A 125,094-nucleotide genomic window follows, 5' to 3' on the forward strand; every position below is an offset into this window, starting at 1 on the left:
TTTCTATTACTGTTGTTATTTTCCCAGCAAGGTAGTCCTGTCGTGTGTTTGTTTGTTTGTTTATGTTTATGTTTTTGCACTATGTAGTAGATTTCGAGCCTCAGTGTGTGTGTGAACTGAGTTTAAACACACTCTGTGGAGGTGAAAGGTCTGTACATTTCACTGAGCAGCTGGTTTTATTTGTTATTAAGGAGATAGGGAGGGGCGGGGGGGCGCGATGATTGTCACGTGACTTTTGTTTTGCGCGCGCGTGTGTGTGTGTGATGGTGATAGAGAGAGAAAGAGAGAGAGAGAGAGAGAGAGAGAGCGCACGAGCACACGCGCGAGCTCCCCTGCAGAAAGCGGTTGCAGTGATGTCCACCAGCTCAGCCTTTAACGATGAGAAAGGAGGCTCTTCCACCGCCGCAGAGCCCGAATACGGCCACGACCCGGCCAGCGGCGGGATCTTCTCCTCCGACTACAAGAGGTGAGGGAGTCGTTTTCATTCTCTGCTCTTTTTAAAAAAAAAAATATTTTCATGTCATTTGAATGATCCTGGAGGGGGTTGTGGAGGAGGAGGAGGAGGAGGAGGTGCGAGATGATGGCGACTTCCTGCTGCCAGATTGACAAGCTAATACCGTGTTTACTGTGTCTAGAGAGCTGAAAAATACCCGGATTGAACAATATGACCTTTGCTTAAACCGTTAAAAGCGGTTTGTTGGGAGTTGTGTGTCCGGAATGGGTTTGTTGTCATGGATACAGTGAGGCCTTATCGCTCGTGGGATTAGAATCTCCGTGATTTCGCCCTAATGCGAGTTAAATCCCTCCTTGTGTGTGTGTGTGTGTGTGTGTGTGTGTGTGTGTTGTGCAGGGTTTCAGGACTGCAGGGTGGACAGCTCTCAGAGTCGAGCCCGGGCCGCGTCCCAAACACACACACACACACACACATTAGACTCACAACACACCAAGTCGCCATTTCATTCAGTCCCTGCTCCATGAAAGAGTGCTACTCCAGTGAAGGATGCTGCTCTGACATTAAAATGTAGCACTAGAGCGAACCACTGATCCACCCTGCCGTCCTGCTGAGCTACCCGACGTCCTGGTCCTTTCAAAGATTCAAAACCGCTGTGTAAACACACAGCACGCACAGGTTTATTATTCCAGGCTGCGATGCCCAGTCCAGTCGTACAGGATTGGAGTCCAGTACAGTTTGCTGGTGTTTCTGCTCAGAGGAACCTCAGCAGATGTTTCGTGTGTGTCTTCGGACTGCGCTGGAGTCCCGTCCTGCAGGATTGAAGATGAGCATGCATAATTAAAGCGCTTGTTTCTGACTAAATGTTCAGGGACACATCCTTACTACATGCCTTCTTCAGTGTCTGGGTTTAACACACACACACACACACACACACACTAGTGATAGTCATGTACTTTTATGTACTGCACGTTTGGTGTTGAAACATTAAACCAGGGGCGCACGGTGGCTTAGTGATTAGCACGTTCGCCTCACACCTCGGGGTTCCCACCATGGCCCTGTGTGTGCAGAGTTTGCATGTTCTCCCCGTGCTGCGGGGGTTTCCTCCGGGTGCTCCGGTTTCCAGGCCAAAGACATGCATGGTAGACTGATTGGCGAGTCTAAAGTGTCCGTAGTGTTTGAGTGGGTGTGTGAATGTGTATGTGAATGTGTGCCCTGCGATGGATTGGCACCCTGTCCAGTGTGTACCCCACCTTGTGCCCGATGCTCCCTGGGATAGGCTCCAGGTTCCCCGTGACCCTGAAAAGGAGTAAGCGGTATAGAAGATGGATGGATGGACGTTAATCCAGCAAAGGAAAACTATAGGGTTTGGGTCACCATCGTCTCCATTCATTGGGGGTTATTATAATATTATTATTATTATTATTATTATTATTAAGTTAATAGGTTAATTTACATAGTGCCTTGGGGGCATAGTGGCTTTAGTGGTTAGCACGTTCGCCTCACACCTCCAGGTTTGGGGGTCTGAATCCCGCTTCCGTCCTGTGTGTGCGGAGTTTGCATGTTCTCCCTGTGTTTTGGAGATTTCCTCTGGGTACTCCGGTTTCCTCCCCAGGTCCAAAGACATGCGTTGTAGGCTAATTGGCATTTCCAAATTGTCCATAGTGTGTGAATGCGTGTGCGATTGTGCCCTGTGATTTGGTTGGCACCATGTCCAGGGTGTCCCACGCCTCGTGCCCCGAGTTCCGTGGGACAGGCTCCAGACTTCCCCGCGACCCTGTGTGGGATAAGCGGTACGGAAAACGGACGGATGGCTGGATGGACATATACACACCTTTCTTATACACACGGTCACTGTACAGCCCAAAATCACACAAAATACACACAGACATCGTTTGTATTTGGGGACAAAATACAAATCAACTGAAGTGAGAAGAATTGTGAAAGTGTTAAGAAAAGAGAAAGGCTTTTAAGCTGAAGAGATTGAGGTAAAGAGCTAAAACATCTGCCCCCGTACCGCTCGATCGCACACACATTAAAGTAAAAACCCTACACTCACACGACAGCATCCCAGTCTCAACCAGATGCCAAGCGAACCTTTCTGGAAAGCTTTATTTAAAAACGTTTCCATCTGTATTTGTATTTATCTGTAACACATTACCTGTTCTTTCCATACGATATATTCATATGACTCTACATGAATTACTGGTAAGTCACGCTGCATTGGATAAAGCCAGGCATTGTTGTTAAAAACATAAGAAATGTCAAGTGATATCATTCATCTTCAGAAATGTGTAAAACACTATGATGTGGTTCACAATGCTGTCCAAATGTCCAAATATCTGTTTTAACTGCTTTTGCGTTCGAACTTGGACTTAATTAATCGGCTTTTCTGTAAAATATGACCGTTCAAGATTGTCCTCATTAATTAGTACGTTGGATCTGTTTTCTGCTCTGTTAAGACAGGATGTCTGTATCAGGTTAAGGAACCTCTCAATTTTGAGTCTGGTACATATTTACTGTATATATTGAAATATAATCGTACGATGTGTTCGTGCTGGAGGATTCACAGTACTTCCGTGGTACTGCTAATTAATACGCACACACACGTCTATTTTATTAGGAACAAATGCACAGTCAGCTAATCTAATAGAACCAGCCAATCATGTGGCAGCCGCACAATGGATAAAATCATGCAGATCCAGGTCAAGAGCTTCAGGTAATGTTCACATCAAACATCAGAATGAAGGAAGAGTGTCATTTGTGTGACTTTGATCACGGCATGGTTGTCGGTACCAGAAGGGCTGTTTGTTTGAGTATTTCAGAATCTCCTGGGATTTTCACACACAACGATCTGTAGAGTTTACACGGCATGGTGCGAAACACAAACAAACAAACAAACAAAAAAACAGAGAGTATGTGACAGGTCTGCCTTGTTGATCAGAGGAAAATGGCCAGATTGGTTCAAGCTGCCAGGAAGGATTTAGGAACTCAGATAATCACTCTTTACAGCCGTGGTGAGGAGAAAAGCGTCCCAGCATGCACATAACATCGAACCTTCAAAACAGTTTGGGTGAGTCTGTGCCCATGAGAGCCTCAGGTTCCTGTTCTTGGCTGATGGAAGTGGAACCTGATGTGGTCTTCGGATGTTGTAGCTCATCCACCTCAAGGTTTGATGTGTTGCGCATTCTGAGGTGCTTTTCTGCTCACCACGGTTGTAAAGCGTGAGTATTTGAGTTCCTATAACTACTTCCTGTTAGCTCAGACCAGTCCGGTCATTCTCCTTTGATCTCTCTCATCAACGAGGTGTTTCAGCCGGCAGACCCTCGGCTCACAGGATGTTTTTTTGTTCTTTACACCATTCTGTGTAAACTCTAGAGACTGTTGTGTGTGAAATTCGCAGGAGATCAGCAGTTTATGAAATACTCAGACCAGCCCATCTGATACCAACATCAATGCCACGGTTAAAATCACAGAGATCAGACTTTTTCTTCATTCTGATGTTTGATGTGAACATTAACTGAAGCTCTTGGCCTGTATCTGCAGGATTTTATGCGCTGTGCTGCTGCAACATGATTGGCTGATTAGATAACTGCATGAATGTACAGGTGTTCCTAATAAAGTGGATAGTGAGCGTACATTATATTGGTGTTTTATGGGGAGCATTTGATGATATCAAAATGTGTGTTGGTAAACTGGCCTCAGTGACACAAAACGAAAGATATATTATTGCAGATTAATCAGGTGATTTTGTTCCCATTTAAAACAGCAGTGCTAGTTCCTCTCTTCACCAGGAGAGAGCACTAAATATCAAGTTAATGGTGCATATAGCGCTGTTTTACATGAACAGAGATCTGCCTTGAAGTGTCGAGCTCAGCATACATGGCAGAATCCCCGGGATACAGGTGCATCTCAAAACATTAGAATATCATGGGAAAGTTATTTTTTTCCCGTAATTTAATTCAAAAAGTGGAACTTTCATTTATTCTAGATTCGTTACACATAAAGTGAAATATTTCAAGCCATTTTTTGGTTTTAATCTCGATTACAGCTTACAGCTCATGGAAATCAAACATCCAGTATCTCAAAATATTAGAATAAAGAATTTATAATACAGAAATGTCGACCTGAAAAGTATGTTAATTTATGCGCTGATACTCGGTCCAGGCTTTAATAATATTTACACGAATTACTGCATCAGTGCGGCGTGGCATGGAGGCGATCAGCCTGTGGCACTGCTGAGGTGTTTGTTCTGGAAGCCCAGGTTGCTTTGATAGCGGTCTTCAGCTCGTCTGTATTGTTGGGTCTGGTGTCTCTCAGCGATTCTCTGTGGGGTTCGGGTCAGGCGAGTCGGCTGGACAATCAAGCACAGTAACACCATGCTCACAGACCAGTCACTAGTAGTTTCGGCACTGTGGGCAGGTGCCGAGTTCTGCTGGAAAAGGAAATCAGCATCACCATAAAGCTCGTCAGCAGATGGAAGCATGAAGCTCTCTAAAATCTCCTGGTAGACGCTGCATCGACTCTCGACTTGAGAAAACACAGTGGACCAACACCAGCAGATGACATGGCACCTCAAATCATCACTGACTGTGGAAACTTCACACTGGACTTCAAGCAGCTTGGATTCTGTTCCTCTCCACTCGTCCTCCAGACTCTGGGACCTTGATTTCCAAATGAAATGCAGCATTTACTTTCATCCTCCTCATGATTGTGGTTGTGTACTGAACCAGACAGAGAGATTAGAGACTCAGGAAACCTTTGCAGGTGTTTTGAGTTAATTATCAGATTAGAGCTCTTCTCAGGTCGACATTTCTGTATTATAAATTCTTTATTCGAATATTTTGAGATACCGGATTTTTGATTGAGCTGTAAGCTGTAAACAATAGGCTTGAAATAAAATGAACCTTTCCACGATATTCAAATTTTTTGAGATGTCTCACAGTTCTGGTGGGTTGTACATAATCGATCCCTCACGCTTGGGCTTCAGAAACCTGGGGGTCTGAGGGTGGAGCAGAGTATTTTTTCACATTTCTTGCACTGTTCTGGAATGAGATTGATTATCCTGTTATTGGGATCTTTTCACCTCTTTTAGCTTAGGGATCACAGCCCTCGCAATCCCAAGTGCTCCTATCATCAGTGAGAGAATCTTGGTTTTAATGTGGCACATTCTCTCTAGTTCCTCTTTCAATTCCTGATATTTTTCCTGCTTTTCCCGTGGAAGTTACTGTCACTTGGGATTGCCACATTATTGCCTCTGCTTTTGATGCCTCCTCTACTGAGTGGTTGAGGTATTATGTTTCTAGGTTGTCTGTCTGTGTGTCTGTCTATCTGTTCGTCCATTCATCCATCTGTCTGTCCATCCAAGATTCTCGTTAGCGCAACATCTCGACAACGAGTGGTTTGTAGGATTTATACGGAGTTATGATTGTAACCAGCAGATTAACTGGTTCGATTTTGGAATTGATTCAAACAAAGTCAAGGTCAAATGTCTGAAATAGTTTTTCTTCAATAGCTTCCTTTTACTCCTATATTTTAAGGCTATTTCTGGTGGTGGTGGAGGCACCCCCATCAACGCCATTGGCCACAGAGCTTGCATAGTTAGCTGGACTCCATTAACACATGGGGCCGGAATTGGGTTTCCGGCACAGGAAGTGTGTGAGCCCCTGTGTGTGGGAACAGCACACATCAACCAACTAACACAGAGGACTGAAACTATCTAGAAATGATCTGAGACACATCAATGGCACACTTTCTGCCTAACATGAAAGTTCTTCAAGGTTGAGGACTGCGACCCAGCAGTCCAGGAGACACTCGAATGACTGGAGGCCTTGTATGTTCTCAGGTGGATCATCTGGATCCAGATCACTGCCTGGTTCCTAGAGTACTGGCCTTCCAGCAGGGACTCCCAGACAGCAGGAAGGCCCTGTCTACATTGTAGGTGTATGTAAACTTGTCACAACCTTTCTGAACAAGGCATAGGATCTTACCCTTGTACTGGAGTCGCTTCAGACCACTGCATGCCTTGGTGTGGTGGCTGGATGACTGCTGGAAGGACTTTGTGGTTGAATGCAGGGATTCTGTCCAAAAGTCATACCACCTACTTTTGTTAACCAATTGATTGACCTCACAGCGTTCTGTGCTGAGTGTGCTGAGGGTGAATACTGGTTAAACCCAGTATTCACCCTATGATACGATTTGATTAACGGACCGACTTTTTATCTTCCTCGGTGCACAGATCGATGAGCCTGACCCCTACAATTACATGCCACTCTTGTTGAAGTGTTGCTCCAGCAAGTCAGCAGTAGTCATCTCTGAACAACTTTCCAGGTAGTCCTAAGCTTGGTCAGTTCCTCATGGCATAGTGGCTTATGTTATCCAGATGATTTTCACCACCCCTAGGGGTTAGGCAGGGTAAGTTAGTATGCTAGAACACCGGATACCACCCAGGAGTCCTTGTCATTCGGAAACAGTAGCAATCTGGCAGGCTCTTAGCGAGAAGGTACCAAGGAAACGATGGTCGTAAGACAACAGTATTTATAGAACCACAGTTATATACGCAATTAGCATTCCCCAGGACCTAAGATTTTAGTGGCTCGCTCAATTCCGACTTTATAGTGTCCCACCATTTTGCCTTCCAATCAAATGTTTCTGTACCTAGTTACATCAACTCAGCTCAGGGGGAAAAAAACTCCTTTAAAACAGTGTTTTGTTCTTGGCCATACAGAACTGATGAGATTTGTTGTTTGAATCTTTCTTGTATAAAGTAGTCGAGTAGTCATATGGGTCGGGGTGGACAAAACATTTAATTCATTAGCTTACTCGCCAGGCAAGTGAAAGCTCCGCCGTGTTTACCCAGTCCCTGTTTATCCAGGCTAAAAACTGTGTGTAGCGCAGCAGGCAGCAGGACTCTGAAACAGTTACACTCGTAGAGCTGCAATGAAACACATTACGTCCCAGGTGAAATGTTTTCATTTGTAAAAATGGCAAGCAAGTTTTTTTTGTTTCTTTTACCCCCAACCTTTCTCTGGTTGTTGTACATGAGAAAAGAAACCATGTAGACCGCTATATCAGCATATTGTCTGACGGGCAGCTCTAAACGACAAACTGATACATACGTATGTGCCATGTGCTTGTCCCTGGCACCCGAGATAATGATTTATCCACCATTGTATGGATTTTATTTGTTTTCCAATCAGCAGTAAATTTGAGTTGTACTAGATAATGGTTCTTGAGGGACCATCCTTGTGTATCCTCGTGTATTCAACCGACGTTTGTTTGTGGCAATACCTGCAGTACGAACACACATTTATTGTGCGTCCTGCCAGGAAGAGATTACAGTCTAGTCTAGAGTGTAGGTATACGTACAGATGTCAGTATTTAACAGTAGGTGTTGTTTGGATGTCAGAGAGATGTTCCTCTGCTGGTTTTTTATTGGCGCCCTATTGCTGTGTTTACGTGTGTGTGTGAAGAGAGATGGCTGTTTTACTGGTTCCAAAGCAAACATGGAGAAGGAGAAATCCTCCGATGCTGTTGCCTTAGCAACACACCCTTTTAAGCCTGGCTGGACTAACTGCACGGTATTTCCATCTGCAATCAACAAAATGAGATTCATATTCCCGGCTGATTAAAGCAGGACTCTTTGCTCTGAGCGCACGGGGCCCTCATCCAGTCTCTGTGTGCCCTCGCTCCGGAGGGTGGTCTTATTCACTGCGGATGACCGCGTTGCTCTCGTCTCGAGCCCTCTGTGTGAATTCCACACCTGTATGTAGAAAAGCTCGCACGCTCCTTCTGACGAGCGCACACAGTGCAAAACGTTGTGCTTCTAAAAGGGGTCTTGGGATAAAATGGAGCAAAGAAATACATGTATTTAAGGAAGAGAGTGCAGTAGTAAACACGCAGAGTCGACTGTGATATTAGAGCAGAGTCAGCTCTGAGGATGTTCTTTGCCTTTTCATTTTTTTAGTTCATTTGGTGCCACCTACAGTTCAGTACGCAGTACAGGATGATGTATACTCTATTCACTTAGAGACGTGTGTGTGAGAGAGGGAGAGAGTGCGTGTGTGCGTGTCGAAATAGCTTTTTTGTATCCTCCATTTGTGCTATTATTGAACAGTGCTGTGAAACCGTTCTGTTTGTGTTTCTGAATAAAACACGGAGCCATCAGATGATTCTGAACAGGACTGCTCGAGAGCTGAGTCATGTCCGCGCGAGTCCGACGGAGGGAGGGGGAGGGAGAAAGAAAGAGAGAGCGACATGGATAGAAAGAGAGTGTGTGTGTGTGTGTGTAGAGGGAAGAAAAAATAGAGGTGAATGAATGAGAGGAGTGAAGGAAAATATGTTGGAGAAAAGAGAGAGAGAGAGAGAGAGAGGGAGAAAGAGAGCTACAGTGTGATGGTGTGCTAAGAGGAGAGTGGAAGGGAGGGGTGTGCTAACGTGGCTGGGGCGGAGGGGGCAGAGCAGACCTGTTAGATCTCTAGGCTGCGCTCACATGCAGTTGCCTCCGAGCAGACGGAGAATAGCTTTTCTCCCAGGAGAGACTCACGACACAGCGCCGTACCTCTCCTACAGACGTCCGCGCTAAGCAGGGAGATCCTTCACTGACATGTGAGGCGGAGGCTTGATTGAGCACAGCAGCAGCGTCCCCCGGCCGTTCACCCTGGAGGTTTGGAAATCCCTCACTCCAGCAGTCTTGCATCGGGGATACAGGGGAAAGCTGGACGGGTCGCTGAGGATTTTTCCGAGCCGATGAGTTGCTGTTCACGGATCCTACAGGTGGCACTCTGAGCAACTGTTGAGGTGTATATAACCGCCTTGCCGTTGCACATGTGAGTCTCAAGACCAGCTCGAAGGTGGCGTGAAAGCAAATCATCAGAAAACTCAGCAATGAAGATGACACCGATGCAGAAGCTGCTCCAGCTGCCGGCTAACGCCGTGAACATGGTGAAGACGGTGCAGGGGGTGGCACATGGCCAGGAGGAGGCGCGCAGCCCCGTGCTCACCCCGGACGGCGGGCTGCAGAACTGGTACAACGCCGTGCAGCCAGAGGAGCTACGCCACCTCCGTATCTCCAGCACAACCGGAGGAGGAGGAGGAGGAGGAGGAGGAGACGCAGGAGAGGGGGGAGGCACGCAGGACGAAGGGCTCCCCAGTGCTCAGACGCAACCCCTGCGGTAAGGACACACACAGATGCACTGAGCATTACAGGACCACACGCGCAAAACAGGTCCTACAGACCACTGCGATTAACGAGGGCCGTACAGTCAAGCGTTTCTAGACGGTGAGACATTCAGCGATGTATGAAGTGTAAAACCAAACCATCCATCAAATAATTTTGCTTTACTTAACAACAACAACAATCGTCGAGTATTAATGAGCATAGAACGTTGTACCGCAACGCAGAACGAACATCAGCAGCACACGGTCATCTTACATAAACCGCAGAAAGTACAAATAATTGCTTTTAGAGCGATTTATTAGTATACAGTCATTGTTTCCTCACTGGCACTTGTACATCAGCCAGGATACTCTCTTCAACTTGCCTTCAACGGCTTCCTCGCCACTTTATACGCGTACTACATAGGGTAGAACCATAAAGGCTTTCTTTAGTGAACCTGCATGTTTGAAGGCATCTGTAGAGTGTACACTACGTCCATAATAGAACGACATTGAAAGCCTCAGTTGCAAGGCGCACATACATTTTAATAAATATTAAATCCCCGAGTGGAGAAAGAGCAGCTCGTGTTGTTTTCTGACAAAGTTTGAACTCCTCTGAGAAAGTTTTAGCATCGTCTGTGTCGCTCACAGCCGTTATTCCAGGCCAGACGTATCCAAATGTTTTCCCCATGAAACCCAGTTTTTTTTTTAGTTTTTTTTAGAACTTGCACCATTTTTCTCTGAACTCCAAACATCCTTCTTTTACCTTAACAGAAAGCGAGGACGCGTTTGATGGAAAAAAAAAAGTGTAGTCTTTTAAATATTTACTTTTTGGTATTTTCCAAAGTACTTAACCCTTTTACCCGTGCCTGTGCTCCCCAGCTCTAGCTTAACAAACTCACTGTCATGAGGTGGACAAACACGAGCGCCATGCCGTAGTGTTTCAGCCATTGGCTAGGTGTTTACATAACCAGTACGCAGTTAGTTAACTGTTCGTGCCCATCACTAATCCTGAAGCAGCACCTCAGAGGTGATTTAGAGTGATCCTGACCCCTTCTGCTCTCCAGACCTGCCTGATCCATCCTGATGCCCTACGTCTGCTTGGAGTTCTCATCACTTGCTGCTGCTGAGGATGGCCCCACATGGTACAGCTCATGAAGCTGACTTCTGACTGCAATTGCCAGGAACAGTTTTTCCCTCAAGTCTCCATCAGTGAACAGTTGATAAAACAGACTTTATTATAATCTTATAACAGGAAATACTAGATAAATATGACTATATGAAGATATCTTCACTTGCTAAGATGACTTAAACCAAGCAACATCTATTTTTGGCTAAACACTGCCTCGCAAATTTTTACCACCTTTCCTCACAGCCTCTCTCTCTCTCTCTTTCTTTTTCTCTTTCTTCTTTATTTTACAGAAAAGTCTCAAAGAAATATCTTTCTAAGAACGACGAACAAATAGAGGATTTGATGTATCTGTTATATACGCTGACGCACGGATGTTTATTAATACCACGGTACCGTGTAACCCGCGAGAGTTCATCCTCCTGTGAAAACCTTCAAACCCGAGCACCTCTCGTAGCGAGCACGAAAGTCTCCGAGGGTGTAAACGTTAAGCTGACCAACACCCCTGGATGAAAACTACCCGTGGATTTATTAAGGATCGAAGCCGTTTGTATTTAAAGCTCCGTGCCTGGTTAGAGAGCTGTGCACCTTCTGTGGAGTTTCTGTAGCTTTGTATTATCGCACACGAGCTCAAGTCTCTGCCTCGTGAACAGATCGGCGTCTTTACCCTGTAACGTGAAGGTTTTAAACTGTGTCCGTTTGAATTCGCAGCACCTCGCCTGATTTATATGCAAGGTTGCGAAGACAGAGAAATCTTCAACGCAGGGTAGTAATGCTAATGAAAATGGACTAGAAATATAAAAAAAAAAAAAAAAGATGGAGGGGATTAATCGAGCTCTCTGAGATCAAAGAAGTCCCCGTATTCTGTGGAGAGCCAAGGAAGGAGCTCAGGCTGCTGTATCAACGTAGCGTACAGACAGCCTGCGTTTATAACACTCCTTAGAAATGAGAATTCTATCATTAGAGATTAAATCCTCTGGGGTTTTTTTTTTTTTTTTTTTTTTTAAACCCCCCCCACCTTGCTGAAAGGTGAGAGCACTCGGTAACTCGATGAGTGACAGCTGACACGGTGACTGAAGAATTCAGGATAGTGTTATTATCGGTAATCTGACTCCGCAGGCCGTGCGTGTGTTGTGTGTGACGTCATGGAGCATTGAATTATACATCGATCTAATTACCCTGGAACCAGGAAGCAGGTGAACCGATGAGCAGTTCAATAAATTTGAGACTTGTGTTGTGTTTCCTTATCAACCTCACTGTCTGTGAAAGAAAAGAGAAGATCGCATCTGATCTCTCTCTCTCTCTCCGTCTCTGTTTTATTCTGTCCCCATGCTGAGATATCATCTTTTTTTATTCTTTTCCCCTTTTCATGTTGTTCTGAGGGTTTTTATCTTCCCTCCAGCTCTCAGAATCTGGACCCTTTTATTCAGCTGCGGTTCGATGAATGAGCTCTTGCCTTTGACAGCTTCTCTTTTCTCAATAGCTCTGACTGCGCGTGTGGAGATCTCTGTGTAATTTTGTCGTCTGCATAAAACCCACTGGTGTCGATGGATTTGGCCCATTTTGATGGTTTGTATCAGATTTGAATCAGAAGGCCACTTGAATTCACTTAGAACTTTTATCTCTGACCTCTGAGTGGGGGAAAAAATCCACTCGAACAGCTGTCCAGCTCACAATTCCCGCTCGGAAAGTCCGTCATGTCGAGCGACTTCTCTGACGTCTCCGAGTTGGAATAACGTGACATTATAACGTGACATTATTATGCATCAGACTGCATGCATTTATGTTTTCAGTTGCTTTTCCCGTGGCTTAAATCCGACATTCATGTATGTAATAAATGACGCACTAACAAATCTACTTTTCTTAAATCTCACGTTTTGAAACGTGCCTAATTTTGTTTTAAATTTCTCCTACAGTAGATTGACATGCGTCCGAGTTCAAAAAACACTTTAACGTGCTCATAATTTAAACTGCAGCATTACCTTTTATTCCCCCCTGTGTCACAAACAATTCGTTAAATGATCCGTTCTAAAGGATTCGTTTTAAACTCCTCCGTTCAGAGAGCATACTCTGCTCTGATTGGTCTGCTCAGATGTCCCAGTGTGTCGTGATTGGTCTACCGCTTGTCAGCGAGCAGCCGATGAAGACCAGAGGCGGGGCTTTTTGTTACAAACCTACGTAGGTTAGTACTGGAAGTAAAGTCTGGAATCACTAACGATTCGATTCAGTTGTTCAGAATCGATTCCTTCTTTTGGGAGTCGATAACTCCGCTTGTCGTGCGCTTTGATTTTTGAAACTTTGCAGACGTTTTTACGTTCAGAAACAGCTCTATAACACGCTACATGAAAGGGAATATCTGAAAAATCATAATAGGTGCACGTTAAACATTTTTAGCGTCATTTGAGAGATTTTTGTTTTTAAAACAATCGCACGGAAGCTTTATTGTTACTTCCTAAAGTAACAGGAAGTAGCTAAATAAACACATGTTCGCACACATACAGCGACTCGCAGCAACAAAGCGCCCGGAGCTCGTTCATTTTCGATGGGAGCTGGCGACTAGATGTGGGCGTGTCCAGCCACGTGACATAGTTGAGAAAACTTTATGTATGCAAATTTGGACCGACTTGTTGCAGCGACAGCCAGTGGGGCGAAGACATGTGCTCCGTGATCCCCCATCCCGCCTGCGAGTCCAAATCGCTTCGTGGACCCAGACGGTCCGGCTCAGATAGTCGGCCGCAACGGCGAAGAGCTCACGCTGCTTCTCCTTCATCTCGTAGAATATGGTGCATATATACACCAGTGGATTTTATATACGGACTCTCTCCCGCCAGAATGTTTCACTTTAGCGTCAAGAAAACTGATTTGTTGTCAGAGGTGTTACTAAGTGTTACTATGGCAACCAGTAGTAGGAACGCCTACTGGCGACTTCATAGTAAAGTGACTAGTGACTTGCAGCGATAAAATCACGGTATGTGTGAACGCAGCTTAATTCTGTATGCTTTTCGGAACAAGATATCTCCTCGTCCGCTTGGTTTACAGACATAAACATGATACCATACAGACTTTTTCGGCTTGTTTGTTTCTACCACCATCCCGGAGTTGTTTGCGAGAATATGCCATGGGATGATTCCACAGGGTTAATACGAAATTTTATTCCCAGTTTTCTCACATGAATGCTCTGAGCTGCAGACGTTAGAAATCTTAGTTAGAGGATGCTGATGTTGCTGATCTAAGGTCTTGACTTGTTTTTGATTTTCCAAATTTAAAATGTAACAAATGGTTTTCCTTGTTAGTCAGGACAGCACTGGACTGTATTTTCTGGACCGTTGTTAGGGAGAAAAGTAAAATGCCTGGCTTTGGTCAGCCACTTCTATATTTGGAGAAACGCGACACTGTCGAATCCATTTAAACTCCATTTCAGCGATCTCCTCTGTTTACCACTGATATAATCTGGGATTAAGAGGATCCGGATCATCACTTTGTCTTGGACTTGCATCTCTTTCTGTGTCAGAAATCATTGTCTGTGTGTGTTTGTGTGTGTGTGTGTGTGTGTGTGTGTGTGTGTCTGCATGTGTGTGGAGTAAAGCTGACGGAGTGCAGCAGCTCATGACTGCTGGCTCCTCACAGCGAAGCTTTCAATAGTTCCCTCGTCACGACATGGCTCGCATACACACACACACACACACACACACACCTTACACACACAGCCAGACGTGTTCACTGAAGCATGGAGTCATGGCTGAAACAACGACCCCAGCTGAGCAGAATCTCTCTCTCGCTCACACACACACATACACACACAAACCTTACTTGCAAACAAGAACTTGCGTTTTCACACAAAGATCTCAGCCACATTAGACACTTTCTTTCCTCACGAATCCAAAGCAGTGTGAGACATTACACAGTTTTTATATTTATATCTTTTATATATATATATATATTTTGTAAGGAAAGGAAAACATCCACGATGTGGATTATTTACGTAAAACCACGCGGAATGTGTTGGAGTGCGTTGTTCCACTTGTACCACAGGAATTTGCCAAAGATTATGGCGTTTCATTTATTAACGAACGGCACGTTGTGCTTTTTAATGATTTTATAGTTAGATTTAATGTTGTGGAACAACCGAGAGACAAGTCAGTTCCTGTTATCACTCACGTTACAGAACAACCATTCTCTCTCTCTCTCTCTCTCTCTCTCTCTCAGAAACCATAAAGCATAACCCCTCTGTCCTGAAGACTTTCCTGTGCTGGGAAACTTTGCAAAGCTCCGTGACTGTTACAAAACGCTGACACCCGAGACACCTTCCATAAAAGTTCAGTAAATGTCCCCTGACAACAACAACAACAACAACAACAAAAAACCCTTCACCACATTTATTATACGATTATATGTTTTACTTTGTTAAACAAACAACAGGTTTTTTTTTTAAATCCATTTTTGATTAGTCTCAGATTATGCCGCGTTTCCATCCTGTGTATGAGCTGTTACTATAGAAACAATAACGTATTAGAACGAGCACATTCATATGATCAGCTGGAACGAGCTGCTCGGTTATACGAAAATAACCGGCACCTTCTGACCGAGCAGACTCGAGAAGCTATACTCATGCTGTGGTATAATCTGTGTATTAATGAAGGTCTTTGGAGGACTACACGTTCTGTTTGATTGATATGTGTTTATTATGATTCTTGTCCTGGGTGAGGACGAGCCTCGGACCTGCTCTCCCTGCCACCTGGGGAATGTGTTATATATATTGCCAGAGATAGACAGATTGCGACAGAGAGAGCATGTTGTGCCCGGTCCCTCCTCATCATCTGCCTGCCTAAACGCTTCACAGCTGTGAAAAGCAGAAGAATTTATTCTCTTCCCCTTATTGCTTTCTGCGTTGCTGTGGAAACAACAGCTGTCGCGAAGCCAGGCGTGTCGTGAGTTAACGCGGGCGTTTGCCGACAATAACGGACTGACAGTGTCAGGGGGAAATGTGGTTAATTAGCTTATTCTCTTATTTCTACCAGTTTAGAACCTATTAATGCTCAGGCTTTAGACGACTGATGGACTGGCGTGGCTGGAAAGTGTGATGTCTCAGCGTGAAACCTCAAGTCTAAAATGGGACAAACATGCGTCGATATCGGATTATTCTAATCCTCACTCTTGTACTTTATTGTAACCAATGTAATAGATGTGGCATGTAATATAAATTACAAAGGAGTTAAATTTGATTTCTATGGATCTCTCTCTCTCTCTCTCTCTCTCTCTCTCTCTCTTAATTTCGCTGCACTGTAGTAAAATAACTAGGTCATATTTACAATATTTTCATAGCTTTTTCTGTGATGCTGCGCAGTTGCTCAGAGGAGGAACCGAAGTATAATGAGGCCCAGGCTGTTGTGATGATCAGTCATGGAGATCCCTCAGCTAATAATCTGATGCCGGTGTAAACAACGGTGTAAGCCATTTCCTCCATTATGACAGTCTGTAGAATATACAGTATGTGAGGATCGAGCAGTGATGCTGTAGGGCAGCGGGTGTCAATCCTGCAGTAGAGTATTTTGCATGCCCTAACAGCTCGTCTCAGCTCGTCTCAGCGGGGGCTTGTGTTCAGAGCAGCTTTTCTGATCTGTATCTCATAAGAGTGATAAATCTGGGCAGAGTGTGCGTCATCCCGGATCCCCTCTGTGCACCAACTATGGATGCCCTCACACATGCTCTATAGAAAATTACAGCTATTAAGAAATAAACCAACTGGTTTTGTGTCTCTCCCTCGGAGCACTGGCAGTTCGTTTCATGTTATTCCTGAATTCAGTCCTCTTCTGTAAGCGCCGTATCCTGGTCAGGGTTGTGGTGTATCCGGAGCCTATCCCAGGAAAACTGAGGCAAAAATACACCCTGGATGGGATGCCAGTCCACGAACACACGTTCACATTCACACCCTCATCCCCAAATATGTGAGCATAGCCAGTTCACCGGCCCGTGTGTTTTTAGGAGGAAACCAGAGGAAACCCACTCAGAAACCTGTAGCTCAGGATGGAACCCAGGACCCGGTAAGTGTGAGAAGGCTAAACACATCAGAAAGAACAACATCTCCCGGTTGCTAGTTGCAGCATCCAACATCCCAGTTCACCACAACACTCTAAGCCCATGAGCCCTCTAGATCTGCTGATTTATCTAAGAAAAAAACCCATTCACAAAAAGCTTGACTAAACAAATACGTTTTCCGCCTGGACTTAAACACCGAGACTGTGTCTGAGTCCCGAACACTAATCTGGAAGGCTTTTCCATAACTGTGGGACTTTATAAGAGAAAGCTCTTCCCCCTGCTCTAGCCTTCACTATTCGAGGTACCAACAAATAGCCTGCACCTTTTGATCGAAGTAGGTGTGGCAGATCATCAAAGACCAAAAGTTCGCTCAGGTACTGTGGCGCAAGACCGTTCGGTGCTTTATAGGGCAATAGAAGTATTTTATAATCACTGTGAAAGTTTACTTGGGAGTCAGTGCAGTGTGGATAAGATCTGGGTGATGTGGTCATATTTTCTGGTTCTAGTTAGGACTCTTGCAGCTGCATTCTGGACTAACTGGAGCTTGTTTATGCTCCTACTGGAACATCCAGACAGTAAGACATTACAGTAATCCAGCCTAGAGTTGACGAAAGCATGAACTAATTTTTCTGCATCATGTAGTGACATTATATTCCTTATCTTAGCAATATTTCTGAGATGAAAGAAGGCTATCCTAGTAATATTATCTACATGAGCGTCAAATGAAAGACTGGGGTCAGTAATCACTCCAAGGTCTTTTACTGCTGTACATGATGAAACAGAAAGTCCATCCAGAGTTACTGTGAGATCAGAACGCTTACTTCTAGCTACACGTGGTCCTAATACAAGTACTTCTGTCTTGTCAGAATTAAGTGAAAGGAAGTTAATAAGCATCCAGTATCTAATGTCCTTTACACATTCCTCAACTTTATTAAGCTGGTGTCTGTCGTCTGGCTTCGCTGAAACATACAGTTGTGTATCATCAGCATAACAGTGAAGGCTAATTCCATATTTATGAATAATTTGACCCAGATGTAGCATATATAAAGTAAAAATCAGTGGGCCTAAAAGAGAACCTTGTGGAACACCAAACTTACCTCAGTATGCGTAGAGAAGTCGGCATTTACATCTACGAACTGATAGCGATCAGTCAAATAAGACCTGAGCCAGGAGAGGACCGTTCCCTTAACGGCAACAATGTTTTCTAGTCTATCAAGGAGAATAGTATGATCAATGGTATCGAAAGCTGCACCAAAGTCGAGCAACACAAGCAAGGAAACACAACCCTGATCACAGGCCACTAATAGGTCATTTACCATTTTATGTCATTCTTGGCCAGTTCCCACCCACCAGCCCAGTCTCCTTTATCATACGACAGCTACCAACCAAGCAAACACGTGCTTCCTCTGAGACAGCGGCATGTTTTCAAACTGCTGCATCACAGGGCAGCATAACATACGCAGAGGAAAGCGCTATCCGCCCTCTTCCTCATACATGAGCTCACAGATGCCCACGTTTGGCCAGAGTCGCTGTGATTGACAGGGGAGAGAGTAACGCCATCCCTCAGACCCTGAGAGCACGGTCAGTTTCGCTCTTTTGGCTTCTGCCCACGGAGAGCTGCTGCATCCGATTGTCTGCTGGTGAATACAAACTGGTGATGGAAAGACCCTGCAGTCAAGATTCTTATGCTGAAAAAGTCAACATCATATTGTACTGTATGTCTTGACTGGTATCTTTTGAAATGTCCTATATCCCAGATAAACAAACAGCCTACATAGGTAAAACAGGAAATAGTAGACAGCAGTACTTCCTAGTACTCAGGTAACCTACCTATAAAGAGGCTCTCTGTCTTATAAAGTGTTATTTGTTTTTCTTTGTCTTTTAGCTTTGTCAAGTCGAGGGTTAATGGCTCCATTCATCACCTGCCTGTTGCTAATGCACTGACTCGGATACGGTTGCTATAGAAACTTTTCTCAGAAAGCAGTTATTAGAATAGTCCAGTCGAGTTGCCATAGCTTTGGCGTGACAAAATTCTCAAGGTAGCTCTGACATGCTGTGGCCTTGATTGCTGCGAAAAGTGAATATAGACAGCTAGCTTTTATGTTTTATGTTTTTGTTATGTTTAGTGGCAGACATGCACTTAGGGAGCTTTCTCCTATTCGAGTCGAAGTATAATGAAATTGTCTGAAAAATCCAAATTGTGACTTCAGTCCTCCTTTTATGGAGCTTTCGATTTATTTTACATTCTAAAATGGAAAAGGTTTGGATCCATGGTGACAAGAGATAAACATTTATACATGCACACGAACGAACCACGTGAAGGTTTTTACTAATCCGGATCTTCCAGATCCATCACTCAGCCAGCACGCTTCATCAGTTCTACTGCATGGCAGTGATTTTAATATTTAATGACGTGTGGCAGATTTTCATGATCTTTCTTTCTGTTTCGGGTGGCCGTCCTTCTCTTTCTCTATCCTCCCTCCTTCCTTTTCTCTCTCTGTGTCCCTTTCTTTGTAAGGACATAAAAAATTTAAAGGAAGAAACGGTTTCTGCCAGGTGCTGAGACAGTGTCAGTGTGCTTTGCCTCTGGAACTGCATTAGAGACACGAACACCATAGATATGCCATCCACACATCAGTCCAGAATCTCGCACAGGTGTTCAATTGGGTTGAGATCCACTCGCTGTGACCATCACAGCAAATAATTGACCTGATTTTCATCCTCATCAAGCCATTCGGTGAGCGCTCGTGTCCTGTGGGTGGGGGCGGAGTCATCCTGGAAGAGACCAAGCCTGTCATGATAGAACCGTTTCATTACAGGATAAAGATGATCAAATCGGTAACTTCACTGATCGGCGATGACGCTTCACAGCAAAACAGAGCCGCCAGTTTTTCCCTTTAATCGGTCACCCGTCTATATCTTTAAAAAGTGTTTTGTGAATGTTTACTTTGTACACTAGCACAGAACGAATGATTGGTCGCTCGCAGAATCCCACCGCACAAACTTTTCTGAATGAGGAAACCATATAACAAAAGTCCATTTTTGTCTCACTTGCGTGCATGAACGTGACCTCGAACGGGTCACTTGAACGGTGTCGAGTTTTCATGATTGAAGAGTATTCTTATTTTCCTTTTTATTGACAGCTCTTTCCATCTCCTCGGTTGCTCTCATGAGTATCTATCCACGTCTGTTTGTCATAAGAGGTTCTGTATCCTTCATTACAGTCTGAGGTGTCACGCTTCGGTGCACTCCAAATCAATCACGTTTATTTCTCTATTCACCCTCTGAGACTGAACTAATCACTGCAGCAAAGAGCGGCTTCCGCCTTTTTACACCCCACTTCTGAACGACTTCCTTACTGAGTGTCATCATCATCATCATCCAAAAACCTACTTTTACACACACTCATAATACATCATAGAAAGTGTCGTGTATGACTGTTTTTCTGTTTTGGGGCTTTGAAATAATCATTAAATCACAGACTGGTCTGTTCAGGCTCTTTAAAACACCTTCTGTTGCATATTCAGGCTTGTTCAGTGAATGTGAAAGCACTGGTTGTGTTAATATATTCAGTTACACTGTGTTCTCTTATAGTCATCACTAAAAGCAACTGGTTTCCCCACAATTAGGACAGAGGATTTGGTGAAATGGGTGGATATGATACATAGAGGTCGACCGTAGTAGATTTCACCGATACAGATAGCCAAGTTGGGCGGTACGTGCCGATAACCGATAGTTTTAAAAACCGATACCGAACGAAAACATGACATTCAAAGTGAAATATTGCTGAACTTTATTACAGAAATAAAAAGTACCGAATGTAAATGTACTGTACGTTTTTAAATGAAATAAATATATAAATATGAATATATATATATATATATATAGTCGGGGGAATATTCAACACGTGTCAATATTTTTTTCAGTAAATATATTTCCAGTGAGGTTATTCACATGAAATTTTCACCAAGCATCAGTATTAACTCAAGATTTTGATTTTGGTCCGTTCTTCTAAACATATTGTCTTTAAATCTTGTTCAATTGGATTCGAGTCAGGTGATTGACTGGGCCATTATAACACCTCGATTTTTTTCTCTGAAACCAATTGAGAGTTTCCTTTGCTGTATGATTGGATCGTTGTCTTCGACCCACGTCTCATCTTCATCATCCTGGTGGATGGCAGCAGATTCTTCTCAAGAATCTCCCGGTAAAGGCCTCCATTCATCGTTCCTTCAATTATATGAAGTCTGCCAGTAGCATGTGATGAAAAACAGCCCCACACCATGATGCTTCACCTCCAAACTTCACTGTTGGTGTAGTGTTTTTAGGGTGATGTGCAGTGCCGTTTCTTCTCCAAACATGGCGTGTAGTATGACAGACAAAAAGTTCAATTTCGCTCTCGTCTGATCGGACTACACTCTCCCAGTATTTCACAGGCTTGTCCAAATGAGTTGTAGCAAACTTTAAACGAGCTTGGACATGCTTTTTCTTCAGTAATGGAGTCTTGCGGGGTGAGCGTGAGCAGTGGAGTACATTGCCTATTGTTTTCTCTGTGACGATGGCACCTGCTGAGTGTTTCTGGAGCTCTTTCCGAGTGGTCCTTGGCTCTTGGGCTACTCTTCTGACTCCCTGGTCAGAAATCTTGTGAGGAGCTCCTCTGCGTGGCCGGTTGATGACGGAGTGATGTTGTTTCCACTTGTGGATAACGGCCCCAATGGTGCTTACTGGAGGATTCAGAAGTTTTGAAATACGTCTGTATCTGATTCCATCAATATGCTTTGCAACAATAAGGTTGTGAAGGTCTTGGGAGAGCTCTTTGCTTTTACCCATCATGAGATGTTTCTTGTGTGACACCAAGGTAACGAAACGCCTTTTTATAGACCATCAATTTACTAACCCAGCTGATATTAATTTGCACAGATAGGGGGTATAATTACTTACGGATTTCAGCTGGTTCCGTGCCCTACCTTGCATTGGAGAACTGCTTTATTTTTTGTTTGATCTTTTTTCCCAATGTCATTCCACTTTATTGCACATAAGTTTATTGATGGACTTTAATGTTGTGAATTCTTGATATTTCCGGATTTCTTGAGTGAATCCTGATGTCTGGTGAAAATTTCATGTGAATAACCTCATTGGAAATATATTTACAGAAAAAATGTTGACGCGTTCGATACTTATTACCCCCACTGTGTATATATTAACTATAATAAATATTAAAGTAAATAAATGATATACATCCAGACTGAACCAAAAAGCAACTCTCCAAATAACCAATAAAATTTTTTTATTAAAAAACATTTCAAATAACAGAACAAAATTTGTCAGCGATAGTTTTTATTTCTCCTCTAGAGAAATAATCTAGTCCCACTCGTACTGTATAATGACAGCGGACCCTTCTCGCAGGGACACAACCTGGAATAACTATGGGTGTGGATTTTTTCTGATAACCGTTAGTTCCAGCAATCGTTTATCCAGAACCAGATCCCATCAATCGGTCGACCTCTGACGATATATACATTAATGGTGTTTTTGCTTTTTTTTTTCTTCAGGCACGATGATTTGAAGGAGATGTTGGACAGCAACAAGGACTCTCTAAAGCTGGAGGCTATGAAAAGGATTGTTGCAGTGAGTATTACTATTTGCTGGAGCCTTGCAGTCCGCTCAGTCTGAAGGTGCATCACCGAACGTGAAAGCATACATCTTTCTTTTTTGACTTTAGTGTCAGTTGTATTGCTTTTTGGCTGTGGGATAGACTATAATTCATTACTGCTGCGATTCAGTTCATTGTCAGCTTATTTATCAGCTAAATGACTCTCCTGAGGAGCACTCAGATTTAATCCCCATGGTCCTTTTACATTATTGCTGCACATTGCTTGCGCATGTCATGTGATGAATTCAGCCTCAAGAGAAGATTGCCTGCTCTGAGCGATTATATGTGCTCTGGCATTATTATTATTATTATTATTATTATTAGCCAGATCTCTGTTGTAATCAGGGAGAATTCTTCGTGTCAAGCGTTCGCAGACTTGCCTTATTGTTTCTGTGCTCCAGATACATCTGCAGGCTCTTTATCCGGTAATTTAGCCTAATAAGATATTCATATTGACCTGATTTTCATTGTACAACAGGTCCTTTTCTGTACTCTGAGTCGTTCTAGAGAAAATCTTACACACAGAAACCTTGGCCTCTGTTTATTATGTAATGCACTAGGCAGGGACATTATGCTCACTGAGGCAGTGTTGTCAGCATGTGCTTTATGGCTTTGTTGTTCAAACAGTGAGCCAAACGAGCCTCCAGTCAGTAGCTCCATACAGAGTCGCTTAATCAAGCCCACTGGATGTTCTATAGGAGACTAAACCCATTAAACCTCAGCTAGCACATTGACACAAGACACACAGCTCACTGAGACCAGGCAAGTCCAGAGCTCGTTTTAGTCTGTTCAAATCTTTTTAGCGAAAGGGTGTATTTATAAATGCAACGGTGTAAGAAGACTGAATTATGGCACTTTATTCTGCCTTTAAGTCCTGTCGGAGATATCGTGATAACGGGTCGAGCGCACTTGAACGCCTCTACGGTGTCGAAATTACAACTCGGGAATACTACGAACCGCCAACGTGTCAATTTGTGCGCACGTCAGTAAGAAAGTGGTAGAAGTCATGTTAACTGTTCAATTCTTCATTTTCTTTCCGTGAAATAAACTTCCTGTTGTTGATGATACAAAAAAAAACAACCTTTCTTTTTTTTTTTTTAAATAAAAATTTTTCTCAACTGATTCAGACCAATTTTTTTCAGACCACTGGAACACACACCTCGTCATAATCACCACGTCCGAACTCGTACCCAGAACAGTCGAGGTTTGAGCTAGAATGGATTATTTCTCTACTCTGTGGTGCGTTTATAAAAGATATAAAAGTTTAGGCCCTGAGCCGTTGTTACTGTAGTGTAGAGACGCCTGTACGATGTGGTGATATTAAGTAGGACAGCGAGGGTGTGTGTGTGTGTGTGTGTGTGTGTGTTTGGGGGTGTAGTACAACCCGGTGTTAAATATTCATTCCTGGTGTCAGATTCTCAGGGTTGCAGCGGAGAAGCTAAGGCCTAAAATATTTATCACTTGAAGCAAAGACGAGGGGAAGAGAAACAGCTTGCTTGACATGCTTTCTATTATCCGAGCAGAGAGGAGGCAGCTGTGATGTTAGTGACGGGTCGAAGTTCACCACCACGGATCCACAACCTCACATGAAATCTGGAGAAAAATACTTTCTGGTTAAGGCCTTGAGAAACCCTGCAGTAGAGGAGAACTGTTAATAGAAACTGTGTTTTTATGGGTGCCATGATGTAAGAGTCTGTGGAGGAGGTATACTTCAGAAAGTTGCGCTTAAATAGGCATCAGATTCACCATCCATCACCAGCAGTGGCATTATTATAGAGCTACTCTACTCTCTCTCTCTCTCTCTCTCTCTCTCTCTCTCTCTCTCTCTCTCTCTCACTGTCTCGCTGATGACCATAAACAAAGATATTAGCATTTATTTCCACCCCGCTCCTCCAGCTTCCATCTCATAATACTGTCAGAGTCTTTTCATGACTCTGCTGTGAGATGTAGTATACGTGTGTGTGTGTGTAAATCTGCCTGCAATGCCATACAGCATGTGTACAGTACATCATATATCCCCAGATCCTGTTTGCATAAACATTACATAGTAGTGCAAATGCTGACGTTTGCTCACGAAACAGCTTTGTCGTCGGCAGTATTGCGACATGTTTTTTTTTTTTTATCGCGACGATAGTGTTCGATCGTAGACATTCAGCTGGGTTGTTTTTCTTGCCGTAGATGATCGCCAGAGGGAAAAACGCATCCGATCTCTTTCCTGCTGTGGTGAAAAATGTGGCCTGCAAGAACATCGAGGTGAGTTTGAAACGCTCGTACTGCAACACGGCCAAGGTGAGAGAAAACCGGCTCGAGACAGTCACAGTCCGTCACGTTATGAAGTGGGAACGTAGCACGAAGATGTTTTTTCCATCACAAATTCATACGAAGCATGAGGTTTTAATAACCTTTTGTGACTGCTGCAGCTGTAGTGCCGGATCACAGGAAGTGATTAAAAACCAAATTAGTCGACTTATTCTCCCCAAAATCTGGCGAGTGAAGTGTGAAAACCGAATGGGTGTTTATTTGGCAATAAACAGGGAGACGATCGGAATACCAAGCCAGAAAGTCGAAACCAGAGAACGCAGAACTAGAAGAAAAGGCACTAGGAAAAAACAGGGTATAAATAGACAAGCTAATCCAAGGGTGAACAGGTGGACACAATCATGTACAACACGAATGGCAGGATAGTGTCAGAGACAGGACTAAAAGCACATGGGTGCAACAGAAAAACATTCGCCTTTCAAGACAAGTCCGAATCCCAACGATGCCACATAAATCCGTGGCCAGGAGTCCCAAGAGAGCAAAACTGGCCGTGCTCTCAGGGTGGGAGGGGTGGCATACTCTCTCTACATGTCTATCACAGCGACACTAGCCAATCATTGGCATCTATGAGCGGATCGCGCTCTCCTCTGTGTTTGTTACACCTCCCCGTGACGCAGCATGAGCAGCAGTTCGAAAGGATGCTGCTGGCTGACTGAAGCACGTGCTAGCCTTCACCCTCCCGGTCGGGAGCTGTCGTACGATGTAGGATAGCTGACTTGTGGTCGGGAATCGGCTAAGACTAAATTAGGAAGTGAAAGCAGCACTCATCGCACTGGGAAGCGTAAAGCGCAATTTGTGTCCTGCAGTTTCTAAAGCTATGTGTATATACGCCTGTTCTAGGTAAAGAAGCTGGTGTACGTGTACCTAGTGCGCTATGCTGAGGAACAGCAGGATTTGGCTCTACTCTCCATCTCTACCTTCCAGCGAGGACTCAAGGTTTGCACTTACACGTAGCATTTTAAACTCCATCACACCCCGATCAGCGTGAGTCTGGCGCATCAAGACTGCGTCACTGTGCTGAGGCAGAACAGCACAAAACATTAAATATGTTTATAATGAAATATATATGATGCGCTTAATGATTCTGGTGCTGGTTTGTTAGTTGATGCTGCATTTTTGTATTCGTTAGTGGTTGTGTGCTGCATTGCCGTGACAGAAGGACATTGCTAGGGCAGTTAAAAAAAAGGCCATTAATCGGAGAAAATAAAATCGAAATGCTTCAGACATACAGTAAAGGTTTTGCTGTTAGTGCTTAAAAAACCAAATGCGGTGCTGGTACACAACGCGGTCTTGCTAGGTTACGGCAGAGACTCAGCTCGACTGGGAGATGAAGAAAGTAATGGCATTGATGCTGGTATTAGCATAAAAGTTGACACTTAGGGGTCTTATCTGTTAGAGGTGAGAGAGCTGGACAGACTAAAGCACTAAAGCGCTGCTGCTTCGCTCTCTTTATGTTGAGATGAAGCAAATCCCCACTGGCACAATGGGTAGTATAAATGGGTTAGTCAAACGGCACTGCGGGTAAACGTTAAGCAAAGATCGCAATGATGATGAAAGACTAAAAATCTAAAAACAACTTAGAATTTCATTACAAAATAAATCTTGGATGCCAAAGAAGACCAAGTATTAATTCCAAAGATTAATATGGAAGTCCCGCTCTCTATTAAAGCGCACCTGTTATGGTGCCTAATTTTGTTTTAAAGGTCTCATACAGTAGTTTTACCTGCATCCGAGGTCAAAAAACTCTTTAACGTGCTCATAATTTAAACTGCAGCATTACCTTTTTTCCCCCCAGTGTCACAAACGACTCGTTCAATGATCCGTTCTAAAGGATTCGTTCTAAACTCCTCCGTTCAGAGAGCATACTCTGCTCTGATCGGTCAGATGTCCCAGTCTGTTGTGATTGGTCTACCGCTTGTCAGCGAGCAGCTAATGAAGACCAGAGGCGGGGCTTTTTGTTACAAACCTACGTAGGTTAGTACAGGAAGTAAAGTCTGGAATCACTGACGACTCGTTTCAGCTGTTCAGAATCGATTCCTTCTTTTAGGAGTCAAAGTTTGTCGTGCGCTTTGATTTTTTGAAACTTTGCAGACGTTTTTACATTCACAAGCAGCTCTGTAACACGCTACATGAACGGGAACATCTGCAAAACCATAATAGGTGCACTTTAATGCCATGAGGCATGAGATCGTGTGACCTGACAGCCGCATGATTGGACATGACTCAGCAAAGCTCTCTGAGTCATGAGTTCATTAAGTGGAAACGCCACCTAGTGACTTGATGAGGAAAATGCATTTCTCCCTCCTCACTGTCACAACGCAGCATATATGACCCATCCATGTATCGGGCTCTGGCTCTGGCTTCACTTTTCAGACAATGCTTTCCTGGTTTTTTTCCCCCCGAAACCTGCAGGATCCTAATCAACTTATTCGTGCGAGCGCCTTGCGTGTTCTGTCCAGTATCCGAGTCACCATCATCGTGCCCATTATGATGCTGGCGATCAAAGAGGCTGCTTCGGATATGTCTCCATACGTCCGCAAGACAGCCGCTCACGCCATCCCCAAACTCTACAGGTATGACGTCCTACCACCGCAACTCTAACGGCGTTTTTCTTTTCCAGCATCTATTGGGAGACAACTGGAATGGTTGCAGTGATGACAGTAAAAGCAACAGCGTTCGCTTCATGCCACATAACATTCACGACACCATTATTACGTCCAACATGAAAGAAGTGCTTGGATTTGGACATTGTTGCTTTGTTTAATGGCCATTTGGTTAACCAGCCAATTTTGGACGCAGCAAAAATGATTTAAAAATGATGGCTTGATGATGAAGGGTTTTTAAACGTCATCAGCTGTAATGACAGGAAGCAAAATTGGCACCTTCGCAGATTTAAAATACTTTTGAGCTGACAAAACGGACAAAAATGAAAATACCATTGTGACATCGTTTGTACCATAAAAATCATTGACTGCGTTTACGTACGCATCAAATTCCGTTTAAGAGCTGTCTTCGGGTTGCAGCCGTATTCCCAATACGATGTTTATATGCGTACAGCCATCGGAATATTCCTGTATACACGGTTATTATAAGTATGCCGAATTTACACGTGTGCTTTTTCCTTTCCCCGCTGTTATTTCCCGGGAGATTCAAGATGCTGGGCATTGCGAACTGAGCACGCGCATATATACCGATTAAAACAGGAATATTCCAGGGGGTGGGAAATCAGAATATTGTCTTAATCTGAATCAGGGCAATCGGATTGCAGCGTTTACATGACTCGGTACTAATCAGAATATCGCCGAATTCCAATAATATCGGAATATTGATGCGCATGTTCACGTAGTCAGTGTTTTGCTGAAATTTGACTTAAATGTTAACTTAAATATGCACATTGGTAAATAAAAACGCCTGTTGTTATTTCTGATAATAGAAACATACTTACCAAGGAACCAGATTATTCTGAATTATTATTATCCGTCCTCAGCGTGTCGCACATGGTGTGACATGGTAAGCATAACTAGTCAGCAATAGAACAATAGTGCCTCTAGCCCCAATCGGACTACCATAAGTCATATTGGCGACTAGTTTGAGCGTAAATACTATACAACTGGCAACCTTTGGTAACTTTGAATATACCACCATTTCCTGCTGTCAAAAGTCCCAAAAAAAAGGGCTTTAAAACCTCTAGTGAAATCAGACACTGCTGTTATGTAGTTGTATAGTCTCTCTCTCGCTCTCTCTCTCTCTCTCTCTTTCTGTATTCACAGCCTGGACCCTGAGCAGAAAGACCAGCTAATTGAAGTCATTGAAAAGCTGCTTGCTGATAAAACAACTGTAAGACCTACTAGTACTCTTGCCAAAATTGGCCTCGTTGTTAATAACACGTGCTTCCGTCATCATGTATTTGTCGATACATTTATACTGTATTGTGTGTTACGGGTTTAGCTGGTCGCAGGCAGTGTGGTGATGGCGTTCGAGGAGGTCTGTCCAGAGCGGATCGATCTGATCCATAAGAATTATCGTAAACTCTGCAACCTGCTGATTGACGTGGAGGAATGGGGTCAGGTAGTTATCATCAACATGCTCACCCGCTACGCCAGGACGCAGTTCCTCAACCCCAACATTAACGTAAGTACCGTAACACCTCGTTCGTCTATAATAAAAAATAATATAATAATAAAAATAAATAAAAAAAGCATGTGTATGTGTCTGAGTCTGAGCTTGTGATATGTTGTATCTATAGGAGTCCCTGCTGGAGGAGAGTGGAGAGAAGGCATTTTATGGTTCTGACGATGATGAGGATGATGAAGATAAGAAGGCCGAGGCAACCACACTTGCCAAGAGGAAGCCATATGTTATGGACCCTGATCACAGGCTGTTGCTCCGAAACACCAAACCTCTGCTACAGAGCCGCAACGCAGCTGTTAGTTCAATAGTCATGTCTAAACACATTTTTACACTTCTATCCAAGCGTTTCAGGGAAAAAAAAACCCACATGATTTTTCTGTTGTGGTCATCATGTTTGCGCCTGAATTTAAACTAGCGGAAAACTTTATCTCATACACATATCTCATTTATCTCATATCTCCTACCAGTATAAGTATTGATAATAAATTGCTCGACGATATCAGCTGACTAACTAACTTTTGCTAACGCAATACGTGGTGCTGAGCTAAACCCAGATTTCCCATAACATAGCTAGCTAGCTAACATAGCTACGAGGCAGAATGAGTGGGAGGAGCTTCTTGAAGATGTATTGTAGGAAGTGAAGCGTATTAAGGCACTTAGTTCCGGCCCCCTCATTTGATTGGTTGAGCAGCGTTTCAAGAGTACCTATGTTTAGTATAATGGCACGTTATCGCCACGTAAAATTCCACTTCCTAGTTGGAAACAGTTACTACAGTAGAGTTAGCGACATCATCAGCGAACATGACAAATGATACTTTTCAGGAATATAACTTTTTTTTTTATAAATTTAAATTATGAAAGCTTGTCAGATGAAAATGAAAAGGAAGAAGAGAAGCCAGTTTTACCTGAGGAACCTTTAACGTGAATGTACAAATTAGCGTGAGCTAGCTATTCAGCTAGGCGACGTGCGGTAAAGTGAGTGTAGCTTCTTCGGGATCTATTTCCGCTAGCGAAATAAACAGAACATTTGGCTATATTGTGTCCGAAATGTCACTTACTCTTTATTGATTTCTTGTTTCTAAAACTGATGTGTAAATAAAGCAATATCGCACTCGCAGTCGTCCGGTTATACTGAAAATGGGCACGGCTGTGATTAACTGCGGCTGTGCCGGTATTCAGTATAACCGCACTTTTCAATTCAATTCAGTTGTATTTGAATCGCTCTTTTAACGTTGTCCCAAAGCAGCTTTACAGAAATATATAACTTCCGAATATAAATTTTAAATGTATGAATTTATCCCTAATGAGCGAGCCAGCGGCGACTGCGGCGAGGAAAAACTCCCCGAGACGATATGAGGAGGAAACCTTGAGAGGAACCAGACTCAAAAGGGAACCCATCTTTATCCGGGTGACACGGAATAGTGCGATTATAAATAAATACACCCCTTCTATAAATGTGCTAATACTACATGCTCAAATAGTGCGGTTGTGTAACCGGGAAAATTTCATTACAGTTTTTACATGAGGTCTGTTTTTTTTTAATTCTCCACTGTTCACTGATGGAGGCTTGAGTGCAAAACTGTTTATGGTAATTGCAGTGCTGAGGCTATAATAGTAATTGCAGTTTTAGCCATCGTAGCATAACCGTTCATATGAATTGAGGTCCAAAGCCATCTTTATGGTTTTTAAGTGGCACCATCCTCAGCAATCTCAATGATCGTTAGGCTGCACCGTGTAGGACCATCCTCAGCAGCATCATGTGACTTCCACTTGATGAGAACTCCAGCCTGAAGTAGGACATCAGGATGGATCAGGCAGGTCTGTAGAGCAGAAGGGGTCAGGATCACTGGTATCTCAGGAGTAACATGTATAATTCGACAGAGAGAGAGATTATTAGGTATGCTTATTGTCCCGTAATGGTTAAGGACAGTGTACTGAATGCAAGCAGGGAGTCCAGCAAGACTAGCCATGACAGCATGACTAAAAGAGAGAGGCAGAGGGTAACACAGACATGAGGGCTCCCTGGGACATAAAGCAGCCAGCCACTCCACCGTCAACAAACCTGTGTGAGCACACTCTTGCTCTTGCAACGTTGCTGAAATATAAATTTGTCTTGTGACATCGCATTACGCTCAAGGATATGCAAATATACACCACTCTACCATCTCTCTCACTCTCTCTCCAGGTGGTGATGGCAGTCGCTCAGCTCTATTTCCATCTAGCTCCTAAAGCGGAGGTAGGCGTAATCGCTAAGGCACTGGTGAGGCTGATGAGGAGCCACAGGTCAGTGAAAGAAGCACAACATTTTGCCCTTGGCTGATTCAGTTAATAGCGTGCCCATAAACCGTCTGTGTGACTATTAAGGACTCTGTCCACAGTGATGAACTTATCAGTCAGTGTCAAAAAGGAATGCTATCATTAAACCGTGACGCCCTTGAGTCCAGAGTAGTCTGATTTTTCACTTGGATTGAAAATAGTTCATGTAAATTCATGCAGCTCACTCAGGTAAGGGTGTCTGACACGTACTGTAGGTTGCTTTGCTTGGTGTTGGAATTGATCAGTGCATGAGTGTGAATTGGAATTTTTTTTTTTAAGTGGTGGCTTGCTATATTGTATCAATTATTATGTGATAATGTAGTTTTATGGTGTTCGTTTTTTTTTTTTTTCTCTGCAGTGAAGTCCAGTATGTTGTTCTTCAAAATGTTGCAACCATGACCATCAAAAGGAGGGTGAGTCGTTTATATTAACTACCATCAAGGACAGCAGTGGGTTGTTGTTTTTTTAATTATTATTAGAAATGCATTTTTTTTAAATCCCCGACTGCCTGACGACAAAAAAAAATCCAACACATTATGAGGTCTTGGCCTGCTTTAATTGATGCAACTGCCTTGCTTTTGAGTCTTAACCCAAAATAAATCTCATTTTACTCCTGTAGGGGATGTTCGAGCCATACCTGAAGAGCTTCTATATCCGCTCTACTGACCCCACGCAGATCAAAATACTTAAGGTGATTATAAATATTCGGAAATGAATTGCACCAAGACATTTTGCAGCTTTTAAGCATCTTAATATTAATTGAATTTGATTTTATTCCATGTCCACTCCATGAAATTTGCAGCTTGAAGTGTTAACCAATCTGGCAAATGAAACCAACATATCTACCATTTTGAGAGAGTTCCAGGTAAGAACTTTTACTGCTCTCATGGATCTCAAACAATTGCAAACAAAACACAGGTTTATCCAGAAAAAAAGTATAGGTGTGCAACAATTATTGGCACCCTTTTAGTCCTTTGAGCTACCTCCCTTTGCCAAGATATCAGCTCTGAGTCTTCTCCTATAATGCCCGATGAGATTGGAGATGAAGTTGAGACAATATAGACACATGTCTGGCTCCAGGTTGATTCATAACATTTCCAGTTGACTGGAACTTCTTAATTATTGCCCCGATTTTCTTATAGCCTCTTCCCATTGTGTGAAGCTCAACAACCTTTTGCCACACATCACAGCTATATTCCTTGGTCTTACCCATTGTTATGAATGGCTAAGGGAATTTGTGAAATAGGAAGTCACGGTTGAACAATTTCCTGTTCCTAGTCACCCAGATGTACTAATGATGTAGTATTGTTTGATATCCATGAGAGCAGAGTATTTTTGTGAATTTTTTTTTTAACAAAAGATCAAAAGGTTAAACAGTAAAGACAAATTTTCACAGTCTTCTTTGCTCATAGTTCCCGAGGGTGCCAATATTAATGGAGGGCACTGTATATGACAATGTTTTTGTGTAGACCTACATCAAAAGTATGGATAAGGATTTTGTGGCAGCCACTATCCAGGCCATTGGCCGCTGTGCCACCAACATCGGGGAGGTGAGAGACACCTGCCTCAATGGTCTCGTCCAGCTCCTCTCAAACAGGGATGGTGAGTGAAATATTGCATGTCTTATTCAATTATAAGTAAACCATACAAACGTTTGGCTAAAGATAATGCAAACACACCCTTGCTACTTTTACTCATTTACTCAAAAAAATCCATAAACCGTATCTTTTCTGCCATTTCCTGTCAATAGTTATTATATGCAAATGCAAATTTAGATGAAAACAGGTGGATAGAACTACAGAGGTGCTTGTGTGCACTGGGATAGATGTTTTCTTTTTTGTGTGTGTGACTGCTGCAGAGCTGGTAGTAGCCGAGTCGGTGGTGGTGATTAAGAAGCTCCTGCAGATGCAACCTGAGCAGCACAGCGACATCATCAAACATATGGCCAAGCTCACAGACAACATACAGGTGGATTCCTCCTGATCTGTTTTAGAAATGCCGTTTAATTACCATCAGAATAAGCTTTAACAACACTGTTACCTTCATAATTGTTGAAATATATTAGTCACCGTGTATTTTAGTTCCAACAGTGCAGAAGATAGATACACCATAAACTACATTACATAACCCCTTCTTTTTCCTAATGAAGGTCCCGATGGCGAGAGCGAGCATCCTGTGGCTGATTGGTGAGTACTGTGAGCACGTACCTAAAATCGCTCCTGACGTCCTGAGGAAGATGGCCAAAAGCTTCACCAACGAGGAGGACATTGTCAAGTTGCAAATCATCAATCTGGCTGCCAAGCTCTACCTTACCAACTCCAAACAGGTGAGAGCGTCTGAATTGATCCAGACTAAAGTGTGGCTCTATATTAGCTGTGTGTGTGTGTTTCTCTCACTCAGTACGTTTACACGGACAGCAATAATCGGATATTAACCCGATTAAGACGATCCTCTGATTAAGAAACTAGCATGTAAACAGCGATTATTGACGACCTTAATCCGACTAAAGTCATACTCGAAGTAAACACAAATGGGATTAAGACATGTGGAGTATTCCTGTTTTAGTCGCATTATTGAAGTCCGCTACAGACATGTACACACCTTAATCACACTATTAACGTCGTGTGAGTTTTCACCGCATTGTGCGACAGGACACGTACACACACGGCAGCGCTCAACCGTTTGACGGCAAACAAGAGAGCACGGCTGCGTCCCAAACCGCATACTTATCTGCTATATACTAGGAGAAATACATGTATTTCGGCTATATAGTAGGTAAGTGTGTACCTACTACCTATATAGTAGGTAAGTATGCGGTTTGGGACGCAGCCCACGGCTTTAAGCAGTCGTCTGTTTGCACGTACGGCACGACAAATAATTAACTGCACTTGAAGCGTTCGTAAAATTAAAACTGAAACACCCAAAACTGTATACGGTTCCATAACGAAGACGAGCTGTATGTCGATACTGGAAATTCTGTAGGGAACGGCGTGACGTGGGGACGTAATGACGTGTGCCGTTAATCGCTCTATGTTCTATAACATAAAATGGGGACATGAAAGGAGTATTCTAAAAGCAACTCATATAAACACCTTAATCAGAACATTGTCTTATTCAGAATAAGGTCAGTGATTAGATTACTGCGGTCCATGTAAACGTAGTCAGTGTGTGATCTGATGCTGGAGGAGCTTTCATGACCGGTGCTTTGGTGCTGTCCAAGGTGCTGAAATGTAGTCATCTTCAGAGTAACTTAGAACAGGGGTTCTCAAACTTTTTGTTGCTTGGGACCCCTTTAACTGTTAAAAATAAATTCCATGAAACCCCTCAGCGTGAATTTATTTCATGATCGCTATATAGATTCTTCACATCATTTTTGTATTTTTTTGAGTTTTCTCTGAAATTCCCACTGATATAACACAGGTCTGAGTCGACTTTGGTGCTCAGACCCCTAAATATACTTTTCATAAAGTGGGTTGTGATTTCCACCACTGTAACATTTTTTTTAAATAATCATGGACCCCTGGTTATGCTTCATTGACCCCACTTTGAGAACCACCCGCTTAGACCTCCAGACAGTTGTATGGCTAGAATGTGTACCATCACCAAGATGGCATGTGCTCTCTCCATTTGAGGAAGAGGGATTTTCCGAGGCAATGCCTATGTAACACGTTGGTCATTAAACTATGGAGTACGCCTAGTTGTTCCTGAGGGCTTGTACTGTAAAATCCTCAGGGAGATTATTCTTGGACAGAGACAAAATATTCTGAAACACAATATGTGTCATTGTTTTATCAGGCGAGACTAAGACAGTGTTAGACACACACACACACACACACACACACACACACACACACTTTCTATGCTGTCTCACTCTGTCTTTTTTTCCTCTTCATATTTAGACCAAGCTCCTTACGCAGTATGTACTCAACCTGGCGAAGTATGACCAGAACTATGACATCAGAGACCGCGCACGGTTCATCCGTCAGCTCATCGTCCCCACGGATAAAAGTGGAGCCTTGAGTAAATACGCCAAGAAGCTTTTCCTGGCCCTTAAACCTGCACCTGTACTGGAGTCTCCATTTAAAGGTAAACTAACAACTCTTGGCAAGTTTTTTTTGTTTAAAGTTAAGCTATACTTGATTATATTGTTAAAACTGTTGCTTTGCAATGCCTAATGAAATTGAAAACAAAAGTGTGCGCATGCAGGTTGTATTATTATATTATTCTCCTTGACTTCTGTAGTCTGTGATTTAGAGTCGAGGTCTGACTTTTCGTGTCTGTGGTGTGTTTTCCTGCCCAACAGACAGAGACCATTTCCAACTTGGCTCGCTGTCTCACCTGCTGAATACCAAAGCGGGCGGCTACCAGGAGCTGCCCGACTGGCCCGAATCAGCACCCGACCCCTCCGTGCGCAACGTGGAGGTGAAGGATTCTGTGCGTGCAGGGGGAACAGTTACTCTCAGAGGCAGGGCTTTGGGGCTCAGGCCTGTGGGAACTGCTCCTCCACCCCACCAGAGGGAGCCCCAACATGCAGGACACGCCAAAAAAAAAAAAAAAAAAGGCTATCTTCTCCAACCAAAATCGGCTCCTCCCACAGCCATGTTTTATATCTCTCCTCGCTCATCAGCATAACTCCACCCTCATCATGCATTGTCATTCCAGTTGGCTCTCGGCCAGCCAGCTAGCTCATTATAAGCTAGTGACAAAGGATATTTCCAGTACACTTTAGGAAGTAGGAGTGTTATGCTTTTGAGTGTTGAGAAATTAATTCAGAATCGAGACTTATTATATTATATATAATATATATAATATATTACTTATTATAGTCATGCTTGTAGAGTTTAGTATTATACCTTTCTGATAGCTATGTGGGATCTCAAATCCATACCATCCATACCAGACCTCTGTTGGGCCTTCTGGAAGAGCAGTGCCCACAGAGCCCTCCACCCGTCATACAGTCTGCACTCCACACACTGACTGAAGCCACCTCGACTCATCATACGCTCTACACTACCTCCCTTGTGCATTTGAGTTCTGAAATTCTCTAAAACTTAACTGAGAAGTCTTTACTGGTCTACTGGTTGAGTCTAGGTTTGCTTTGTCTAGCTGTGGAGTGCAGGAAGGAAATGGTGGCACATGAGATAAGGGACAGGCTCTTTCTCTCTTCATCAGAACATGTGCCATTCCTTTAACGGCTCAGAAGGTCCCAATCAAATTTGCCAGTGCTTGTAAGCGTACCATCAGAAGTCAAAGGGGACCTGTACACACCCCATTGAGTGTATATTTGGTGGACAACATGACAGCAGCTTGATGTGTCTGAGGCCCTCTATTGGCTTGACTGACCGCAGTACTTTTTTAAGTAGAGCAAAAGTCAAAATACAGGGTGTCCCAAAAGTCTCCATACATAAGGGAAATGAACATTTTTAGGGAAATGTAACTTTATTTACAAAACATCCTCTACATTTCTTTGTAAACACACTCGGAGTGGTCTCTCCAAACTTTGGCTCCCAGTTTGACTACAGGCGGCTGTGGTTCAGCTGGTAGAGCGGGTTGTCCACTAATCGTAGGGTTGACGGTTCGATTCTCGGCCCACGTGACTCCATATATCAAAGTGTCCTTGGGCAAGACATTGAACCCCAAGTTGCTTCCGATGGCAATTTAGCGCCTTGCATGGCAGCTCTGCTACCATTGGTGTGTGATTGTGTGTGTGTGTGTGTGTGTGTGTGTGAATGGGTGAATAAGAAACAGTGTATAAAGCGCTATATAAGTGCAGACCATTTACCAGTTGTGTCATGTGCGATGTGCTCACCATGTTTCCTGTTAAATTCCATCGCAGCCTTGCTACAGTTTCCCCATCCAGCCATGAGAATGATTTCAATACGTTCTTCTTTTGTCAAAGGTGTTCTTAAAGGCTATTTGAACTAATATATATATATATATATATATATATATATATATATATATATATATATATATAAACTAAGTATGTAAAATTCTGGAAGACATTTTGCTAAAAAGTGTTCATTTCCAACATGTATGGAGACTTTTGGGACACCCTGTATATATATTATTTTTCAGTAGTGGTGTTCTATGAGTCCTTTACTTTAATATCTCTCCCGATAATTTTCTATATTTCTATAATACACATCATTGGATGATGTCGATCAGCATGTGATCGATGAGGTGATGGACAGGTATGGGTTCACCTCTAAACAAAAAGACCTTCTTGCATCATGGACATGCAGACACTTCCCACACTTATTTGTATAGTTAAAAATGAAACTTAACATATCCCGTCATGTAATCCTGTATAACGTGCCTCCTCCATACCTGTCACCTTCCACTTCTGTTCTGGCTTCTAGTTTAAAAAGAAAAAGTGGAGTCATGTTGTTCACCGTGTATACACTGATTGGTACAACCACAAGTGGAATGTTACTTGATTTGTGCCTTGTCTTTGTTTTCCTTTATTCAGTTTAGAAATGTAATATCTTTTACGTCACTCATAATGCATAATACACTCAAGTCATGATGCAGATTTCCTGTTGTGGAGACCGTGATGTTACGTCTAACGTCATTTCCCATCTAGTGACCCTTTTCTGTTTGTTCCTTTATAACCCCTGTGTGTTTGCTCCACCCCTGCCCCCTCTACCACATCATCATCCCACAGCAAGAGGAAGCCATAGACACCAGTGAGGGGCGGATCGGTCTCCTTGGAGACTGGCGAGAGGTGCCCGCAAGTGTGCAGTGGCTTCTCCTCCTCCCTATCATCTCTCATTCTGTCCATACTAGCACCATTTCCTCACAACTCCCAGAGCGCAAACAGACACATTGAGGCTTCCTCAAGTGAGGAGTGCACTGAATGTATTGAAATACATTCCCTATATCATATAGGAATACTAATCTACTAATGGTTGAATGCCTGTAAAATTCTGAAAGGATTATGAAGACTTGATAAACACTTCATTTCAGGGAAGAAAAAAAAAAACAGACCCCATTTTCCGTTACCAAAGTGTGTATCTGTGTTTGTTGTGTGTTTTTGTGTGTGTGTGTGTGTGTGTCTTCTCTTACTCTGAAATCCGCTGTTGGACAATCTTCAACTCTCATCTCACTCCAAAAGCAGGTGTTCATCCCATTTCTGTTGCACTTCCATTGATTTACAGAGGCTACCATAACTTCATGTTTAATATAACACGTTTTCTAAAACAAATTTACAGTTGTGTTCATAAGTTTACATACCCCTTGCAGAATCTGCAAAATGTTAATCATTTTTTTTAAAAAAATAAGAGGAATTAGAAAAATTGCATATAGTTTTTTATTTGGTTCTGCCCTGAATCAGCTATTTCACATAACAGATGTTTACATAACGTCCACAAGACACAATAATAACCGAATTTACACAAATGAACCAGTTCAAAAGTTTACACACGCTTGATTATTAATACTGTGTGTCGTTACCTGGATGATCCACGACTGTGTTTATGTTTTGTGATAGTAGTTGTTGAGTCCCTTGTTTGTCCTGAGCAGTTAAACTGCCCACTGTTCTTCTGAAAAATCCTCCAGGTCCTGGAAGATGCTGATTCTCAAGAAGGCAACATGATGCATTAAGAGCCGGGGGGTGTAAACTTTTGAACAGGATGATTAGTGCTATTATTTTGTCTTCTGTGAAACATGTAAATATCTTACGTAGTTTTAAATTAAAAAAAATAAATACGATCCTTCAATGAAATAATAACAATTCGCACAGAACGTCCTGTTCAAAAGTTTACACCCCCCCCCCCCCCCCCCCCCCCCCCGGCTCTTCGTGTCGCCTTCTTGAGCATCAGTGAACGTGTGCACCTTTTGTAATAGTCGTGTACGAGTCCCTCAGTCGTCCTCAGTGTGAAAAGACGGATCTCAACATCATACAGCGACTGCTGGAAAGGGAAATATGTAGAAGATGCCGGAAACGCAAAGAATGTGCAGGACCTGGAGGATTTTTCTGAAGAACAGTGGGCAGTTTAATTGCTCAGGACAAACAACGGACTCATGAAGAACTCTCACAAAACTTAAAAAGAGTCATCGATCATCCAGATAACGACACACGGTATTAAGAATCAAGCGTGTGTGAACTTTTGAACTGGTTCACTTGTGTAAATTCGGTTATTATTGTGTCTTGTGGACGTTATGTAAACATCCGTTATGTGAAATAGTTTATTCAGGGCAGGACTAAAATTTAAAACAAAAAAAACAAAATGCAATCTTTATGATCCCTTTATTTTATTTTATTTATTTTTTAATTGTTAACATTTTGCAGATTCTGCAAGGGTTGCGTAAACAACTGTATTTTTGTTTTACTTGTCTATTCTACAAACTAAAACAAGACTACAATACGAGTAATATAATTTAATATCCTATATCTACAATACATCTTTGTGGATAATGCGAGTTTTATACAGTTCAGTCACGCTGACTGTAGATTTCAGTGCTATTCTATAACAAGTAAGATTTTGCTCATGTTTTGGACATGGAACCATGGCTGATGTACCTACAGTAGATTTGTTAAGTGCAACCTGAATCCTTGTGTGTACCTTTTTAAACTTTTCTGTTCTCTTCTTTTCCTGGCTCTCCTTCTCATCATCTCGCCTCATCATTCTTCCGTGTTGTTTTTTTTTCTTTCTTTCTTTCTTTCTTTTTTTTTTCTTTCTTTCCTGTCCGCCAGGTTATTAAGCTGCTTGAAAGAGTCACGAATCTAACCAGCGTGAGTCTGTTAGTTCACGAAGAGCTCTGCGCATATCTGAGTCTCGATCCGTGTCGCGCCGAACCCAGCCTTGCCAGTCAGCTTAGCCTTAACCCTTCTCACCTAGCCTAGCTTATTGTGTGTCCAGTGCTTAATTCAGCCTAAAGCCCCTGGCTGAGCTTCACACTCTCTGCTGTCTCTACCATTAAAGAGCTGGATCCTCGCAAAGAGCCAACTGCCCTCCTCCATTACTTTAGCTCATTTTCTTATCGAAAAACGCTAAAAACGCACATTGATAATAGCGTCCTTCAATGATCCGAATGTAGCAATGCACTAATAACTCAAGAGGAGGTCATTTGGTACTTTTTCAGACATAATTTTTTAGCTAGACTTTTCCCAGATACACAATAAGTGACCATGAATGCATCACCTTAATGCTTACATATGTGATTCGTCTTTATTAAGAAATAAATGAAAAAGAAAAGGCAGCATGATGATGCCAGAATCTGATGTAAGCGCATCCTTTATATGTTATATATGTTTATATCCTGTAGCTGTGGGAGAGGCATTCATGGCCACAGACTGCTCTAGCACTGTACAACCATGTTGTATATCTGTGGGGTGACCGTGTTCTGTGGCGTTCCCCAGGTTCCAGAGTGGACTAAATGCACCAGCAGGAAGGAGCGGAAGGAGAAGAAGGTGGAAAAGCCTTTCTACTCCGACTCGGAGGGGGAATCCGGACCCACCGAGTCTGCTGACAGTGGTAACTCTGGAGAGCATTCGGCCTGATACTGAAAACCGTAAACCGGTTTCGAAGGATTTAACAAATAGAATGAGTTTTGCTGATTTAATCCATCATGTATTTGAGTTTACACACAAATTAGATTTCGCAACAGAACGATCATACAGTAGAAACGAGGCAAAGGGCCGGGTAGATAATTCCCATCGAAAGATGTCACAACCTACTCTCAACATCCATTCAGCTCCATCTGTTCCTCCGCTCTCCCTGCAGAGACGAACTCCAGCAGTGGCGAGGACAGCGGCAGCGAGGACAGCGGCTCGGGTTCAGAGAGCGAAGAGAGCGACGACGAGTCGGAGTCTGACGAGGAGGAGAAGGATAGAGAGGAAGAGAAGACCAAGAAGAAGAAGAAGAAAATAGACAAGAGCAAATCTAAGAAACCCGAGAGCGCAGAGAGGTCGGGTTCATTTCTATAGACAATTGATGTTGGAGAAAGAACAGAATTTATATATATATATATATATGTGTGTGTGTGTGTGTGTGTATGTATGTGTGTACAGTCTGTAGCATAATAGTGTGGTGATGTGCTTTCTTTACAGTGATCAGAGCAGTGGAGAGGAACCGAAGAGAATCAGGAAAGGAGGGAAGGAGCAGAAGAGACTGTCTGAGTCAGAGAGCGAGGAAGACAGCGAGTCTGAAAGCAGCGAGTCCGAGTCCGAGTCAGAGGACGAGTCAGACTCGGATATGGACACCAGAAAGAAGAAGGTTTGAGCTGAAAAACATATTCTTTAATTCAGCAGTTCCTCTTTTAGTGTTTCTAATACTTTTTTGTTTATTAAACCGCTCTTGAGTTACAATAGAACTGATATAATCCTCCAGCCCAACCCTTTTTTTTTTATTATTTATTTTAACGTTACCTTCCTCTACTACTCCACAGCCCGCACTCACAGCTCCTGCCCTGCATGAAGGAGAACTTATTGACAGTATGGAGATCAGTCTCTTCAGAGACTTTCAAGAGGTGTCCATAGTGTGCAGTGGTTTCCCCTCCTTCTAGCTCTGTAAAACTCTCCGTGTATTCCTTGAAGAATACAGTAACGATACAGTCGCGACACGAGCGCTGTGTTATGTTGTTTATCGAAAGTGTTACATAGTAAATTCCCTGTTTGATTGACGGAGGTGCTCAAAAAGCAGAACAAGACGGACATTTGTTGTGGATTTTTCTCACAGACACCTGCATCGAAACCACCACCTGCGAAGCAGACCAGCAAAAAAGAGAGCAAGAAAGAGTCCAAGGAAATGTCTCTGCTAGATCTGGACGACTGTAAGTAGGATCTGTTCACTTGTCTGGATGGTCTTTGAAATGGCTCGTTACCTAGTGAGTCTTAAGATATTTTCATTTTGAAGAAGCCACTTGTCATAGGTGCATCTGGTGACATTCCAGAACAATTATATTCCATTTTTTGGTCCATTCAAGCTTTTAATTGCTAGTACTATATGATCTGCCCGGCCTTGTGGACAGAAAGGGAGACTTTTACTGCCATTAATAGTTTCTTCTTCTTTGCCTTAGTTGAGCCCAGTCCCTCACCTCAGGTGACCCCGGTCAGCAACTTCCTGTCAAGCAGCCTGGTGGCAGATCTAGAGGGGCTGTCACTGACTGACACTGTACTCGCCCCCACTGTGAGTTACAGTGCTCACCACTAATATTGGCACCCTTGGTACACATGAGCAAAGAAGGCTGTGAAAAATTGTCTTTGTTGTTTAACCTTGTGATCTTTTGTTTAAAAAAAATTCACAAAAATTCTCTGGTCTCATGGATATCAAACAATTGCAAACAAAAAACAGGTTTATCCAAAAAAGGAAAAAATCTTTGTTAAATATAGGTGTGCAACAATTATTGGCACCCCTAAAAAATATATTCCCTTTTTTTTTAGTACACCTGGGTGACTAGGAACAGAACCTTTTCAACCATGACTTCCTGTTTCACAGGGGTATAAATATGAGGTAACACATTCAAGAAAAAAGCCTCTACTGTCAACCAAAAACAAACTCGAGCGTCTTCAGTGTGCCAGACACTACTGGAATGTCAAATGGGATCGGGTTCTATGGTCAGATGAAACCAAAATAGAGTTTTTTGGTAATAAACACCAGAGGTGGTTTTGGTACACAGAGAGGTAGCCATATGGAAAAGTACCCCATGCCCACGGTTAAATATGGAGGTGGATCTTTAATGTTTGGGGCTGTTTTTCTGCCAGAGGACCTGGACATTTTTTTACAATACATGGCATCATGGACTCTATCAAATATCAACAGATATTAAATGAAAACCTGACTGCCTCTGCCAGAAAGCTTCAAATGGGCCGTGGTTGGATCTTCCAGCAGGACAATGATCCAAAACATCATCAAAATCAACACAAAAATGGTTTACTGACCACAAAATCAAGGTCCTGCCATGACCATCCCAGTCCCCTGACCTGAACCCCATAGAAAACCTGTGTGGTGAACTGAAGAGGAGAGTCCACCAGCGTGGACCTCGAAATTTGAAGGATCTGGAGAGATTCAGTATAGAGGAACAGTCTCAGATCCCTCGCCATGTATTCTCCAACCTCATCAGGCGTTATAGGAGAAGACTCAGAGCTGTTATCTTGGCAAAGGGAGGTAGCACAATTATTTTTTTTATAAACCTTTGTTGTGTTTGCAATTGTTTTATATCTACAGTATGAGAGCAGAGTATTTCTGTTTTAACAAAAGTTCAAAAGTTTAAACAATAAAGACAGCCTCATTTGCTCATATTTACCAAGGGTGCCAATATTAGTGGAGGGCACTGTATATATGCCACTGTCTGTTTTTTTTAAAGCACATTCCAGAATGATTCCCTCTACTTGACACTTTGCTCATTTAACCCCTGTCATGTTTTCAGACCATCGCCTCGTCATGCTCGATGAAAATGTATGAGTTATTGCACCGCATCACAGGAGAGGGTCTGGGGGTTGAGTACTGCTTCTGCAGGCAGCCCTTCAGCCCTGATCCTAACATGGTGGCTGTGCAGATCCAGTTCACCAACAACACCAGTTCAGAGACCAAGAACCTACACATCGAAGAGCCCAAACTGCAGTCTGGTATGAGGATCAAGGAGTTCACCGAAATCGGTCAGTCAGTCGCTCACACATTTGAACATTTTTAAGATCATTTTGATTTTTAGATTATCGTGCTGTTTTTACTCGTATCATAATGCAGTGCTCAGAAATTAGACCCAACTCATGGACACTCATTAGCTAGTAATTCACCCACTCACTCACACACACATTCACCCACTCACACACTCATTCACCCACTCACTCACACACTCATTCAACCACTCACTCACACACACACACTCATTCACCCACTCACTCACACACACATTCACCCACTCACTCACTCACACACTCATTCACCCAGTCACACACTCACTCACACACTCATTCACCCACTCACACCCTCATTCACCCACTCACACACTCATTCACCCACTCACACACTCATTCACCCACTCACTCACACACTCATTCAACCACTCACTCACACACACACACTCATTCACCCACTCACTCACACACACATTCACCCACTCACTCACTCACACACTCATTCACCCACTCACTCACTCACTCACACACTCACTCACACACTCATTCACCCACTCACACACTCATTCACCCACTCACTCACACACTCATTCACCCACTCACACACTCATTCACACACTCACTCACACACTCATTCACCCACTCACACACTCATTCACCCACTCACTCACACACTCATTCACCCACTCACACACTCATTCACACACTCACTCACACACTCATTCACCCACTCACTCACACCCTCATTCACCCACTCACTCACACACTCATTCACCCACTCACACACTCATTCACACACTCACTCACACACTCATTCACCCACTCACACACTCATTCACACACTCATTCACCCACTCACTCACACACTCATTCACCCACTCACACACTCATTCACCCACTCACTCACACACTCATTCAACCACTCACTCACACACACACACTCATTCACCCACTCACTCACACACACACTCATTTACCCACTCACTCACTCACACACTCATTCACCCACTCACTCACACACTCATTCACCCACTCACTCACACACTCATTCACCCACTCACACACTCATTCACCCACTCACTCACACACTCATTCACCCACTCACTCACACACTCATTCAACCACTCACTCACACACACACACTCATTCACCCACTCACTCACACACACACTCATTTACCCACTCACTCACTCACACACTCATTCACTCACTCACTCACACACACATTCACCCACTCACTCACACACACATTCACCCACTCACTCACACACACATTCACCCACTCACACACTCATTCACCCACTCACTCACACACACATTCACCCACTCACTCACACACACTCATTCACCCACTCACACACTCATTCACCCACTCACTCACACACTCATTCACCCACTCACTCACACACTCATTCACACACTCATTCACCCACTCACTCACACACTCATTCACCCACTCACACACTCATTCAACCACTCACTCACACACACACACTCATTCACCCACTAACTCACTCACTCACACACTCATTCACCCACTCACTCAAACACACATTCACCCACTCACACACTCATTCACCCACTCACTCACACACTCATTTACCCACTCACACACTCATTCACACACTCACTCACACACTCATTCACCCACTCATACACTCATTCAACCACTGACTCACACACTCATTCACCCACTCATACACTCATTCAACCACTGACTCACACACTCATTCACCCACTCAAACACTCATTCACCGACTCACACACTCGTTCACCCACTCACACACACATTCACCCACTCACACACTCATTCACCCACTCACTCACACACACATTCACCCACTCACACACACATTCACCCACTCACACACTCATTCACCCACTCACTCACACACTCATTCACCCACTCACACACTCATTCACCCACTCACACACTCATTCACCCACTCACTCACACACACACACTCATTCACCCACTCACACACTCATTCACCCACTCACTCACACACACACACTCATTCACCCACTAACTCACTCACTCACTCACTCACACTCATTCACCCACTCACTCACACACACACACTCATTCACCCACTCACTCACTCATTCACCCACACACACTCATTCACCCACACACACTCATTCACTCACTCACACACTCATTCACCCACTCACTCACTCACTCACACTCATTCACCTACTAACTCACTCACTCACACACTCATTCACACACACTCATTCACCCACTCACTCACACACACACACTCATTCACCCACTAACTCACTCACTCACACACTCATTCACTCACTCACACACTCATTCACCCACTCACTCACACACACACACTCATTCACCCACTCACTCACACACTCATTCACCCACTCACTCAAACACACACATTCACCCACTAACTCACCCACTCACACACTCACCCACTCACTCACACTCACACACCCACTCACACACCCACCCACTCACACACTCATTCACCCACTCACACACTCATTCACTCACTCACACACTCATTCACTCACTCACTCACACACACATTCACCCACTCACTCACACACACATTCACCCACTCACTCACACACACATTCACCCACTCACACACTCATTCACCCACTCACTCACACACACATTCACCCACTCACTCACACACACATTCACCCACTCACTCACACACACTCATTCACCCACTCACACACTCACTCACTCACACACTCATTCACCTACTCACCCACTCACACACTCATTCACCCACTCACTCACTCACATGCTCATTCACCTGCTCACTCATTCACACACTCACTCATTCACCCACACACTCATTCACACACTCATTTACCCACTCGCTCACTCACACTCATTCACCCAGTCACTCACTCATTCACACACACACACTCACTCACTCACACTCATTCACCCACTCACTCATTTACTCACACATTCATTGACACACTCATTCACCCACACATTCACTCACACGCTCATTCACCTACTCACTCATTCACACACCCATTCACACACACACTCATTCACACACTCATTCACCCACACACTCACTCACACACTCATTTACCCACTCGCTCACTCACACATTCACCCACTCACTCACCCACTCACTCACTCATTCACACACACACTCACTCACTCACACTCATTCACACACACTCATTCACCCACTCACACACTCATTCACCCACTCACTCACCCACTCACTCACTCATTCACACACACACTCACTCACTCACACTCATTCACCCACTCACACACTCATTCACCCACTCACTCATTTACTCACACTCTAATTCACTTGCACTCATTGAACACTCACTCAGGCTCATGCACTCATTCACACAAACACACTCACACACACAGACACACACATATGCAGGGGACCTCAAGTAGCTCAGAAAAAATGGGTCTTCAATGGTTTCTTGAATAGTGAAGGGTTCTACATGATATGGCCAAAAGTTTGTGGACACCTGACCATGACACCCTTTGCTGTTATAATACGCCCCATTCTTCTGGGAAGGCTTTCCACTACGTTTTTGTTCCTTCAGCCACAAGAGCATTAGTGAGGTCAGGTATTGATGTTAGGTGAGGAGGTCTGGGGTGCAGTCAGTGTTCCAGTTCATCCCAAAGGTGTTCATTGAGGTTGAGTTTAGAGCTCTGTGCAGGACACTCAAGTTCTCCAACCCTGGCAAACTATGTCTACATGGAGGGAAAGACATTCAGTACAGTTGTGTGCATACAACTTTATGGCAACAGTCTGGGGAAGAACCAGATATGGATGTGATGGTCAGAGGCGCACATCCTTTTGGCCATATACTGCATTTTCCTAATTGGGCCCTTAACATTTTTTATAAAAGTGCATTATCTGATGAATGCATATGTGCTTGTCACTGCAAATTGTGTTTATATGGACTCAAAGTCCTGAGACGTGTGGGATGAGAAATGTGCCGCTACAGTATGAATGTAAAATGCCTTAATTTGAATTTGGAGATAAAGCGTTGTAGTTGAATGACATCAAGTTAAAATTGTCTTGAATTTGAGTGCAAGGTACAATTCAAATACAGTTTTATAACAATCGGGCGTAGAAAACTCGGTGGCATAATCCATTTCAAATTCAGACACAAATGTTCCAAACACTACATCCGGGAAAAAAAGCAGCGATTTAATCAGTTCAGACCTCGGGATCCAATTTCAGTTTGACGTAATTCAACTATAAGCCTGCGTGTACAAATTTAAATAAAGGCAAACGATTCAGAATGGTATGTTTTTCATTCAGATTGTTGTGACACATTTCTCATTCCATAGAAACACAATGCATGTGAATGCAGGCTGCGTTCAGTTGTACGACTTCCACAGTATTGCACTGTATTTTTTCCGTTACTGATGATGTTCACATGGTCATTGAGGCTTAAAGATAAGAGCGTACATCCAGTATGGTATGTTGGGTCTGAGAGATATTTTAATATGCTGTGTATTTGTGTAATCTGAGCGAACAGTAACAATTTACTGCACTCGTTCTCAAAATGCTCAAAGTCTGCATTTAAACAAGGAACGGCTTTGTTTAGGGAATCATTTATCTAAATGAAAATGGGGGAAAAGCTCATGATACCATCACCCGGCACTTCACCCTGCATCGTTTTGTCTGTAAAATATATTTGCCGTGATTAAAGATTCGCATACTGTTATGTGTCTCGTGATGCGCTGTTTGTTTCCTTCCTCAGAGGTTTTACCCGCAGGCGAATCCGTTACTGTTGTAATGGGCATTGACTTCTGCGACTCCACGCAAGCAGCCAACTTCCAGCTTTGGTGAGAAACAAACATTCAGTCCAACTGAATCTGTGTTAGTATCGATGCTGTGTATTTTTTAACATTACAATACGCTACTGTTCAAATCCCAGTTTATACCATTAGTATATTTTTAATCCTCTTGTCTGCTTCTTTTTGTTGCTGTTGTTTTTTTTATCAGTACTCACACTCGGAAGTTCTTTGTGTCCATCCAGCCACCAGTCGGAGAACTGATGATGCCTGTTTTTCTGACAGAGAATGAGTTTAAGAAAGAGCAAGGTGAGATGATCAGATGTTCCTCTGACTCTGACATCATAAACGTGATGCTTTTTTTTTTGGTTTATTATTCTTATTATCAACTTTACTTACACTAAACTTCCGTATTATGAGCCAGACTAGTCTCTGCTACCATTATTTAATGTAACAGATGTATAATATTCCACATAGGGCATACAGTATTAGCACTCATTCTGTCACAGTGTGTAATTACTAACTAATAAGCAACACTGGATCTCTGAAACAGCTACAAGTACTGAATGTTCCTCTGTCCTATTTTTTCGTTTCTCCTTCTGTGTGGGTTCATTTTTGTCGCTGTCCTTTAGAGACGCTATTACACGGTAAGTTCCACTAAAGGCCTGATAGTTTGCCTCCCGCCTCAGTCCTGCCTGTCCCAATACACACACTGTCTGTACCTCTGCTTCTAGCCGTGCTGTCAAATTCTAGTGGATGTCTTTGCAACACTAAGCACGACTAATTATTTCTCACGTAACGTGGGACAAACATTCAACTGCATCTCACCAGTGCATCAAAGTCAATTATCCCACAAAATGTTTCACATACAGTCCATCAGGCAGCAAAAAAGAAAGAAAGAAATCAGGATTTGGAGTATATAAGCAGTCTCAAAACTTGGACACATCAGTTTCCTGATCAGTTCAATGCATGTCATGTCGGTGAGTTTAAAGAAAATATCAGATATCATGTATGATAATTCAATCTAGGTACAGTAAGTGACTGACAGATACAGAATCAGTCGTAATCTCCTGTCTGGTCTGTGGTCTGCTTTATAGTGACTGGACCCCAAAACCAGAACCACTAACGCATTCATAGTGCAATTTATAACCTATAGAAACTTTGGAGTTTGTGCATCCTGATGTTTAAAATGCTGTTGAGCTTTTATACTAACCTAGACAACTAAATGTGCAGCGATGTAGAGTTGGCTCGGTTTATCTGGTGCATTCAGCTAACGGTCGTAATTCATACAACCAAATAAAAAGCTCTCGTTGACTCGAAATTCTCCGAAACACTCGGCCTCCTTAACGCCAGGTTCAGCAAGGAACGTCAAGTCAACGTGGCCGCTCACAGCACGAACAGTAAACAAAGTAGCTCTTTTTATCTTTAAGCGAGTTATACTGTATATACAGTTTATATATTTACTTTAGATCAGTCAACATACAGACCTGTTCGCTTGTTAAATCTATAACACTGACTGTTCGGCTAGCTGGCTAGCTTGTTGCTAACAAAAGATGACCATGGAGACGTCATGGTTTTTTCCCCACTTTATGGCTCGAGTACACAGAGGTCAAAAATGACATAATTCAGAACGCCAGCTTCCCGCTTCTGAGGTAAGCCGAATTCAGAACATGTGGTCAGAGGGGAAAACAAAGGTCGCTGGAGTGTATTAGATGTATTACATCATCCATTAACCTTCAGAGATTGTTTTATCCCGGTCAGGGTCACTGTATTTTAAATGACTAATCCATTATATTTTGGGTAACTGAAACAGTTAAGTCCATTATTGCAGTCAGGTACAAACAAAATGAATAAACTGCAGGATTGTTCAAGCTTTCTCCGGCGTAAAAACCGTTCCTGAGCACACCTCTATAGTGATCATCTATATCTCTATAGTCACTTCTAATGTCTTGATTATTGAGTATTGAATATGAATTGATGGGCATATTTATGTTCACTGTTCTACAGGTCAGCTGATGGGAATGAATGAACTCTCAGAGAAGCTAAGCCTGGGGGAGAAGTGTCAGAGTGATCACGTTATTGTAGAGAGAGTCACTGCTACAGCTAATCTCAGCAGAGTACCCTGTGGCTCTGAGAAAGAGTGCAGGTAAGGCATGGAGGGTTAAACACACACACTTTTGTACGCACACACTTTCTTTCAGGTGATTTTTACTGTTGATTATACAGTAGGTTCAAAAATATTCAGACCCTTTCACACACTTTATCGTGTTACAGACTTCATTTCGAATGGATTATATTGACTTTTCTGGCCATCAGTCTGCAGTCAATACCCCATAATGACAACAAGTTTTTAGAAAGTTTAGCAAATTTATTCTAAATGAACTGAAATCTCACAGTTAGATAAGTATTCAGATCTTTTATTAAGTACTTTGTAGAAATACTTTGGGCAGCAGTTATACCATTGAGTCTTCTTGGGTAAGACTATAAGCTCTGCACACCTGGATCTGGACAGTTTCTCCCATTCCAGTGTGCGCTCCCATTCCAGTGTCCAGTGTGCGCTTTGGCTGGGTTACTGAAGTACATTGAGAGACTCTTCAGACTTTCCGCTCCAGCGTTGTCTTGGCTGTATGCTTTGGTTTGTTGTCATGCTGAAAGATCTGAGGTCGTGTCCACACTGGAGCAGGTTTTCTTCAAACACCTCTCTGTATTTAGCTGCATTCATCCTTCCTTCAGTTCTGAACAGTCTCCCCGTCCCTGCACTATGAAGCACCCCAATAGCATGATGCTGCCACCACCATGCTTCACCATAGAGATGGTATTAGCAGTTGATGAGTAGTGGTTTTCAGCAGACGTAGCCTAAAAATTCCAGAGAATACTTTCTTCATGTCATCAGGGTCCTTTAAGTGTCTGCCATATGCTTTTTATTCAGGAGTGGCTTCCATCTAGCCACTCTCTACCATAAAGCCTGATTGATGGGGTATTAATGAGATGGTTGTCCTTCCGGCAGGCTCTCCTATCTCTATGGAGGACTCCGTTATAGTGGCCATTGGGTTCTTGGTCATCTAACCGGTTACTGAGTTGGGCCACATGCCCAGCTCTAAGAAGAGTCCAGGTTTTTCCATACTTCTGCCATTTCACAATAATGGGTCCCTTGGAACATTGAAAGCTTCATGTCTAAAGCTTTAAAAATGCCAAACTTGTCTCAGCACAATTTGATCATGGAGGTCTACGGAGAGTTCCTTGGACCTCATGGCTAGGTTTTTTGGTCTGACATGCACTGAGAATTGTGGGACCTCATACATACAAGTGTGTGACTTTCTAAATCATGTCCAATCAATTGAATTTGCCGCAGGTAGACCCCAGTCAAGTTCTAGAGACATCTCAAGATAATCGAAGCAAACATGAGGCACATGAGCTCAGTTTGAAGTGCCTTAGCCAGGGGTCTGAATCTAAATGAGAGATTTCAGTTCTTGATGTTGTGGATTTTATGGATTATTGTGTGTAGGTTAATGTCCAAAAAGATCAATTGAATCCATTTTAAATCAAATCTATAACACAATAAAGTGTGGAAAAAAATTGAACGTGTCCAAACCCTCTGTAATGTGAGATGGAAAGATTAATATGTATTAATATGTATTAATATGCTGCTCACCTCTCTGCTGTTTATACCTGTCTGCTTGGTTCTTCTCTGCCGTCTGTATTTTCTGGCCTCTTTTGCTCTTGACTTTGCTTCACTTCAGCCCTCCTGTTCCTCCTTCTCCGTCGCCCGTATTCAGGTTTGCTGGAAAGACGGTGAGCGGCGACAGCCTTGTGCTCGTCACTGTGGTGAAGAAGGAGGCCGGAGAAGCCCAGCTCACTGTGAACTGTGAGAAGATGGTGATTGGTACGATGCTCGTGAAGGACATCCTTCATGCCCTGACCCAGTGATGACTGACTGCATAGTGTGCAAAAACCTGTAGCTATGTGTAGCTTTGACTCTGTGTGCTGAAGTTTGACCAATTTCTGTCATATACTACACAATATTACACCTAAAATAACAACTTATCTCTTAACGAATTAATTCATTATTGTCCCAGAAGAGCTGAAATCTTAATATGATCCACATCGAGCCCTGTGAACGCTCTGTCTACAACGTGACCTTATCTGCCTTTATTGATTTTCTCCTTTAGGTTTGCAGAAACGTAGCATGACGTGAAACCTGACCCGGTTTTTCACATTACCGAACCGCAATGTCTATTTAGAAAACGTGTCTACTTTGAATCTCTTTACACAAATGGGCAGCACAGAAAATCCAACGTTCCTCTGTTAGTGTACAAATCCTCACAACTGCAGGATGTCACTAGGATATCCTGCTGAGGAGAACACACGACCGTACACGTCCCTGTTTACACAGTGACGGTCTGAAATGGAGCGCTGAGGATTATTTAACCAGTTTACTAAAGCTACTTTTACTAAGACTACTTCTCCTGGTCATTTTCAATGCATCATGACAAAAGGATTTCACTACTGCAAACACAACACGAGCATTTCAGAAACACGGATGTTCAAAAACTACTGCGAACACTAAAATCTTTTGTTTCATTTATTTATTCTTAATATATATATATATATATATGAGTGGATATAATAATGTAATATTTAAAGTCTGTGTACATGTACGCTGGTATCTGTACACACCAGACTGTTGCAAAAAATGACATCTTAGCAAGTGGAAATACCTCGAACAGATGTCAAATCTATCTAGTATTAATAAGATTACACTAAATGATTAAATGTATTTCAGGCCACTTGTACTCATTTCAAGCTTGAAATAGTCTTGCAGATTAAGCATTTATTTCTAGAAAGAAGCGAAATTATCTGCCAATAGAACAAGAAAACGAGTAATGTCTAGAAATAGGTTTAATGATCTTATATTCGGTTTATTGTAATCTTATAATAAGAAACACTAGGTACATTGGACTATATTAGAGATATTTTTACTTGCTAAGACACACACACACACTCCCACCTAGGACTAATCCACCTACTGGCAAGTTTTTTGGACAGTGGGAGGAAACCAGAGAACCCTGAGCTGTTGCAGTATATTTGCACCAAATAGGGTATGCGTTATCCCATTATGGGAACGTAGTGTTAGTAGTGAGTAGTGAGTATCGGCGCACACGCCGTAGTAATGCAACAAACTAAAATCCACTAAATCTTGCTAACATCAGTAACAGATTCAGGATAGAGTGATAGCACATTGCAGTCCATAGAAGAAACAAAATCTCAACGATCCCGTGTGGTATTTGCTATAATGTAAATGTAAATCACGTGGCTGTGTGAGATAATTATCCTCTCTAAGAACAGCATTGCTTGTATTGTGTTGACGAGCTTCCTGTTGCTCTTAAGACCATGATCATTCAGTGCTTTGGAACTTTTATCGACTAACTGGATATGTTCTAGACATGTGCAACCACTTTAGTAATAAACTGTAGCTGTAGCCTAAATTCTAGGTTATTTGGATATTCATAGCGTCGTCGTTGTTGTTGTTTTTTCACTGCAACAAAAAATGACAACTCATAAGTCTATTCAAAGACACCGTGTGTGTTCCGTGATGAACCAAACCGAACTGTTCAGGTGTTGAATGAGTAAACAGTACATAATTCTGGTCTTCTTTATTATTATTATTTCATTATTTTTCCCCCCCCCCAACGAGAACTCTACAAGGAGGCTTAATGAAATGGATTGCTAGTCTCCAGCACTATCTCCACGCTAATATTTTGTGTTCTGCGGTATTGCAGAGCTGTATTTTACGTTGTGGATCCGACCACTGAGAATCCACAGGATTGTTGCTTGGAATGTGGTTATTAATTTCTTCATATTTGTTTTTGTTGTCAAACTAAGAATATGGACACCTAACAGCTCAAATTCATATTCCACATTTGTGTTTGTTTGTTTGTTTTTAAGTTTAAAGAAGCAACTTGAAGTTCTCCCCCCATCATGATATAAGTGAATGATATTTTAATTGAATTTCTTCAAAGATGGGTCATTTACTGTATGTTAATCGCAGGGGAAGTGTAATCATACCCCAGACTGCTTTTGTGATTATTAGACTACCCGATAGTCAGCCTTCATGTCCTTACTGTGTGAATGTGAGATAGTTTGCTGATTTTTATTCATTTGTTTGTTTGTTTTTTAATGTCAGTAAAAATGAAACATGCAGTGAAATATTTTGCCTGTTTGGACTATTTCATTTGCGTTCATCCAGCCATCCATCTATTCTACCTACAATATTTAATTTTTTATATTGAGCGACCGAAAGGGTTAGATTAACAGGAGTTTTGCAGACGATTTTCATCTAGCACTTTGTATAACAAGTCCTTCTTGTTACTAATTTGGATACCGGAAATACCCTTTAAAATATATACGTCAAACAGGAAGGAAGTTATTGAAGAAAAACCATTTTAAACATTGGACCTTGCAGTGACCTTGACTGATCAATTCCAAAATCTAATCAGTTAATCTGCTGGTTATGATACTACAAACATTCAACCACTCGTTCTTGAGATATTGCACTAACGAGAATCTCGGACGGACAGGTAGGCGGAAAATAATCAACTCCGTCAATCGGTGGAGGAGGCATAAAAACAGCTGAGGCCTACAACACATTGGCTGTTATTATATGTATATAAATACAGTACATACAGTGCCCTCCACTAATATTGGCACCCTTGGTAAATGGTAAAGACTGTGAAAATTTGTCTTTATTGTTTAACCTTTTGATCTTTTGTTTAAAAAAAAAAAATTCACAAAAATACTCTGCTCTCATGGATATCAAACAATTGCAAACACAACACAGGATTATCCCCAAAAAAAAAAATCTTTGGTGCCAATATTAATAAAGGGCATTGTACACTGATCAGCCATAATATTAAAACCACTGATGGGTGGTTTTAACAACACTGAATAACATTAATTATCTCATTATAATGGCACCTGTAAAGGGGTGGGATATATAAGTCAGCAAGCGAACAGTCAGTTCTCAAAGTTGATGTGTTGGAAGGAGGAAAAATGGGCAAGACGACTGTGTCAGAGCATCTCCAAAGTAGTTAGTACCTACCAAAAGTGTTCCAAGGAAGGAGAACAAGTGAAGAAGGGAAGCTGCTGGGAAACCTTGGGTCCTTGCATTCATGTGGATGTTGACATGTACCACCTAACTAAACACTGTTGTAGACCAAGTACACCGCTTCATAGCAATGGTATTCCCTAATGGCACTGGCCTCTTTCAGCAGGATAATGCGCCCTGCTGCTTTGCAAAAATGGTTCAGGAATGGTTTGAGGAACATGCCAAAGAGTTCCAGGTGTTGACTTGGCCGCCAAATTCCAGATACCACAGCACACCTTCAGAGGTCTTGTGGAGTCCGTGCCTCGACGGGTCACAGCGGTTTTGGTGGCACAAGGGGGACCTACACAATATTAGGCAGGTGGGTTTACTGTTATGGCTGATCTGTGTATAATATAATACACGGTATAATAACAACGCGCTTGATCTATGCAATTTATATAAAAATTTACAGTACTGTGCAAAGGTCCGAGACCGCTCTTTTGTTTTCAATCAAAAAGATATTACTGTTAATGAATTGGTGGCAAAACAGTAAAACAGCCATGCAGTACTACTTACTTATGCATGTAATTTATGAACAATAACAATAATGAACAACATTGATGGGAGAAAAGTATTTAAAAGAAATTCCAGCAGGCCTTCAACGGTAAAAAGCTATTTTATTTGTAATATTGAATTTTAATACTGACCTACATAAATAAGTATTGCATGGCTGTTTGTCTGAAAGTGGAATTCGTGTACTGTACATTTTCCCATTATTATTGTTTGCCACCAAATAATTAACATTAAGTACCGAATGGCCATTTGACTGAACGAAAAAGGTAGTCTGTGACTTTTGCATGGTACTTTATATAATGCATTATTATTATACAAAGCCAAGCAAGCAGTGAGTGTGGAAAAGTGACAACAGAAAATCTTGCTTTGCTGGTCCTTATATAATGTGTACCACAGGCTGCGCTCATAACAGTCGAATGTTGACGAGATACACCATATGACCAAAAGTATGTGCACACCTGACCATCACACCCATATGTGCTTGTTGAACATCCCATTCCAGATTTATTCCCCCTTTCCTGTTATAATAACCTCCACTCTTCTGGGAAGGCTTTCCTCTAGATTTTGGGGCGTGGCTGTGGGGATTTGTGTTCATTCAGCTACAAGAGCATTAGTGAGATCAGGTGTTGTTGGGATGTTGAGGAGGTCTGGGGTGCAGTCACTGTTCATCCTAAAGGTGTTCAGAGGTGTTAAGGTCAGAGCTCTGTGTAGGACACTCGAGATCTTCCACTGTAACTAACACACCATGTCTTCATGGAGCTTGCTTTGTGCACATTGTCATGCTGGAACAGGTTTGAGCCTCTTAGTTCCAGTGAAGAGAAATAGTAACGCTACAGCATACAAAGACATCCTATTCAACTGTGTGCTTCCACCTTTGTGGCCAGATTTGGGGTAAGAACCACATATGTGCCTGACAGTCAGGTGTCCACATACCTTTAGCCACAAAGGAGTATATTCACATTACTAAGGCTGTGCAGCAAAATAATAATTTAACACTTTCATAATTAAAGCGTAATTTTAAAAAAATGATTAGGGTGTACTATGCTCCATAGTCATGAAACAGTCATGGGCACAAAAAAATAAATAAAGATTTTTCATTTGAAAAGCCTCACAAGCGTTTTGTCAGTTCTCCAAATCTCGCGAGAGTTGGCGTCTTCACATACGTGGCTTTTCTGTACGCTCTTCCGGTTTGGGTGAATCTACTACTAACTACGAGCCGTCACTATGGTGAGTTCTGCGTGTAATTACAAATAATATAAACGCTTTTTTTGGCCTGTGTGATTCATTTTAATTAAAGAGTGAGCCTCGGTGTCTTAATTCGAGACAAGACTGGTGTTAGCTGTGCGCGTAATTTAACTAACGTCTTCCAGGCTAGCTTCATACACAACCGTGTGTGTGTTAGTTATATCTGATTCTCAGTACAGTGATTCTCCACTGTAGATGATATATCGAGTAATATAGTGACGTGTGTGTGTGTGTGTGTGTGTGTGTGTGTGTGTATATATATATATATATATATATATATATATATAACACCTAACCCTGTTGTGTACTACACGACTTGCTGGTTAGTTTGCGCATGCGCAAAGGGTATTCTGATTTAATATGTTCACGGTATGATAAATAGTCTAGAAATATCACGGTGTCCTGATATGAATCGACTAGCAAAAAAAAAAAAAATTCCAATTGTGGGTTTAAGTCTTACAAGACGCGATAGTTTCAATTCGATAGTTTCTGAGGCAGTAGTAGCTCAGCAGTTAAGAGTTATTGGTCTTCTGATGGGAACATCACGAGTTCAAATCCCAGCACTGCCACTAGTGGACCCTTGAGCAAGGCCCTTAACCCTCAACTACTCACTTGTACAGCATGACCAACAATTAACTGCACTTGAAGCGTTCGTAAAATTAAAAATGAAACACCCAAAACTGTATACGGTTCCATAACGAAGACCAACTGTACGTCGATACGTCAAATTCTGGAGGGGACGGCGTGGCGTGGGGACGTGATGACGTGTGCCGTTAATCGATCTCTGTTCTATAACATGTAAAACGGGAACGTGAAAGGAATATTCTAAAAGCGACTCATGTAAACGCCTTAATCACAATATTATCTTATTCAGAATAAGGTCAATAATTAGATTACTGCTGTCCATGTAAACGTAGTCACTGTCCGTGTGTATCACACTGACGTTATAAGCTGAAAGACAGTGTTCTGTGTTCTAAACAAAAACAAAATCCAAAGTTCTGGTCAGCAATGCTGTGTTCTTTGGTGTGTATGATTTTAAGTTGTGAACGTGGTAGACATCGCAGCAGAGTAAGAGGTATCAATGTAACAGGTACGAAACAGCAGCGGATCGCACAGCCAGAAAGGTTTTCAGTGGTGGCTGGAGTAGGATTTCCGAGTCCAGGAGTCGCATAAACGTGATAAGAACCGCTGGAGTAAGGAACCTGATTGTTTCTTTTTAAATAAACATGAAGACACTGTTATACAGAGAGGCATTTTAATCAGTTTTTTGAAAAACTCAGCGGTGAGGTAACCAGTCGTACACCGTGTCTGAACTGTTGTGTTCCACATGTGAGTCACTGGACGCTGCTCATTTCTGCTGTTCCTCTGTGCAGGAGCTGGAGGCCATGACCAGATACACGAGTCCGGTGAACCCGGCCGTGTTTCCTCACCTCACCGTGGTGCTGCTCGCCATCGGCATGTTCTTCACAGCGTGGTTCTTTGTGTATCCTTTACATCGACAGCCCGGTGAAGTGTTCGCACAATGCAGGAAACAAGAAAGTGTGTCCGTTTTATTTACACCCCTTGCTTGTCCGTTTATGTCCTTAACCCTGTCCGCTCCAGCTACGAGGTAACGTCCACGAAATACACACGAGACATATACAAGGAGCTGCTCATCTCACTGGTCGCGTCACTCTTCATGGGCTTCGGCGTTCTCTTCCTGCTGCTTTGGGTTGGAATCTACGTGTGAAGGTGAGGATTTAGCCGTAGCACTGAGTACTACGCTAGTGACGTGTTAACGTTTTGGAATGTGTTTACATCCGTGTACAAGCAGGCGGCTTGTAACTATTTTGATATCATTGTTCGTAACGGAAACTATTTTCAGGTGTCGCTTTAGAAAATAAACAGGAAAGGGAAGGCATTGGTTGCTTTTGTTTCCACGTATTACATTACGTTTGGTTTGCATGTATGTTTTGTTTCGCATATTTTTGGCAGTTCTCGTTATTTTCCGGAGTCTTCTCAAGTGTCGAAAAATAAAATGCGAAAATACTGGGACTACTTGAAGCTTGGTGGTAATAATGTACTAAAAAAATGCTTTATTTGTCATGTACATCTCATAGCATCTGCTTTATTTCTGTGCTGTAGGTTGCAGATTGGCAAGAACGTTCCAACGGCTCTGTGTTACATCAGTGCTTATAGATCTCTCTCTCACACACACACACACACACAAGGGATTGGACTTTGCACTGGCAACATGTTGACAGTTAGTGGTTTGACATTTGACCCCAATAAAACTGATTTTGTAAGAATTGTATTTGTCTCTTGTTTATTGTAAAGTAGGGATGTGATCAGGTCTTGTGGAATATTGTAAGGAGTAATGTGTTTGTTTTCTTCATTCATTTCATTTGTTTTATTTAACCTTTTAATTAACCAGGAAGTAGCTTCGCAGTCCTGGCCAAAATGGCTGCACAATTATTACACACCCTTATTACAAAAGTTAACGTGAGCTATTCAGGTCCAGTTTTTGTTTAGAGCTAAATTATAGTGGCCATTTTCATTTTAGTGGCAATTTTTAGACCCTAGTATGGAAGCCATAAGCAGCCAGGCATTATTATTATTTTTCTTTTGTTTTCTCGTGATCTCGACTTAATTTTCCTGTGTACTCGACATCCATTGTCACAAAGTCAATAGGGTTTTTTTTGAACGGGTTTTATGGATAAATGCCTGAAATAAGGTCTGTGGTTAACACAAGCTCAAGATATGTTCACGTGTTATACCACGACATAAAATACATCAGTAGTATCCCACTCAGGATATTTTTTAAAAGCTTTTACATGTCCTGAAAAAGACGGTTGCTAACAAGCGGTTAAATGGCACTACAGAGGGTGTCGGGGAAATTACACGTCATCACGCCGAACAGGAAAACTCATCTACTACAGCCTTGTTGTGTTTATACTCACGTTCTCGCAATTCAAACTATTCCAACTTGTAGATTTATAGTATTTTCCAGTTGTGTATATATATATTTTTTTATAAAGATTGAGAGAGTTGTCGGAAGCATAGCGGTGGTGACGAAGTGTCTGCCACTCTAGAAAGGGACATATCCCTCTCTCTTAAAGTGCACCTATTATGGTTTTGAAACGTGCCTAATTTTGTTTTAAAAATCTAACAAAAATTTACCTGCATCCGAGGTCAAAAAACACTTTAACGTGCTCATAATTTAAATTGCAGCATTAACTTTTCCCCCCAGTGTCACAAACGACTCCTTCGATGATCCGTTCTAAAGGATTCATTCTAAACTCCTCCTTTCAGAGAGCATACTCTGCTCTGATTGGTCAGATGTCCCAGTCTGTTGTGATTGGTCTACCGCTGTCAGAATGCGACCATTTCAGCCAATGAGCTGTGTTTTGATTCGGTGACGCAGGATTTTTAAAAAATGTCATTTGAATTTGAAGAACTGAATTTGTAGTAGATTGCGCTGCCAAATAATAATAGAGTGCGCTACACTTCTTAATATATAATAAACACACTACCGGTCAAAAGTTTGGAGACACTCGACTGAAATGTTTCCCATGATCTTAAAAACCTTCTGATCTGAAGGTGTGTGATTAAATGTTTGAAATCCACGTTGTAGACAAAAATATAATTGTGCCAACGTGTTCATTTCTTTCATTAGAAAACGAACATTTTATTTACAAAAAAAATTAAAAATACAATTTTAAACGGACGACTCGGAGCGAAATATTCTGAAAAGCAGCCGATAAGAGTCCAGCGTCGGTGTGAACTCCTTTAATACTGTTTAAAAAGCATCTCGGGGAAATTCCTCAAGAAATCAGTCCAGAAAATACCAAGAATACATTTCTGTAAATTCTAGGTATAAAAGGGCGTCGATTCTAAAATACTAAATTATTTTGGATTTTTTTTATCACAACATAATTCCCATAGTTCCATTTGTGTTACTCCAGAGTTTTGATAACTTTATTATTATTATTATGATTATGTAAAATAAAAATAAAGAATGGGTGTGTCTAAATTTTGGACCAGTAGTGTAGATGTACTTCACTTAAAGGTTAGATTTCTCCCATATTTACAGTGTGAGGTTAATTAAAGCCAATTAACCAACAATATTTTTTTTTACCCATCTTTACCAAGGGCGCCAATATTTCGAAGGCTGATTATATGTCTGCCTGGCTGGCTGTTCGTGGTGCCTAAATCTCCAATCCTGTTGTAATCTCATGGATAAGAATAGAGCAGTCTGTCAGTGCCTCACTACCAGGCTCTCAGGGCAGTAACCTGTAGTACTTTACATGATGTGTGTGAATGCTCATTGGCAGCCTTTAAACCGGCGGGGGTTTTCCCAAATGAAGCTTACGAATATCCAGCAACCCCAAGCTTTGACCGCCCTACATTCCTGATTTGTAATTTAGCACCACTGTAACATTTGGACATTTTATGATGTCCTTAACATGTCTTACTTAAGTGACTAAAAACCAAAGGAACAGTTTTTGCACTGTTTTTACAGTCTAGTGAGAAGCATTGTGTTGTTCTAGAAAAGTATTCCATGTCGGAATGGTGTGATGGCTGCGTATCTTATGTACATCTGGAAGATTAAACGTGACACTTATTGTGGCAGAACCAAAACATCTGTGGCCATCAGCTTTCCAAGTCGGCTGTGAAAAACGTTCAGTGATTTCGCGCAGTGACGAGCGCTGTTACAAACTTCCACCGTCGTCGTGAATGGTGTCATGAACTGCGTCTCAAATCGAAAACTCTGACCTTTACACTTAACGTATTTAAGCAGTGGTGGCTTAGCGGTTAAGGCTCTGGGTTACTGATCGGAAGGTCGGGGGTTCAAGCCCCAGCACTGCCCAGCTGCCACTGTTGGGCTGCCACTGTTGGGCCCTTGAACAAGGCCCTTAACCCTCTCTGCTCCAGGGGGCGCTGTATCACGGCTGACCCTGCGCTCAGATGCCCTAACATGCTGGGGTATGCGAAGGAAAGAATTTCACCAAATTCTGTGATCAATAAAGACTCATTATCATTACCATTAATCTTAAAAACTCCAGAAGACTGGTGTTGTGGAAATTAGACTCGTCCTCTGAAGGTAAAAAGGTTTATTACAGAAAGATGGTTAATGCAGGAGAGAATGATGAGAGCGCTCTGAAACCCTTGTACTAAACCACTACTATATATATATATATATATGAAACGCAGAGCATGACATAATTCTGTGTACCGATAAGAAGCAGTTTGAGGCAGTTAAAACGGGCTTTGTTTTAGGATCTTGGATGTTTAGATGAACCTTGAACAGAAGAACATGTTTGTGTCTCTGTAAGCAGATACACATTCTGTACTGATCTCAGTGACATGACATGGCCTTCTTAGGCGTTATCCTCACATGAGAATGAAACAGAACAAGAACAAACTTGTTACACGGTAAAAATGAGTCATTTCCCTCACACTGGTACACACAACAGAGCTTTTGATGGGGTTGAAGGTGACATTTTAAAAATTCAAACTGTAATTGGAAAATCGGTTATTGTTAGTACTCAGTAATGGTCTGGAATAGTACATACTGTACATATGCCACGTGAGTCTGTAGTTGGTTTAGAGGAGGTTGATGGGTGGGGAAATATTAATATTTCTATTGTTGAATTCCTACGCTTAGTGCAGCATGTCAGGAGCGTGAAAAGACTGAAAAGAGCACTTCATGTAACAATAATTTGTAAAAAATTAAATATATATATGTATATATATATATAAATATAAATAGGAGATTAGGAGTTTGTGGGTGACCCCATCTATTTGTAAATCAAGGCCTTTCACCCCTAGTTTGGGAATCCATGATTTAAATACCCTGATTTATGATCCTATCGTCCATTTTGGAATTATTTTACATTACAGCTGAGAATAAATAAACTGTTCAGTATAACACTGGCATTAGAGTTCACCAATCAGAGACAGCCATTACAAAAGGTATTGTAATGTCAAATGTTTATTACTATGGATATAATGTCCAAAAGGATGACCACTCTGATAACCTGTGTGTCAATAAAACTGCCCACTAATACCACTATGTGGTAATATGACTAACGAACAGTACTATGCTGTACACGTATATAATGATTAAGAGAGAGGCACTTTGGAAATGTTGACAACCAAAAGGTCGGAGGAATCTTTCTGAATCTAGCTGGTGGGTATTCAAACAGTTTTCCAAAATAAAATAATAGATGATAAACGTATAGAAGATGAATTAAAAAAAAAAAAAAAAAAAAAAAGAGTAAATGACATCAACACAATCAATTTCACTGACTAAAACTCACTCTGTGCTCATCACCAGTTATCCAATCAGGATTTAATCGTTATTTCTGTCAGTAAACCAAAACGATACAAAATCGTATAAAAATACTTACCTACAATAGAGTATAATGTCGCCTTATACGGTAGAGTTTATCACGCAGGACTGTCAGACCAGCGCATAACAGTTTTAAATCTATGCCTCTATTTGGTGCAGAGTCAATATTCAAAATGCCAAATGGCCTAAAAAAAACCCCTTTAACCTAACTAATAGTAACACGGAACTAATTATTCTATACGTTACGTTTAAAATACATAGGGAGCATTTTGAAAACGTGTGGATTATGTTTGTTTGGTGCGCTTCTTGTTTGTACAGTTTAGTGTCTACTTGTGCTCTACATACGAGTCTCTTGGTTCCTTTACAGTAGTTTTGTTTTCTCCACTTCATCAGTGTTAAATCCACGTTTTTACTGTAGACTACAAACCAGTCCTCTATCTCCGTCCCGAACCTGCTGTAGTTTCTGTGTTCTTCCTCAGGCCGGGATCATAAGCGAGCTCGAGCAAAAGCATCCCGCAGCCAGGGACAGTCCTCGTACAGTCTCGGATCTCCGAGATACTCGGTGCTGCGCTTGTACAAGTAGTAATACAAAACTGCAGCTGGGAGAAATAATAAAGACAGAAGTAGGTCACCTCAAGTAACATGCCTGTGTGTGTGTATATATATATACATACATACACACACACAGACACACACACACACACACATACACATACAGTTAGGTCTGCAAATATTTTTAACAGTGACACTGTTTTCATCATTTTGGCTCTGTACGGCACCACAATGGATTTAAAATGAAACAACTAAGATGCAATTGAACTGCAGACTTTCAGCTTTAATTCAAAGGGATGAACAAAAATATCATATGAAACGTTTAGGAATCGCAAGCATTTTTATACACGGTTCCCTTATTTCAGGAACTCAAATGTAACTGGACAGATTAACATAATCATAACTAAAATGTTCATTGTTAATACTTTGTCGAGAATCCTTTGCAGGCGACGACTGCTTGAAGTCTGGAACCCATGGACATCACCAAACGCTGGGTTTCCTCCTTTCTGATGCTTTGCCAGGCCTTTAATTCAGCTGTCTTCAGTTGTTATATGTTCGTGGTTCTTTCTGCCTTAAGTTTTGCCTGCAGCGAGTGAAATGCATGCTCGGACGGGTTGAGATCAGGTGACTGACTTGGCCATTGCAGAGTATTCCACTTCTTTGCTTTAAAAAATTCCTGGGTCGCTTTCGCAATATGTTTTGGGTCACTGTCCATCTGTAAAGTGAAGCGCCGTCCAATTAACTTCACTGTATTTGGATGAATCTGAGCAGACATTATATTCCTACGTGCTTCAGAATTCATCCGGCTGCTTCTGTCTTCTGTCACATCACCACTGGTAGCCAAAGGAAGCCATGCATGCCCATGCCAACACACTGCCTCCACCCTGTTTCACAGATGATGTGGTATGCTTTGGATCATGAGCTGATCATGAGCTGTTCCAACCCTTTTCCATACTTTTTTCTTCCCATCATTCTGGTACATGTTGATCTTAGTTTCATCTGTCCAAAGAATGCTTTTCCAGAACTGGCTTTTTTTTTTTTTTGATGTTTTTTGGCAAAGTCTAATCTGGCTTTTCTATTCTTGAGGCTTATAAATGGTTTGCACCTTGTGGTGAACCCTCTGTATTTGCTCTTGTGAAGTCTTCTCTTTATGGTAGACTTGGATAATGATATGCCTACCTCCTGAAGCGTGTTCTTCACTTGGCTGGATGTTGCGACGGGGTTTTTCTTCACCATGGAAAAGATCCTACGATCATCCACCACTGTTGTCTTCCATGGACGTCCAGGCCTTTTCGTGTTGCGGCGCTCACCAGTGTGTTCTTTTTTTCCCCTCAGAATGTACCAAACTATTGATTTGGCCACTCCTGATGTTCCTGTTATCTCACTGATCGATTTTTTTTTTTTTTTTTGCAGCCTAAAGATGGCCTGTTTCACTTGCATTGAGAGCTCCTTTGACCACATGCTGAAGGTTCACAGCGACAGCTTCCAAATGCGAATGCCACACCTGGAATCAACTCCAGACCTTTTCACGTGCTTAGCTGATGAAAAAATAACAAAAGGAATCGCCCACACCTGTCCATGAAACAGCTTTTGAGTTAACTGTCCGATTACTTTTGGTCCCTTGAAAAAGAGGGGGCTACATATTAAAGAGCTGTAGTTCCTAAACCTTTCCTCCAATGTGGATGTGAATACATTTAAATTATAAGAAGAGAGACTACACTTTAAGCCCATGTTCATTATTTAACTGTTTTGGTAGACAAATAAAATAACTAAACTTGTGTCAGTGTCCAAATATATATGGACCTAACTGTATGTGACTATACACGATTACACGATGCATGCAAGTTGAGCGTTTACAAACTAGTAGTAAAGAATTTTAGTGACTTTTTTTTAATGACTCTTACCTAGTCTCTGGAACACAAAGAGCACCTGCAAGCCGTCCGTCCAGACGAAACGATTCGACTCCATCCACCTCAGATTCTGTACAATAAACACTTTTGTAGTGAGGTTATTGCTCTTTGCTTTGGCCATCAAAGAGAAATTCGAGACTTAATCCTATAATAAGTGTAGTGTGGAAGAAATATCGGAAACTGTGCTTGCAGCTGTTCACATTACATCGGAAACAGGTTCAACTTTACAACATGTAGTGTTACAACTTCGAACTGAAATGGACTTCGTTGGACTATAGGTCAAGAACCTACAAAAAAATACCACACTGAAGTGAAAGGGGGGGGGAGGGGGGTGCCAATATAATTATCAAATTATTTACACAAATAAAACATGTAAATGTTGTGTGACTGTATAAGTATTCATCCCCGTTGCTGTGAAACATCAAGATTAGTTCTGGTGCAACCAGTTACCATCAGACGTCACGTAATTATATGAAATCCACACAGCCACGCTCCAAAACCCAGTGGAAAGCCTTCCCGGAAGAGTGGAGATTATTATAATAGGAAAGGGGGGAATAAATCTGGAATGGGATGTACAAAAAGCACATATGGGTGTGATAGTCAGGTGTCTACATAGTTTTGGCCATATCGTGTAAATACACCTGCTCGTGCAAAAAAAAAAGGGGGGGGGGGTGAATACTTATGCAAGGCACCGGAATTCATTCAACTTCAGTAACTGTGTTATCCTGGTCAAGGTTGCTGTGGATCTGGAGACTGTCCCCGGAACACACACACACACACACACACAAGCCCAAGCAGCTGCCTGGTTTGATGGTCATCTGCAGGTGGAACGCACCATGAGCCAGCAGTGAAGACAGATGCTGAGTGTGAGGTAGACAGCAGACAGGATGAGCAGAGCTCTGAACCTCTCCAACAGCAGAGACAGAAGTCCCACCTGGAACACGTACGTGTTGAACATCATCAGCAGGATGATGATGACGTTGAAGAGGATGGCGATGTCCTGGATTCTGCAGAAATTAAGATGCATAACGATGACACTGGAAACCCTCTTTAAACGTCGATTTCGGCTTTTTCTATACATCTGAATCAACACGTTTCTGACACTTGTCGTGACTCTTTTACACTCACATGAACAGCACGAGTTGGATGACCGGAGCTGTCCTCAGAAGTTCGCAGAAAGAGTTGACAAACAGGTCGAAGGCCAGAAGAGAAAGCTGGATCAGAAGCACCAGCGAGTAGTTATTGGTCTGGAGCATCTCGGAGTTCAGCGTTGCCTCACGCTGCGATTTACAGCTTGTCCTTTAACTTGTAATCAGCGTAGTCCTGCTTCTCCCAGATGTGACACAACGACAGAAACGAGCCTGGAAACTCAAACGATTATGTCTAAAGGTGCTCACTAGATTGGAGAGAAGGTGCGAGCCAGTGATGAAAGAGCTCTTCCTTCAGCCGTTCCTTGTCCTGCAAAGGAAAACGAAGCAGGAGATTCAAACAGCACGTTTTGGAATATTTTACAAGTTTAGCTGTGCACGTTAAATATGCTCACCCACTGAGTCATATTTGATAAAGCGTTGTCATTTAGCTGGAATCTCTCCGGTGGTAATCCAGTTCTAGGTAGACGTGATGGAAAGTGTCATGGGGTCATGCTTGGCTGCTTCACCTAGAAGACACGAGACAGAACCAGGGTTAGAAATTCAAACAGAAACCGCAGTAGCACCATTCACCAATCAGCAGACCACCATTTAAAGGACGTGCTATTCACCGTCGCAAGATGGTGATCGGATGGAGAGGAAACCAGGATGTCTCTACGCTGATCACTAATGTCTCACGGCCAGTCACCATCTTTGTTAAGCACAAAGTCTGTTACACAGGCAGCTGAAAAAAGGTCTCGCTGAGGATTAAGGTTTAATTTCACTCAGACCTCTTGTGTGTCCTCTCTAATCTCTACCTGACTCCTACTTTCCACACAGCAATGCTTTAGAAACAGGAACACTGATAACAGGTCGCTTTTCAAATCTACAGCAGTTTGAATCAAGGGAGCTCCACTGTTGTTGTTGTTGTTGATGATGATGATGATGATGATGATGATGATGATATCTGGCTGCATCACGTGCACCTCTACTGAGCTTAGTGTAGCTCACTACGACCTCAAAAACACCTCTGGAACAAATTTCAGCTGCAAATTAAACACAGCAGTCTACGTGTAGCGTCAAGTATCAAAACAAAGGTGTGTTTAATGTGTTATTATCACGATATTTTCTTCTGTAACTTACCAGAACTGCTAACTAGCTAGCTAGCCTGAAAAGACGCTTCTGAAACGCCAGCTTCTGCTCTAGATGTTGGAACAAAACTAATACAGTACCTGATATTCAGTGCTGCTAGTTTTGAGACAGATGGGTCACTCTGAGCCGAACTGATTCGAGTCAAACGCGGTGTAAAAGCGTCCATGTGAGCCAAGAAACCACCACGTCTCCCATAGCAACGTTTACCGTAAAACCTGATAAACACGGTGATCCGAGTCATTTCTCCGTTTCCAGGTAGCTAGGAACCAGGAGTTGAATTCAACACTTCTGAGTCGATTCCACAAATCATTTGATTCACAAACATGAGCAGACTTGCAGTGTTTTGTTAATTTAGGGAAAAAAGGAAGAAGCAAAAGGCACATTAACAACAAAAGCTCACTTATAATAATAATAATGTCTGCAATGCTAAAGCATCTTAAAGGGACAATTCAACCAAAAATGAAAATTCTGTCATGATTACTCCTGCTCATGTCGTTCCAAACCCGTACGACTTTCGTTCTTCTAGCAAGCAAATATGACTGTATGTTGACTGCTCAAAAAAACAACAACACTTGTATGTACAGTAGAACTCATTTGAAGGTAAGAAGTGAACTACTGGGTTTTCTGTTGATGCTGTGAAACGCCATGTTGATTTTCATGTCACTTGCTGAACTCAGGGGTGAGGAGACCATCCCGAGTTTAGGGGGTGTTTTCTCTCTGTTTTTCTTTACGAGAATTGCGACCTCTAGTCGAACCCAACACTACAATTACCTGTGCATTCTTTAAAAGATGACCCTCTATATGACCGATTACGGTAATTGTAGTTTCCTGCCCTCTAGTGGTGGAAGAGCGGAAGGGAGCTGAGCTCCAGTGTGCAGTAAGTGGAGGTGACACTGAAGTGACTGGCGGCATGTGAGGAACTCGTGAGACGGTGGCGGCTGGAGAACACCACAACTCCAGTAAAGGTGAGTTAGACCTCTGTTTCATACCGGAAATACACCCGGAACATGTACTTTCTGAAGTATCTAGTCATTTTGGGTACTCAGCTGTTCATGAAATGTGTGAAAGATTTGTCACTTGTCTCTAGGCAGAGTACTGTAAATCAGCAGTGGTGTTATAAATAAGCAGTGTTATTGTAAATAAGCAGTGTTGTTGTAAATAAGCAGTGTCGTTGTAAATAAGCAGTGCCGTTGTAAATAAGAAGTGTCGTTGAAAATAAGAAGTGTCGTTGAAAATAAGCAGTGCCGTTGTAAATAAGCAGTGCTGTAAAGAAGCAGTGTGGTTGTAAAGAAGCAGTGTGGTTGTAAATAAGCAGTGTCGTTGAAAATTAGCAGTGTCTTTGTAAACCAGCAGTGTTGTAAAGAAGCAGTGTGGTTGTAAAGAAGCAGTGTCGTTGAAAATTAGCAGTGTCGTTGTAAACCAGCAGTGTTGTAAAGAAGCAGTGGTATTGTAAAGAAGCAGTGTCATTGTAAAGAAGCAGTGTCGTTGTAAAGAAGCAGTGTCATTGTAAAGAAGCAGTGTGGTTGTAAATAAGCAGTGTCGTTGAAAATTAGCAGTGTCGTTGTAAACCAGCAGTGTTGTAAAGAAGCAGTGGTATTGTAAAGAAGCAGTGTCATTGTAAAGAAGCAGTGTCGTTGTAAAGAAGCAGTGTCATTGTAAAGAAGCAGTGTGGTTGTAAATAAGCAGTGTCGTTGAAAATTAGCAGTGTCGTTGTAAACCAGCAGTGTTGTAAAGAAGCAGTGTCATTGTAAAGAAGCAGTGTCGTTGTAAAGAAGCACTGTCATTGTAAAGAAGCAGTGTGGTTGTAAATAAGCAGTGTCGTTGAAAATAAGCAGTGTCGTTGAAAATACGCAGTGTCGTTGTAAATCAGCAGTGCTGTAAAGAAGCAGTGGTGTTGTAAAGAAGCAGTGGTGTTGTAAAGAAGCAGTGGTGTTGTAAAGAAGCAGTGTGGTTGTAAATAAGCAGTGTCGTTGAAAATAAGCAGTGTCGTTGAAAATACGCAGTGTCGTTGTAAATCAGCAGTGCTGTAAAGAAGCAGTGGTGTTGTAAAGAAGCAGTGTGGTTGTAAATAAGCAGTGTGGTTGTAAATAAGCAGTGTCATTGTAAATACGCAGTACATTCTCTAAGCAGGTCTATAGTCTAACTAACTATAGTTTCACTAGTCATAGGGTATCCTGTCTCCTTCAACTTGTATTTGTTGAGTGAAGGTGAGCAGGTCAAGACAGGAGTAGACACCTGCCTTTACTGTAAATAAACATTACAGGTTTACGTTATTGATCAGCAGCAGAAAAATACAGCAGGTGTTTGTGTCATGTATAGATTTTCTGTCCTCGATGCATAACGAGATAGGGTTAAAAAAATTGGGCCTTTACTTTCTATAACAGATATAGACTCATTTGGTGTAAGTAGGTTTCAGATTACCTTGCCTCTGTGGACTCTGCTGTGTTTATTTAACCTTGAGAGCTGTACAGGGAAATACGCTGGACATTATAATGTTAAATTATTATTATTATTATTATTATTATTATTATTATTATCACTACTACTACTACTACTAATAATAATAATAATAATAATAATAACAATAAAAATAATACAATCTAAAATAATATTATATTGATCCTCCATTTATCATTTATTGTCTGGTCCTGTTTTACGATGTCACTTGTTTTCTAAGTTTTCTAAGTTTTAGCATAATTATATATATATATATATATATATATATATATATATATATATATATATATATATATATATATATATATATATATATAAATGGGTTAGTCAGCCATGCATTTTGTGAGGAAGGTTACTGACACTAGGTACGTTTTCTCAGTTTGTTGTGTGTTCTAGCAGGTAGGAAACAGAGGCATAAGCGCTATCATATTATACACTTTATAGCCAAAAGTATGTGGACACTTGACCATCACAGCCATAAGCACTTTATGCTTGTTGGTCTACTTTGCTCTTCTGGGAAGGCTTTCCACTCAATTTCAGAGAATACCTGTAGGGGTTTGAGCTCATTCAGCCTGAGGTCGGGCGAAGAGGCCTGGGCTGCACTCAGTGTTTCAGTTCATCCCAAAGGTGAGGTTCAGGTCAGGGTTCCAGACCTTGGCGAACTATATCTTCATCGAGTGTCATTGCACTTTATTAGGAACACCTGTACACCTGATCATTCGTGCAATTATCCAATCAGCCAATCGTGTGGCAGCAGCGCACTGCATAAAATCGTACAGATACGGGTCAAGAGCGTCAGTTAACGTTCACATCAAACATCAGAATGAAGAAGAAGTGTGATCTCGGTGACTTTAACCATGGCATGGATGTTGGTACCAGATGGGCTGGTTTGTGTATTCCAGAAACTACTGATCTGGGATTTTCACATACAACAATGTCTAGAGCATGCGCATCAGGGATAATTTTGCTGATGGCATTTATATCATTTAGAAAATGAACTCTATTAGACATTATATCTGTTTTCCTAGTCTCCTACCCAACAACTTGTTCAAAGTCCAACTGTGTGAGGATAGCACACTTAGCTAGCAAATTTACTGCTTTAAATGATTAAGCAGTTAATCTACCTAACATGATCTTCGCTGAATGAAAAACGCATACTCACACTTTGCAGTTTATTAGAAACACCTATGCAGCTGCACTTTCATGCAATTATCCAATCCTGTGGCAGCAGAGCAATGAAGATTTGGAGAAGGAAAAAAAAAAAGAAAAAAAACATCGCCTGGTCTTTTTCCCAATCTTGAACTGTCCAGTCTCCATGCCCGCTGTAGCCTCAGATTCCTGTTCTTGGCTGATAGAAGTGGAGCCTGATGTGGTTTTCTGCCCAGCCACCTTAAGCTTTGACATGTTATGCTTTCTGAGATGCTTATATGTTCAACATGGTTGTAAAGAGTTCTTATTTGAGTTTCCGTAGCCTTCCGAACAGCTCAAACCAGTCTTACTATTCTCCTCTGACCGCTCTCATCAACAAGGCGCTTCTGCCCACAGAAGTGCTGCTCACTAGAGGTCCCCCCCACCAATCTGTATAAACTCTTTTGCACCCAAAGTGGCTACTACTTCGTTCCTATTAAAATGGAACAGAGTTAATTAGTATAGTATTAATATACTTAATAAGTAGATAGATAGATAGATAGAAGTAAATGTGAAATTTTAGTTAAAAATCGAATTGAACTGAACACACACACACACACACACACACACAGTCTCCATTGCGTACCTCTTCTCTGTTCTGCGATATTACTGTATCCCTGTGCTTTCCATAACCGCATCTTGTGACCGTAAGCCGAAACTTGACCCTTTCCCTACCACAGAAAATAGCATTGTAATACACCTTCTTTAGAACCTTGATCGAAAGTAGTAAAGAATCTTATACAATAATATCATATTACACTATACTGACCTGTACATTCTCTTCATGTATCTTAATGTTTTAGGTTGCATTCGTCATATACTGATTGGCCTTCAAACCCCGGCACTACCAAGCCACCACCGTTCGGCCCTTGAGCAAAGCCCTTAACCCTCATCTGCTCAGATGTATACATGAAAAAATGTAAGCCGCTCTGGATAAGGGCGTCTGCCGAATACCATAAATGTAAATAATCATATAATCCCTAACAGAATCCAGCAGAATTCCAATATCAAGATCGGTCGTTGCACTGAGGAAATACTATTTCTCTAGTTAAAGTGCTCTCTGTAACTGGAGACCTTAATTAAAGCATTGTATGAAATAAATAAATCCAGGATGATGGCTAATGAAATGTTAGTCATCATGCTTTCCTGTTGGAGCATTAACCATTAAAACTTTTTTTTTTTTCCATTATAGCTCTTCTTACTCTTCTTATTAACAGCATGGTATTGTATGTCGTTTTCAGACTTTCTGGAGCATCTTAATCACTTCTCGAGATTCATGTTAAAAGATTCACGTGTTAATGAAAACTTGCTCGCGGAGCGTGTATTGTGAACAGGAATGTGTGTTTTTTTGGAAGGCCTAGGAGAGCTTGTGTATTATGTGTGCTGTCCTTGGGTTATCAGCCTGGGTCAGATGTTTTAAGAAAGGGCTTTTTGTATGTAGGGAGGCCGGTTGAGGACTGAACAATTGAAGGGATAACACCCGTGTACGTACATGAAGCTTGGATAAAACTCTTCCTCTTGTCCGAGTTTGTGCGTCTTTATTAAGAAGAAAACAAGAAAATGACTTCGCAATCCGACATGGCATGTTTTTGGAGGTGGGAGAAACCCGGAGATCGCGCAGGAACCCGTGCAGATGTACACAGAAAGTCTGCACAGACAGTAAACTGAGTTCAAGATTGAACCGTGGACTCTGAAGCTGTGAGTCAGGTGGTCATGCTACCTCCTTCTCTGACGCGTCGGCGAGTTACAGACACAGCAGTGTTGTATTTTATTGCTCCTGGAGCACTATGGGTCCCTGAGTAGGAATTCCAAGTTGAGGGGGCGTTTTCTTTGGTTTTTCTTAATCGGAGGTTGGAGATTATGAGTTACGAACACAGCACAACACCTTCCATTCACATCAACATCAACAACACATCATTCAGGCTGTGATTGCTACTAGCTGGAATGCACAATGCCCAATGCAAACTTGAGTAAATGCTTTATTTGCATCTTGCTTTGTTTTTGTCTCCACTCCCTGTCAGAGTGCGTACACACACACACACACACACACACACACACGCACGCACGCACGCACAGAGTCCCATCATATGACCATCCAGTACTGCTATTGCATATCCTGGAGCTTTGAGAGAGGCAATGAGTAACCAAAAGAAAGGAAAGCCAAAGGGAGTGTGTGCTCATGGACAGTGTTAAGTGTTCAATTTGATTTGTGGTGTGAGTGTTACCACGTGACATTGGGAAATTCTCAAGTGTTTCGCCCTATGCAGGAACACTGTGCTCCAAACTCAACAACATAATTGGCATTCCAATTTCATTCATACTTTAATAATGATAGTTTTTTTTATGAATTACCCAGTGCTACAGAGCTTCAAATTATTCCTAAATGTGTTTAGACAAAGCGGTAATTGACACTACAGTATTTAGACATTGATATTTACCTTGGGCAGAGCTGCTCTACATATTAGTTCAAACAGCAGAGGATTTTGGCACTTTAGCATGGCGGTGGATCGTAGCAGAAAATACCCACGGGTATTTGAAGAAGTTTATGCTTTTTGCATGTCGTCGTTTCTTTACTGCTGATAAGAGAAGGCTCGGGCTTCTGTTTACTTAAGGTTTTAGATGTCGGGAACCTCTTGCGACTGTTCTGTTTAATCAGGTGGTGAGGTGTTATGGTTATAATGGAGCTCCTGATATAGTCCAAAATAAACAGATTCTAGTGCTCAGAAAGCATAAACAGAGGACAAACGTATTAGTAGGTATAGTACCAACTATCAATAGTAAACCTGTGGGAGTTTCTAGGGTACAGAAGGTGACCTTCACTGGTGTCCAAGATTTCTTTTATAGTGACATTCTGAGTTGATTTTTTCAGTTTAAACTTCTTTCATGGGAATGTTGGTCTGTTTTCACTTTGGTGGACGGTTTCCTACATTAACCACAGTAGGGCCACATGTATCAGTCTTTTACTAAAGTTGTGTGTAAGTATTCGCGTAAGCCAAACCGAATAAAAAATTTGCCGTCGGATTTGCAGAAGTTTCAGTGATGCTGATTTTCTTCATAGTCACATGTGTATGTTGATCACCTGCAAAGTGCAAACCCGACACAGCTCATTTGCATATAGCGACGCCCACGAAACTCCATGAATGTCAATATTTTGACTCGAATCGATAGTTTTTAAAATTGTTTTACGTGTCGGCTGACGTGCACGTTGTTAAAACGACACAACTCCAGTAAAAGATTGATAAATGAGGCTCGTTGTGGTTAATGTAGGAAACCGTCCACCAAAGTGAAAAGAGACCAACATGTCTATGAAAGAAGTTAAAACAACAACAACAACAACAACAAAGTCACCTCAGAATTTCACAGCAAAATAAATTTTGGACACCAGTGAATATGTTAATTAAAAGGAAACGATTTATAACTCAGCTTTCATCCTCCAAAGAAAACAGTACCGGACTTATAAACATATAATAAACATCCTTTCACTCATAAGCGAGTGCTAAATATTCTGGCAACCTAGTTGTTTGGTTACGGCTTATGGTTTCTGCACAGACAGACAGTTCTCTGTTTATACACCACCATTTTTTAAATCATAATTTGAATGATTCATTTTATCTGTCTTAATTTCTCATATTCTTTAAATAACGCCAATGATATAAATGGACTGGTTTTCACAAATTGTTCTCGAGGGTACCCTTAGTCCCTGACCTTGTGAACTAGCATGATGATGTGTTTTTGATAGAGACTCCAAAGCACTTCTAAGAGTAGATCTGAATAATGCAACCTGCTAAATGCTGTAACCGTAATGCAGATAAGCAGCTTAAACTCAACAATACAGGTGCAACTCAAAAAATTAGAATATCGTGGAAAAGGTCGTTTTTTTTCCTGTAGTTTAATTCAAAAAGTGGAACTTTCATATATTCTAGGTTCATTACACATAAAGTGAAATATTTCAAGCCTTTTTTTGTTTAAATCTTGATCATCATGGCTTATAGCTCATGGAAATCAACAATCCGGTATCTCAAAATATTAGAATAAAGAATTTATAATACAGAAATGTCGACCTGAGAAGAGCTCTAATCAGATAATTAACTCAAAACACCTGCAAAGGTTTTGTGAGTCTCTAATCTCTCTGTCTGGTTCAGTACACAACCACAATCATGAGGAGGATGAAAGTAAATGCTGCATTTCATTTGGAAATCAAGGTCCCAGAGTCTGGAGGAAGAGTGGAGAGGAACAGAATCCAAGCTGCTTGAAGTCCAGTGTGAAGTTTCCACAGTCAGTGATGATTTGGGTTGCCATGTCATCTGCTGGTGTTGGTCCACTGTGTTTTCTCGAGTCGAGAGTCGATGCAGCGTCTACCAGGAGATTTTAGAGCACTTCATGCTTCCATCTGCTGACGAGCTTTATGGTGATGCTGAGTTCCTTTTCCAGTAGGACTCGGCACCTGCCCACAGTGCCGAAACTACTAGTGACTGGTCTGTGAGCATGGTGTTACTGTGCTCGATTGTCCAGCCGACTCGCCTGACACGAACCCCATAGAGAATCTACGAGAGACACCAGACCCAACAATACAGACGAGCTGAAGGCCGCTATCAAAGCAACCTGGACTTCCAGAACACCTCAGCAGTGCCACAGGTTGATCGCCTCCATGCCACGCAGCACTGATGCAGTAATTCGTGTAAAAGGATTAAAGCCCTGACCGAGTATCAGCGCATAAATTAACATACTTTTCAGGTCGACATTTCTGTATTATAAATTGTTTATTCTAATATATTGTGATACTGGATGTTTGATTTCCATGAGCTATAAGCTGTAATCATCGAGATTAAAACAAAAAAAAGCTTGAAATAGTTCACTTTATGTGTAACGAATCTAGAATAAATGAAAAGTTCCACTTGTTGAATTAAATTACGGGAAAAAAGAAACTTTTCCACGATATTCTAACGTTTTGAGATGCACCTGTATATAAAAGTGCAGTAATCAATGCAGATTATACGATTTAAAGTCAATCGAGTTGATGTTTACTGTAATTATTCTTCTTATGTGTAAATTTATACACACAGGAGCACGAGTAGGTTACGAACATTTTTCCGAATTTACAGGAGTTTCATGAACACCAAATTTCTTGTGTAAATGCTGGTGCGAATAAATCACTAATAAATCATATCCAGCTTGATAAATGAGGCCCAGTGTTGTTTGGTTAGCTGCTGATTGTGGTGCTAGTAGGATTTAGGCTGCATTTTTCTCTGAATGGCATTATTTTTCGAGCTATGCATGTCTAACTTACGAAGTGTGAAAAAACGGACACCTCGATTTAAACGTGCGTTTTGTTAGCAACAAGTTAGAAAGCTAACATTAGTGTCCATCAGTTTATGATGTGTTTACGTTGTTGTTGTTGTTTTTTTTTGACAGCAAACTCTAGTCATTGTTATAGATTTTAAGCAGCTTAAAGTAGTGAAGTGATATTTTATTTACTGTTGATGGTGTGAGCAGCCACGTCGATCAGACGTCATAGGCTGAAGTTGAGGAGACCTTCTCAACTTTCTGAGTAGGAATTCCAAGGTAAGGGGGCGTTTTCTTTGGTTTTTCCTAGTCGGATGTTGGAAATTCACACGTTTTGTCTATACCTAAAGAAAGCATTGCAGCAGCGCTTTAGCTATCTAGTTTGTCCAGCTCTTTTACCTCCTGATCTGAACAGTCTGCTTCAACAGATCAGTCTCCACAAAGCTTCAACGTTCATGCTAATACCGCCATCAATGTCGTCACATCTTGTAGATCACTAACTAGCCGATCTGAGTCTCCACCACTGCTGTATGTGCAACTGTATCTTATAGCTCCAATGTTTGCAGTCTCTCCACTACGTCTACACTGGATTTCTCATTATTGTGACATTGAACATCACTAGAAAATGGTGAATGAGAAAAGAAGCTCTTGCCTTTTTTTGTTTTTAGTGACCCACAGAGAAACCTGACAGATATTCTTTAGGTTTGAGATTGTTTAAATTGTTCTCCTATCAGACGCGATTGTAAAGGTGCAAGCATTGTCTCCTTGTGATGGCAAAGCAGCACAACAACTCTATACAGCACCAACCAACAAATTGGCACTGAGATTATAAACACATCACAAATATTTCCGTATAAACTTACTTAATGTGTTTTAGGGTGGAGTTTTCCTTTCAATCTGCTGATAAGCATTACTAGACTCTGTGTCCTGTTTCTAGTGAGAACTGCATTTTTTAATAAAGGAAACTACTAATTTACTAAAACTACTGTCAAATTATTAACTCACAAATCCCTTTAAGACATTTCGGAATCCTGAGTAAAAAGTACATAATACCAGTGAGAGTTTAATGTTTAATGAATGGCTGAATTAATGGTCACTTATTCACATTCTCCCTCTCTCTCGCTCTCTCTTTGCAGTAATGTCAGGCTGGTTAAGAGATGGAGAGGTGCTAGAGGGTCAGGGCAGTGGCCAGTCGTCTCCTCGTAGCCCTAGATTTAGGACCCCAACATCAGGGAGAGGAGCAAGGCCCTCACCTAACAGTGCAGCCTTCAGGACCCCGCAGGACACAATGAAGAAAGCCAAAGAGCTGTTTGGGCTGTGTGATAAAGAGAACAAGGGCTTCATCACCAAGAGAGACTTGCAGGTGTGTCCAAATGCTTTAAGTATGTTTGGAGTTAATGGTTTGGCTTCATAACTGTACCACCATTGGACTGGTGTATGTTTGTGTATTCTGTATGCCAGCGGTTGCAAGGAGAGGTGCCTCTGACTCCAGAGCAGCTGGAGTCCGTGTTTGAGAGCTTGGACCGTGACAGAAATGGCTTCCTCACGCCTCTCGAGTTTCACACCGGCCTAGGTTTGTGTTTGTGTCATGATACTTGAAGGCATTTCTATGATCTATGGTATTTATGAAAATATATACTAGGTTTGCTAACAAACAAACTAGTAGTAGTAAAACTAAACTGTTCTATGACACATTTATGTATTGTTTACAAAAAATAAATTATTTCACCCTGAAGAGGAAGAACAAATCATTTTAGATAACAAAAAAGAAGCAGTACAAATTTTACCAATAGCTGCTAATAATTAGTCTGTTACTGTTACCAAACATATTACATTTCTATGACAGAATATAATATCTCAGAAAGTGTACTTTAGCATGATTTAGCATGATATTATATCATCAAATTGCCAAGCCCTAAACAGCTGTGTGCCTGCACAGTCATGCATTCTGATGATGCTCCCATGCAGAAAAATTTTAATCTGCACAGAATTCTGCCACAAACATTTATCAGTCAGTAAGCTTCAGCAGTAAAATGTAGTTAAGTAGTTGTCTCGTAATATTTCTGTGTCAAAATTCGTATAATTGACGATTATTAATGTCTTAATAATGCAAGATTAATCTGAAAATAAACTAAACACACACAATGTAGTCATCTAGTAATTACGGTAATTCCAACATGGCGTAAGCGCAGTCCAGGTGCATTCTGTTTTTCGTCTTTATTTTGTTTTGAAGGCCCAAACACGAATGCACGTCAAAACCAGGACAGTTCTGGTGCCACCCAAATTCAGTCCCAACCACAAATAATGCCGACTAGCTATATTGGCTGTGAGCTTACCAAGCCATGCTAGCATTTCACCACCTCTGACATCGCCTGTTAAATATTCCTACCATGGCGGTGCTGCCAAGAGTCGTCTTCCGAGGCTAACCGTCTAGTGCTAACCAGGCAGGAGCGGAGCAGCCGCAATCTGAGAGGCTCACGGGGTATTGCTGCTCAAATGGCAGAAGAAATACGTTTTGCTCATCGGCGAGCATCAGCCCTAACACATGTAGCGTGTTGCCACAGGTTAACAGGATATTCATAGAACCATCTCTTCCTCTCAGGTGAGCTGGTAGAAGAGTGTGAGGAGAAAGATCCAGCAGAGCTCAGATTCACACAGATTCTTATAGAGCTTGGAGCAGATAAACTCCTGAAAGAGTGAGTGTCGACTCTGCTCTTCACCAAGCATTTCTAATACACTGTGATTTTAATATTATTACAATTTAGCTAGTATATAAGATGACGCTGTGTGTGTGTGTGTGTGTGTGCGTGCGTGTGTGTGTGTGAGTGTAGTCAGTGGGAGCTGTGTTCCCTTTGGTGTGATTTGCAGAAAGACAGGCCTGAGTTGTTGAATCTGCTGGAGGAAATCCTTTCCCACGCCGTGGCTCATCTTCAGGATGCGTTGAGAGAGAAGGACAATTTGGAAGAAACTCTACGCAGGTCAGCTTACACACCTGACGTTGGATAGAAATCAATTTAAAGTTGGAATGCCATGCAGTAAATTATATGTGTGTGTGTGTGTGTGTGTTGGCTCGCACACAGACGAGAAGACGACCATGACAGAGTGGTGCGCTCGCTTTACGAAGACCTCGAGAACCAACTCAAAGAAGAGCGAGAGAAACGAGTCACTCGGGTAAGTCTGGATGAAAAGGGGGTCAATAACCTGCATAGAAATGATTCGCACGGAGAATATGTTCACGATGACGGTAATGATGGTGATGGTGGTTTTCCGATGAAGGACAGTGCGATACAGGGGGACAAAAGAGAGCAGCTTCTGCAGGAGCTGAGGACAAGAGAGCAGGAACTAGAGTTCACACTGACCAAGCAGAGAGAGGTGAACACTACAGTCCTCGTTCATTCATAGCCGTTACAGCTCCTCGCCTAGGGGTTATTCTACAGTATAACGCTCTCTACTTGGGACTCATTGTAGCTGGAGACTAGGATCAAGGCTCTGTGCCAGGACCAGGCGAACACTCGGGGGCAGAACCAAAGGCTGCAGCTCGTGAACGCAGATTTGCGGGAACAGTTGGAGGAGAGCCGGGAGGAGCTACAGAAGGCACTTAACCAGCTGCAGATCCTGCAGGAAACACTCACGGATCAGCAGGAGAGCAAGCAGAGGTGAGGCTTATACTGCATTCGACTTGGGGAGTGGGAAGCCAGAGTTTGGAATTACGGGGGGGTTCGTCTTTTATTATGCTTGCAAGCTAACTGTGATGAGGGATGTACATGTACCTCCTCGTGCTATAGGTTTACGAAGCGAATATGTCTGTATGTTGATTGATCTCAATACTAAATAAAAAATACATATATATTATATACAGAATAACTCGTTTAACGGTGAGAAACCCTGCATTGTTTGTTGTTCATGCTGTGATCAGCTACGTTGGTTTGACATCACTTGCTGAACTTGGGGTTAAGGAGAAATAGGAATTCCCAGATAGGAATTCCCAGTTGAGGGGACGTTTTCTGCGTTTTCTTCCTCGGGAATCACGAGTTGAAAGCTACATTTTTACGGAAGGGAATTGCAAAAGCGGTGCTATTTCACTGGAAGAAATGGATCAAATTGAAAAACAGTAACCTGCTCCAAACTGATGTATCCAAATGTAAGGCAATGTGACAACGCTGTCGTCAAAATGGCATGAATTGGTATCACTGACGTATGGTTTATGAAACTGACTGAGGATTACTGTAGCGTACCCATGTAATGATGAGTCTTTATTAATCACATATACATTACAGGACAGTGAAATTCTTTTTTCGCATATCCCAGCATCTTAAGAAGTTGGGGTCAGAGTGCAGGGTCAGCCATGATACAGCGGCCCTAGAGCAGAGAGGGTTAAGGGCGTTGCTCAAGGGCCCAACAGTGGCAGCTTGACCTTTCGATCAGTAACCCAGAGCCTTAACCGCCAAACCACCCCTGCCCCTTTTCCTACACTTTTCCACTGATTTGATTTTTTTCATGTTTCTCTTTTCCTTGCACTTGTTGATTGATTTGAACACGAGTATCACCCTGTGTGTCTGTGTGGTTTTGTTTCTACCCAGGCAAGTGTTGAAAGTCTCCAGAAACATGCAGAAAGAGAGAGAGAGCCTGATGAGGCAGCTGGATCTTCTCAGGTAAGACTGCATGCAATGTGTAGCATTACTTGAATCTTGGTGCAGGCGTGTCTCCAGGTCATTGTCCGTTTCAGGTTTGTTTGCTCATGACAGGTATCAGATATAAGATAAGGCAGGGAGTGTAGCACAGTGCATACACACAAACTGGAAAACTGGAAAGAGCAGTTACGAGGCATAATAAAATTATACCTCAGATATCGATGTGGCAAAAAAAAAAGCTTCAATAAAACATGTCTCAAAGTAAAACGAAGGATTTTTTTTTTTATATCTTGAAAATACAGAACTGTATATATTTTAAAGTGGATAAGGGATCAGTTATGCCACTACAGTTGAAAATGGTACTGATTTACATCGTGTATTTAACGTTATCATTGTTCACTGTTTGGTTTCTGTTAAATGGTAACCCGATGGTATATTTTTATCTTATGTTGACTTAGCATATATAAAAGATGAAAAAACTGATAAAGAACTTTACTGATCGTGTAAAATCAGTCAGTCGACACTACTCTTCCATGTCCTCCTTAACAAGCGCAAGCCTTCGGAAGGACTTGCTCACAAGTGTTGCTGTCTTTGATAGAGATAAGCAGCTCTGCTGTGAGTGGCTGCTTGAAGAAAACAAAAAATGCCTGAAAATGCAGAATTGCAGAACACAGAAGTTTCTTGGTACAATATATATATATATATATATATATATATATATATATATATATATATATATATATATATATATATATATATTTATAAAAATTTCTATGACCAGTAAACGTACAAATTACGAAATAGTGTTTTGTATTTCAGAAGTTCAGGGTGTTATTAAAGATCTTAAACCCAGCGTTTACCGATACTAAAACACACAGCACACTAAACAGAGAGGGAAATTGCTTTGCTAGAATTTAGCTACCCAACAGTGATAACACTATTATGAACCAGACACACAATTTTCATTTATTGCTTTTCATAATGATGCATTTCTTTAAATATTCCTTTCATCACGTGTCTTTCTCAGGGACATGAACAAGCGTTTGCGGGATGAGAAGGATGCACAGCAGGATCAGAAGAGGGTTAGTCACAGACAATCCTTCATGCCTCCTCTTCCATCTTACCCACAATGCAACTGTGGCCAAGATACCCCACCGTGGGGTGGGTACTCTTTTTACCCATACTGAACTGGACTGCGACGGGTGCAGGTGTTTTATAAGCGGCCGCTCGTTATGACTGGTGTGAAGCTGTGGGCAGCGCTGTGCATGTCTGTTCAACAGAAACCAGCGAATCTTCACCTGCTTTCTCTGCCTTTGCATGTGGCTCTGCTCGGGGCTTCTTTCCTAATGAGAGTTAGACTACACTGGCTGTCTCCTTAAGATTCCTAACACTCAGGAACACTCAGACATGGACACCAATATTCAAGTCTGTCGAGCTGTGAATAGTTTGATATCGCATTTCTGCTGCACTATTCAGAAAGGCCTTTCATTTCCCTGAAAGTTAAAAGCCTTAATCTAAACGAATGAACAACAATGAGAATATGAACACACAGCCATTATGATGGGTTTCTTTTTATGGACCCTGAAGGCCAGTTTGGTGAATGTGAAAGGAAAAGTGGTTCTCAGGTTAAAATCATACATGTTGTTTTTATAAATAAATTTTAAAAAAAGTCTTTCTTTAATGTGTCTGTTACAAAAAGCACAGCATCATTTCAGAAAGCGCAGCAATAGGAAATGATGCCAATTTTCATGATCATAATACAAATGCCAGAATAAGGTATAAAAATGCAGCTTGTAGATGCGGTGGCAAAATGGCTTGTATTTGTATACCACGTTCGTATATACTGTACTACCACATGCTCGTACTGTGCTGTATGTGAGTCATGTGACCACCTGTCAGTCAAATACCTTTCAAAAGCCTCATTTTTGTGCGGAGTATTTCTATAATTCCTCTGAAGCAAACAACGCAAATAAAAAATGCATCGAGTCATGACGACAGGCTTTAAGACAGTCAAAAATGTTTCTGCCTAAATTGGAATATACAGTAAATATACAGTAATGTCACAACTGGCATGTTAAATTTTCGATATATATATTTGTTAATAACTGACAAAGCTCAGATCAGAGTAACAAGATACACTATACGGCCAAAGGTTTGTGGACACCTGACCATCACACCCATATGTGCTTCTTCCCCAAAACAAATGTGGAAGCACACAATTGTCTAGAATGTCTTTGGATGCTGTAGCATTGCAGTTTCCCTTCACTGGAACTAAGAAGCACAAACCGGTTCCAGCATGACAGGGTCACTGTACACAATGCAAACTCCATGAAGACATGGTTTTGCCAAGTTTGGTGTGGAAGAACTCCTTCACAGAGCCCTGACCTCCACCCCATTGAACACCTTTGGAACGAACTGGAACACCGACTCAACCCCAGACCTCCTCTTTCTCTGTCATCAGCGCCTGATCTCACTAATGCTCGTGTGGCTGAATGAACACAAATCCCCACAGCCACGCTCCAAAATCTAGAGGAAAGCCTTCCCAGAAGAGTGGAGGTTATTATAACAGCAAACAAGGACTATGTCTGGAATGGGATGATCAAAAAGCACATATAGGTGTGATAGCCAGGAGTTCACAAACTTTTGACCATGTATTTACTGGTTGCTAATATTTGTTGTTTAGCGTTACTTGTTAACTTGTTTAATTCAGTAAGGAATGGATGGAAATATAAACTGGATGGAAAAAAACATGTTCAACATCCTATTTGGATTTGGCCTTATGGGTTCTGTTCACCATTAAAATCATTGGAAATAATGGTTAATGGAAACCATTAGTCCAGTTTCTAATAGTAAGCGTTTAAAAGCCTTTGAGAGCTCAGGTTGTAGAGCGGCGGATTGTAATGGCTGAAATGGCAAAATTGAGGTCTCTGGCTCATATGTGGACAGTTTGCATTTCCTAAACTGACATCAGTCAATCCATCTAACACTATCTAGACATGTAGTGTGTAGCTGCTCTCAGTGTTGCTTTCTTTACACAGTTTTCCCAGCTTATTTTGGAAATAATAAGCTGGGAAAACTGATCATGTGGCTCAGGTAGTAGAGTGGGTTGTCCACTAATTGCAGGGTTGGCGGTTCGATTCCCAGCCCACATACCGAAGTGTCCTTGGGCAAGACACTGAACCCCAACTTGCTCCCGATGGCAAGTTAGCTCCTTGCATGGCAGCTCTGCTACCGTTAGTGTGTGAGTTTGTGTGTGTGTGTGTGTGTGTGTGAATGGGTGAATGATACAGTCTAAAGCGTAGAGGATAAAAGCGCTATATAAGTGCAGACCATTTACCATGTTGCATTGTGGGATGCAGTACACCATGAATATCGGTCTGTCTGCATAACTGGAAATTCAGCCCATGTTGCACTGTACTGTTGACTGGGAGCCCACAGTAAACATCCTAAGAGTTTCAGTTTAACGAACTGTTGCTACCAGTGCTGTTGTACTGTTGTAATATCAGCACTTTTGGAACGCCACTTGTTCGATTAAATTAGTGAACCGGAAATTACCGTTGTATACTGTGTATTATCCATAGTTATATCATTTTGAACAAAGCCATAATCTTGGTATTTTCGTGACCGTTAGCGCAGGAGGTAAACTGATGAAGAGCAGTGCAGTTGGGGGTTAAAATGAAGACATTGTCGAGAGTGTGCTTAGACGCTCCGCTTCTGCGATATTAACTCGTTATGTGATCTGCGGCAGATCAGTGCAGTGACATTTCATAAGTATCTAATGATAGATTTCATTTTAGTGGTAGAAATAAAGGTTTAGAGGTTAGCATCTCCGGAGTTGGGGGTTTGAATACCATCTCCGTCCTGTGTGCACGAAGTCTGCATGTTCTCCCCGTGCTTGGGGAGTTTCCTCCGGGTACTCTCGGGTGATTGTGCCCTAAGATGGGTTGGCACCCCGTCCAGGGTGTCCGCTGTCTTGTGCCCTGAGATCCCTGGGATAGACTCCAGGCTCCCCGAGACCCTGTTTAGGATAAGCGGTACGGAAAATGGGTAGAAATAAGCAGCAGGCCGACCGAACTTACAACAAAATGTGCACTTTTGTGGGTGTTCACTCATGTGAGTGCTCTAGGACAGAGCGTATACATCGTCTATAGCAGATGTTTTATTTATAATGCCTCGTCTCTATGATGGCTATAAATCTGTCAAGACACGGATATTTTATTGCTTCTGTTAAATCCATATGTTCTGTGCAGAATTGCATGTCAGCTGTCTGATTCACACTTAGCTCTTATTTGTGGTAAAAAAAAAAAAAAAAAACAAAGAAGATGATGGTGGTTACGGATATTATTTAAACCATTCCCGCTTTACCCTGAGCCATGCAGCAATTCAAGACACACCTTTAACTGCCACTAGCAACACCACTCCACCCAGGACATCATAACACCTAATGACTTACCGTCCATAGCTTTTGCTGTAGGTACAGGGCCTTACATAAATATTCACCCCCTTGAACCTTTCTACATTTTGTAGTTTCCACAACCTGGAATTGAAATGGACCTACTTGGGATTTTTACCATTTGATATGTCTAGTGTGGAAAAGTTCAAGGAGGGATAAATACTTATGCAAGAGACTGTAGGACAAATGCTGTGCATTACTCTTTTTCTAAGTGAATTCTATAATCAGATTTTTTTTTCTTTATGGAAGCAAATGTTAGCTCCTTTTTGAGGAAATTGTCAGAATGTCCTTTTAGGGGCGGGGTTCTGACAAGTTCCACAAAAAGGCACATTTTCTGCACATTTCAGCATTTTACGATGATTTGATCTTTTTGTGAATGCATCGTTCTAAATCATAACCAAAGATCTCTTTATATTTAAATTTCCTTTATTACTTTTAGTGGCCATTTTTAAAATGCTGTGCAGAAATTGATTTAAAATATTGATTGAAAGTCTGCATGCTAGGAAACTTGCCCCATCACAGGATGAATCTATTTATCATTTCATCCTTTTCTTGTGTGTGTGTGTCTGAATTTTATATGTCTGTACCATTTATGTGGTATATTTTTGTAAATTTGGATTAATTTATTGCATTTACTGTATGTTTAGTCTTGATTTGTGAAGTTTCTCTGCCTTTCTGTTTGTTTGTTTGTTTGTTTGTTTGTTTGTTTGTTTGTTTATTTTCACAACATCATGAACAAAATGGAGAAAAGTTTGTAAGTCAGGCTATGAACAAATGGGCGTGTTTTTCAGCACCACCACAGCACACAATAAAATACATTACTGATGGTACACAATCCTATCTGTGTCCTTATTGCGCAAGACCCAAACATATATCCATACACATGCAAACACTTCTCTACCTTCTGTACATAAAACCAAAATCTGGACTCCAGAAACGAGCATTTAATTCCCAGTTATACGAAAGAAACAAGTTCTTTACAGAGTAAGAGGATTTAAAGTCATCACAAATGTGATATTTCTCATACACCTGTTTGTGCATGCTTAACATACAGCTCTTAATTGCTTCTAAAGCCAAAATATTCCATGGACTGTTCCATAGACACCTAAGATGAAGAGACCTTTAGAGAAGAAAGGATCAATAATCGGAGACTATATGCTGGCCAAGAGACCTGGCAACAGGTGGGTCACTAAAATTATAATAGTATTTTATATATAGAAAGTGCACATTAATCATCTGAATGCTCTTGCTGGGAAGTAGGGCAAGTAGATGGGTGACAATGTTTAACTGAATACTTCTCATAATGCTTTACATAGTGTTTTAAAATGAGGACGTTATTATCTACAGATGAACCGTTGGGTTCATCAAAAATAGTGAATCATGGCTTTAATAGCAGCTTTAAACGCAATCATTTAGCAATATCCGGCATCAGGGAAGTAGAAATGTTTTTCTAGACCTCTTACAGAGGTTCAGTTTAAGTGATGTATAATGTATAATTAGGAATTAAATTTTTTTCTCCTTCAGAAAACAATTTAAGGCTGGATCATGTGAGCCTTTTGATGCTCTTTTTTTTTTTCATTTATGGTTATTTATGCAGTCGTAAACTGCACATTTTTCTGCATGACGATAGCATCGTTTAGCTTGTAACGACTGCAGCAGTGTACAATTATAATTTAATAACTAATCCCTAAACATCTTAATGTGTGTACTTATTATTTATGATTCAACTTTAAACTTATTATTATTATTATTATTATTATTATTATTATTATTATTATTTGGTAATTACTGTAGGGAAACTAGTAGGAAATAACATATCCTAATCATGAAAGAGAGGAATGTTAGGCTGCTGACATGATATAGAAGTTTAAGGGGTTAAAATTGTCATTGTATATAAGCCTGGAGATCTGTTTAATTGAATTAGTGGGGTTTTGTTTTTTGTTTTTAAATCAATACTTAAGACAGGTCAGTTTTGTTGGTCAGATGACGAAGAGCTCACCTGATGTGATTGCTGAGGCAGAGCTAACACTCTCAGAGAAAAAACAAAAAGCGGATACACACAGCAAAACGGTATAGTAAAGACTGCTTTTGTATTTTGTAAGCAATCTTGCGTTCCTTAATGGTCATGATGCCCTTACCCCCCAAGGACAGACTTTATGGAGAATGGACTGTAAGCTTGATAGCTTGACGTGTATGATGCAAATATAGAACTTGAGAAATTTGCATGGTAGAACCCTTTTCTCTTTGTGGCGATTCAGAAGGTCCTGATTTTTTGGAGTTACATTTTTTGGTTTTTCTTTAATCATTCAGCCTGATCTGGCGTTTACTGTGTGTGTGTGTGTGTGTGTGTGTGTGTGTGTGTGTGTGTGTGTGTGTGTTTTTTTTTATTATTATTATTTTTTTTACATAACCCTGTACCTGTGACTCTCAGGCTGGAGTAAGCGGTCCACAGCGTGTGTTTAAAGTTGTGTTTTTAGGCAGCTCAGCCGTGGGTAAGAGCTCATTCATCTATCAGTACTGCAGAGGGCACTTCCCCAATAAAATGAGCACTACTGTAGGTAATCTACAGCTCCACGTCTAGCCTCTGCTAATGTACTTATGCATAAAATCAGGTTTATATTCAGCAGCATTTGAAACCTTCTCCCAACACCAAATATCATTTGCATTTGCTTGACAGGTATGGATTTCCAGGTGAGAAGTCTAGTGCTCGACTCCACCCAAATTGCTCTCCAGCTTTGGGACACAGCAGGACAGGAGAGGTAAGGAGGGGGGAGGGGGGGATTAACCCTTAGTTTACTATTTAACAGTCAATGTAATGTTTTTTTTTTTTTCTTTTCATTTAATAGCAAAGCGATTCTAAAATGTATTTAATAATACTCAATATGTCATATATGTTCAATTACTGGAAATATAAACAATATTTATAGCCACACCAGAAAAAAACCCTCACATACTTGGATCGCAGGTGTTAATATAAGAGAGCAACTATACAGTATTTATCACTTTCATTTCATTATAATATGAACATGATTAATCATTTAATCTCTTAAGTATAAGTAATAAATGGTTGAAGAAACTTTGCTATCCATGTTCAAATGAAAAGAAGTTTAATAATAAATGACCGGTGCTTCCTCTGTCACAGATTCCACAGCATCACGACACAGTATTACCGTAAAGCAGATGGGATCCTGGTCATGTATGATGTCACTCAGACAGCCTCGTTCATGGCAGTGCGTGATTGGCTCGACCAAGTACAGGTGAGGCCAATTTGTAATGCAAATGAGCCATTTTGAAGAGGTTTGCATTCCCACAGGTGAAGTAGCACGGCGCGGTGAAATGGGACAAGCCCAGAGATTTGGCCATATTAAAACGAACACAAGCTTCTTATGATTGGTTAATCTTATGTGAATTCATCCTTCTGGCAGAAAAACAAGGCTGATGGTGCATGTGTGATGCTGCTAGGCAACAAGATGGATTTGGATATGGAGGATGGAGGAGGGAGACAGGTGACCACCATGCAGGGACAGAAACTGGCTCAGGTAATCAACACTTTCGGACGTTCCTGTTTTGTTTAACCATTACTTTAAAGTTCTCTTTTCATCTGTTAATGTGGTTGTGTTTGTGTCTCAGGAGTACCAGGCTGAGTTCTTTGAATGCAGTGCTAAAAGTGGCCTTAATATCCAAGAGGCTATGACACATCTGGCTAGGTGAGACTCCAGAGGAAAATTTTACATAGTATAATGGATCTTACGCTGAATATTTTTGAGAACTGTGTGACGACAACTGCATACCTGATCTCTGTATTCTGTCCCTGTAGACTGATGGGGGCCCAGCAAGACAAACAGTGCGAGTCTGTACTTCACTCTCTAGACAGTTCAAGCCATAGAGGGCACTGCTGCACATAAGTGGAGACAGAGAGCAGCATCACATGAGGATGAACCACTGATAAACACCCAGTCACATGGTCACGCCACTGCTCTGAAACTGCCTGCGGCATATCAGAAAGAACATCTCACTGCTCTAATGCAACATGTGGAAATTCGCCTGAACAATCTGTGAACATGACTTCAACTATTTTGGACAGTGATTCCTTATTATCGCAGTTTTTTTCAGTATATTTTGCCCAGACCAAGAATTATGCCAGTTTTGACCAAACACACCAATACCTATATCACTATAGTGATATAAGCCTGATATAATGAATCACTGTAGTGAATGCACATGTCTTTACTGCACTACAGCCAATCCTTATATGTACACATAAATTATTCACTCTGTAAATATTAAATATGAATATTCAGTAGGGATGTATATACTTAAAACTAACAAAAGTATGGTATTATTATTGGTATTATTTTGGTATCACCTTACCCTTACATTTTACATATTTACTTTAAAATATCAGGCAGGACAATGAGATTTAATGAGATTATTCCAGGTAGTAATGTAATTGCCTCTGCTGAGAAAGTAAACGAGTGTGATGCAGTCACGGTAATCACTACTGCACTTAAAGTTGCAATAGCCGTTTTTTTTTTCTTTCTTCCTTACTTCTAACTTACAAATAACCTGGAAGATATGTAGAACATAATAATCAAAAATCCAATGGGTTAAGTCATTGCCTCAGCAGTCTATTAAGTCTATTAGTTAAGTCTATTAAGGCACTGAGAAAACCCGTTTGGAAAACTGACTTCCGGCCCTGAATGCTCGTTTGTGTTTGTATATACTTCCTGTCAGTCATGTTGTAGGAATTATATGGGCTTTGTGAACATAGGCAAGAATCATTTAAAGTCCTCGTGAAGTGCCTTGAAACATATAGCGTTATTCGATGTGTTGACTATGTGTTGATGTGTTCATATCATTTCCACTGAAACAAGAAGTCAGGGCGGGACATCGAGTGGCTCCTCCACCCTTTTCATAGCCAATAGTGTTTAGCTTACCTCCTAGCCTGGGCTACGAAGCCGTACTTGACATTCAGTACCATGGATTTTTATAATGTTGCGGGCGGGACACTTCAGATTCTAGAGCGCATTCGATCCCACATAAAGTCTGATGAGAAGCTGAAGAAGTGCAGGATGATGTCATCAAAACTGGTGTATTGGTGGTAGACAGAGACTGTACGTTTTCAATGCATATATCTTCTAAATGCGAATTCTGTCATTGTTTTGCATTGGATCTTATAAATAACCTTAAGCCACAAAACATAGACACCTAATCTTGAAAAAAGAGAGAGATTAATCTTACCTAATGTACATTTTAAAATCATTCTAAACATTTCTCTTGTTTGCTTTCAACATGTTTACTACTGAAAAAGATTAATGTCTATCATGAATGGTATTTTCTAATGCTGTGACTAATATAAATGGGAAGGAGTATAAAATAAATGAATAAAATTGAACCCAACATGCAAAGACATGGTAGACTCGCTAAAGCTGTCTGTCTTTTTGTTACCTTTTGGTTTGATATGTTTATAAGGTGAAAAAAGATTATAACATAACTTGGAGGATGTTATATATATATATATATATATAGAGAGAGAGAGAGAGAGAGAGAGAGAGAGAGTGTCTTAAAATCACAACTCCTGTCAGAAATATCACCTTTGTGAGGCAGATATTTGATGAAAACAGGTTTAAGTTCACAATACTAACCATTTTCTACTTTATAATAAAAGGGGGGGGGGGGGAGGTTTTTTTTTTTTTTTTTTTTTTAAAGGAAAGAAAAGAAAATGTATACATTGCTATAACAAACAAAAACAATGAACGGGCCCAAAACTAGAACTCCCCGACCTGTTGACTTTGTAATAAATAAAACGATGGTGTTTATCATATTTTATTTATTTATTTTTTAATATAAAGAGAGCGCCTTCATGCGTCCATGGAAGCTAATGCGACCGAAATTTCGCGAATTTTCCTTTTCTGACAGTTTATATCAGTGAAACTAGCGCTGTAGTTGTTGTCAGGTTCAAACTAAAACGTGTTGCTTAAAGGGGAGGTTTGTCTGACAGACTGTCCTTGTTTAAAAGCGTTGTTGGAACTAATAAAGGTGTCTGTCATGGAGGGGAGGGGAAGCAGGATGTCTTTAGCTCAGGAAGGAATGACGGCGGGGGTAAGTTAGCATGCCCCGGGAGCTGGGTAGCAAAAGTTCTGTAGTCAAATTCTGCTTTAATATGAAATGAGAATTGCAAATATTTCCCTGTCTCCACACCCTTTAACGTTTCAGTAGCCGCGCAGCAGCCATTTGCTCTTGTGTTGTTGCTCTCGTCAAGTAAGTGAATGTGGAAAAGTTTGTCCATAACTGTGTGTTTTGACTTTTGACTAGGGGAAAGCTGTTAATATGCAACTCGGATGTCATGTAGAGTCTACAGGGGCCTGCAGTGATGAAGAGGTGATGATGAGCAGCCTGCTGATGAAGACCTGGAACTGGAATAGCAAGACTGGTGAAAGCCTATACATCCACATCATCAGCTCTCCCCAAAAAACATTATAAACAGTCAAGAACTGTTTATAGAACTTACCTTAAAGTTAACAGTATGTTGTTGTTGGACAGTTTGAGACTGTTTTGTACAAGCTCAAATTGTCCATGCTGAAAAAAAACAATCAATAGACTCTGTCACAAGTTTAATGGTTTCCACTACAAATACCATTACAAACCATCAGCTAACCATTACAAGCATTACCGTTACCATTACTGGTCCATAATGGTATCCAGTAGACATAACATGCCTGCAACAGAAGGAAATAAATTAGTAGTGACCAAACAGGGACCATTACAGTTTCCATTAAAACCATTACAAATTCTATTAGGGTTTCTGGTTTTTTTTGTTGTTGTTGTTGTTTTTTTGCAACAGGGGTAAAAAAAATAAAATAAAATTAATAACAGTTAAGTTAACTGGCAGCAGGGTTACCAGGAAGTTGGTGTAAAGTTAACAGTATGTTGCTGTTGGAGAAATCAACATTTTGGTACTGTTTTTTAAAATAATAATTTATAAATACAAGGTCAACGAGTATACAGTGAGCAAAATAATCATTCAAATCTTATTCAGCTCCACCCATTTTACCATTACAGACTATTCCACCCCCCCTACAAGTCCTACCTAAAGCACCTTTAAGCCTTCTCTTAATCACCCTTCATCAGTGTCAGTGTCTTACCACAGGACTGCTGAAAGCTAGAGATTTTTATTTATTTTTTGGTTGCTGGACTGATTCTCAAACCAGCGGTGACATTTAGGTGTTTAAATATTCCACCGACACCACCGCACCAGTAGCACACACACCAGTGGCACCGTCACGTGAATACTAGCTGTCCTGTAGTGTTCCCTTTCCGTTAATGGACAGTGTAGGATAGTACACTGGCATACAGTCCGCAATTATAGACCTACAAAGTACATGTATATGATAAGTGGACCTGATAAAAATAGCAGCTCGGTGTAGGTTTTGATAACTCAGTTTTATGTGGTTCCATAAAACACACCGACTTCCATAAAACATACCAGCCTTTCAACCTTATTCACTATATAAAAACAAACCAACCAAGCTAGATTGCTTTAAATGTTACATTAATGAGTAACAAACAGTAATATACGGTATACAATAGTAATATATTCAATATCACTGTAAAATAGAGACGTTTACGTGTCAAGGAAGGTCTCAATAGGCCATAAGCAACAGCGTACATCCTCGTAATCTCATTTTTGCTCATCTGACCGTATTGAGCAGTTTATGATATTAAATAGTTGAGGTATAATCTGGGTTACTGAATTAAATGTAGCATAATGTGCTATATATGTAATGAAGCCCCAGGTCTTGCACTGTTTTAATTCATTTGTATATGTGAGTGTTCTGTCTGCGCATCCTGTGTCTCCTAATGACTAAGTACACGTTCTGAAAACATGCTGTCCCAGCAAGGCCACCATCCATACATCTAACTTTAATAGTCGAAGCGTTTCCAGTGTTTGTACATGTGCTTCCTCCACCTAGCGCTTATGTAAATGGCTCCGTCAGTTGCCAGAGTGCCTGCGTCAGCACGTTTTTCTCGTTTTAAGGAAGTCGCTGAATCACGTTATAGTTCACTCCAGGCACACCAGATACACACACACATCCTTGTCGCTGTGTACACATGCATATACCCCAGCATGCCTGTGTGTGTTCTGTGGTGTGTGCTCTGTCTTGGTGCTGTGGGGTAAAAAAAAAAAAAACAAAACCTTTGAGACTCCTCTTAGCACTGTATAAAATGTATTAATGATACATTTACATTAATTATACATAAATGATACATTTACATTAATTATACATAAATCTCAATTATTTATCAGTTATTAACCCAATTTAGGATCAAAATGGGCTTTTCTCTTCCACTATGTTCCTTCCAAGGTATAAATCTCTGGATCAGAATAAGACCGGTCTTTACTCATATTAAAATGCTAAATATAAACGCGATTATACTTTAAATAAATGGATGGCTAACTAAACTGTATGAATAAAAACATCCAGTTAACCACTATCACAGCTTATTACGTGTAATTATTTCAGGACACCAAAAACTGTGATAACGATTCGAATGCTACACTCCAAAATAAAAAATGTTATCTTAGCAAGCGAAAACATCCTGAATATAGTCAAATTTATCTCGTATTTCCTGTTAGAAGATTACAACAAACCACAAATGAGATTACTAAACCTATTTCTAGACATGTTTTTACTAGTTTCAAGCTAGAAAGTTTCTTATTCTGTTGGCAGATAAAACCTTCTTTCTAAAAATAAATGCTTAAAATCAGCAAAATTATCTGCCAATAGATAAAAAATAATAATAAATAAATAAATTAATTAATCAAGATATTTTCACTTGGTAAGACGTCAGGTTTTTTTTTTTTTTTTTTTTTGCAGTGTACTAAATGCTTTACTTTACTGTCTTCTCATATAGAATAATTCTTTGCAGCTCCTTTTAGCTCCTAGGTAATGGATATTAATGGATAAGGTCAAATGAGCATGATTGGGCCTCTGTATGGGTGTTTGTGTATTGACTGAGTGAAGGTGGGGTGTGGTGTGCCCACTCAGTAGGAAAAACCCCCCCCCAAAATTGTTCATTGAAACCAGCTGAATCACAGTGATTATAGGAACTAGCGTTCGCTCTGTATCTGTCTCTCTCTCTCGCTCTCACTCTCTCTCTCTCTCTCTCACACACACATACCTCTGTCGCCCCCTCCCTTCATCATCTGGTCCGGCTCCAGCATCAGGCCTGACTCAGCAGAGGAAGAGGGAGGGAGGAAGCGAGTGAGAGAGAGAGAGAGAGATCTGTGTGACGAGACTACCAAGAGCAGTGCAGCGGAGATTTGGACACCATACAGAGCTAGATTAGGCTTTTGTAAGTATGCAGACCGGTAGAGTGCGTGTGTGATTAGAGAGAGTGATGTGCTGGAGCAGGGGGATGACTTTAGCAGCGAGAGAGTCACCGTTATAGTCACATGTTTAGCGTGTCAGTGATGCACACGCAGGGCTCATGGAAGCCTCAACGGGCAGCACAGCAGGTTGGCGTCTGAGTTTCTAACTGTGTTTATTTGTTTGTTCCTTAGTATTCTTAGTTCTCTAAGCTGTTTGTGCAAGATGTTCAGTGGTACGCTCAGAAACTGTATCATTGTCTTATTCCTGTAGAACTGCCAGACGCAGAATGCTCCGCGGTGGCCAGCAGGATGCCGTTCTGCAGTCAGGAGGAGCAGGAGTCTCCACTCGGCCTGCTAAGTGTCTCTGAGCTCAGTCTGGGCCTGCAGTCGCTCAGCCTGCCCTGCTGGGAGCGGCCCTGGAACTGCACTGAGCCTGAACTTCCAGCCAGGCCCAGCTCTCCGGAAAACAGTGAGTACCACAGTCAGCATAGCGCTCTATACGATATTTGATTTTCTCAAATAGTTTCTGGTGGAATATATATGAATCAATGTATAATACGGTTATTTTCTCATCCTTGTTAACGGTTTTGTTTTGAGCCTTTAATAAGAGCCTACATAAAAGTGTGTGTTAATAGTTTCTATTATGGCCATAGATTATTCCGGAAGGTCTGCGCTCACACCTTTAACTCAGGCATGACTAATCACCTCAAACACACCACCTTACCTCAAACACTAGCTCTTCTATCCATCTGTTAGCATTTGTTCAGCTCAGTTAAACAATGTTGATTATTCTTGCACCGTGGTTTAGTTACATAAGAGTTCTTTACTCATATTAAACAAACGCTTGTATTTAAAAATATTTTTGGGGGGTCAGGGTTGCAATATAACATGTTTATAGAGCATTCATACGGTTTAAAGTCTCTGTGTGCCTCATATTTGCTCTGCCCCAATTGTTTTATATAGAGCAGATGACACAGAGGCTGGTGCAGCACCCAAAGCCGCTCAATTCTGCTGTCTCATTCAGGGCCGTGTCACTCCAGGACATCGCTCTTTGTCAAAACATACTTCGTTATTGCACGTGAAACCCCAAAAACGTAATAGTAATTCCATGATGTATGTTGTATGTTTTGCCTTATTTCTTATTTCTATGAAATATTCTCCCTACATTGTGTGCGCTACAGTGCTGGGGTTGTGGCCGAGTCCTCTCGCCAGTGCTCTGGACACTCTGCAGGGTTTTCAGAGCCAGGGCTCTTTGGGTGGAGGAGACCTGTTGGAATATTTTCCCGGCCTGACCCGCATGACGGAGTCTCTTTCGCTGATAAACTCCGGATCTAGCAGTCCCGTCGACTCTGAGACCAGCGGTATCTCATCTGGGTCTGACCACCTGGTTAGTAAGGTTAAGAAGAGTAAATGGGAAATGAAGCAGCAATTCAAATAGGGATTTGAGGGATGGCGCCGTAGTGCACAACTAGTTGTTTGTAACTGAACTACAGGCTTGGCAGACAGTTCTAACCCTTAGATAAACATGTAAACCTTGAATTGTATTCACTGAATCAATGGAATCAATTTGAAATATTGTAGAATGGACTCAGTGGATCTTTTTTATTTTATTTTATTTGTCCATCTTTGTTAATTACCATCATCTTGCTGCTGGAGCAAAATTCCAGGTCAGCTGTACTTCTTCATTGTTTGAGTGAGAGAGGAATTTTGTTAGCCATAATTGTCAAACCTTGAACCATTTACTACCATCATTCAACTACCATCGGGATTGTTTTGTTTTGCTGACTGGTGTATTGCTTTGATCATATACCCTGACCAACCAAGAAACCGTGACACCTTAACACCCATATCGACCAGTACAAAAAAAAAAAACCCAACAACTCGTAATCAGTCCGAAAAAGTCTTTGGTGACGGATAATGAATGTGTTTTAGATGTTTTTTGTAGGGTCTGGCAGCTTGAATTAAGCTAAGGAGTGTCTTCTTTAGACCTCAAGCATATTTTATAATAAAATTTATAATGGTAAATTAGAGTGTACGTAATTAAAGACAGGACGAACGATGGTTGGTTCCATGACCACCTGTCTACAGATTATACATGACTTTACGGCCTTTATGTAGCTCTGAAAGGGTTAATGAGTTTTGCTAGCTGTTTTGATGTATCATTTGATTATTTAAGAAGTCAGATTGTGAAACGGGGAAGTGACTGCAAGAAATATTCGTTTCGTGGTAAAATCTTCCATTAACAAGATATACTTGTGGAAGGCAAGGCTTCTTCTAGCCTGACTACCTGCTAAGTGTACTGTAATCAGATCACTGGCAGGATGTACAGAGAGAGCAGGATTGAAAGATTAAATACCACAGCTATGGCGTAATGCATTTCATTTGCAGTATTAATGATATCAAAATATCGTTGCAATTTCCTTTCTTTCCTAGACCAGTTTACAGACCTCTCCTCCTATGAAGTTCCACCTGTTTGACACTCAGAAAGAGGCTCTGTTGCCTAGCAGAGGGCAGCGAGAAAACTCCATCTCTTCTCTCGCTCCCACCCTCCCTGCTGCACTTGAAGAGTCACTGGCTAAATGCTGGACCAGAACAGCCCCCTGGCCCAGCTGGAGCAGCCAGAATGCACGAGAGCAGACATTCAGCATTGAGACGAAGGCTCAGCTGCACAAACAGGCTGCAGGTAGTGTTCAGCTAGCATGCTAACATCAACAAACACCAATGTCGAGCAAAATCACTGTTGGGTAGAAGTGTATTAGTGGTTGTGTTTGCTTGGTGCTGTAATTCAAGTTGATTTGCTTTATTGAGAATTTCGTGAAAATCTTGGTTTCTCATAGCAACAAATGAAGCTACTTGTACCTGGGCTGGACAGCTGCCTCCACGCATCTACAAAAACCCCATCTACTCCTGTAAAGTGTTCCTGGGAGGAGTGCCGTGGGACGTCACAGAGAGTAATATTCACACACAATGATAAACACGCACAAATGAATCGATCCACATTGGAACGTACAGTAGTTCTTGATTCATAACTTCACCAGATGAAATTTGTGTGAGATTATATATGAATTATAAAACAGTGCTGTCAAGTTCTTGAATCTGATTGGTCAGAAGGTTTGACGCACAAAAAATTGTGTGTAATTTTACACACACAAATCGTGTGTAAAGAAGGTGTTGATTAAGGTTCTCATAACAAAACAGTAGTTCAGACCGTAGGTCCGGCTACAAGGCCAATCGCATGTTCATATTAATGCGCTTGTTCTGACATACGATCGTTTCTAGAGTAACATACGATACATTTTCCGTGAGGAGATTTTTAGCATTTTGGGAAGGAGTCTCCAGTGTCAGCGCTTTGTAACAGTCAGAGGTAAAGCTGCAACTTTTCTTGGTGATGTAACCGTGCATATTTTTTTTTATTATTAACTTCAAGAGAGCGGAAGAGAGAGAGTTATATAAACTGATAAGATGATGACATAATTCCTTGAAAAAAAAAAAAAATCATGCTGTTAATGTAAAATAATCAACTCCAAGGTGTTTCACATCACATCGGCCTGCCGTTTATTATTTTTCTATAACAGCACACCCTGTTATCCAATCAGCCAATCATGTAGCAGCAGTGCAATGCATAAAATCATGCCGATAGTATACTCCACAGTATAGCGCTTCAGTTGATGTTCATATCAAATGTCAGAATGAAACAAACGCAATCTCGGTGACTTTGATCCTGGCATGGGTGTTGGTACGAGATGGGCCGGTTTGAGTACTTCACATCCAGTGATGGCAGCTCTGTGGGCGGAAAACAGGAATCTGATTGTACATTGGGAACAGACTCCCCAAAACTGGATATTTAAAGATGAGAAAAAGGTTGCCTGGTCTATTTTCAGTCTTCAACAGTCCAGTTTTAGTGAATATTTCATGTGAACATGTATCTGCTTGATTTTATGCACTGCATTGCTGTTACATGATTGGCTGTGAAAAAGTATCCTGTTTTCTTTTATTTTTGTATATTTGTGACACTTAATTGTTTCACACAGTTTAATATAAGACAAAGACAACCTGAATAAACACAAAATACAGTTTTTAAGTGATCTTTTTATTTATTGATAGAAAACAGCTATCCAATGACCCTGAGTTACTAAATCAACCAATTAACCAAATCTAATGTGAACTTTATGAATGTACCACTGCAACAATGGCCAACATCTACAAGGGCTTCCATTATATGGATGTTTTCCCCCCTTAAATATCTAGAAATGTGAATTTTTACATTTGGTGTAACGTTTTTTTTTTTTTCTAATTATATTTGTGGCATTTAAAAAGGTCTTTACGTGCACCTATTATGATTTTTCAGATATTCCCTTTCATGTAGCGTGTTATAGAGCTGTTTGTGAACGTACAAACGTCTGCAAAGTTTCAAAAATCAAAGCGCACGACAAGCTGAGTTATCGACTCCCAAAAGAAGGAATCGATTCTGAACAGCTGAAACGAGTCGTTAGTGATTCCAGACTTTACTTCCCGTACTAACCTACGTAGGTTTGTAACAAAAAGCCCCGCCTCTGGTCTTCATCGGCTGCTCGTAGACAGACGGAGCTGAAACTAATTACGGTAATGGGCGTTTCCTTTTCTGACACACGCTGACAGCGCTAGACCAATCATAACAGACTGGGACATCTGACCAATCAGAGCAGAGTATGCTCTCTGAACGGAGGAGTTTAGAACGAATCCTTTAGAACGGATCATTGAATGAGTCGTTTGTGACACTTGGGGGGGGGGGGGGGGAGGTAATGCTTCAATTTAAATGATGAGCACATTAAAGTGTTTTTTGACCTCGGATGCAGGTAAATCTATTGTATGAGTCCTTTAAAACTAAATTAGGCACGTTTCAAAACCATAATAGGTGCACTTTAATTGTGATTTTGTTTAACAGCAGACCCCCTGAATTTATGAGTAAATAAAAGCATGTTTTTGCATGTCTCTGTTTCTTCAGGTAGCCTTCTGAACACATTTAGTGTGTTTGGATCTCTAAAAGTGGAGTGGCCTGATAAGGATGGTAAACACTCTCAATGCCCGCCTCAAGGTAACCAGCCTAGTGGAAATGCAGTTCTGATAGTTTCCATACGTATTCCTACCTTATTAAATGAGTGATCTTGTTAACAAATAACGAAGCTATTCAATCATTTGTTCTCTGTAGGTTATGTGTACCTAGTGTTTGATTTTGAGAAATCAGTGAAGGCTTTGCTGCAGGCCTGCAGCCAGCGTCACCTGCTTCCTACAGATTACCTGGAGTACTTCTACAAGATTTCTAGCAAGAAGATACGCTGTAAGGTGGTGAGTATAACGTACAGGCATGGATTCTGTTGGGTTTTGTTTTTTTTTTTCATGAGGTATGCCTCCAAACAGATGTCTTGCAGCTTTCAAGCAAACATCAAAAAAGCAGGCAAAAGAAGCTTTTCCTAAACTGCAATGCAAAAATTGTCAACATGAAGCCAGATTATGTAATGAAAAAAGTTACTGGCTAAATCCACATGGTTACCATAGGTAGCATCCTGTTTTGACGTGTGGTTTTGGACAGTAATAGACATAGATAGGGCTGGGCAATATGTTGACGTAATGTCGATATTGTGATGTCATGATACACGATATCCTGGTAATTGTAATATCTTTTAAAACTTCCAAAAAAATAAGTTTTTCGTAAATAAAAATGGGTTTGGAAGCAGATTTCATGACGTTTTCTATGGTCTGAACCTCTTGAAATGTTTTCAAAAGGATTTTTTTTATTTTTTAAATTTATTTTTACATATTTTAAACCTTTTACTGAATCTCTTTTTTCAGTTTAATTTATTTTTGTACACATGAAATAAAAATATCAAATTATTCGTTCGTAAGAAACATCTTAGAAATATCATGATATGATATTTGTGTCATATTCAGTCCCTCCAGGATTTTGAAGCTAACTCTGATATATTCGTAGGAGCTTACGATTCGAAAATTTTCCGCAAGACACGTCATGTGACATCGTCAGAACACGCGTTCAGAGAAGCCCTCTTCGATTCACGCGCATCGAACACGAGTACAGCTAAAGAGGTCTCGTTATCAACAAACATCACTGCGAAAGGCCGTGCAAAACAATTTCGTGCAATTGGAATTTCGCCAATTCAAGGAGTTTATCGCAAAAAAAGCACAAAAAACTCGCAAATTTAAAAAAAAAAAAAAACAGTAAAAACTAAAGAACAAAATTGAGCATCTTTGGCCGCAACAATCACAAAAAAAAGCCTCCAGGAAATCCTATATGGACTGCATATTGTAAATGCTTAACTAGCTGAGGTAACACATTTGCTAAAACCTGGAACTACTGCGATTCGTATGGTACCATATGCTGTCGGTTCAGATATGCCATATGCTATCATACTAACTATACTGCTAAAAATAACTCCTCATCAGAACGCCACTACTTATTTCTTGCATTTATATTCAACAAGTTCAGTATATGTATTAACAAGTGGATGGAAATGCCACTATTGAGTACTGGTTGCTGTAACACTGTGTCAGCTGAGATTTCTTTCACCTCAGCAGGACAGACTGAGATATATAGGAATTGTGTTCAAAACCTCTCTTTCTCACATACACATAGGTGCAGGTGATCCCATGGGTGATCACAGACAGTAGTTTTGTGTGCTCCCCGTCGCTGCGGTTCTTCCCCAGTAGAACAGTGTTTGTTGGGGCTCTGCACGGCATGCTGACGGCTGAAGCTTTGGCTCAGATCATGAAGGAACTGTTCGGGGAGGTCGTGTACGCCGGGCTTGACACGGACAAGCACAAATATCCAATAGGTCTGCCTTCACATCCCTGACTGCTTCATGTGCCATTGTCATCAACATTACATTACGACAGTTCAGTTTGTGATATTCGGCTGTTGCAGGGTCTGGACGCGTGACATTCAGGAACCAGAAGAGTTACCTAAAAGCATTGACTGCTGCATTTGTGGAAATCAAGACTACCAAATTCACCAAGAAGGTAGGATGGGAATTATTTATGGACAGAAATATTCCTACATCATTTTCAGTCCAGTTTTATTTTAAGGGAATTAGAATAATTTTCACTATCAACTTTATGTATATGTTCATGCTTTTGTTTTCCACTTGGTTTAGGTTCAGATCGATCCATACCTTGATGATTCCATGTGCCAAATATGTAATTGTCAGCCAGGCCCCTTCTTCTGTAGAGATCAGGTGAGAGAGTAAACGCTGTGCTCTATTAAATATTGTAAGCACTGCTTTGTAGTCTATGACTCCAATAGAATGATACAAAGAAGTACAAAGCCAGTAAATGGTTATATATGATCAGGGCTGATCTTCAAGCCTTAGATGCCACGGTTGCTCCCTTGAGCAGGGGGCCTCTCTCCTCCATGGCTGACCATCCACTCTGACTCCAGCTTCCTCACAAGATGAGATATGCAAAATAAAAACAGTTTCATTGTAATTTACATGTACAGTCAGGTTCATAAGTATTTGGACAGTGGCACAATTTTCATCATTTTGACTCTGTACACTAGAGATGTAACAGAATGAAAATTTCATATCACGATTAACTTGACCACAACTATCACGGTATTGGTAAAATGTGCTGAAAATGTACAAAATGTACTGTTACACACACTGAAATCATTTAAACAGGTTTTATACTTGACTATAAAGTGATTGATGCTTGTCACTAAGCTTGCTGTGATAGTCGGCACATGGTGTTCGGCCACACACCGATTACATCACTTGCCTACTGTGGCACCGCCCCTACTGTCGTTTTTGCTTTTTTATAGTAATAAAAACCATTTAGTTCACTTGGAGAACAGACACTACAATTAAAAACTGAACGCGTTTGCTCAATTCAGCATGAGCCGAATGAGTTGTAGCACAGATCAGCATTTTAGAGTCAGGTTTCATTTAGCACGTGACCAGAGTGAGGCGAGATGACAGACAGGAAGAGTGACGCGAGCTAACTGACGAAGAGTGAGGCGAGCTGACTGACAAGAAGAGTGAAGCGAGCTGACTGATAGGAAGAGTGACAGGAAAATAATTGACACGCTGGTCGGGAAAAATAAGTGTCGCTTTTATCGTGCCGCAAATTATTGCACCCAGTGTGAACAGCTCCATAGGGATCTATTGTTTCGAATCAAGAGCGTCATCGCGTCAAACATTCACTTCGCTTAATCGTGCTCAGTGTGAAAGGCCCTTAACGATGGCCTCCTTCACGTGCATCGACACCTCTTTGGGCCGCAAATTGAGAGTTCAGCTACCATACACTTGGAATCAACTCCAAACCTTTTAACTACTTACGTTTTCATGAAATAATGAGGAAACAGCCCACACCTGGCCATGAAACTGTTATCAGTCGATTGTCAAATGACTTTTGAGCCTACGGGGAAGTCTACACTTCAATCACATCTTGATTTCATTTCAAATGCATTGCAGTGGGGTACAGAGGCAACATTAAGAAAATTGTGTCACTGTCCACATACTTATGGACCTGACTGTGTATGTATGTGTATTAAGAATAAAAGTTTTTCTTCTGCTATCTTCCATGAAGAGATGGGTGACAAATTAATGGAAAACAATTGTAGCTCTGTTAGGTCATTAAGTGCAATCAGGAGAACACGTGTAGGTTTCAGTTTTATTAAAAGCATTAGATGCAGACAAATCAGAAGGATCAAGCCGTAACTGAAAGCCAGACTTCAGAAGGTCAGGCAGTTGGCAGTAAAGTAGGTGAGAGGTTGATAACTAGACAGGTGTGTTTGAACAGGGTGTTTTGTAATGGTAAATAATTGCATGTTATCAGAAGTCTGGCGATTGAGAACTGCATAGGTGTACTCTGTCTGGTCGCCAGCAGACATGAAGGCTGGCAGAGGATCTTGGGAAATGTAGTTTGTTTGACTCACGCAGACATGACAGTTATGCTGTAGGAGGCATTTTGCTGGCATAGTTAAGGTCCACTTGTCCCTTTCCGGGGAGGAAACATTTCTGTCCTGATGGGCGTGCTTTCTTTCAGGACAACAACGTCCACATCCACAGGGATGAAAAATGATGTGGATGAAAATGATTTTTAATGGTGGTGAATTTAATGTTGGGGGGGGGGGGGGGGGGGTTAACCTTTAATTTGTCACCCGTCTGCAATTTCAAAACAAGAAGTGGCTCGTCTGAACGTCGGGAATCTTTTCAATAAATAAATAATCAGACATTTCAAAAAAAAAAAAAAAAAAAGAACATTGCGAAGGCAAGGATAAACACATGTATTGCACATTGTGTTGCTGTAATTAATAATAATAATGACTAGTAGGAAGATAAAAACAGCTCTTGTTCTTACAACTGACTTTTCTCCTGTAGTCAACCTGAGGACGTTGTGCGGCAGATTCAGTATAGACGGTGTAAAAACGCAGATTTGCATTCGATTTTCTAAAACAACGCAATAAGTTCAGATTTCTTTACTAATGCAGATTTCTCAAGTAATTTGGAAAAAAATCAGTATTTGCCATCCGTTTCTCCTGCAAGCTTTTTAGCTGATGCAGGCTTACAGTTGAAGTTCTCCATCACTTCTGTGAACAGCAAATGATCCAACCTCAGAGACATTGACCAATGAAAACATTTCATTAGCTCTTTGTTTACATTCAAAGCATGTTGTTTTAAATATATTATACTGAACTTTGCATTTTAACTAAATTTGTAGTGTAATGTTGCCAAGTGACCGGGGAATCACAACAAGAGCCATGCACTGTACTCCCAATCATGGCTTCAAACATCCCCACTGAAAACAATCTGAACTGGCTTTTACTGAATCTGTTGTAATGCAATGTTTTGATGGATCTCTCTCAGACTTGCTTTCAGTACTACTGCCGCTCCTGTTGGCACTGGCATCACTCAGTGGACATGCTGAGTGGTCACCGGCCTCTGATGCGCAACCAGAAGAGCCTGAACCCATGCTAAACAGCCGGCGCAAACTGTAACTCCGCTGCTAGCCCAGAGGTTTACAGGATCACCCGATCCACAGAGGTTTAACCGTGCCATCTTATCAGCTCACGGAGCCGAGACGGAGAATGACTGTAGAAAGTTCATGTGTTGCACTGCTTTCTCTCTTTTCGCTGTTTACTCGTTCACTAAGGCACTGTGTAGCGTGACGTGCCGAGTGATGGTGGCCCATTTGCACCATTACCAGGGCAACCATCACCATGGAGATAAGCCCAGATTTCTGCGGGTGGCAAATAGTAAAATGCCTCCCTGTTTTGCCTGTTTTTAGAGTTTTTCCCCACATCATTGTGTTTGAATTTTTTCAAATGCATGGCATCTGTAATTATTATTTATCATGTAAGTCTAGTAGCCTTTATGTTGGCAGTTTTGTCAGTACATTATTAGTATTATTACTGATTAACCTTAAGTCAAAGGGCCCTTTTATCTGGTGTTTTAAGTAATTAAGTTTTTTTATTTACACACTCGTTTTTCCAGCTTTACTGGGTTAAGATGTAGATGTCGTTGCCCTGTGGATCATTTCGAACTACCTGGAGTAGGTATTTTTAATTTTTTTTCTTAACCAGAATCAGAAATGTTCATGTGCAGCAGCATGAAACATCCCATATTTTGCTGCCATCGCTGGTTAGGAACAGTCAGAGTGTGGACTGTACATAGTTTTAATCGAATCGTTGCACTTTAAACCTGTAGTTTTAAATCTACTCTTATACAACTGTTGAATGGGAGAGTTGTTTAAGCATGATCTTTTATTTTACTGGTACTGTTTCTGGTCCTGTTCCTAGTGAATTGAGCTAACTCTGGTTCAAGGCCTATTGATTGTAAACCATTCTAGATCAAATGCAATTTAACTCCCTGTTTTATTTAGGATTTAAGGCTCTGTGCCAAAGAAAGATCTGGTCTTTCTCTACCTTTCTCTCTCTCTCTCTCTCTCTCTCTCTCTCTCTCTCACTCTTTCTCTCTCTCTCTGTCTCTCTCTCTCAGTTTTTATTGAGGTTTGTTGTGCTGAGCTTGTTGCCTGGTCCAACTGCTTTTTTAGAGTCTAAAAATCTCTACCTCATTGGTCTGCGAGTGTTGCCATGGTTACATAACTTGGAGGTTGTTTCAGTTGGGCACAATAAAGTTGTTGAAGTATTACAAGTCTGTTTAATTTCTTTGCCTTTTTTTTTTTTTTTTTTTTAAATTTATGTTGTTGTTGTTTTAAAATAATACATACACTGTGAACCCTGATCAGTTTTGTTTACTCAAACCATTTGATGGAACCCATCGACTCAAATCATTTACGTTTGAAAACTAGCATTTTAAAGTTGTTTGTATTTTTATATTGTGTACATGCAAGTTTACAAGCATAAGACAAAAAGTTGAAGTAGTAATCACTCAACATAGTAAGTAGTTGTGACTTCTTAACGTTATTACTACATAACATCGTTTATTTTATAGAATTTTTTTCTCCATAGATAGCGCGTTGTTTTTGTTTTTTTTTTGGTCTTATTTTACTGTTAGTTAAGTATCTTGAGCTGCTTGAGTTGACTACCGAAAAGCTACTGTTGAGCCCATGACCCTCAACTCAGCTATACACTTGTATTGTATCCTGTCACAAATGTTGTTTTGGGCAAAAGCATCTGACAAATTAATAAACGTAAATATATTCGAAAAATAATTGGTACAATGAAATAATTGTTACATATGTTTTAATGTTTTAAGGCACTACAGAGTCAGTCATATGGGAGGATATTCATTCTATATTATATACATATATTCGTTGGACTGAATAAGACACTACTGACATGGTATGATAAATGCCAGGTATCTCAGATAGAATATTCACTGTGCAGAGAGAGCGAGTTAAAGAGACACTTCATTCAAAAACGTAAGCATTGTATTGTAATTCAATTCAATTTTATTTGTATAGCGCTTTTAACAATGAACATTGTCTCAGAGCAGCTTTACAGAAATATATAAACACAGGATACGGATTTTAAGTGTGTGAATTTATCCTTATTAAGCAAGCCGGTGGTGACGGTGGTGAGGAAACACTCCCTAAGAATGACATGAAGAAGAAACCTTGAGAGGATCCAGACTCAGAAGGGAACCCATCCTCATCTGGGTAACGACGGATAGTGTAAAAGTAAAGGAAAGTTCATTATGGTTTAATATGAAGTCTGTTTCTTGAACTAGTCCACTGTTCACTAAAGGAGACCTGAGTGCAAAACTGCATGTGGTAATTGCAGTCCCAAGGCCATCGCTGCAACTGTAGTCCCAGCAACCACAGCGAGAACGTCCATGTGGAATTGAGGTCCAAAACCATTTCCGTGGTACTTCAAGCGGCACCATCCTCAGCAGTCTCCAGGTCGTCCTCATGTAGCCTCCAGTTGATGAGAGCTCCATCCAGAGGCAGGGCATCAGGATGGATCAGGCAGGTCCGGAGAGCAGAAAGGGTCAGGATCACTGGCATCTCCATAATATCATGTATGGCTCAACAGGAGAGAGGGAGAGATTGTTAGGTAAACATCCTCACCTCTTACAGCGATGACACCATCATCTTCAGAACAGGAGTTCCTTGTTTGGGTACTGGGACAAACCGCTCCTGATGTCACACGTTTTAGAATGAAGTCAATTTTCAACTGTAACGGTTTGTGTCAGATATGTGTATGTTGGCTGTTTCTTATATTTATTTCTTACATGTCTGCAATTTGGTAAATAAAGCTACTGCTAGAAAGCAGAATATCTGTTCAAATGCAGGCTAACTTTCATGTCTGGATTATAGTCTAAGACGAGGTTCTCAAAATGTTTCCAGCACAGACCCCTTAAACTGCAACATCTCGGTTTAACAGATTTATTTAATCCCATAATCCAATTATTTGAATATTAGGATTATATTTTGACTATTTAGTGAGCTGTTTTTCATTCCCAAACTGTCCACCCACTACACATTTTTACTCAAATGTGCCAATTAAGTGAACAAGTTAACATTATTAATGAGCGCTACTGATATTCAGTACTGTACAAAAGTAAAAGAAATGCTGTAGAGCAGAGATGCCTTCAAAAATAATGAAATTAAATGTTTCTACATTTAAAAAAAAATAGTATAAAAAGCAGTAAACAGTAGTAAATGAAATCAATATTTTTGGTGTGATGACGCTTTGCTTTAAAATAAAAATAGTAGTCTCAGGTAGAATTAGTGCAGTTTTATAAGGAAATGAGCTAGAAGTTTCACTGAGCATTGTGCAGAACCAGACACGGTTCTTCTGGAGACTTTTATTTTTGTAGCAAAACCCAGCAGATTGTGTTTTTTGTCTGAAAAGTGGTCTGTTACTTAACATGCTGCTTTCTTTACTGACATACAAACATTTTTCTGTAGCATTTAATTTTGTGCTGGAAAACTAATATTTGGAAATCTAAAATCTTTTTATACTGACTTGATAATGCAGAAGTCATAAAATAAAAAAATCTAGAACAAAGTTTATACAATAAAAAAATATAGGGTGCCTAAGGCTTTAACACAGTGCTGTATATGGCATTATTTCACATTAAACTGAATCCAGAACATGAATCAGCTTCTTTTTCCGGTCTTCAAGACATCATAATATTAATTCACTAGGCCTACGTTAATTTGGTAGACTTGATGGGACTAACAAAGCAAATAAAAGCAAATGAGGGAGATATCAGGCATGTTGTGTGTGTGTGTGTGTGTGTGTGTGTGTGTGTGTGTGTGTGCACTAAATTCCTTAGTAAACTCTGACAAGCTGGCCAACTTAAAGCAGATGCAACTCTATAATTCAGCCTTATATAAATATAACTTCATATAATGATGAGGAAGACGGTGATTGAAATGCATCAGTCTGGGAAGGGTTACAAAGCTATTTCAAAGGCTCTGGGACTCCAAAGATCCACACTGAGGGCCATTATCTCCAAATGGAAAAACTTGGCACAGTAGTGAACCCTCTCAGAAGTGTCTAACCTTCCAAAATTCCTCCAAGAGCACAGCAACTACTCATCCAGCAAGTCACAAAAGAGACAAGGACAACATCAAAGGATCTACAGGACTCTCTTGCATCAATAAAGGTCACTGTTCATGACTCCACTATCAGAAAGACTCTGAGAATAAATGGCATCCATGGAAGAGTGGTGAGATGAAAACCACTGCTAACCCAGAAGAACATTAAGGATCGTCTGAACTTTGCAAAAACACACCTTGATGATCCTCAAAACTTTTGGGAGAATGTTCTGTGGATTGAGGACTCGAAAGGGGAACTGTCTGGAAGACAGGCGTCCCGTTACATCTGCCGTAAACCAAACACAGAATTCCACAAAAAGAACATCATAGCTATGGTCAAGCATGGTGGAGGTAGTGTGATGGTGTGGGGATGCTTTACTGCTTCAGAGCCTGGGCAACTTCCAATAATTGAGGGAAACATGAATTCTGCTCTCTACCAGAAAATCCTAAAGGAGCACTGTATATGATTTTCAGTAATGGTTACAGTACTGTGACTTTTTTATATTTTATATAAAACATTACTATGGTGTCATGACAAAATGCAGGTAGTGACATTTCTTCTGTTCTTATGATTGTGAAATATGTTACGGTAAACAATTTAAAAAAAAGATGAGCAGCACAACATGGACTGACTTCTTCAGTTGGTCAAACAAGCTCACACAAAAGAAAAGCCCTTTTTCCTTTGACCGAATCTTACTAAGCTGATTCCTCACTTACAGTTTGTTATTGCCACACTTAATTATATCAAGTCAGAGTGGATCTCCTGGAACAAACATTCTTTATTGTTAAATGTAGAAATGGTTATACTGAGTTACTATGGAAACCCTAAGAGGTCATGCATTGTTGTTTTTTTTCTTTTTTTCTTGTTTTCTCGTGATCACGGCTAATTTTTATCTGTGTACTCGATGTAAAATGTTGTTTCTATCGTTTTGGAGGCAGCAAAAGCTTAGCGCAATCCTGCAGCATCATGGATGAACAAATTAGTTTTTACTCAAGCTGAAATAGATTTATGTCTGTCAGTGATTGACGACTTCCACATTAGTGTCTGACACCTGAGAAGAGGACACACCTCTCTCTTAATGAGGAGATAAAGTCCATCTCTACAGTGGGCAATTATTACATTTATGATGGCGATGGCAAAGACGCCAGTGTGCATGCACCACCAGTCCTATTCATAAGACGCGAGATTTTTTTGTGATAAAATCACATGGTGAAAAAAACAACTTTTTGTTATATCAAGATCATGAGAAAACAAGAAAGAAAGAAGAAAAAAAAATAACAATGCATGGCCACTTAGGGCTTCTGTAGGTTACAAGGGTTCAGAGGGTGTGATCTAATACTTGACAGGTCTTTGCCTGTTTCCACAACAGAACAGAACACAGGACTACATAAATTGCAAATACACAACAGTGCAAAATATACAATAAATTCTCAGGGCAATAAATACACAGGACAATACACGTTAACTAGACAGGCCAACAGTGCAGTGTTTCCTTTGGAGAACCAGTGTAACCAGTTGTCTGAAAACTATTGGCTGTGAAGAGAAGTGTAGCAGCAATATCAAGCGAGGGGTAGCAGAGTATTGCGTATTCTGACTGCCCCTGGTGGTGGTAGTAGCACAGACGGTTCTTTTCCAGTACCTTCTTCCAGGGGGCAGGAGTGTCCATAAGGGGTGGGAGGGGTTATGCACAATGCTGGTGGGCTTGTGGAAGGAGGTGTCAGTAGAGGGCGCTGATGCGCAGTGTGCAGGTCAGTACAAGTGTCAGTAGAGGGCGCTGATGATCTGTGTGCAGTTAAGTACAGGTGTCAGTAGAGGGCGCTGATGCGTAGTGTGCAGTTCAGTACAAGTGTCAGTAGAGGGCGCTGATGATCTGTGTGCAGTTAAGTATAGGTGTCAGTAGAGGGCGCTGATGATCTGTGTGCAGTTAAGTACAGGTGTCAGTAGAGGGCGCTGATGCGCAGTGTGCAGTTCAGTACAAGTGTCAGTAGAGGGCGCTGATGATCTGTGTGCAGTTAAGTATAGGTGTCAGTAGAGGGCGGTGATGATCTGTGTGCAGTTAAGTACAGGTGTCAGTAGAGGGCGCTGATGCGTAGTGTGCAGTTCAGTACAAGTGTCAGTAGAGGGCGCTGATGATCTGTTTGCAGTTAAGTATAGGTGTCAGTAGAGGGCGCTGATGATCTGTGTGCAGTTAAGTACAGGTGTCAGTAGAGGGCGCTGATGCGCAGTGTGCAGTTCAGTACAAGTGTCAGTAGAGGGCGCTGATGATCTGTGTGCAGTTAATTACAGGTGTCAGTAGAAGGCGCTAATGATCTGTGTGCAGTTAAGTACAGGTGTCAGTAGAGGGCGCTGATGCGCAGTGTGCAGTTCAGTACAGATATCAGTAGAGGGCGCTGATGATCTGTGTGCAGTTAAGTACAGGTGTCAGTAGAGGGCGCTGATGATCTGTGTGCAGATAGGTACAGGTGTCAGTAGAGGGCGCTGATGAACAGTGTGTTTTTCTTACCATTTTTTTCTCCTGAGCTAAAGTTTTTATGCCGCAGCTTTCCTTCTGTTTCGTGATAGTAGGCTGAGAGTGAAGATGGCGGCCGGCTCGGAGCGCAGTCCGCCTCCCTTTCCCGACTCAGAGGATCAGGACCCGGAGCCTGAGTTAGGCGAGGACGAGGACAGCGATGAAGGAGCGGACATTTTCACCGGCCCTGTGAGTACAACTCCACTTGTGTGTCTCGGATCAACACGGAAACCAGTGTCTCCTCGCTAAGCGGCTAAGCTAATGCTAGCTCCCTGCGCCTGAACTTTAGGCGTGAACTCGTCTTTCTAGTGTAGCTTCACTCTCGGGCAAGCTGAAATGTTTCTCTAGCTAGTCAGCTAGCGCTTAAGCTAACAACTCGACAGCAGTCATTCGTGTGGCTTTTAATCTGTCTAAGCTAGCTGTGAGAAAGTTTAGCTTGCTAGCTCTGGTAGCTTTCATTACATTCTGGTCGGCAAGGCACCTAAATAAAAACAAAAATAAAAAAAATAAGCAAAAAGTTTCGAGTCTAGTTCACGCTTACCTTCTGATGCACTAAATATAACAACAATCTGTGGCTGTCTGATGTGTACATGGTCACTGCAGTGTATGATATAAACATGGCCTTTCTGTGAATGTGTGTTAGTGCAACAGATGAACATTACACCACTGAGGCTTGGGAAATGGTGGACGATGGGGGAAAAGCTCATGCAAATTCATTCAAGGAAGTGCAGCTGTGCAAAACTTCATCTCTCTGGGCAGATGTTGTTGGCTCTTCAGTAAAGCTGTGACTCAATAGCTAGGGCGTGTAGGAAAAGCTGCGGCCAAAGTTCTCAACAATCCCCGAGGGGGAAAAAAAAACGTTCAAGAAGAACACAGATCTTTAAAGTCCAGGTCGGTGCACGCTTTCTTTTTTGTGTATCGCTGTAAAGTTATATACTTTTCCTTCTTGCCTTCTTTCTCCAGGCGCTCTCTCGTGCACCAGCGGATCCTCTTGTTCGCGTGAGCGCCGGTGAGCCTCCTAAAGACGTCTTCAGTCCAGCCCTAGAAGATCCTCTGAAAGACCCGAGTCGGGCGAAGTCTGAACCCGAGAAGGCCGCTGGAGGAGCTGCCGGTGTGGAGGTCGACCTGTTCGCCGATCCTTTAGGCGAGTCCGGAGCTCCGCCGGCCACTGACAAAAACGCAGACCCTCTGAAGAGCGAGAAGAGTTCAGCGGCACGGCGCGAGATCTTTGGCGCACCTCAGAACGACGTCAGGAAGTCCGAGGACATTTTTGAAGAGCCGCAGGAAGACGGTACGATTACTAAAACGGCACCCGGACCTCTAGGTGGCGCTGCAGGTGGGAAGAAAGCACCCAGCGCCGACCTGTTCGGAGATGACGATGACGACGGTGCCGATCTGTTTGAGGAGCCTCTGCAGGTGAAGAAACCTCTGGCGAAGGAAAGCAGTAAAGGGCGTGCTGACCCGTCTAAAGACGCCGCTGCTGACCTCTTTACCGAGAAGGTCGTCGGAGTCCCTGCTGCGGCTAAACCGGGCCCGGACCCCGGCTCCAGAACCAACGGGCTGCACTCAGACGAGGACGATCTGTTTACAGGTGCTGAGTCTTTGTTGTGACTTTATTTGATAGACATGTTTTTTGTAAATGTTGTCAACCTTGAGATTAGTCGTTCTCCAGCTCTTCTTGGAAAAGTGTGATAAGGAAATGCAGATTCAGCGTTGTGTTTGAGGTTAGGAAGAGCAACGGCGACTTTTTAAATTCTTTTCGTTCTGACCCGAGCTTCGCTGTGCTGATGAGGCGATTTTAAGCTTCGAGCTCTTGGGCTTTACATGATAGTGATGTGACCTGGAAGTGACCTCAACCCTCTGCTCAGTTCCTGTGAACTTGTGGAAATGTCACGTGTGATCTGCAACGTTCTTTCTCTTTTTCCTCTCTCTCTCTCCCCCAATTCCCCCCCCGCCCCCCCGCTGTCCCTCTCTCACTCCCTGTCTCTCTCCCTCCCTCTCTCTCGCTCACGCTCTCTCTCTCTCACACTCTTGCTCTCTCCCTCTCTATCTCTCCCTCTCCATCCCAGAGGCCACCGTTGAGCTGTCTCTGGACAGTCCTCGTAATGACCACCGGAAGAGACAAACACAGAAGACCTCAGCACCGGCTTCCTCTCTCGCGGCTTCAGCGAGCGTCTCCAAACCTCAGCATAAAACACTAGAGGAGGTATATAATCCAGCTCGATGCACATCTCTCGACGTTACTCAGAGTATATTCTTAGATCAAATTATCCGATTTTGTCAATTCTTCAGCAAAAAAAAAAGTTTCATCACCATGACAACAGCCTAGGGTTGTTATTGTATGGCAGTGCGGGGTGTTAAGATAAATATCGGTATTACGGATGAATTTGTAACCGGAGTAAGGAAAAACAGTTGTACCTGAAATTCTCTCAAATCGAATGGACGCTATAGTGCTAGTGTTCAAGTGCTAAAATAAGCCCTGAAGTTTCTGTAGGCACGAGCACAACGTCTACAAGCTCTCCTAAAATGTATTTCCGTGACGATCCCACACGATGCTTGATCTGGAAGTCTGATTAAGGCGCTTCAGTCGAGGCAACTAACGTAATAAACGTGACCGGCCACAGGTTATGGAGAACGAGTGAGGGTGAATCTTTGTGAGGAGTAAATTTACGTAGCCAGTCTTTATCTTCTCCTGATAATCTCTGGTGTAGGAGCGTCGTGTTCGCACCCTCAGCAAAAAGACAGGAAGTTCCCGGACAGCGTTTCAGCTGTGATCTGCGGCGTTCTCTCCTGTCGTCTAAAACCGTTACGAGTCTGCCGAGTGTTTTCGTTTTCACTCGGTGTGTTTAAACGCGAGGTGACTGCGTGTTGTGTTAGCGGTAGAGTTACTGTTTTGTTTTTTCTCCCAGTTTCCTGTATTGTGCCTGTTCAAGTTAATCAACAGTACTACTTAAAATAGTTTTTACCACAAACCAGACTTCCTGAGTAGTTATTCCTGTCACGATAATTCACGATAGTCACCGACGTTTTAACCGTTCACGCTGCATCTGTGCTACTTGTGCTACCTCCCTTTGCCAAGATAACAGCTCTGAGTCTTCTCCTATAATACCTGATGAGGTTGGAGAATACATGGTGAGGGATCTGAGACTGTTCCTCCATACAGAATCTCTCCAGATCCTTCACATTTCGAGGTCCACGCTGGTGGACTCTCCTCTTCAGTTCACCCCACAGGTTTTCTATGGGGTTCAGGTCAGGGGGCTGGGATGGTCATGGCAGGACCTTGATTTTGTGGTCAGTAAACCATTTTTGTGTTGATTTAGATGATGTTTTGGATCACTGTCCTGCTGGAAGATCCAACCACGGCCCATTTTAAGCTTTCTGGCAGAGGCAGTCAGGTTTTCATTTAATCTGTTGATATTTGATAGAGTCCATGATGCCATGTATCCTAACAAAATGTCCAGGTCCTCTGGCAGAAAAACAGCCCCAAACATTAAAGAGCCACCACCAAATTTAACCACAGGGCATGAGGTACTTTTCCATACGGCTACCTCTCTGTGTGCGCCAAAACCACCTCTGGTGTTTATTACCAAAAAGCACTATTTTGGTTTCATCTGACCATAGAACCTGATCCCATTTGAAGTTCCAGTAGTGTCTGCAAACTGAAGACGCTCAAGTTTGTTTTTGGATGAGAGTAGAGCACACGTCCAATTCCAGGTTGATTCATAACATTTCCAGTTGACTGGAACTTCTTGATTATTACCCTGATGGTGGAAATGGACATTTTCAATGGTTGTGCTATTTTCTTATAGCCACTTCCCATTTTGTGAAGCTCAACAACCTTTTGCTGCACGTCACAGCTATATTCCTTGGTTATACCCATTATTATGAATGACTAAGGGAAGTGGCCTATGTGTTGCCTAATATTTGTACCCCTGTGAAACAGGAATGGTTGAACCATTTCCTGTTCCTAGTCACCCAAATATACTGAAAAATGTAAAATATCAAATATATATAACTTCTTATTTATTTATTTTGATAAACCTGGGTTGAGTTTGAAATTGTTTGATATCCCTGAGAGCAGAGTATTTTTGTGAATATTTGGACCAAGAGATCAAAAGCTTAAACGATAAAGACAGTTTTTCCCAGACTTCTTTGCTCATATTTATCAAGGGTGCCAATATTAGTGGAGGGCATTGTATATCATCTACCTTGCCTGTGGAAACCTTTTGGTTGGGCATTTGAGAGAATTTTCTTAACCTCTCTCTCTCTCTCTCTCTCTCTCTCTCTCTGTCTGTCTCTCTGTCTGTCTCTCCGTCTGTCTGTCTGTCTGTCTGTCTGTCTGTCTCATGCACACACAATACAGCAGGAGGAGGAAGAGGAGAAGGAGGACAAATTTGATTTGAACATTTCAGTTACAAACCCAGAGAAAGTGGGTAAGTCCATCCCCTACAGTTCCTGGCGACTGACCTCGAGGGAGGTTCTTTCGTGAGAGCTTATATATCACCACGCACTGCAGTGGGAAGTGGAATATCAGCATTGTGACGACAGTTAAATTGTTTGATGTATGTGACCTGTGAGACAATGCTCAACAAACACTTTCACAAACAGTTTCACTTCCCTATTGCACCTTATGCCAGCCAGCTTCGGTTTCCTCAGCCCCCACCCAAGCCCCACCCCACCCCCCACACACACACACACACACACAATGGTTGGTTTGATTTACGTGAGACCTTAGTTTGGGGGTGTTTTCTGACTGACTGCTGCTTCTTTCCTGCAGGTGATGGTATGAATGCCTACATGGCCTACAAAGTCTCCACACAGGTGAATCTTTTCACTGCACGCATATTGTGTGTGTGTGTGTGTGTGTGTGTGTGTGTGTGTGTGTGAGTGTGTGAGAGACGACTTGATTCTAACCCTGGCCTGATCTTTCTCTCTTACCCGTGCTCACAGACGACGTTGCCCATGTTCCGCACTAAGCAGTTCACAGTGCGCAGGCGCTTCAGCGATTTTCTGGGTCTCTACGAGAAACTCTCAGAAAAACATTCACAGAATGGACACATTGTGCCTCCGCCACCAGAGAAGAGCATTCTGGGTATCTTTTGATTCTTGTAGGGCAAAAACTGTTTGAATTGTGTGTTTTGGTTTTTGTTTTCTTTCTTATATAGTTGTACCAAAAATTTACCTGCGACATTGTACTGTTTTCGAAAAAAGGAATGACCAAAGTGAAGGTGGGAAAGGAAGACCCGTCATCAGCTGAGTTTGTCGAAAGGAGGAGAGCTGCTCTTGAAAGGTCCATCCTCTCTCCTGTGTTCTTTTTTTTTTTTTTTTTTTTTTTACTTCTGGATTTTGTATTCGTTCTTCAATTATGACTTACAACTTATGGTTTCTTATCGCTTAGGTACGTCCAAAGACTCGTGTGTCATCCGTCTCTGCTGCAAGACCCCGATGTGAGAGAGTTTTTAGAGAAAGAGGAGGTAAGAGATATCTCTTGAACACACACACACACACACACACACACACACACACACACACACACACACACATATATTCTAGCTGTTGGATCATTTATGCAGTAAGACACTCTATGATACACACAGTGTGGCCAAAAGTATGTGGACACCCGAGCATCACGGCCATATATGCTCATTCTAAAACCACGGGTATTACCCTTTAACTGTTATAATAACCTCCACTCTTCTGGGAAGGCTTTCCGCTAGATTTGTGTTCATTCAGCCACAAGAGAATTACTGAGGTCAGGCACTGACGACGGAGAAGGAGGAGGCCTGGGGTGCAGTCGGTGTTCCAGTTCATCCCAAAGGTGTTGAGGTCAGGGCTTTGTTCAGGACGCTCGTGTTGTTCCACTCCAACCATAACAGAGTTAACCATGTCTTCATGGAGCTCGCTTTGTGCACGGTGACACTGTGATGCTGGAATATTTTTGGGGCCTCTTAGTTCCAGTGAAACAAAGTTGTAACGCTACAAAGACATTTTATACAATTGTGTGCTCCTAACGTTGTAGGGAAGAACCACATACGGGTGTGATGATCAGGTGCGTCCACATACTTTTGGCTGCAAAATGTAGTTAGTGTTGTATCTACCTAACAAACCTGCACGTGTTCTGTTAGTTACCCAGGGCAGTTAGTACCCAGACGCTGAGTGGAGCCGGATTCCTCAAGATGATCAACAAGGCCACTGACGCAGTCAGCAAGATGACCATCAAGATGAACGAGTCAGACGTCGTGAGTATCGCCGCTGCTGCCAGATCGATTACTCGGCCTTATTCAAGCCACCACGATTTGAGATCTCTCATCGAGTGTGTTAATCTGTCTGTATGCCTGTCAGTGGTTTGAAGAGAAGCTGCAGGAGGTCGAGAGTGAGGACCAACAGCTGAGGAAGCTTCACGCTATGGTGGAGTCCCTCGTTAACCACAGGAAAGGTACAGTCATGTGTTTTTTATACTCCTGGGAGTACATAGTGTATCAGTGCTGACTTCCCTAGTCAGTTTTTTGCTTGATATCTAAACCTTCTTGCGCTTATTTTATGATAAGCGAGTAAAAGCCCTGCTTTATGTACGAGGGGGGGACCCGAACATTCGGGACTTGTAAAAGAGCCAAAAAAAAGGAAACCTCAAAGAACTAGTTTTATCAAATGTACAGCATTATCATATAATCATAATCACGGTTATTTTGGTCAGTATTGAGATCACAATTATTGAATACGATTGCTCATTGACTTTGGAAACATTGTGCATTTATTGAACGCTTTAAAATAAATAAATAAATAAATATTGTATTTTTAAGAGTGGATTTCCTTGAATATAATTCAACTGAAACAAACTACGTAAAACAAAATGAAATCAGTTAAACAGCCAGCGGAGCACATCACGTGACTCATTTCAGCGAATCGCATCGCCAGAAGCGTACTTTAAACTTCCTCAGCCAATGAAATTCTGTCTCCTGGTTTTGATCAGCCTGTAGTTTCTCACTGTTCGTGAGCTCTAGAGAGGAAATGAGCGTATTTCGACCAGCTGTCATGACACTAGAGGAAATGACCTTCCCAGTGATGCCAAACGTAATTTTGTAACTTTTCGTTCTATGTCAGATTCCTCGAAACCAAATTGTTTCCAAACGAGTGAAAATGGTTTTATCTTTCTTGTCAACCAAAGGCTCTCTTTCTGTCATCTTGGCTGGAGCCGAACTGAAAACGCCGCAGCCTGGCGGGGAGCGAGTTCGGCCTTTTAGGGAGTCGTCGAAAGCGCACCGCCGTAAAGAAAAATGGCGTCCGGTTTTGAAAAAGACAAAGCGAGAGCATTGCGAAACGAAACGCGGCACAATAATTGTTTTATTATCTCGATTGTGTTGTTTTTATCATCATCGTTGGAGGCCGTAATCGAAAATTGGATTAATTGCGCAGCCTTACTGTAGCAAATTCAGTCTCGGTTTTAATTTCGGGAACAAAAAGAAGTGGAGAGATCTGGCGACTGCGGTGGATGTGACGCGATAAACGCATTGTTTCTGGTTTAAAAACTCCTTCGGTTGATGACGTGGTGTTGTGGTACGCCACTTCTCCTCTCCTCTTTTTTCCCCTGAAGCTTTCCCGTAGGCACTTCAATGTACAATCGCTTAGGCCTCGCCTTCGAATACCGGACATGTTTGGACTTCCCCTCGTAATGTAATGACGGACTAAGTGTTCGCTGCATGGTTACTACCGTTAATGACGACGTGTACACTGTTGTTTGTACAAGTTACAGTGTTCCGTACTTGTCGTTTTTACATCACTCTTACTTGTCTCTCTCTTATTGGTCACACGTGTCTATTATCTCGTGTTCCCTTGTTCCCATGTGTTTTTTCCCGGTTTATAGGTGTATGTGTATTGCGTAATAATAAAGGAGTTGTCTGTTTGCAGAGTTGTCTCTGAGCACAGCAGTGTTTGCTAAGAGCGTGGCAATGTTGGGTAGTTCGGAGGATAACACCGCGCTCTCACGAGCCCTGTCCCAGCTAGCCGAGGTGGAGGACCGCATCGAGCAGCTTCATCAGGACCAGGCTGCTAATGACTTCTTCATCTTCGCCGAGCATCTTGCAGACTACATCCGCTTGCTGGTTGCAGTCAGGGTATGGAGACGCACACTCTGAAGCACAGGGCTTAAACATTGTACTTAATGTAGTTTCAGCACTGACGACCAGTTGAGCGAGTTGAACGCATAAATTTTTATTTATTTATTCATTCATCTATTTATTTATTATTTTTTACATTTAATTTCAGAAAGCCAGAGCTAATTCTAGGGACAGAGAAGTTTCACAAATTATCAGCTGCTGCTGTTAAACAGCTGTTGCTTTAGCTGTAAGTGTGTGTGTGTGTGTGTGTGTGTGTGTGTGTGTGTGTGTGTGTGTGTGTGTGGGCGGGCGTGTGCGTACGCATGTCCAGGCTTGCTTTGACCAGCGGATGAAGGCGTGGCAACGCTGGCAAGACGCTCAGAACATGCTACAGAAGAAACGAGAGACTGAGGCCAAGCTGCTGTGGGCCAACAAACCTGACAAACTTCAGCAAGCCAAGGACGAGATCACAGAGGTAACGCTGACGAGAAAACCAAACGACGTGTTCCGTGATCACACACTTTGTAACAAGACCGAACCTCATAACAACAGCTCTTGTTTAGTACCTTTCTACCCATCCTTTGAAATTAATTTTTTTTAATCATATTTAAAAGTTGGAAGATATTTCGATCAGATTCCTCTGTCTGTGTTTACGCTGAAGCAGACACGATATTTGAATACAGCATTTGCCTCACACTATTTCCACGTACTGAGTACCTGGGGGTGTGTCTGGGTGTGTGTGTGGGTAGTGTGTGGGGGGTATGTGGGTGGTGTCTGGGTGTGTGTGGTTTAGATATGAAGCAACAGATCGTTTCAGTTTAGCCGCCGTTCCCCACATGTCGCTGATGTGAGCGATGATGTGTGTTGCAGTGGGAGTCTAAGGTCAGTCAGTACGAGAGAGACTTCGAGAGAGTATCCGCCACCGTACGAAAGGAAGTCCTCCGGTTCGAGGTGAGCACTATCAGACTATCCATGTGCTTTTACATCGTGGATAATAATTGTGCAGTGTTTGTAAACATGCTCGTTTACGGTCACCAGCATTAAGGTGTTTTATTATAATTTTTTCCCTGCAACAGAAAGAGCAGGCTCGGGATTTTAAGAAACAAATCGTCAGGTATCTGGATTCTCTGTTGAATTCACAGCAACAGGTAAAATAATTAAACTTTTTTTTTTTCTCCCATATGCCCTGATACATACTGTTTAGTCAGATACTATGAACAAACACTCATTATCTCTCTCTCTCTCTCTCTCTCTCTCTCTCTCTCTCATGTAGCTGATCAAGTACTGGGAGGCGTTCTTGCCAGAGGCAAAAGCAATTGCATGATGGCGGCGTACACAAATAAACACACACATGCATACACAGGCCTGCTAAAGACTGAGTCTGCCTTTTCTATACTCTTTACCTCTTGCCTATAAACCAAGAGACGTAATGCAAAGGGAAAGAGAGAAACAATCGATATATATTTTTTTTCATTAATCACCACAAGCTTATACTCTTTGATTTAACTCTACTGTTAAGTTTTGTATTTTTTTTTTTTTTTTACCATTTAACCTCCAGCTTTACTTTTTAGACGGAGCTAGTTTTAGGGGGTGTGAACGTGCGGTGATGGGACAGGAGGGGTCTGACACGTTCTTTTTTTTTTTCTTTCTTTCTTTGTTCAGAAATAGTAGGTGCCATTAGCGTGAATAGAGTTCACACCACGCAGGGGAAGACGAGGGCGTGTCGGACGCTGAGATTTAGCACGTCAGCAGTGCTAATAGTTTACAGTAGTGGGCCCTCTCCCTCCAAACATAAAAAAAAAAAAAGATATCAGTTTCTACCCTTCCATATGTTTGAGTTGTCTTCTGCGCTCCCTCCTTCTCCATTCCACTCTGTCTCGTGCCCTAGAGTTTGTACACCTGGCTGTCGCGTGCCTCTGCTCCGTGTTCTGTGTTTTGATTTGAAATAGTCCCACATCGAAGATGAGTGTTTAACGATTCGTTTCCTCGTTCGGAAGAGGAGGTGTCACGGTGGTGTACACTGGTCGACCTTAACCGAAATGGAACGGAGAATCGGAGAACGAGACGACCGTAGCGGACTCTCTAAGTTAATTCACATGAATTCAGCTTTTTTTTCTCTCTCTCTCTCCCTTCATTTTTTTTTCCAGACAGTAAAACAACGTACTAGAAGCTGAAATCCTCCGTCAAGATCTGACGCCTTTTACTCCTTCATGTAGGTGACATTCCGCACTTTGGCCGCACTTTCGACGTATACGTTTGTCTTTAAAAGAAGATCTCGGATAAATCGCATTAATAAATCGTGTACTTAAGCACTTATGCTGCCAAGCAATGTTACTCTGGAAAAAGTTGCCTGTGAGTCTTTCCTAAAACTGTCCCTTTTTTTTTTTTTTTTTTTTTTTTTTTTTTTTTTTTTGTGTGTGCTGCGTGTTTTGTGTCCGAGCCACCGATATCCGTGAAATTAATGAAACCGCATTTAAGGCAGTGTTACAATGCAAATTATTTACGTTCGTTAATTGTTTAAGCAGCGATCTAGGCCTTAACATTTTCATTTGTATAGTTTAATCCACCATCATCAGCACTTATCACGAGTTTGTATTTTTTTTTAGGTCACTTTTTTCTTTTTCTTTTCCTCTTTAAAAAGCGATAATCACGGTATGTGGCATGTCTGAACGATTCTCTCTGTGGTGGTTGACGGTCAGTTTGTCTCCAAGATGCTGCTGAGCTAACAGAAGATGTTGTATTTGATAAGAATTATCTGCATATCATTCCACCCTTTAATAAACAATAGAGCGTTGGGATTTTTTCTCTTTCTTTCCCCTCTCGTATCGTAACGTCGGACCCTGCGAGTGAGAATCCTAAGGGATCGTGCTGGCTTGTCTGACGTGTTAGTCTTTTGAACTGCCATAAATGGTTTTGTTTGTTTGTTTGTAAAGGTTTGTTTGTTGGTCTGTATTTTTTTTTTAAATCTTTCAACCAAGCCAGTAGATATTGCTTATGCACACCTTCTGTTGAGAAACACAATAAAGATAGTTTTAAAGAATATCTCTCCGTTGTCCCGTGTCTGCTGTGGGTCTGTGAAAGTTTCATGAACGACTGACAGGAGAGTGATGTGGCTGTGACGAACAAAAAAAATCCAGACTTAGGGATGTTTGGCTCGCTGGTTTTTGAGGCGTGTGGGTTCACGTTCAGGTCGGCGGTTTTAACCTGATCTTTTGAAAAATTAATTTTCACCGCATTAACGTTAACTAAGCTAACATGAAACCATGGGTCCGTGACCATGTCTGTAACCGCAAGGTGCTGCATCATGGCCACGGACTCCGTTTCTCTCCATAGAACTACAACAACCTTGAATAATAAGAAGTTTATTGCCGTTTGTGTTCGAAATTTCCAATTGGAATTACGTTACAATCAAATTAACACACTGTCAGTCTAATATACAATATAAGTATCCAACTGAGTAAACCTGAATTGATTTCAGTTAACGTTCCTTCCTCTTTCTGATAAGGAAACACAACATTACCCACGACCTGAATGAGAACTGATCATCGTTACGTAGATATAGCTCTTCTGTGTCCCTGCTATATGACTTCTTTCATCTCGATGAGCCTTCAGATCCAGCTGCACCCCTTAATTACAAATACTACAGGAAAAACAAACCTGAAATATATTTCAAACGGTTTGAAAGCACATGATAAGTCTTTTATCCGTTTATCATAATGTCGTGCTTTTCTCCTGTCGTGAAAGGGACGTGGTATTCGGTTTATTTTTTCGTGGGCACTGATTTGTTTCAGGTTGTTTGCTCATGTAGAATAATTCCTCTTCTCCAACAGGGCTGAGCACTGTGCAGTCACAGTTCCACTCAAGAGGACTGAAGTGGTTCTCTGTTTCAAAAGATAAACTTTCCCACACTGCAGAAATGCAGAAACGAAGTGCTTGTACTACCTGTTGGTATTTTTTCTTCTTCTTTCCCCCCTTTGATATTTGAATATGAAATGCAAATTTCTCAAATTCTCATTTAAACACCTTAGGTGTTTGCAAAGATGTATTTGGACCTGAAGTCAGATATGTAAGGAATAAAACACAATGAGACATGCTGTTAAGGGACAATAATCAACAACGGGGTGGTGTGACGCTGCCCGGTACGAAACGGAGTTACTCCCCCCCCCAAATCGAGTGATCAATTATTTTCTGATGAGATCATGTCTCGAAGTATTATATTTCTCTTATACCACAGCAATTGTTAACCGATTCATTTTTTTTTTTTTACTGTTTAAATTAAATCCTGAGATACGTTAATTCCTGTCATCACTCACGTTACAGCAGCTGTAAACAATCGTCCCATCTCTTAATTCTCTTTCTTAAAGTTATTGAGCAAGAGAGAAGAAAAGAAGACACAGACTCTTTCCCCTGGGGGAAAACAAACTGAGCATATCAAAGAGCGAACTTTTTTTTTTTTTTCCTCCTTACAACAAAAACAAAAAAAATGCTTTTCTTGTATAACACCACATTTTGTTAATTAAATGATAAATAATAATAATGAACATTATTATTATTATTATTATTATTACGTTGAGAATCTGCAT

At 41.6% G+C, this 125,094-nt stretch overlaps 6 protein-coding genes and 1 long non-coding RNA gene across 17 annotated transcripts; 6 read left to right on the plus strand and 1 right to left on the minus strand.

Moving 5' to 3' along the window:
- Positions 1-275: 275 nt before the first annotated feature.
- On the plus strand, positions 276-55,110 carry LOC128618014 (AP-3 complex subunit beta-2). 6 transcript variants are annotated; one of them, XM_053641361.1, is made up of 28 exons: positions 8,477-9,624; positions 22,325-22,400; positions 24,604-24,678; positions 25,585-25,680; positions 27,157-27,317; positions 28,515-28,581; positions 28,693-28,875; positions 28,991-29,170; positions 31,061-31,158; positions 31,550-31,604; positions 31,811-31,882; positions 31,994-32,056; positions 32,661-32,793; positions 33,050-33,159; positions 33,341-33,517; positions 35,091-35,277; positions 35,495-35,613; positions 37,859-37,918; positions 40,556-40,670; positions 40,920-41,103; positions 41,246-41,411; positions 41,874-41,967; positions 42,214-42,323; positions 43,564-43,792; positions 48,512-48,596; positions 48,757-48,854; positions 50,553-50,691; positions 52,286-55,110. In XM_053641361.1, the coding sequence occupies exons 1-28, from the start codon at positions 9,338-9,340 to the stop codon at positions 52,470-52,472; spliced, it is 3,606 nt and encodes a 1,201-aa protein (XP_053497336.1). In that variant the 5' UTR covers positions 8,477-9,337; the 3' UTR covers positions 52,473-55,110. The 6 variants fall into 6 exon arrangements, with proteins under 6 accessions (XP_053497339.1, XP_053497341.1, XP_053497340.1 ...); XM_053641364.1 differs by lacking the exons at positions 8,477-9,624; positions 37,859-37,918 and adding an exon at positions 276-466 and having other exon boundaries at positions 35,495-35,625; XM_053641366.1 differs by lacking the exons at positions 8,477-9,624; positions 37,859-37,918 and adding an exon at positions 276-466 and having other exon boundaries at positions 35,495-35,625; positions 52,322-55,110.
- A 2,213-nt stretch (positions 55,111-57,323) lies between these two features.
- Positions 57,324-59,740, plus strand: tmem258 (transmembrane protein 258). Its single transcript, XM_053641598.1, has 4 exons — positions 57,324-57,429; positions 58,821-58,930; positions 59,050-59,178; positions 59,572-59,740. Exons 1-3 carry the CDS (start codon positions 57,427-57,429, stop codon positions 59,174-59,176), a joined length of 240 nt encoding a protein of 79 aa, XP_053497573.1. The 5' UTR covers positions 57,324-57,426; the 3' UTR covers positions 59,177-59,178; positions 59,572-59,740.
- A 2,890-nt stretch (positions 59,741-62,630) lies between these two features.
- On the minus strand, positions 62,631-68,904 carry tmem138 (transmembrane protein 138). Of its 3 annotated transcripts, XM_053642320.1 has the most exons (7): positions 68,514-68,904; positions 68,003-68,400; positions 67,787-67,900; positions 67,372-67,701; positions 67,079-67,250; positions 66,238-66,313; positions 62,631-64,380 (listed from the first exon to the last, which is right to left on the minus strand). In XM_053642320.1, exons 4-7 carry the CDS (start codon positions 67,497-67,499, stop codon positions 64,268-64,270), a joined length of 489 nt encoding a protein of 162 aa, XP_053498295.1. In that variant the 5' UTR covers positions 67,500-67,701; positions 67,787-67,900; positions 68,003-68,400; positions 68,514-68,904; the 3' UTR covers positions 62,631-64,267. The 3 variants fall into 3 exon arrangements, with proteins under 3 accessions (XP_053498295.1, XP_053498293.1, XP_053498292.1); XM_053642318.1 differs by lacking the exon at positions 68,003-68,400 and having other exon boundaries at positions 67,791-67,900; positions 68,603-68,904; XM_053642317.1 differs by lacking the exon at positions 68,003-68,400 and having other exon boundaries at positions 68,603-68,904.
- Positions 64,903-66,111, plus strand: LOC128618617 (uncharacterized). The gene is made up of 2 exons (XR_008387763.1): positions 64,903-65,645; positions 65,747-66,111. It is a non-coding gene; the product is annotated as an uncharacterized LOC128618617 (long non-coding RNA).
- Positions 68,905-69,084: 180 nt separating the features above from the next.
- cracr2b (calcium release activated channel regulator 2B) lies at positions 69,085-92,002 on the plus strand. 2 transcript variants are annotated; one of them, XM_053642005.1, is made up of 18 exons: positions 69,085-69,487; positions 78,587-78,813; positions 78,912-79,023; positions 80,053-80,146; positions 80,282-80,428; positions 80,531-80,621; positions 80,727-80,822; positions 80,919-81,106; positions 82,031-82,102; positions 83,109-83,163; positions 87,636-87,715; positions 88,496-88,604; positions 88,966-89,092; positions 89,212-89,293; positions 89,677-89,791; positions 89,960-90,073; positions 90,165-90,241; positions 90,352-92,002. In XM_053642005.1, exons 2-18 carry the CDS (start codon positions 78,589-78,591, stop codon positions 90,437-90,439), a joined length of 1,872 nt encoding a protein of 623 aa, XP_053497980.1. In that variant the 5' UTR covers positions 69,085-69,487; positions 78,587-78,588; the 3' UTR covers positions 90,440-92,002. The 2 variants fall into 2 exon arrangements, with proteins under 2 accessions (XP_053497980.1, XP_053497981.1); XM_053642006.1 differs by lacking the exons at positions 88,496-88,604; positions 88,966-89,092; positions 89,212-89,293; ... (2 more) ...; positions 90,165-90,241; positions 90,352-92,002 and having other exon boundaries at positions 69,088-69,487; positions 83,109-83,242; positions 87,636-87,695.
- Positions 92,003-92,532: 530 nt separating this feature from the next.
- On the plus strand, positions 92,533-107,922 carry cpeb1a (cytoplasmic polyadenylation element binding protein 1a). 3 transcript variants are annotated; one of them, XM_053642081.1, is made up of 12 exons: positions 92,533-92,636; positions 92,850-92,967; positions 96,179-96,376; positions 97,089-97,294; positions 98,341-98,590; positions 98,745-98,858; positions 100,892-100,981; positions 101,096-101,232; positions 102,536-102,734; positions 102,824-102,918; positions 103,053-103,133; positions 105,765-107,922. In XM_053642081.1, the coding sequence occupies exons 1-12, from the start codon at positions 92,583-92,585 to the stop codon at positions 105,873-105,875; spliced, it is 1,653 nt and encodes a 550-aa protein (XP_053498056.1). In that variant the 5' UTR covers positions 92,533-92,582; the 3' UTR covers positions 105,876-107,922. The 3 variants fall into 3 exon arrangements, with proteins under 3 accessions (XP_053498056.1, XP_053498057.1, XP_053498058.1); XM_053642082.1 differs by lacking the exons at positions 92,533-92,636; positions 92,850-92,967 and adding an exon at positions 94,822-96,054 and having other exon boundaries at positions 105,765-107,921; XM_053642083.1 differs by lacking the exons at positions 92,533-92,636; positions 92,850-92,967 and adding an exon at positions 94,822-95,891 and having other exon boundaries at positions 105,765-107,921.
- Positions 107,923-111,680: 3,758 nt separating this feature from the next.
- snx1a (sorting nexin 1a) lies at positions 111,681-123,551 on the plus strand. Its single transcript, XM_053641876.1, has 15 exons — positions 111,681-112,607; positions 113,382-114,009; positions 114,488-114,624; positions 116,782-116,851; positions 117,196-117,239; positions 117,369-117,510; positions 117,630-117,708; positions 117,817-117,892; positions 118,544-118,657; positions 118,761-118,854; positions 120,324-120,529; positions 120,843-120,986; positions 121,382-121,462; positions 121,588-121,659; positions 121,785-123,551. The coding sequence occupies exons 1-15, from the start codon at positions 112,488-112,490 to the stop codon at positions 121,833-121,835; spliced, it is 2,058 nt and encodes a 685-aa protein (XP_053497851.1). The 5' UTR covers positions 111,681-112,487; the 3' UTR covers positions 121,836-123,551.
- Positions 123,552-125,094: the final 1,543 nt, after the last annotated feature.

The sequence above is a fragment of the Ictalurus furcatus genome, chromosome 14 (genome assembly GCF_023375685.1).
Source record: "Ictalurus furcatus strain D&B chromosome 14, Billie_1.0, whole genome shotgun sequence".
Lineage (NCBI taxonomy): Eukaryota > Metazoa > Chordata > Actinopteri > Siluriformes > Ictaluridae > Ictalurus > Ictalurus furcatus.

What these genes read in the sequence shown, in the direction of transcription:
- LOC128618014 (XM_053641361.1), top strand. Translation starts at nt 9,338, where the DNA reads ATGAAGATGACACCGATGCAGAAGCTGCTCCAGCTGCCGGCTAACGCC. An exon ending in GCCATCCCCAAACTCTACAG is followed by an intron (nt 27,318 to 28,514) that starts GTATGACGTCCT and finishes CTGTATTCACAG; the next exon opens with CCTGGACCCTGAGCAGAAAG. An exon ending in TACAGAGCCGCAACGCAGCT is followed by an intron (nt 29,171 to 31,060) that starts GTTAGTTCAATA and finishes CTCTCTCTCCAG; the next exon opens with GTGGTGATGGCAGTCGCTCA.
- tmem258 (XM_053641598.1), top strand. An exon ending in TTCACAGCGTGGTTCTTTGT is followed by an intron (nt 58,931 to 59,049) that starts GTATCCTTTACA and finishes TGTCCGCTCCAG; the next exon opens with CTACGAGGTAACGTCCACGA.
- tmem138 (XM_053642318.1), bottom strand. Translation starts at nt 67,499, where the DNA reads ATGCTCCAGACCAATAACTACTCGCTGGTGCTTCTGATCCAGCTTTCT. An exon ending in ATCCAACTCGTGCTGTTCAT is followed by an intron (nt 67,251 to 67,371) that starts GTGAGTGTAAAA and finishes TAATTTCTGCAG; the next exon opens with AATCCAGGACATCGCCATCC. An exon ending in CTTTGTGTTCCAGAGACTAG is followed by an intron (nt 64,381 to 66,237) that starts GTAAGAGTCATT and finishes TATTTCTCCCAG; the next exon opens with CTGCAGTTTTGTATTACTAC.
- cracr2b (XM_053642005.1), top strand. Translation starts at nt 78,589, where the DNA reads ATGTCAGGCTGGTTAAGAGATGGAGAGGTGCTAGAGGGTCAGGGCAGT. An exon ending in AGGCAGCTGGATCTTCTCAG is followed by an intron (nt 82,103 to 83,108) that starts GTAAGACTGCAT and finishes TGTCTTTCTCAG; the next exon opens with GGACATGAACAAGCGTTTGC. An exon ending in ATTGGCTCGACCAAGTACAG is followed by an intron (nt 89,792 to 89,959) that starts GTGAGGCCAATT and finishes TCCTTCTGGCAG; the next exon opens with AAAAACAAGGCTGATGGTGC.
- cpeb1a (XM_053642081.1), top strand. Translation starts at nt 92,583, where the DNA reads ATGGAGGGGAGGGGAAGCAGGATGTCTTTAGCTCAGGAAGGAATGACG. An exon ending in GCCCAGCTCTCCGGAAAACA is followed by an intron (nt 96,377 to 97,088) that starts GTGAGTACCACA and finishes TGTGCGCTACAG; the next exon opens with TGCTGGGGTTGTGGCCGAGT. An exon ending in AGAAGATACGCTGTAAGGTG is followed by an intron (nt 101,233 to 102,535) that starts GTGAGTATAACG and finishes ACATACACATAG; the next exon opens with GTGCAGGTGATCCCATGGGT.
- snx1a (XM_053641876.1), top strand. Translation starts at nt 112,488, where the DNA reads ATGGCGGCCGGCTCGGAGCGCAGTCCGCCTCCCTTTCCCGACTCAGAG. An exon ending in AGTTTTTAGAGAAAGAGGAG is followed by an intron (nt 117,893 to 118,543) that starts GTAAGAGATATC and finishes GTGTTCTGTTAG; the next exon opens with TTACCCAGGGCAGTTAGTAC. An exon ending in CCAAGGACGAGATCACAGAG is followed by an intron (nt 120,987 to 121,381) that starts GTAACGCTGACG and finishes TGTGTGTTGCAG; the next exon opens with TGGGAGTCTAAGGTCAGTCA.